The 144,179-nt window shown below is 39.0% G+C and overlaps 6 protein-coding genes and 1 long non-coding RNA gene across 12 annotated transcripts in view; 2 read left to right on the forward strand and 5 right to left on the reverse strand.

Annotated features, from left to right (window-relative positions):
• LOC132111824 (BRD4-interacting chromatin-remodeling complex-associated protein-like) overlaps window positions 1–1,741 on the reverse strand; it is a 10,696-nt gene extending 8,955 nt beyond the window's left edge. Inside the window, exons 1-2 of one of the 3 annotated variants that reach the window (XM_059519442.1) lie at window positions 1,498–1,741; window positions 188–264 (exon numbers count right to left, since the gene is read on the reverse strand). The gene's annotated coding sequence lies outside the window, so the exon portion shown is untranslated. The remainder of the gene's footprint in view (window positions 1–187; window positions 265–1,497) is intronic. The other 2 variants (XM_059519440.1, XM_059519441.1) reach the window with 2 other exon arrangements.
• Window positions 1,742–17,932: 16,191 nt separating this feature from the next.
• On the reverse strand, window positions 17,933–22,810 carry LOC132111825 (ornithine decarboxylase-like). Its single transcript, XM_059519443.1, has 11 exons — window positions 22,627–22,810; window positions 21,683–21,814; window positions 20,843–20,976; window positions 20,567–20,740; window positions 20,248–20,420; window positions 19,846–20,062; window positions 19,683–19,766; window positions 19,428–19,590; window positions 19,225–19,340; window positions 18,926–19,140; window positions 17,933–18,428 (listed from the first exon to the last, which is right to left on the reverse strand). The coding sequence occupies exons 3-11, from the start codon at window positions 20,942–20,944 to the stop codon at window positions 18,290–18,292; spliced, it is 1,383 nt and encodes a 460-aa protein (XP_059375426.1). The 5' UTR covers window positions 20,945–20,976; window positions 21,683–21,814; window positions 22,627–22,810; the 3' UTR covers window positions 17,933–18,289.
• An 11,234-nt stretch (window positions 22,811–34,044) lies between these two features.
• Window positions 34,045–66,400, reverse strand: nol10 (nucleolar protein 10). 2 transcript variants are annotated; one of them, XM_059519445.1, is made up of 21 exons: window positions 66,193–66,400; window positions 64,655–64,700; window positions 64,180–64,278; window positions 64,028–64,105; window positions 63,670–63,707; window positions 56,643–56,779; window positions 55,943–56,008; window positions 55,569–55,629; window positions 55,394–55,479; window positions 53,868–53,946; window positions 53,609–53,758; window positions 53,450–53,516; window positions 51,852–51,904; window positions 50,532–50,658; window positions 49,084–49,163; window positions 48,898–48,996; window positions 47,884–47,970; window positions 47,626–47,793; window positions 41,916–42,223; window positions 39,103–39,205; window positions 34,045–34,473 (listed from the first exon to the last, which is right to left on the reverse strand). In XM_059519445.1, the coding sequence occupies exons 1-21, from the start codon at window positions 66,256–66,258 to the stop codon at window positions 34,279–34,281; spliced, it is 2,193 nt and encodes a 730-aa protein (XP_059375428.1). In that variant the 5' UTR covers window positions 66,259–66,400; the 3' UTR covers window positions 34,045–34,278. The 2 variants fall into 2 exon arrangements, with proteins under 2 accessions (XP_059375428.1, XP_059375427.1); XM_059519444.1 differs by having other exon boundaries at window positions 41,916–42,226; window positions 66,193–66,399.
• A 1,845-nt stretch (window positions 66,401–68,245) lies between these two features.
• Window positions 68,246–88,975, forward strand: atp6v1c2 (ATPase H+ transporting V1 subunit C2). The gene is made up of 13 exons (XM_059519723.1): window positions 68,246–68,371; window positions 75,790–75,857; window positions 78,626–78,690; window positions 78,941–79,003; window positions 79,496–79,590; window positions 79,701–79,792; window positions 82,723–82,821; window positions 82,909–82,977; window positions 83,588–83,680; window positions 84,037–84,124; window positions 84,831–84,928; window positions 85,020–85,149; window positions 88,733–88,975. The coding sequence occupies exons 1-13, from the start codon at window positions 68,246–68,248 to the stop codon at window positions 88,826–88,828; spliced, it is 1,182 nt and encodes a 393-aa protein (XP_059375706.1). The 3' UTR covers window positions 88,829–88,975.
• Window positions 76,032–76,656, reverse strand: LOC132112140 (uncharacterized). Its single transcript, XR_009424900.1, has 2 exons — window positions 76,281–76,656; window positions 76,032–76,092 (listed from the first exon to the last, which is right to left on the reverse strand). It is a non-coding gene; the product is annotated as an uncharacterized LOC132112140 (long non-coding RNA).
• A 6,208-nt stretch (window positions 88,976–95,183) lies between the features above and the next one.
• Window positions 95,184–96,453, forward strand: LOC132112141 (C-C chemokine receptor type 6-like). The gene has a single exon (XM_059519724.1). The coding sequence runs from the start codon at window positions 95,193–95,195 to the stop codon at window positions 96,255–96,257; it is 1,065 nt and encodes a 354-aa protein (XP_059375707.1). The 5' UTR covers window positions 95,184–95,192; the 3' UTR covers window positions 96,258–96,453.
• A 3,198-nt stretch (window positions 96,454–99,651) lies between these two features.
• On the reverse strand, window positions 99,652–114,202 carry LOC132111827 (retinol dehydrogenase 7-like). 3 transcript variants are annotated; one of them, XM_059519446.1, is made up of 6 exons: window positions 110,102–110,376; window positions 109,800–109,839; window positions 108,677–109,107; window positions 108,427–108,579; window positions 100,392–100,525; window positions 99,652–100,239 (listed from the first exon to the last, which is right to left on the reverse strand). In XM_059519446.1, the coding sequence occupies exons 3-6, from the start codon at window positions 109,059–109,061 to the stop codon at window positions 99,877–99,879; spliced, it is 1,035 nt and encodes a 344-aa protein (XP_059375429.1). In that variant the 5' UTR covers window positions 109,062–109,107; window positions 109,800–109,839; window positions 110,102–110,376; the 3' UTR covers window positions 99,652–99,876. The 3 variants fall into 3 exon arrangements, with proteins under 3 accessions (XP_059375429.1, XP_059375430.1, XP_059375431.1); XM_059519447.1 differs by lacking the exons at window positions 109,800–109,839; window positions 110,102–110,376 and adding an exon at window positions 114,060–114,202; XM_059519448.1 differs by lacking the exon at window positions 109,800–109,839.
• Window positions 114,203–144,179: the final 29,977 nt, after the last annotated feature.

A 144,179-nucleotide genomic window follows, 5' to 3' on the forward strand; every position in this document is an offset into this window, starting at 1 on the left:
ATATGCCAATACTGTGTTCATATAGTATTTCATGTACAGTTCTATATAAATTAACTCAAATCCACTTAAAAAGGTAGGCTATACAACTACTATGATGCCAAATCTCTAGTAAATCACTATTATTGCAATGTATCATTGAACCACATGGTTCATATATAATAATCTGGGTTTTGTGAAGGAACCTAACCTTTTATTAGGGTGGCTCCATTCAAAGCAGGGAGAGAGAGTTTCTGTGGACTTCAATGACTGGATTTCGAGGAATGGCTGTGAAGTAACCAGAAATTTGGACACATGCTTTTGAGCGGGGACATTATTGAATCCTGCGAGATCTGAGAAAGTAATTGTGAGGTGTACAAATATTTATTAAATAGTAGTTGGAAGTGTATGGATGCTGAAAATTTAATGATTTGACTGAAAATGAGCAATCATACTAGAGATTTTTGGTCAAACAATCTACAAAATGTAACACCTAAATGAACTGTTCATTTACTGAATATGACTGAATCAGCCTGAAAATATTGCACCAATGCAAGTTGTTTTATTAAAAGTAAGATTAGCTAATGTTTTGGTCAATTATAATGTTAAATTTTAACTACAAATTCAATTCCAAAGTAAATGGGCTGGTTGAAAAGATGGAATCGTATTAATAATGTTGCACACTGCTATGCCCAAACCTTAAAACAAGTACCAACTATGGCCAAAACGAAATGGGTGCTATAAATTTCTATTCTAAAATATATTAGAGTATATAAATTAATTTTATTTTATTCAGCTTCATTCTGTCAACTTGAAATTCCACTGTTAATTTGCATATAGATACATAAACATTTTCAATCAAATTTCAATAATATCTATTGAATAGCTCAGTTTACAGTGCAACAGTTTCTTTATAGCTAATGTTATAATAGGCTACATTTTATACAGACTCCAATAATATAATTGCACATTTACAGTAATTAAAAAAAGAAAATTATAGATTATGTATATCAGCAACCAGAATATTTAATATGCACTACGCATGGATTCACATTATCCGCGCGCTTCCGCATGTTCAGTGTCCGTTCATTGCGCAGGGTACAAATCGACACCTTTGCCTCGGTCGAAATCCATCTCTAGTAAAAACAAAAAATGTCAGACACTTCCAGACACTTAGATCTCCTGCAAAGACACTTCTCTCTTATTTTTTCTTTACCTACATCCGCATAATCGCTGCACATAGCTACTGGATATAATAATTCCAGACTGACAGACTGTTTTAGAAACGAATCCTACATTTAGCTGTTCATACTCAGAAATGGCATGTACGGTCACGTCTGAGTCTCAGTGTGAGAGGGAAACAGCTGAGGTTTAAAGGGATGCTGCTCAGGACGGTGATACGGACGCAAAAGATCTTCACCTGAACACACAGCTGCACATTTATTCCATCATATCTCCTGTGCCGCGCTATAACGCGCAGATTCTAATGCAGTATTTTGCAGAGGAAAAAGAAGAACTCACCAGCGTCTTTGTGCTTTATTGTCCTTTCAGACGGGCCTGTGCGCCATCCATCCGTACCCACATGCTCAGGGAGGAGGGGGAGACGTGCTCGCGCGGGTGGGTGACAAACACGGAGGTAGCAGACACAGAAAGCGCCTGTGCATGTGCTGCTCTTCACTCTGTAGCGACACTGGAACCCAATGAGGGACCTTCACGGAAGCGCGCTGCTTTTCACATGCTTTGATGCATTTGGAAACACTGTACATAATGGTAACATTGATCTTGACAGATCTTATTCTGAGATCAGCGGACAGAAAATGTCAATCGAATATCATACTCTCTTTTTACCAATATAGGTTATTCTGCTCCAGAGACTAATGGATAGGGTTGTGACTATGAGGTGCCGTTTGGTCAAATTCTGCCAAAAATTCTGCATTTAACTACCAAAACAAATACATTTTGCGAGATTTATTAAGTTATACTATATTAAAATAAAATACCTATCTATATGATTTACATTTGGATTTAAGGTTCAAATTTATTTGTATATAATTAACATTTAGATTTAAATTCAAGAGGTCGATTTAGATAAAACATTTAGATTTAACTTTGGTCTTTTATTTTGATATAGTAATAAAAAATGCATAGCGTTTCTTTTGGTAAATCTTGCAAAATGGGTTAATGGTTGTTGAAACCTGACAGAATTTAACTTTTTTTTTAAAAAGTTTTTCCTACACATTTTATTTTAAAAACCATATACAAACATATACATATATGTATGTATGTATATATATATATATATATATATATATATATATAGTTTTGTGGTCTTTAAAATAAATAAATTAAATATTTTTTATTAATTCTGATGTTAAATTCATGTAAACTTTTAGAAAAAGATTAGACTTTGATTAAATTTAGTGCAAATATCTCATGGAAATAATGGCTCCCCCAATACATATATGCATATATAAACAGTATATACTGTATAACACATAATTTACATTATATTAAGCCATACAAGTCTCAATACACAGGGTTCCCTTTAAATTGTGTTGAACTTTCTGCTCCGTCCAGTTGCAATGTTTGTTTGAGCTGCGGCCTCTACTATACATGACATGAATTTGTTTCATTCAGCCTGAGGCTTATTCGTTTCACTTTTGGTGTGAGAGTACTTTTAAATTTACATTTACATAATAATACCATTGTCCTTTATAGTACTTTATTGTATGCGACATGTATAATGTGGTGTGAACAGTATTGGTGAGTCGATCTTTGGAAATTTGGTCATCTATGTGCACCATCATAGTGGGCTGAGGGTTTTCATTTTTGAGCCAATTTTAATTTTCTGGGTAAAATATTCCTTTAATATCAATTCATCATTAATCGCATATTAGATTGCTAACTGTTTAAAGAGCAGCATAATTAAATACATAGCAATCAAATGTAAACTTGGCTAGTTCCTAATCACAAAGGGCAAAATCATAGTAAAGGGATTTGAGTCTAATTATACAAATGGCTTTTCTCTAGCAGTTTTTTTTTAAACTTGTAGATATTGTATGATAGTTCTCCTTCTTCTTCTTCTTCTTCTTCTTCAAAAAAAAAAAAAAAAAAACATTCACAATTTAGGTGGTTGAAACATCCAGTAATCAATCCTGGCAACCTTTTAGCTTGATCTTAATTTGGCCAAATGAATGTGTGGTTTTGTAACGCTTAATTGCACTTATAGTTTTCTTTCATCATCTTGTGTTCAAGATCCACCTATAGGAGGGGCATCCATGCCTGACCTCTGCAGAAACATCCGATTGCTGGCTTGACAGACAGAAGTGTATCTGCCCATTGACAGGTAAGGGGCTGCCCCTTCACCGAGTGCATAAAACTCCTGCACGCGCTACCTTTCCTCAGCTGACATTCACTTCTCACGATCTCTGCACTTACTCAGCTTGGTTGGATTCACTTGTGTGTCTTCAGAAGTACATGTTCCCAGATCAGACCAGACATGACAGTCTTTTTATTCCGCCTTAGGTTAGTTGTTTCGCATCCTGAGCCACCCAAGGTCTTGTCTTTAGGCTGCCCACCTTTTTTCTTTATCTCACCTGCTCCCCTTTCCATGGATGCCCCCCACAGATTTCTCAGTTTTTCGCTGGTATGACGCTCTCTAAAACTGCTGCTTCTCCCGGGGATAGCTTATCAAAGGCCTGCCAAGCCATGTGTAGCATGACTGAAGACCCTTACCCGTTCTGCATGGTCTGCTTTGGCAATGTCTCTTGACTGGGCTGACCAGCCTAATCCTGCATCCCCCAAAGAGAATATCTACGAGGGCAACCTACTGTTCGCTAATGAACTGGCTGGTTTAAGAGATCCCGCAAATGATGTTGCGGGATCTCTTGGGGTCTCAGAGGATGAGGAGTCCATCCCACCCTCTTGCCTTCCCCAGGCTAATGCCCTCGCATTCTTACCCCAGTCCATCCTCCCGGACTTGTGAACGAGTGGCTGCTCGCCTCAGCATTGAGGGGCCAGCTCCACAGAGTGCCTCTGACCAGAAGAGGGATGCTTATTACCGGAAGCTGCTGGGACACCCTCCCTACCAGAGGAAACCCATCCTTTTCCCAATCCTTTCAGAATACACAGAGCACATGAAGCATTACTGGGGCAATCCACTCATCCTCAAACACGGTGTCACGGGCCTCAATGTAAAGGATATGGCAGCGCTCGACATAGGTGGTCACCCTGTTATCCAGCCATCAATCGCCAGACACCTTACTCCCGTAGCCGGGCTTGCCATACAAAATTGTCAATTTTTCTGCCTCAGTTCACCAGGCCACCTACAAGTCCTTGGCCTTGGCTGTCAGGACACTTCGTTTTGAACAAACATTTCAGGAATTACAATTTCAGAATGAAACAGATGGATCTCTCTAATGTTCAGTATTCAGATCGATCGATCTCAGAGATGCTTTTTTCTACATAAGCATTTATCCTCTGTTTCCGAGGCGTGTGTCTCGCAAGTCAAGGAAGGACCGAGGGTACAGTACATGTCTCAGACTACAGGGTCTCACGGCTTTGGCTGTCCATGTCCTGCCTCTGGGCCTACTGCGAATGTGATTGTTCATGAAGTGTGTTTTATCTCTTCATCTCAGCCCCTTACGTGATCTCTGCCACTATGTCACAATGCACAGCACCGGTACGCCAATGGAGGAATGCAGAGTTTTACACTCATGGGACCCCCCTTGAAGCCATCAAGTTGCGGAAAGTGGTAATGACAGAAACATCCTTAACAGGATAGTTGATGCATCGATCTTTTCGCCATACACGAAAACAGCCATTGTCCTATGTTCTTCCGGGATAAGGACTCCCACCTCGTGGATGCACTGGCACATCTATGGCCCAATGTGCTGCTGTACGCATTTCCTCTAATCTGCCTTATATCTCCTACTCTGGTCAGGGTGAAAGAACAGAGCCTGACTCTGATTTTGATAGCACCCATGTGGCCCGTAAAATTCCTCTTCTGTGTGCCCAGCCGTTGCCCCTCCATTTTTTGTGGACCTCATGTCCCAAGTGAATGGGGAAATCTACCATCCTAACCCAGACAGGGTGGCCCTCTGGGCTTGGCCCCTGACAGGGCAAACTTAAACACACTGTGGATCCCATAATTTAAGATATTTTGGATGAAAACTGGAAGGCTTTGGACTGTCCCATAGACTGCCAAGTAAGTTACATGGTCAAGGTCCAGAAAAGTATGAGAAGCATCATCAGAATAGTCCATCTGCCATCAGTGGTTCAACCATAACATTATGAAGCGACGAGAATACTTTTTGTATGCGAAGAAAACAAAAATAATGACTATTCAACAATTAGTTTCCACCTAATTGTTGAATAAAGTCGTTATTTTTGTTTTCTTCACACTCAAATCTTATAAAAATTGAGCCATCCTACTTTTAAAATCACTTGCTATGACAACTAATAAAAAGTTTAGTATCATAAAATTCTTGCAAACCCCTTAAAAAAACATTACTGAAAGAAAAATTGGACATTTCATATCATAATAAAATTAATTAAATTATTACACGATTATGCAAAAACCTGCATGTGATTTGGCATTTCTTTATATTTACACGGTTTACTAAAGCTGCTCAAATATGCCATTAATGTACTGACACAAAAAATGTATAGTGTATTTTATAGCCTACAAATACAACTGATGTAAATGACAAAAACAATGTTTAAAGGGGTCATATGATGTTGCTAAAAACAACATTATTTTGTGTATTTGGTGTTATAAAAATGTGTTTATGTGGTTTAAGGCTCCAAAAAACATTATTTTCCTCATACTGTACATTATTCTTGCTCCTCTATGCCCCATCTTTCTGAAACGTGTCGATTTTTTATAAAACTCATTGGTCTGAAAAGAGAGGTGTGTTCTGATTGGCCAGCTATCCAGTACGTTGTGATTGGACGAATGCCTCAACCATGTGACGGAAATTTTACGCCCCTCAGCATACTTTGATGCTTGTCCCGGTCAGAACACCGGTGCAACAAGAAAAAGAAAATAAAACCCATTACAAAAGAGCCATTTGTTGCATCCAGTGGGGACATAATTATGGATTATAATGAATAATACAGTCTTTTTAAATGTTGTGTTGCATCTCGCTGCGTAACCATAAAACCATGTCTGTATTTGTGATCGGAGAAATAACAAACAAGCGCTACTCTACTGTTCAAAACTGGCATTTGAATCATCAGTGGCAAATCCTTTAAATATAAAAAACGTTCTTACAGACTGTGAGTCAAAACCGAGCGCCAACCTCCGTTCTCTCTCGATGCCAACAAAGAAGTGACTAAAATGCAATTTTAAAAAAGGTGGTTACAGCCTGGTTCAAAAAATGAGTTTGGTCTATATAGCTAATTTTGCCCTTCATGACAACTCTGAGGGTTTTTTTCATCCATTTAAATTATATTAAGGCTTAAAGTTCTGCATAATTAAGGGCGTGGCCACTTGAGTGACAGGTGCTGTCTCCTCAGCCGCGCTAGGTGGGCGTGGCTTCAGCAACCAGCACCCGCCCTTTTTGCCATTTTCGATTATCCAAGGGTGACGTGCTGCCGAGATGGCGAAGGCCCGCTATATGTTAACTTTGAGCTTCAAAACACTCTTCAGAAATCTGCGTGTGACGTCACAGACACTACGTCCATGTTTTTATACAGTCTATGGTCAAAACAGCTGGCATTGTAGTCTTCTCTACCAGGATCAGGAAACAGTTCTCCGTAAAATGCGCAGCACACACAGATATTTGGGTTGAACTGTTCTGGAACAGTGTTGTAAATACAACTTAACCACTGATTTCTAGTTGTGTCCTCTTTTAGAAGGCCAAACAGTTCTGGCTGCGGATAAAGTTTTAATAGATGGTGATTTTAATATCCATGTTGATAATGGAAAAGATGCATTGGGATCAGCATTTATAGACATTCTGAACTCTATTGGTGTTAGACAACACGTTTCAGGACCTACTCATTGTCGAAATCATACTCTAGATTTAATACTGTCACATGGAATTGATGTTGATAGTGTTGAAATTATTCAGCCAAGTGATGAAATCTCAGATCATTATTTAGTTCTGTGCAAACTTCATATAGCCAAAATTGTAAATTCTACATCTTGTTACAAGTATGGAAGAACCATCACTTCTAACACAAAAGACTGCTTTTTAAGTTATCTTCCTGATGTATCCAAATTCCTTAGCATATCCAAAACCTCAGAACAACTTGATGATGTAACAGAAACTATGGACTCTCTCTTTTTTAGCACTTTAAATAAAGTTGCTCCTTTACGCTTAAGGAAGGTTAAGGAAAACAGTTTGACACCATGGTATATTGAGCATACTCGCATCCTAAAGAGAGCAGCCCGAAAAATGGAACGCAGCTGGAGGAAAACCAAACTAGAGGTATTTCGTATTGCTTGGCGGGAAAGTAACCTATCCTACAGGAAAGCATTAAAAACTGCTAGATCCGATTACTTTTCTTCTCTTTTAGAAGAAAACAAACATAACCCCAGGTATTTATTCAATACAGTGGCTAAACTAACGAAAAATAAAGTCTCAACAAGTGTTGACTTTTTCCCAACACCACAGCAGTAATGACTTTATGAACTACTTTACTTCTAAAATTTATACTATTAGAGATAAAATTGCAACCATTCAGCCGTCAGCTATAGTATCACATCAGACAGTGCACTATAGACCCCCTGAGGAACAGTTCCACTCATTCTCTACTATAGGAGAGGAAGAATTGTATAAACTTGTTAAATCATCTAAACCAACAACAAGCTCCTAAAAGAGGTGCTTCCAGAAGTCATAGATCCTCTTCTGACTATTATTAATTGCTCATTGACAGTAGGATATGTCCCCAAAACCTTCAAACTGTCTGTTATTAAGCCTCTCATCAAAAAAACCACAACTTGACCCCAAAGAACTAGTTAATTATAGACCAATCTCGAATCTCCCTTTTCTGTCCAAGATACTAGAAAAGGTGGTATCCTCACAATTATATTCCTTCTTAGAGAAAAATGGTATATGTGAGGATTTCCAGTCAGGATTTAGACCGTATCATAGTACTGAGACTGCTCTTCTTAGAGTTACAAATTATCTGCTCTTATCATCTGATCGTGGGTGTATCTCTCTATTAGTTTTATTGGATCTTAGTGCTGCGTTTGACACAATTGACCACAACATTCTTTTGCATAGACTTGAACACTTTGTTGGCATCAGTGGAAGTGCATTAGCATGGTTTAAATCATACTTATATGACCGCCATCAGTTCGTAGCAGTGAATGAAGATGTATCATATCGATCACAAGTGCAGTATGGAGAACCTCAAGGCTCAGTACTAGGGCCGCTACTCTTCACGCTTTATATGTTACCCTTGGGAGATATCATCAGGAAACATGGTGTTAGCTTTCACTGTTATGCTGATGATACTCAGCTCTATATTTCTTCGCGGCCCGGTGAAACACACCAATTTGAAAAACTAATGGAATGCATTGTCGATATAAAAAACTGGATGACGAGTAATTTCTTACTGCTTAATTCTGAAAAAACAGAGGTGTTAATTATAGGACCTAAAAACTCAGCTTGTAATAACCTAGAATACTGTCTAAGACTTGATGGTTGCTCTGTCAATTTTTCGTCATCAGTTAGAAACCTAGGGTGCTATTTGATCGCAATCTTTCCTTAGAAAGCCACATTTCTAGCATTTGTAAAACTGCATTTTTCCATCTCAAAAATATATCTAAATTACGGCCTATGCTCTCAATGTCAAATGCAGAAATGTTAATCCATGCATTTATGACCTCAAGGTTAGATTATTGTAATGCTTTATTGGGTGGTTGTTCTGCATGCTTAGTAAACAGACTACAGCTAGTCCAAAATGCAGCAGCAAGAGTTCTTACTAGAACCAGGAAGAATGACCATATTAGCCCGGTCCTGTCAACACTGCACTGGCTCCCTATCAAACATCGTATAGATTTTAAAATATTGCTTATTACTTATAAAGCCCTGAATGGTTTAGCACCTCAGTATTTGAATGAGCTCCTTTTACATTATAATCCTCTACGTCCGCTACGTTCTCAAAACTCAGGCAATTTGATAATACCTAGAATATCAAAATCAACTGCGGGCGGCAGATCCTTTTCCTATTTGGCGCCTAAACTCTGGAATAACCTACCTAACATTGTTCGGGAGGCAGACACACTCTTGCAGTTTAAATCTAGATTAAAGACCCATCTCTTTAACCTGGCTTACACATAACATACTAATATGCTTTTAATATCCAAATCCGTTAAAGGATTTTTAGGCTGCATTAATTAGGTAAACCGGAACCGGAAACAATTCCCATAACATAATATACTTGCTAGATCATTAGAAGAATGGCATCTACGCTAATATTTGTCTGTTTCTCTCTTGTTCCGAGGTCACCGTGGCCACCAGATCCAGTCTGTATCCAGATCAGAGGGTCACAGCAGTCACCCGGATCCAGTACGTATCCAGACCAGATGGGGGATCAGCGCCTAGAAAGGACCTCTACATCCCTGAAAGACAGCGGAGACCAGGACAACTAGAGCCCCAGATACAGATCTCCTGTAAAGACCTTGTCTCAGAGGAGCACCAGGACAAGACCACAGGAAACAGATGATTCTTCTGCACAATCTGACTTTGCTGCAGCCTGGAATTGAACTACTGGTTTCGTCTGGTCAGAGGAGAACTGGCCCCCCAACTAAGCCTGGTTTCTCCCAAGGTTTTTTTCTCCATTCTGTCACCGATGGAGTTTCGGTTCCTTGCCTCAGTCGCCTCTGGCTTGCTTAGTTGGGGTCACTTCATCTACAGCGATACCGTTGACTTGATTGCAAATAAATGCACAGACACTATTAACTGAACAGAGATGACATCACTGAATTCAATGATGAACTGCCTTTAACTATCATTTTGCATTATTGACACTGTTTTCCTAATGAATGTTGTTCAGTTGCTTTGACGCAATGTATTTTGTTTAAAGCGCTATATAAATAAAGGTGACTTGACTTGACTTGACTTTAAGGCTGATGTCTCTATTCATTTTCACAGAAGCAAAGCTGTAGATGTTATAAATAAAAACAGTCAACAATGTAATTGAATAGAATATATTAAAATTACTCTGGGCTTGGCCCGTGACAGGGCAAACTTAAACACACTGTGGATCCCATAATTTAAGATATTTTGGATGAAAACTGGAAGGCTTTGGACTGTCCCATAGACTGCCAAGTAAGTTACATGGTCAAGGTCCAGAAAAGTATGAGAAGCATCATCAGAATAGTCCATCTGCCATCAGTGGTTCAACCATAACATTATGAAGCGACGAGAATACTTTTTGTATGCGAAGAAAACAAAAATAATGACTATTCAACAATTAGTTTCCACCTAATTGTTGAATAAAGTCGTTATTTTTGTTTTCTTCACGCTCAAATCTTATAAAAATTGAGCCATCCTACTTTTAAAATCACTTGCTATGACAACTAATAAAAAGTTTAGTATCATAAAATTCTTGCAAACCCCTTAAAAAAACATTACTGAAAGAAAAATTGGACATTTCATATCATAATAAAATTAATTAAATTATTACACGATTATGCAAAAACCTGCATGTGATTTGGCATTTCTTTATATTTACACGGTTTACTAAAGCTGCTCAAATATGCCATTAATGTACTGACACAAAAAATGTATAGTGTATTTTATAGCCTACAAATACAACTGATGTAAATGACAAAAACAATGTTTAAAGGGGTCATATGATGTTGCTAAAAACAACATTATTTTGTGTATTTGGTGTTATAAAAATGTGTTTATGTGGTTTAAGGCTCCCAAAAACATTATTTTCCTCATACTGTACATTATTCTTGCTCCTCTATGCCCCATCTTTCTGAAACATGTCGATTTTTATAAAACTCATTGGTCTGAAAAGAGAGGTGTGTTCTGATTGGCCAGCTATCCAGTACGTTGTGATTGGACGAATGCCTCAACCATGTGACGGAAATTTTACGCCCCTCAGCATACTTTGATGCTTGTCCCGGTCAGAACACCGGTGCAACAAGAAAAAGAAAATAAAACCCATTACAAAAGAGCCATTTGTTGCATCCAGTGGGGACATAATTATGGATTATAATGAATAATACAGTCTTTTTAAATGTTGTGTTGCATCTCGCTGCGTAACCATAAAACCATGTCTGTATTTGTGATCGGAGAAATAACAAACAAGCGCTACTCTACTGTTCAAAACTGGCATTTGAATCATCAGTGGCAAATCCTTTAAATATAAAAAACGTTCTTACAGACTGTGAGTCAAAACCGAGCGCCAACCTCCGTTCTCTCTCGATGCCAACAAAGAAGTGACTAAAATGCAATTTTAAAAAAGGTGGTTACAGCCTGGTTCAAAAAATGAGTTTGGTCTATATAGCTAATTTTGCCCTTCATGACAACTCTGAGGGTTTTTTTCATCCATTTAAATTATATTAAGGCTTAAAGTTCTGCATAATTAAGGGCGTGGCCATTTGAGTGACAGGTGCTGTCTCCTCAGCCGCGCTAGGTGGGCGTGGCTTCAGCAACCAGCACCCGCCCTTTTTGCCGGTTTAGATTATCCAAGGGTGACCTGCTGCCGAGATGGCGAAAGCCCGCTATATGTTAACTTTGAGCTTCAAAACACTCTTCAGAAATCTGCGTGTGACGTCACGGACACTACGTCCATGTTTTTATACAGTCTATGGTCAAAACAGCTGGTATTGTAGTCTTCTCTACCAGGATCAGGAAACAGTTCTCCGTAAAATGCGCAGCACACACAGATATTTGGGTTGAACTGTTCTGGAACAGTGTTGTAAATACAATTTAACCACTGATTTCTAGTTGTGTCCTCTTTTAGAAGGCCAAACAAAGTAGTTTCGCTTTCACAGCTTCTACACAACATGGCAGCGGCAGCGACAATACTACAGCGAGAATCAAAGTTACTCCTTCTTTCTTTGTGTGAACATTTAGTTATGCAAATCTTCCCACACAGTGACGTAGACATGTGGGGGCGTGTTTAAACGAAGCGTTTCAAGAGGGCGTGGACAAGTCTTAACTGTTCTAAAGAATATCTCTTTGGGTTTGAGACTTTAATCTTTGCAACTTTAGGGATCTTATCTATGCACGAACAGCTTGTAACACTCTAAAGAGAAAGGAAAACTTGAAATCGCATCATATGACAACTTTAAAAGGCAAAGGTGGAGGTGTTGCTTCAATTTATAACAACGTTTTCAGGATTTCTCAGAGGGCAGGCTTCAAGTATAACTCGTTTGAAGTAATGGTGCTTCATATAACACTATCCAGAGAAACAAATGTTAATGATGAATCCCCTGTGATGTTTGTACTGGCTACTGTATACAGGCCACCAGGGCACCATTAAGACTTTATTAAAGAGTTTGGTGATTTTACATCCGAGTTAGTTCTGGCTGCAGATAAAGTTTTAATAGTTGGTGATTTTAATATCCATGTTGATAATGAAAAAGATGCATTGGGATCAGCATTTATAGACATTCTGAACTCTATTGGTGTTAGACAACACGTTTCAGGACCTACTCATTGTCGAAATCATACTCTAGATTTAATACTGTCACATGGAATTGATGTTGATAGTGTTGAAATTATTCAGCCAAGTGATGAAATCTCAGATCATTATTTAGTTCTGTGCAAACTTCATATAGCCAAAATTGTAAATTCTACTTCTTGTTACAAGTATGGAAGAACCATCACTTCTACCACAAAAGACTGCTTTTTAAGTTATCTTCCTGATGTATCCAAATTCCTTAGCATATCCAAAACCTCAGAACAACTTGATGATGTAACAGAAACTATAGACTCTCTCTTTTTTAGCACTTTAAATAAAGTTGCTCCTTTACGCTTAAGGAAGGTTAAGGAAAACAGTTTGACACCATGGTATAATGAGCATACTCGCATCCTAAAGAGAGCAGCCCGAAAAATGGAGCGCAGCTGGAAGAAAACCAAACTAGAGGTATTTCGTATTGCTTGGCGGGAAAGTAACCTATCCTACAGAAAAGCATTAAAAACTGCTAGATCCAATTACTTTTCTTCTCTTTTAGAAGAAAACAAACATAACCCCAGGTATTTATTCAATACAGTGGCTAAACTAACGAAAAATAAAGCCTCAACAAGTGTTGACTTTTCCCAACACCACAGCAGTAATGACTTTATGAACTACTTTACTTCTAAAATTTATACTATTATAGATAAAATTACAACCATTCAGCCGTCAGCTATAGTATCACATCAGACAGTGCACTATAGACCCCCTGAGGAACAGTTCCACTCATTCTCTACTATAGAAGAGGAAGAATTGTATAAACTTGTTAAATCATCTAAACCAACAACAAGCTCCTAAAAGAGGTGCTTCCAGAAGTCATAGATCCTCTTCTGACTATTATTAATTGCTCATTGACAGTAGGATATGTCCCCAAAACCTTCAAACTGGCTGTTATTAAGCCTCTCATCAAAAAACCACAACTTGACCCCAAAGAACTAGTTAATTATAGACCAATCTCGAATCTCCCTTTTCTGTCCAAGATACTAGAAAAGGTGGTATCCTCACAATTATATTCCTTCTTAGAGAAAAATGGTATATGTGAGGATTTCCAGTCAGGATTTAGACCGTATCATAGTACTGAGACTGCTCTCCTTAGAGTTACAAATTATCTGCTCTTATCATCTGATCGTGGGTGTATCTCTCTATTAGTTTTATTGGATCTTTGTGCTGCGTTTGACACAATTGACCACAACATTCTTTTGCATAGACTTGAACACTTTGTTGGCATCAGTGGAAGTGCATTAGCATGGTTTAAATCATACTTATATGACCGCCATCAGTTCGTAGCAGTGAATGAAGATGTATCATATCGATCACAAGTGCAGTATGGAGAACCTCAAGGCTCAGTACTAGGGCCGCTACTCTTCACGCTTTATATGTTACCCTTGGAAGATATCATCAGGAAACATGGTGTTAGCTTTCACTGTTATGCTGATGATACTCAGCTCTATATTTCTACGCGGCCCGGTGAAACACACCAATTTGAAAAACTAATGGAATGCATTGTCGATATAAAAAACTGGATGACGAGTAATTTCTTACTGCTTAATTCTGAAAAAACAGAGGTGTTAATTATAGGACCTAAAAACTCAGCTTGTAATAACCTAGAATACTGTCTAAGACTTGATGGTTGCTCTGTCAATTTTTCGTCATCATTTAGAAACCTAGGGTGCTATTTGATCGCAATCTTTCCTTAGAAAGCCACATTTCTAGCATTTGTAAAACTGCATTTTTCCATCTCAAAAATATATCTAAATTACGGCCTATGCTCTCAATGTCAAATGCAGAAATGTTAATCCATGCATTTATGACCTCAAGGTTAGATTATTGTAATGCTTTATTGGGTGGTTGTTCTGCATGCTTAGTAAACAGACTACAGCTAGTCCAAAATGCAGCAGCAAGAGTTCTTACTAGAACCAGGAAGAATGACCATATTAGCCCGGTCCTGTCAACACTGCACTGGCTCCCTATCAAACATCGTATAGATTTTAAAATATTGCTTATTACTTATAAAGCCCTGAATGGTTTAGCACCTCAGTATTTGAATGAGCTCCTTTTACATTATAATCCTCTACGTCCGCTACGTTCTCAAAACTCAGGCAATTTGATAATACCTAGAATATCAAAATCAACTGCGGGCGGCAGATCCTTTTCCTATTTGGCGCCTAAACTCTGGAATAACCTACCTAACATTGTTCGGGAGGCAGACACACTCTTGCAGTTTAAATCTAGATTAAAGACCCATCTCTTTAACCTGGCTTACACATAACATACTAATATGCTTTTAATATCCAAATCCGTTAAAGGATTTTTAGGCTGCATTAATTAGGTAAACCGGAACCGGAAACACTTCCCATAACAACCTATGTACTTGCTAGATCATTAGAAGAATGGCATCTACGCTAATATTTGTCTGTTTCTCTCTTGTTCCGAGGTCACCGTGGCCACCAGATCCAGTCTGTATCCAGATCAGAGGGTCACAGCAGTCACCCGGATCCAGTACGTATCCAGACCAGATGGGGGATCAGCGCCTAGAAAGGACCTCTACATCCCTGAAAGACAGCGGAGACCAGGACAACTAGAGCCCCAGATACAGATCTCCTGTAAAGACCTTGTCTCAGAGGAGCACTAGGACAAGACCACAGGAAACAGATGATTCTTCTGCACAATCTGACTTTGCTGCAGCCTGGAATTGAACTACTGGTTCCGTCTGGTCAGAGGAGAACTGGCCCCCCAACTGATCCTGGTTTCTCCCAAGGTTTTTTATCCATTCTGTCACCGATGGAGTTTCGGTTCCTTACCGCTGTCGCCTCTGGCTTGCTTAGTTGGGGACACTTCATCTACAGCGATATCGTTGACTTGATTGCAAATAAATGCACAGACACTATTTAACTGAACAGAGATGACATCACTGAATTCAATGATGAACTGCCTTTAACTATCATTTTGCATTATTGACACACTGTTTTCCTAATGAATGTTGTTCAGTTGCTTTGACGCAATGTATTTTGTTTAAAGCGCTATATAAATAAAGGTGACTTGACTTGACTTGACTTTAAGGCTGATGTCTCTATTCATTTTCACAGAAGCAAAGCTGTAGATGTTATAAATAAAAACAGTCAACAATGTTATTGAATAGAATATATTAAAATTACTATTGCATGACGTAATCCTGTTTTTATAGGCTACACAGACAAAACAATCGGAGATGCGTTTATGGATTTTTTTTGGAACAGCAAAGGCATCAAAATTTAGTATTTTATGTATACGTTAGCTAGCTAGTTCATCTAATTAACATACCCATAACGTTACCTTTCATTTCAATTCTTTGCATATGTACAGTGGAAAATGACATACTTAAACTTAATTATTTCATTTTTTGAATGCTATATTATCGTCATAGTCATGGTCTTTTTCAATAGACATCAAGACACTTCTTGGTGAATTAAAAGCAATCCGTAATGTAACTGATATAAAAAAAGAAACATCACAGAAGCTTAAATTTATTTGAAAGAAAATAAAATGTAAAATAAGCAGTTAACTCAAGCAGGAACATTCCACGGTGTCAGTGTCCCAGTTAAGATGTTTCTAAAAAACACTTTTCTTCAAAATACTACATAATCATCACGGGCTAATACACAGTCATTGATGAGTGGTTTTTATCTCTATGTTGATATTTCTTCTCCTCTTCTTTGTGTCGCTTCCTGCCTTGTGACACTAATAATTCAATTTTTTCACTCATTTTTTTTATTTTTAGAAATGATACTTTAAGAGCACATAAATGGCAAAACTATTTTAAATGCATGCACCATGCATAGTAAATGCGTTATGATGATGTATTATAATTTTGTCATGATGCAGAAAGTGTTTAAATTAGTCCAAATCTTCCAAGTCAATTTTTGTTTTATTCTAACATTATTTTAATCTGTTTGATGATAGATCAGTATTAAAATTGTTATCTGTCAGAAATTATTTAGCTTAACCCGTTTAATCCCAAATTTTTCCCCAGACATAAAAAATATCCAAATGATGTGTCATTAGTAACCCTTTGAAAAAATCTGTTCACACAGAAATGGATCAAAAACAACGTACAATCACAATTGCAAATTTATTAATATTTTCAGTGAACAGATTAAGTATACAAATGCATTTACAGTACATTTATAAGATGGTTTTATTTGATCCAATGTGACTCTGAAACATTCAATGAATCTTTATTTGTGCCTGTACAAGTCAGCCACAACATCACAAAAGTCTGGTGGTCTATTTGCTGTAGTAGATCCATATTAAATGGTCTTACTACAGAATAACAGTAAACCAGATCTTAAAGGGGTTTGCATCATTATTTTGTGTATGTCAGAATCAACGCTGCAGACATAACAATTACTCAAATTAAAACTAAACACACTTTATATTTTATGTTCAGAATTATTTTTATTAGGGTACGTACATGTATTTCCAAGGAAACGCTATAAACGGGGTCTTTCCTCAAGTATGGGCCTTTAAAGCTGTATGTATAAAAAATAAAATGAAAAAGGATTTCATGTCATGGTCAGTTTGAGCCTATTAGCAGGCATTCTGAGGTCTATACCCAGCAGGCACCTTGAAATCAAACTGACGGCAAATATTAGTCATGAAGTCTGTAACATCATAAATTCAGTTTGTACCGCAATTTCATCCAGTGGCAATTGAAATTAGTTTAATGTAAATGTAGGCCAGTATTTTGGATATTCAATTTACACCAAATCAATGTCATCGTTTTTGACTTCAGATTCATTTGCGTATTTTACCTGTAGTTTGACCATTTGTCCACTGGGTATCCCACAATGCCAAGAGCTCAACCCTCAAATTTTATGACTCAAAATGACCACTGGATGGCGCTATAGTCGTGTTTCATGTAAATGTTTGTACAGGTGCACTATGAATAATGTTAGAATTAGAATTTACAGAAGATCATTATGGGATGAGTTCTACAGACAGAATCTTGATTTGTGCAAGTCTTTGAGCACAGGTTAATACATTCTCAAGTTCTGAAGTACTGCTATTGGAATGCAAATGAAAAGCAAATCAAAAATGTTTTTTTTTAACGACTACATTTATTTTTATAAAAATACAAAACTTAAAATAAAAAAAAGTTTCCATAGGAAAGCAATACAGATGCAGTCCCATCTCTTTCATATTCATTTCAAATGCATCAGTGGCATACATGGCAGGTCAATAAGATTAATATTAACTTACTAGTCAAGTATAAAAGGGAAATGGTCACTGAGGAGGAGGAAGTCTGTATGAGTCTGTGTGAAGGGCAGCCATTTCAGGAAATATTCTAACAATCTCAATGCTCCTCAACAGAGAGAGTAGAAAGAGCTTCTATTTAAATCTTTAAACCTTCCTCCAACACACACACAAAACTGGACATCCATTAAAAACCTACCTCAAATCCTCCAGTCAAGTATCTGGCCTCATTTTACAAGTGTATATGTATATTAAAAAAAAAAGCCACAGGACACTGAGCGTTTCTGTGCGTCTTTCAGATTTGAGCTTTTGGAACTTTTACAAACGGAGAAAAAACAGCTGCATTTAGAACAGAAATGTAGCCATTGTCATTCAGCAGCACATATCTGGAAACGGTGGACCTGAAGACCGCTGGCTCTCGCTCTGGTCACAGCACTCGAGTAGGGCACGGCTTGGCTGGCACGTCCAGTGTGCTCTCACGTCCGCAGTGGGATGGCACGCTTCCAGCACAGAGCTCCTCAGCAGGAAGAGGAATCCCTTGATCACGGATCTGCTGCATACACTGCCTGCAATCAAATAGTCCAGAGATCAGTCACAACCTTCCATTAACCTTTCTCTCAGTGCTTTGTTTGTTTGGATGGTGTTATCTTTAAATTATTAAAAATACTGTTTCTTACCATTTTAAATGCAAAGTTACACATTGAATGTTATTTACTGTATTAGTTTAGATTGAATAGTTTGGTATTTTCGGTCTTCGTTTTAATTATCTTGTTTTAATCTTTGATTTAATGAAGTTTTAGTAATATTCTTGCATTTTGTCATTTTTATTAGTTTTGTTGATTTGTTGACTTTAATACATCAAGTTACACTTCATTTTTTTGTGACTTAATTCAACTATGAAAACCCTGAATCGATTAAAAAGGGTGTCAAACAGATTCATTCGGAGATTGACCTCAGTAAGCCTTTTTGACAGCAGACCGAACACTTGTTCAGTGAATCTATGACAAACACAACTCAATCATTAAAAGAGCTGAAATTAAAATGGGCTCCCAATCCTACTTACCAGGCTGTGCGGGACATGATGTAATGGATATCAGGTTTCTGGAAGCCATTAAAGGTGGAGGACGCGGCTACAGTGTAGGCTCCCATGTTGTCAAACAGCAGCCAGTCGCCCACCTGCATGTCCGGCAGGCCGCACTGCTCCACGATACGGTCCAGCCCATCACAGGTCGGGCCCCAAATACTGCACGGGTACATGCGCTCGTCAGGCTTGGGTTTCTGCAAGACATTACGGGTTACAGGTTAGTCTCGGGGAAGAAACTCCAGCTAACAAACAGGAACCTGGTGGACTCATCTCTGTACCTTGTGCAGGGTTGGCAGGACATGCGCATGATCATACAGAATACAGTTGAAGGAACCATAAACACCATCGTTCACGTAGTACATCAGGGTTCGGTCATTGGCCCCATCCTCCTCTTCTGTTAACATTAAAAAGAAATGTTTCCAAGTCTGATAATGAGCATCAGGAGCACATCAGAAACATGGTTTTGAATGTTTGCGTTTACCGTCTGAGGACGACTGCTCCTTCATGATGACCTTTTTGGCGATGATGTTGACCGCCAGCGTGTACGCAGATGCTACATAATAGCGGCCAGGTTCAGCGATGATCCTCACGCCGCAGTCAACAGGGAAATACTTCTCCAGTGCAGGGTTAATCACAGCAGCGATCTGCCAAACAAAGAAAACCCCACAAGTTAAGTACGGCATCACCTAAACATCTCTGGTCACTTGAAGTTAAGATGGGGTTTAAGAACGAATACCTCTTCAAATTTCAGCTTGGTGTCATCGGAGCCTGGAAAGCCTCCGCCAATATCAAGCAAGGTCATGTTATATCCCAGCTCCGCCTGGTGGATGACAATTTTCAGGCTAAGCATAATCCAAATGAATGCATTTTGAATTTTTTTATAGTATAAGGCCACTCACCCCCATGTCAAAAACATAGCGTGCATCAGAGATAGCCTGGCTGTACGTCTCCGGATCAGTGCAACCGCTGCCCACATGGAAACTGACTCCAATCACGTCCAGCCCGAGCTCCTTCGCCCGCTCCAGCAACAGACGACTGCTCTTTAACGTGGCGCCAAACTTCACACTTAACCTGCACACGGCCTTGGAGTCATCAGTGGCGATACGGAGAACCAGTCTGCAGAAACACAAGACGTGTTTACATGTCAGGAAAATCATCAATGCACAAAATCATGTTGTTTATCCTTTTTGTCAATTTAAATGGTTTGATATCACATACAAACAGGTTAGAACAGCTAGTAATCATCCATATGGGTCGACCACTATATGAAGCCAGACCAGTTTTGTAGTGAAGTTACTCACTTGGCGTTCTCATGGCTTCGTGCCACCTTCATGAGCTCCACTTCGCTGTCAAACGTCATCATCTGCACACCGTGAGCAGAGGCGTACTTGATCTGAGACACCTGCTTGCAGGGATTGGCGTAGATGATCCTGCTCGGCTCCACACCCACAGACTGAATGATCTGGATCTCAGTCTAACGGAGGAGATGAGGATTAGAGGTCGGGTTAATACAGGATTAACAATGCTACATTCTTGCAGCTAGGTGCTGCTGTCATGCGCTCATTGAGACACACGGAGAAGTCACATTCGTGAACTTTAAATGAAAGATCTTCCACATACCTTGCTCGCACAGTCGAACCCGGCTCCCAGAGACGCCAGAGTCGTGAGCACCGCCCTGCTGTCATTGCACTTCACTGCATAGAACGGTGTGACACGGGGTAACACACGCAACCAGCGGAGGTGCTTCTTCAGGACGTCACCCAGGTCGGCCACATAGAAGGCATCTTTGTCATCCTAAAAGAAGAAGAGATGGGATCAGAACAGTGGACGGCATATGCAATTATGATATAATAAGTTGCAAAATCTAAATGTAGGCATGACAAAATGGTGACTTACTGATAGCGATGACTCGTTGATCTTCTGCTCCACGATATCACGTGCACAGAATCCCTCCTCCAGGAAGGTGAAGTCAAAGTCTGATCCAGTCATAGAGGTCATGATGTTTGTTCAAGATTTGTTTGCAAAAGAAACTGTTAAAGAAAATGTCAGGAGGGTTATAAAAATGTCAACTCAAAAAGGTAAACACTCAGTGGCTGTTTAAGACAAGGATCAATGACAGATTAGAGACCGTACAAAAGCAACACACTGACAGCCACCTATGCATTACACATGCTACAAATCAGTGTTAATGTAGTAATACTGAGATACTATTATAGTTATTACATCTATTTAGTTTGTTTTATATGTTTAGGTTTTCCAGTCATTGTAATTTCAGTTGCTTTGAGTTCTAATATCTTTTAATTTTTATAATTTGCATTAGTTTTAAATATCTATTACTTTAAATTGTGACTAAGTGTTTTTGTTTGGCTAATAATAATAATAATAATAAAAACAAAAATCATATTTTAACTTCAGTTATGTTATGTGAGGTTAAGTTCTCCTTTACCCAGTCATTCGAGTTACACCACTGCTAACAAATTATTAAAAACAAAAAAATTTTTATAGCCATTTCACTGACAAAGAGCTTAGTGAAGTCGCTAATATTTTAGATCTAAATCTTACTAAAATCATTCACAAATCATAACACCTAAGACTTTAAAGATTTTATTAATTTCTACAAAATTCTGTAGAATAATTCATCTCGCTCGCACACTGGTAAGACTTGAATTTAAAGGGTATAAAGTTACACAGATTAAGAGGTTCGAGTGTGCATGTCACTTCGCTGTATGCTCTCACCAGATGAACAGAAGAGATGGAGATGATGTGCTAACAGCTGTCGGACAGCCAAGGAGGTTCACCAGTGAAGTTGAATCCTTTCAGATACGCCTCAAGGCCAGGGCCAGTGTGTACTTCTCCCAAGCAAGAATTCTGCACGGAATAAAATGACAAGAAATTATTACGTCGACCCCTTTACAGCCTGAAGTACAGGGAACAAATCATTCAAATATAGAATTTTTAAATAACTCAATGAATTTAAAACTTGCATTGCATTTATCAAAGTTACGACACACCATCTGTTCTTTATCGTAACAGTCCATTTTATGTAAATTTGGGAAACAGTTTCCCAATGAAGCTGGAACGCGCGCACACGTGGGACACATATGATGCCGGGCAGCAACTTCGCGAAGACAGTACAATAAGTCCCTCCCCTGCGAAGAGCGCTTCAGCAGTTGCCCAATAAGGAGAAGCACTACTGGACAAATTATAATAGGCATCTCTGTCGGCCAATCGCTCCGGCTTCTGCTTTCGACTCAGCCAATAGAAAGCGTTCATTCAAGCTAACATTAGCGAGGCTCCGCAGCATGAGACTCCTGACGGACTTCATTCCTTGATCTTAAAAATAACTGATAGCATTAACCAACGATTCTAGTAAACATTTCAGCAACTCCACGTTTGTCAACATAGCTGGCTCCAACAATAAAGGTCTACATTACACTTAAAGTCGTAGTTCAGCCGCACAGGAAACTGTGACACACCGGCCACGTTGACTCACAGAGGCCACCGCGTCATAACATACGATGCGACTAAACGAGCCACACGCATTAAACTGATTCGAAAAACATTTTTAACGGATTTATTTTAGGATTATCGGCCAGTTACTTGATTTTTGATTAGAACATACTGAAAGCTTATCCCGGGATACCGGATGAGACGTTAATTAGTTATATCGCATAACTTACCTTAAAACGCATTTACAAAGAGTTTTCCCATTAGACCAGAGTGCTGGAAATGAAGGAAGTCCGTTGACCTACACAAGAGCAGCTGAGACGATCTGACTCACGAGCGCTGAAGAGCAGCTCTTTATATAGTTTCCAAGGCGACGCGCCAGCTGAAACCGGCTTCCTCCGCGCGCACGAACCGGTTTGTTCTTGTTCGCAGCTTCGCGCGTGAGCATCTGAGTGAAGAGAGAAGAGACTTCCGGCGTCTGACTGAACCAAAGTTACACTCTTATCTGATATAAGATTAATATTAATCATCAAAATCGAACCTGTTAATGATACCAAACCCTACAACGAACAACGGGTTTAACCACGACTTTCCTAAGCATCTATAAACTCCTCTAATGAGGAGTTTAATATTAACACACACACTTTATTATTAATAAAGTTATAAGTTATGTTTTATTATTATTATTATAAATATCGTGTTTTTCACTAAACAAAAACTTCTTGAATAAAATAAAAAATAAAATAATAGTTCAAAACTTTTAGTCTTAAAATATCTTGGGTGAATTGTAAAAAGATATTTATATAAAGGCAAAATATTCAAATTTAAACGAAAGCTGAAAAAAAGCTCATTCCAAATATTAATAAATACTACTATACAAATAATACTATCTAATATTTATTTCGAGGACATATTGAGGAAAAAGCAGGTACATTACTGTTACATTTTCACTTCTTTATTTAGATTTTTGTTTAAATTAAAGTTTTAGGATTGGGCCAATGTGGATGATGTCATACGGAGGAGAGTTTCTGTGCCTTTCTAACTTTTCCTTCCTTGTAATTGGTCCATCTGGTTCCAGTTACCTCACTTTCAGACAGCGGCTTTCAGTCAGCATGCTGCAACACCTTCCTGAAGATTTCCCCACCTTTTGCACAAAAGTCCACTTCCTTTTATCTTTGCATTGCACACTTTGTTGTCATCCTGCCAGACATGGTGACTTAAATTAATAATCAGTCCTAAACCTCCCTGTAATCAAAGCAGTGGACTAATTATGTTTTATCCTGTGCATCTGGTGCCGGAAACAAATACATTCACCACTCTTCTAATCAGTTCATGAAAAATCACAAATCACGTTTGTGAATGTACACAGAATTGAACTTAGAGAGACTTTTAGAACCAAAAAAGCCATATCTCTGTATTTCCATCCATATTCTCACACACTCGCTCGCTCTCGAGAAACTCTATGATTCATGACGAGTACATTGCTGTGGTCGGGAATATGTTTCCCAGATGCAAATAAGCCTGGAGCTTTTCTAATTCATCGTCGTGCAGAATCCAGACAGAGCCTTTCCAGAACTCTGATTTTCCCTTCAGAGGTCATCTAGACCATGAGGTCATTGTTTATGACTGTCCTCAAACACCACAAGCCACATCACTTTTTCATGAATGCAATAATATTTAACGGGTTAGAAGGTTCCTATGTCAGTTTTTCCCCATTCCTTTACTATTTTAAGGCTACATACGCTTTTTGAATGTGGCAACATTTTCCACCCTCATCAAGATGTTGAGATGTCAGTCGGATTTCCTAATCTGTCAATCATGCAATTTCCTCAGAATGCACAGAGAGGCATCATGGGAATGAATTAAGGATTGGCTTACTTCATGATGTCTCTCTTTTTATCAATGCTATTTAAAACAGTTGACAATGCTCTGGTGTGTACAGCTGTGTGTGTTTGTTTGGATAGAGAAAATAAATGGCACGTGCACAATATCATCTATGTATTTGTGTTTCTGAAATACATTACACACATGCTATTCGACCTTGTTCGGTGTACAGTACACACAGTCATGAACTTACGACCTCAAAAGTTTCGAACCTAAGCGGTTTGAAGGATGTGCCTCAACACAAACACATAAACACGGAGAACATGAGGGGTAAATACCCACGTAAGTTTTTTTTTTTATTCATTAAAAAACATGCATAAACTAGAATGGAAACACGTTTACTTAATAAATTCCTGGATGTGCAACTCAAACATTGTTTTAGTCATTTTGAGCCAAAAATGATTTGGTATAATCACGTCCCAGAACTGTCTCACATGACTGTGTTTCCTAACATCATGTACCTGGATGCAAGATAACATGATAACTTCTGCGTGCTCCGAGGCAATGGTCATTTATTAAGTAGAGTCACAAGCTTTACTCATTGCAACTTTTTAATATTTCATTATTGATACTTTGTGCCAGTTTCCAAGGAACTGAATATCATGTCCTCTGGACCAAATGGGATGGAAGACACAAATGTTTTATCCGATATTCCACATTTTTGCACAACTTTGGATGAAAACAAGCTCTTGTACACCTAAAGATACCATTTTTACACTTTTCCTGGGCGTGCGTCATGTGTGTGGAGTGACAGTGATTAGAGGAAGGAGGTTTCTGTGTCACAGTCATCAGTAAGGGTCACCTGTAAGCCTGCTGTATTTACCAGGACTCAGCAGGTCAGTGTTATTCAAAGACAGCATCTGTGATGGATACAGACCTATAAGAGCATTTAGACACATTATGTGTGTCACCATGAATGACGCATTCACACACAAACAGAAATCTTACCTGTTTCATTAATGTATAATTGATAAATATGCATCATACTTGGTTGATTAATTTGTTAAATGGATAGAAATTCCATTTGTAGTTCAAAAACATAAATCTTAATTATTTATAAAGTTCTCTTATGTTTACATTTTGTAACTTGCCTTGTCGAAAAATCCATAAGTTCATGAAAATGTGTAAAAGGGATAGGATTCACTCAAAAATGAAAATGTCTTTCTTCTGCTGAATACAAAAGACTCGGGGATATTTTGAAGAATGTGGGACGCTAAATTGCTGGTAGCCAATGATCTCCATAGTATGGGAAAAATACTATGGAAGTCAATGGCTACATTCTTCAAAATATATTCCTTTGTATTCAGTGGAAGAAAGAAATGTATTCAGGTTTGGAACAATATGAGGGTGAGTAAATGATGAAAACGTTGTTTTCGGGTGACCTATCCCTTTAATACTTCACCCAAATCTTAAATTCATTTTAAATCAAATTTTAAATCAGTTTTTAAATTCCTTGTTTTATTTTTGCGATTATTGTTTTTTTTTAATTATTATTTTACTTTCTTTTATGTAAAGCACTTTGAATTACCACTGTGTACGAAATGTGCTATAAAATAAACTTGCCATGCATAATATTATTTTAAATTTAATATTATTATTATTATTATTATTTATACTTTGCATTATGGTTCACGATTAAAGGAAATGTCCGCAAGCCTAACAGGAAATATATTGGTAATGTTTTGCAATTTGTTCTTACAGTACAGTGTGTTAAAGTATTTCTGACACAGTACAGGTGTAATGTCAGCACAGGTCACGTTGGAGTTTAATCGTCACACAGGTTGTGTGAACCTGGGTTAAGAGATTCTCTCCTCTTTGAGCACGCAGAGTCTGGATTAAACTTACTCTTGATCCTGTTACGACTCACACATAAACAATGTGTAAAGTGCTTTTAGAGCATGCTCACTCTTTATGCATGTGATGACCTAAAACTTTTACATGATTCATCTGGCCGGCACATTTTAGCATGACTTATAGTATATTCAGACTTTACACTTTATTAAGTGCTTTCTCCAGGAACTGAAACATGACCTCCACATTGCTTTAAGCACATGGCCGTGTTTCCAGGCAGGCAGCATCTGATCATGACACACTTACAGGTTGGCAATAGTCTCAAATACTGAAGATATCAATTAGAAATGGTATGAGACAGCACTGAAGGATCAAATCATTTATTTTTATTATTTATCAAGAGGAAAACATGCTATAATCCTTGTGCTGTGCTAGAATTATTAATCGACCTAGTGTGGTGTTGATCTATCAAAGGGTTTCATCTCTTCGGAAACATTGGTCAGTTTACTCAATTCTATCTTTAGGTGTGTTCTGTATTTCTCATAAAACATCAAACTTTATTAAGAGGATAACATTTTGCAGCAATATCACAAGGTTATGTAATAGGTGCACATGGATGTGTGTAAACATGTAGTATGACGTAAGCCGTTTGGTATCGCCGTACAGACAGATATGAGTCATTATTCACTCAGTGCTGAAATTACAGGTCAAGTGACGTAAATCCACTGATTCCTGCCCTCCTTCAGATCCTCGGACACACATCCACTACCGGTCAAAGGTTTCAGCTGGATTTATTTGATCAGTTAAATATTACAATTTTAAATAGTTGTTGTAAACTCTAATGTATTTCTGTGATGTGCAGCTGTATTTTCAGCATCATTCCTACAGTCTTCAGTGTTGTTTTGGAAACCATGACACATTTTTTGTAAAGATTATTTGATGGATAGAAAGTTCCACAGAACAGCATTTATTTAAAATCTTTTGAAACAATGCAATTTTTTTCATGTATAGTAGTCATGGTTTACATCGTAGTGAATCTAGACACAAACAGTTCACAGACTTTCTTTCTTTCTGTAAAATATTTCAAGGTCATGTCTGGATGTATGAAGGAGCACGCTGTCATTTGGCTTGAAGTTGCCCTCAAATGATCTTTATCGAGCAGTGCAAATACGTTTAATTGCGATGGTAATACTCATGCATTAAAATGAATGGCACCGACTTGGATGTTTAAACATCAAAAGCCAGCCTTTTTGATGATGCATTTGGTGTGGATGAATTCTGAAGTTTTGCATATGTACCACTTTCTTGTGACAAAACAGTGATTAAAAACTGGATCGCGTTTGATAGGATTTAAAGCTCTTCTGAAGCTCTGTGTTTAAGTAATGTATTATATAAAGTCTACTGTTTATCTTTTCTTTTAAGACGTAGAAGCAAATAATTGAACAAATAAAACACTATTTTGGCAATTCTAAGATCATTCCACTTTTGCTCTGTTTAATGAGTTAAAAGCGTAATGACTTTAACAATCAGTGTTATGAAGAGAAAAGAAGTGGATGGATTTGCATGGCTTTTCTCTCTGTTACATCATGTCTCAAGAGGTTTGTGACCACAATCTTCTGCGGTCGTATTTAAGCCCCAGTTCAAGACAAAATGCATTAGATTACACATTCCCCTGCTTTTGATCTTTCTCAGCTATGACTTTAGCAGGTGAAAGTGGACCGCAAAGTATAGGCTGTTTATTTTTAGACTTTTGCAACAAAGAGATGGCGCTGATCTCAATAAATGTCATTTATGAGCTGTTGAGATTGTGATGGCTGTCAGGTTTCTTCGTTACTGGACAGAGCCGAAACCCGACGTATAGTGAGATCTCTCGGTTTTTCTCGAGTCAGCACATTTCTCTTTTCAGGTCCTCCCGCAGAAAACCAGACAGACAAAAGAGAGAGATCAGAAGGAAAGCGCAAACGAGAGCAGGATCAAAAGAGGATAAACGAGGCCAGACGGTGTGCAAAGAAGAGAAGTCAAAGGGAAGCACATGAGAGGACACTTATTGAGAACGACAGTAAGTTGATGAGTTGGGCTCATGCCCTCTTGAAAAACAAGTGTGCTTAACTCAATGTGCACTTGTAGTGTACTTCAAATATATAGTTTAATATATTTTTTAAAACTGTACTTGCCAATAAGGCAACAGTATTGAAAAAAGGCCACTATCATGACTTGTATTAATAAATAATCGTTTGTGATGTTTTAAAGTGCAATTATTTTGATGTGTTGACTAACTCAATATTACAGTTAAAGGAAATGCAAACGTTTGAATGGGGTTATTGAAATAATTTAAGCCAGTTGTTTTCTTGTGGGCTTAATGTAAACAGCTTTTATGTAAAATATGTTACTCAGGACAGTATAATAAAACATAACATGCATTTATTATGATCTCTCTTATTTTGTATTCACATTCTCACGGATTCTGCAAGGGGTTCCCAAACGTTCGTGCACAACTGTACTAAATTACATTTTCCATATAAATGTGATAATAAATATATTTAAATAGATGACATACAAGTTTAAATAAAAAAAATGAGATTATAGTAAAGGCTATTTTAGTTCACCATAAAGTCTTGTCAGTACATTCAGCAGTTCACTTTAAGCAGATTTTAAAGAGAAGTAGATATGAAATTACACATAAATTGTACTAAAGTCCTCAAGTACAGTAGTTGAATATAAATTACGATACATTTTTATTTTTATTAACAGTTCCAGGTTAGGATTCTTCATCTACATCTTCATTTTTGAGCTTTTTGTGATGTGCATAAACCCAAGTAAAATGAAAAAGAAAAAAAGTGGGACTAAAGAGCCCAAAAATGGTAAGCTATTGTTTTTTCCCCTTTTTAAAAATACAACGTAAAGGTTTTGATGTCATTATTTATAGTACTAAACTAAATTAAACACAAGTAAACTTAGTTAAGATAATATATTAATTATAGATATTTATCTTTATTATAAACAATCTTTATACTTTTTATGAATGTGGGAAATGTATGATACATATTAAAACTAAATTTAAGGTTAAGGTTTGCATGCATTGATTGGATCGTTAAAAATGGGCATTATATACCAGAATGAAACGGGCAAGGTTTTTGAAGGTCATCTTAGAGCTAATCATTACTTTTTCATGAAAGATTGCAAAGATAAATATATTTTCTTTGAAATTAAGTGTACTGAAATAATAAGAGCAGGAGCATGAATTCAGAAAGTAAACAGGGTGAGCTTTGATTTCATGTTGCTAGTGTTCTCTGGCATCTCTTGATCTGTAATAGATGATGTGTGATGAAGTTCAGAGCTGTGCACCTCCTTTTCCTAGAAATTCCCAGCTTCCCTCTGGACTCTCCAGCACTGAGCCTGTAAATCCCAGTGTGGCCCTCAGACGGTCCCGGGATCAGACAGTGACGTGGTGAGGGCCGCCTTTTGACCCGGATCTCTGAGGGGGGATTACTCTGAATAAGCACACCCTCTTTTGTCTGGCTCTGTGAAACCAAGCTAAATTCTTCTCTTCTTTCATATCATCCACTGGACACACACACAAGCTTACACTGACGTAAAAGTAAAACACATAGCTCACATATAGTTTTCCCAGAATTTGTCTGAACACTTGGACACCTTCATTTTTTTTCACATTTTGTTATATTGCAGACTAAGGCCTGTTCACACCAATATCTGGCACAACAAATCGTAGATGTATGTTAATTGATTAATTAATAATTTTTCCTTTTGCATGCCTTTTATTGTTTTGTTTTTGCCATTGCACTGGTGAAGAAAGCTGGTCAACCTATAGAGTGTTTGACAGGGTTGACATGTTTATAAGCCAAAACTCAGAAACATCAGATTCCACTGTCCTGAAACCAATTGATTTTTTTGAAGGGGTTTTTGGTTAAATGTCTAAAATGAGCCGAAAACAAATTTAAGATATTTTCACGTTTTAATCTATTACCTGATACATCAGTAATATAATAAAAAAATTTTTAGTTGTCTTAAAAAAGGTGTTTAAATGGTACTACAGAGGTTTTCAGGAAATTAAACATCACAAACAATGAGCTCTAATTTTTAAATATTTTTAAGATGGGGAAAATGTTTTTAAAGGAAGAACTGACAGAAGATTAACTGTTGTGGTGATGGTGGTGTGGCTTGTTTATGGTCTACGTTTAGATTTTTATTTCTGCCGATTGTATTTAGGCTTCAAAATCCATGAACTTGTGTTCAGTTGTGAAGATTATCATGATGTGGAAAACATTTAAGCATTATAAACTTCTGTCAGACACAGAGCTTATACAATAATCCAAAAAGCGAATGAAACACACACACACACACACACACACATATATATATATAAAACGACAAAAAAAATGTAACATTGCATCACTTGCTCAGCAATAGATCCTATGAAGTAAATGGGTGCCATCAGAATGAGAGTCCAAACAGCTGATAAAAACATTACAATAATTCACAAGTAATCCACAGCTCTCCTGTTGGTAGGAAATAAATCCCTCATTAAGACATAACACTTCCTCCAGGGAAAAAGACATCTTGTCTGAATCAGGAGAGAAATATGCAAAGATGAATGAAGCTGAAAACATCTTATATTGTGATGTTTTTATCAGTTGTTTAGACTCTCATTCTGACGGCACCCATTCACTGCAGAGCATCCACTGCTGAGCAAATGATGCAATGCTACATTTCTCCAAATCTGACAAAGAAACAAACTCATCTACAAAGTAAAACTTTGCCAAATGTTTTACTTTGTTTTTCATTACAATACATGGCACTTGGTTTGATATTTTTAATATCAATTTCATGAAATTGGTACATTTCAAATGTCCAACTGTGTATTTCTTTCGACATGAGGGAAGTTTTTATAGGACAGGGATATCTGAGTGCATCAGTGTCATTCGGTCATTGCATTAGCTCTTTATAAAGTCTTACAGGCCATAAAACTCTATTGATTACCCTAGAAAGCATGTTTTGGCAGGACTTAGATATCCTAGGAACTACTAAAAGCCCAGAGTTTTGTGACCTTAGAGAGTGTAACAGATTATAGGGCATAAGAAATCAGTTAAATATACAGGAACCAAACCATTTAGTGCCTTATACAGTAGGTAATTTTGAAATCAATAAAGAAATTAATAGTTAACCAGTTTAGAGATTATAAAATTGGGGTAATATGATCATGATTTTTTAACCTGGTAAGAACTCTAGCACCTTTATTTTAGACTAACTGTAGCTTGTTTATTGACTATGAAGGGCAAACAGCTTTTAGTGCATTACAGTAATCTAGTCGAGAGGTCATGGATGCATGAACTAGTTTTTCTGTGTCAGAAACAGATAACACTTTCCGTGGTTTAGCAATGTTTCTGAGGTGGAAAGGCGGCTGTTATTGAAACATATATGATTTTCGAAATATATGTTGCTGTCTAATATAACACCCAGTTCTTAAACTGCAGATGATGACATAACAGTACACCCTCCAAGTTGTTAATTGTATTCTAAGAGATTCTGTGTGAGGTTTTTGGTCCAATAAGTAATACCTTAGTCTTGTCTGAATTTAACAGGAGAAAATTACTGGTCATCCAGTGTTTTATATCTTTAACACAATTTGTCAACTTGAATAGTTTAGAAATTTGGCCGTGATGAAATATACAACTGAGCGTCATCGACATAGCAGTGGAAACTAATTCCAAGTGGCAGCATGTATATTGAAAATAAAAAAGGGCCTAACACGGATCCTTGCAGCACCCCATAATTTACTGTTAACTCAGATTTTTCACCATTTAAGTAGACAAAATTGTAACGGTCGGCTAAGTACGATCTAAACCACTGTAATGCCTGTCCCTGAATCTTATAAAAGACACTCAACACTGTTTAGTGGACAATTATGGCCTTTACTTGTGTCTATATTCAGATTGTATATAATATGATTTCATTTACCTGATTGCTAAAAAAAAGGTAATTAAAACAAACTCTGTCAACACATTTTCTGGATGAAAATGTTTTGGATACTGTAAGCATGTGGTTTGCACACTGATGATGTCATCCTCCTCTTAAAACAGACATGTTGAGGCATTTTCTTAGGGGAAAATAGAAACAGTGCATATCTAAGCCTCTTCTAATATGTCTTTGAGGATTAAAGACCCAAAACCAATGAAAACCTTGTGTTCTGTTTTTTTTTTAGGAACTGATGAAGGAAAGACGAACTGAAACAATGCAATTTAGTATCATTGAACTACTATTATATTATCCATTTATATTCTAAATTGTTGTTTTCATTTATAATTTTTAGTTTATTTTTGTCATTTAATATGTTTTAAAATGTTGGGTTTTAGATACTTTAGTATATTAAGTAATAACTAAAAGAAAATTTGAAACTAAGATGACCCAAAGATGAAAACACCCATCGCTACAACAGCGGCATGATGTTTGTGATCTGATATCAAGGTTTATCACAGGAAATCTGACTCTGAGGGCAGGAGGAAGTGACTATAAGCAAATCACACATCAGATCGACAATCTTGTGCTTTCACTTCTCCAAATTTCTCTCAACATGCAAATATCAGCAGCAGCATTTCCCTCTAAATCAGACGTTATTTAAAAAAAAGTCTAGAAAATGTGGTGAATATCTGACTTTTAATTGTCTAAATCCTAGTTTACTGATGGTGCTAATGTGAGGTTAGTTAAAATCAAAAGAATGGAAACATCAGAGGAAGGACTGTGTCTGTTACATGTTTATAAGTCTGTCATGCTGTGTCCCAATTTGCATCTGTCCTAAATAATGTAAAAAATTAGAATAATGTCTCTACAATCATAGTATTAATACTAAAATAACAATCACATATGGTACTTTTTTAAAAAAGTATGCATATATATGTTTTTGGGCTTGTACTGCATGACACCTTGCATGTCTAAAAAGTAGCCTTTTTTCGTCTCGTCACAAACAAAATATGAAAAAAATTAGGTTTTGAGAGCAGTTTTTGAATGTATGAACATATAATACAGAATAAATTAATTTAGATACTAATGGCTACAGGCAAACATAATAAATATGCAGCATATACTAGGTCAGCATGCCTCTTGAAAACTACAAGACTGTGGTACAATATTTTACACCTTTAATGAGTGCATAACCCTATCATCCCATAGGGCACTTCAAAATCAATAACGAGAATGAATTTGAATTGCGTGAGGTCAGGCACTGATGTTGGACGAGAAGGTCAGGCTCAAAATCTCTGTTGCAGTTCATCCCGGAGGTGTTGGATGTGGTTACAGCCAGAGCGCTGTCCAGAACGGTTTTTCACTGCTCCAGAGTCCAGTATCTGTGTGCTTTACTAAACTCCATCCAACACTTATCATATATTGGATTTGGTGATGTGAGGCTTGCATGTAGCCACTCGGGCTTCGAAAACCATGCAATGAAGCTCCTGCCACACAGTTTGTGTGTTGATATTAATATTAATGTAACTCTTCAGATCTGGAATCTGCAGAGCACGATTTGCCGCTGTTCCTAAAATCTTCCATTTTCCAATAACACCACTTATAGTTGAAGGTGGATTACCTAACAGGGGTGAAATTTCAAAAACTGACTAATTGCAAAGGTGGCATCCTATCATGCTTCACTGAGCTATGGCTAGGAGCTTGGTTTTATTCACCTGTGGCAACAGGTCTGATTGAATTCTGGAAGTTAATTGGGAAATGGCCTTGATTGATTTTGGTCAGGCTCTCACGCAATTACTTGACAATCAAATTCATTCTCGTCATTGATTTTTGTTTATTGATTCTGTGCTGCGGTTAAGTAGTTTTGTATGAGTCAAACCGTTATTTAGTTGTAAACTTGTATAAAGAATCAAAAGCATTTCAGAAATTATTGGAACTAAAAGAGAACTGATGCTGAATGAGAATTGATCTGTTTGTGTAAATCAGAACAGGACAGAGCAGATGTTGATAAAAATGTATTAAGGTTCTACACAAAACATAAGGTCCTGTTTAAACTGTATTGAGAGATGTTGCGGGAAAAGGGAGGTCTGACGCACACACACACACACACACACAATCATTGACAGCATCATTGTCTTGAAACAAAAAAGTAATTCCTGTAGATGTCTGTGATCAGACAAGGCTGTATAAAAAGCCCTGGATGTCAACGTCCATGAGCACGATCAGTCCTGAGTTTAAAAGGGTCTCCTTCCTCTTCCTCCGCCTCTTCCTCTTCCTCCGCCTCTTCCACCACCTCTTCCTCTTCCACCACCTCTTCCTCTTCCTCCTCCTCCTCTGTGAGAATGTAAGTGTCCAGCCGCCCGTCTGATCTTCCTCCTCTCCTCATGATGGTCACGTTCAGCCTGTTGTTGAAATCGCTGCTTCTCTGTCTGAAGAAAGTACAAGTATAACTATTAAATTAATGGCAAAGCCAAAATGACCCACAACTTGTACATTTTTTGTTGTTGTTGCTCCAAAAGGATAAAAAAATGACTTGGCTGCATCTCATCAGTGTTGGGTTGTGACTAACTAAAAGCAGTGACACAGTAGACTAGACTGAACACAACAATAGCTCTGCTGCGTTAGAAATAGTGTGGCTTTCCAGTGTAGTGGTCACACATCTTGCTCAGCTGTAATCAAATGCGGTCGTTCTCTCTCTTTCAATAAGTGCTGGGAAGCTTGATTCATTTGAGTGATTCATCAGCTTCCTTTAGTCATACTTTGGTTCTTTTGGACTGTTCACGGAAATAAACCAGCAAAAAAAAAAAAAAAAGGTCCTTGCTTGGCATTTACTTAACTACAACTTAAATAAAATGGATGGAAAATCAACTACTGCTTAAACTGTTCAAAGAGCTGGACCTAGAGTCCAAACGAATCCACTATTACATCAATTTTGTTTTAATTCTTTGCTCTACGTTGAATACAGCAGCACAACCACAGAACAAGCTGCTGTTTACATGTGGACACCACGTCTGGAAAATGAATAGTTCATCCAATTTGATAGAGTGATTTTTAATTTAATGCATCCTTGATAAACAGCTGTACTCATTTCTTTGAAAAAATGTACTGACCCAAACCTTTAAACATTAATTGTGTCATCCTTGATTAAAAGTGCCATAACTCCTTGAGAACTACAGCAGAACGGGTAGATCATCACTGAACAACTACACAAGCTATTCAATAACTTCAGAAGACATGGATTATAGCGCATTAGTCAGACGGACTACTTTCATTATAAATGTTCATTTATTTTTAATGGTGCTTGAATGACCATGAATGGAAAAGACGGTGGCACTTTATTTTACAGTATGTGTACTTGCATGTATTTATAATGTACTTACAGTATATATATATATATATATATATATATATATATATATATATATATATCCAAGAAAGTTCTGGTATTATAATGTAACTACGTGGGGTAGGGTTATGTTCAGGGTTAGTAACTAGTTATTACATAGTTATTGTAATTACTATAATATAATATGTCCATGAGGAACAGGACTGTATAATAAAGTGCTACCGATACTTCACACGAGTAAACAGCATGCGAGTAAGCGGTTTTTGTTTTTCATTCCTTTAATGCATAGAACATCATGTATATGTTTAGATTTTGGAAGGACCGAAAGAACCTCAAACTAGCCAGGTATTAAAGTAGGCCATTTAAAAGTCCAGAAAAAAGCAGCTGAGTGATTTGGCTCGATGATGTGTATGACAGACAGGAGGAGTATGGGAATTAAATGGGCGTGCCAGTGTTCAAAGGACAGAAAACAACAGTGAGAATTCAGGGCATACAGAAGCCAATCTCCAGTCTTTGCTGTGAGTCAAGTCAGCAGAAATCGGAGCTGGGAATGAGTCTGAGCCAAGTTTACCACACCAAAGGGTGTGACATGAAGACAGAACAAGAGAGAGGAATCACTTTTACCCAAGTGTTGACTTTATTGATAAAATCTATCTATCCATCCATCCATCACATACACACACACACACACACACACAGTTGCAATCAAAATTATTCAACCCCCTTGACCTGCAAGGCATTTTGTGCCAGAGATAAGGCTGGACAATTATGGCCTAAAATCAAAACCTTGATTAATTGAACATTTACCTCGATTACGATTAATGAACAACTATTTTGTTTCTGTTTAGTTTTTTTGCCCTCATAGTTTACTGACAAGGTTTGTACTGTAAATATGGTTGACTACTAAAGGTGAGATATTTTTTCCTATTGTAAGAGCGATCTGTGATCACTATCAGCAGTAATTTGATCTATGTTCATAACATTTCTTACAGATAATTGCTTGGTGTAAGAGATAAATAAAGATCAGATAAAGATAAATTAGCGCAGTACCTGTACGAGTGATTGCGTGTGTGAATTAGTCATACCGTCTCTGTATTATTGTGAAGCTGGGGATTGTAAATAGCCTAGTTCCTTCAAAAGTAGAAAAATATGCTATAATAAGTTTTGAGATTCTAAGATACTTTAGTGATAAATCACAGGACAGTGCTGACAACTAGTTTCTGCGTTCCTCTGTGCGCGAGATCTTCACAGCTAATGTTTATATGAGTGTTCGTGCCACAATGCAGCTGTGTGAACTAGGGCTGTCAAAATGGCAAATATTATAAAAATTTGAATTATATTTGAATTTAAAATGCTTTTTGAAAAAAAAGTGAAAAAAGTGGATAATATTTAAAATAATGTTTATAAACCAATTATAATTAAGTAGCTAACAAAACAGCATCATGTGTGCATGCATAGTTTAATTCAAAGGGGTGAAAGCCAATAACACAGAGTACATTTTTCATTTAAACATGAGATGCAGTAGGATGGGGAAAACCCACCATAAAGTCTCAAGATATGTTTAAAAAAAAAACTGAACCCACCTTAATTTTACATGGCTTTCTAAACATGTGGCTCTATTGTGTGAGACGTGAGTGAAAGAATAATAGAAGATGTCCCTCTCTGGAAAATGCGTTAACTATGCATTCTGTGTGAATGGCTTGGTTTCAGTTTTGACGTAAATAAGATCTTCTCCACATTCTCTTTTTCCTCCATATTATGTGTATTTATGCTTTATGCAATAATAAGACATCACAGCAGCGCTGCATCTAGTTGCTTCAACTGTATATGTTAACAAAAACATTACAATGCAATGACACTTATGTTGTCATCGCATCTCGTGCGCCACTGATAAAGGCCAAAGTATAATTTGACCATCCGCATCCACGCACCGTCCACATTATGTAATTTTGGTCATCAAGAGGGCTCGCGGACAGCCGCACATCCGTCCATACGGTCTCAAGAAGTGCCTGCACGCGGACGGGGTGCGCTGCTGTCAACAGTGCCTGCACGAGGTGAATGATGACAGAAGTGGTACTGCTCGTCGAGCTCGTCCGCCTTCTGAAAGCTGTGCAGACGAGGCTGTGTGTGAGACAGAACGGCGAATGTGAAGTAAACCCGGGGCGGGCCTTAAAATTCGAATGTGGATTTTTTTTTTTAATTCGACGAATATTCGAAATTCTATTTTTTTTTGACAGCCCTAGCGCGAACATGGGAGCTCGACCCAATAATACACAGCCGCTCATCTAATCGCTTGAACGTCCAAACCATAAAACAAATACAACTGACAAAGTTTAGTAAAGACGCAAGGCTCACCGCTTGCGCGCCATCACTATGTGTTGAACCGGCGTTCACCTCCGTGTTTGGCTTTTATGCCACTGACTGGAGAGCAGAGTCATGTACGTGGTAGTATGCTTTTAATGGGGAAGTATTAACAGGATTAAAAAACCGAAAAAACCGTCATGGGAAAATTACGTCAGTTAGAGGTTCTGAATTTCGGTTTCGATTACTTTTCGATTAATCATCCAGCCCTAGCCAGAGAACAAAATTTTATGAAAACAATTCAACAAAAGCATCAGTGAACTATTAGAAAGCTTCTTAATTCTCATTCCAGTGTTTCTGAGAATTTAATCTTGCTAAATTATGATAGAAAATCAAACTGGTTCCAAACATTCATGTTCAAAATTATTCAACCCCCAAAAGTCGAATTTTGAAACTTTTTATTCTTTGAAACCACCAATAAACTGGTGCTCAGAAGCTTCTGTCACCTCTCTACTGCAGTCTCGGCTCATTCCTCGGCTGTAAAAGCTTTCATATCACACTGCCACTGCTTTCTTCAAACTCAACCAAATATTTTCAATGAGAGTTAAATCTGGAAACTTAACAGGCCACTCAAGTAGATCCTATGACTGATCCCTGAACCAAGCAGAATAGATTTGGATGCAGGAAAGTCCACTGATCATCAGCTTCAGTCTTTGCACTAAATGCACACAATTCATGCCAAAATGGCCTGATACTTCAAAGAATCCATGATTTCCACTTCCTGCAACATTGAAACACCCCCCTAACAGGACTGGACCATCGAGTTAGTGTTCTTCTGCTTAAAAGCTTTGACTTTTGTTTTGCTCCAGACATACTGCTGATCCATGGGTCCAAAAGATCCAGTTTGGTCAATATTTTAATAATTTAACAACACATTTGTATGCTCACAGTTCGATGTTGCTTAATGGTTACATTGACATACAGGGAAACAAATGAGATACAAGTATGTTTAGTGTTCAAGTGTTTAAAACATTGATTTGACCTTTTTATGATTTAATTAAATATAAACTTTATAAACTTACAAACCCTGTGCAGTTCTTACACCCAGTTTGAGAAACCCTGGTTTTTAATGCATTTGTTCTTTCTCTTTGCTTTTTTATATCAATATGGTAGAAGCAGTAGCAGTAGTCAGGATAAATTACCTAAAATGAGTAACCTACATTACATTACTAACTACAGTTTTCATCATGTGATCAGTAATAAACTACAGTTTGTAAGTAATCTACCCAACTCGGTTTATATTTCTAGGTTTACATCATCACAACTGCATGGACATCATCTGACCAGCTGCAGTAACTAATTAACACCCAGTGAAAATGACGAAACAGGATAGATGCGTCATCATTCTTACCTTCTTGAGAGTGAAAGTGAGCTGTTTGCTTCCAACTGCGGTGTCATTGAGGTTCAACCTCCCCGAGCTCTCCTCCCGCTGGAGTCGCTCCTCCAGAGACGTCCTGTGTGAGGTCAAACAGAGTTACACTCAAGGGATCCAGCAAGAGAATAGAGCAACAAATATCCAATGACTCAAATAAAACTTGACGACATGAAACAAATGATTGCAAATCTTTTTACTTCTGTACATTTTCAACAAGAGATGAAAAAAACAAGGGTGAATGTGGAGGAACTACTCGCCTCATAAAACACCACCAGCACACACTTTTGAGGTATCATATGTGAAACATCAGGCTTTTTTTATACATGGCTCATTTAGTCTGATATAGTGAGAATATGGAGGAAAACATTTATACATTAAAGCAGATACATACCTGTACATAAAACGATAGAAATATCAATCCTCGCTCTATACCTCCAAGAGTGTCTTAGAAATTAGATTATATTTAGATGCTTAGTTTGATGATCAAAACATATAATGCAATGCAACACAATAATGTTGAACAAATAAACATCCCTCAAAAGCCTGATGATCGGATTTGAGAGATTTTTTTCTAAAAAAAAAAAAAAAAAGTTTGGAAAAATTATAATTTGGTAATTAATGAATGTGAAGACAAACAATTTTTGCTTTTGTCATAATGTGCATTTAAGGATTGTTCACAAAACCATGAACATATTAATAATTCTAAACAGTCAATTCTGATTTCATGTTGAATTTGACATTGCAAAACCCAGCTAGGTTAAGTGTAAATGATTAACGGTGTAAAACCTCAAATCGGAGAGCATTAGATGATTGTCTAGCACTTTAAAAAACTCATTAGGAGTTTCAGGAAGACATGCTCGCTATATTTGGCACAGTAATTTATTTGAGAGTCAGCGTGTTACCTGTCAATAAACCACTCGCTGCAAGTCAGACAAGGTTACGACAGGACAGCCATTTCTGTTATTATCAAAATAATATATAGAAAGCACATTTCTTTAACGGTCACTGTCATAAACATGCTGTATTTTTCATCACACGTCTTCCCCGTTTAAAAAAATTATTACATAATAATTTAGTGAATCTTTGCTGCAAAAATGATTCTTTATAATCAATTTATCACAGCTTTGTCACATGAATGCAATGAAGAAATCAAGATACTGTTATCCACATTTTCCACTGTTCAGAAGTTTTTCATGGGCAAAATCCAGTTATTTCAATACTGATCCACACAACCATGAACTCTGGGTTGAGTGGGTTTAAAGGTAATCATACAAACTAGATCTCTGATGGTTTTGTGAACCTGTGTAATGCAGCTTTACGCACAAGTCTTCAAAGTGAACTCGTGACAGATGAATCGTTCTGTGAGCCACACGGACAGAAAATAGACACTGCTGAGGATGAAGGGAAGTATACTTCAGGATTTAAGCTCTAAGTACACTTGATCCCAATAACAGGGTTTCTGTAGGTTTTATGATGGTAAACCTAAAGCTTTAAGACCTTTTCAAGACCAAGTTAATCAAATGGACGGAACACAATACATTTCTATGTTCTCTAAATGTACATGCATAGGCACACTATGAGTTGCATTACCAACAGTCTGAAAAAACAACTTCTAAAGTTCAGAATTTAATTCGCTGTAAGTGGAGTCTCAAACCACCGAAGACTTTATACATTTTGTGTGTTCTTCAAAAGTACTGTAAGGTTTAAAGTTTTTTTTTTTTTATTTTATAAAATACTAACTTGTTATAATAATAGTGAGAAAATAATTTTAATGGAACTTTTTTAAACCTTAAAAAAAAAAAAACCTTAGAAAGAAAAACTTGCTTTTTTTTCATATACTTAATACACAATGCTTTTATTGCCCAAATAGTGATATAAAGAAAAAAAGAAAAAAAAAACTGCAATAAATAAAAAAAAAATAGCAATTTGGTGCACTTATTATTAATATGGCCAAAAAGGTTAACTCATGTGATTTTTATAACAGCATGCAATTCAGCACTACAATGATAGCGAGTTGTATCATTATTTGAAACATTTCAACATTATTTTTCTAATGATTTTGATCATGTTGTAGAGATTTCTTTTAACAAAGTTTTGTCTATGTTGATAATTTAGAGTCCTTAGACATTAATTTATTAAATATGATATAGGGTTCCCGACTGTTAGTGGTTTTCTCTGTTCATTTCTTTCAGTGATCGCTCTCTTTTTTTTTTTTTTTTTTTTATAATTTACAGAGCCTAGAATATGAATATTACCAATCACTAGAATATGGAAATAAGGGTAACGTTTGTGCGTGTTTTCCGGGGCAAATGTATAAAGATTGTTAAATAAACATGAACTTGAGATGCAAAATGCTTCAGAATATTCTAACTGACCCTCTGATGTCACATGGACTACTTTGATGATGTTTTTCTTACCTTTCTGGACATGGACAGTATACCGTACACACAGCTTCAATGGAGGGACTGAAAGCTCTCGGACTAAATCTAAAATATCTTAAACTGTGTTCTGAGGATAAATGGAGGTCTCACAGGGTTTGAAACAACATGAGGGTGAGTTATTAATGACATCACTTTCAATTTTGGGTGAACTAACCTTTAAAGTTGTTCAGATAACAATGAGAATGATACATTTTTTGCAGAGCATGAAACATTCGATGCCATAACGTCATAATTTTCTGCTCCAATTTAAGGAAGCTATAAATGGTGGAAAGGTGAATTAAGCCTTTTAAGACACAGAGAAGGCCTGTATAAATGATTTCAAAATGATCTATGAAAGGAGTAACTCACTTCTGCATCTTCTGCTTGCGGGCCACGTCACCGAAGCTGCGAAACTCCTCTCCTGCTTTGATCTGGTAGAATCTGGGCTGGCTCTGGGGCTCCTGCCGGCGGCTCCTGATCGGATCGGGGCTCTGTAAGCTGGTGTCGCGGTCCTGCTGCCTCCTCTCTTTCCTCTGGTTGAAAGTGCGCTCCCGCTCCTCGGCCCGTAGAAGACGCCGCTGCTCCCTCACTTCCTCCACCCAGCTCTTATCATCATCATCAGAGCTCTCCTCTTCCTCGGAGCTGCCACGGCCTTCCACCTCCTCCTCTTCCTCATCCTGCTGGAGAGATCAGGACAGAAGTCTCAGCGTGTCATTGTGAGGAAAGTTTCTTTTCTGTATTATTTGCTTCACTGTACTAAAGAGTTTTCGATGAGCTGAGAGATAACAGGAAATCATTTAATGTTTATGTGCAAATGTTACTTTAGCTTCTTTGCAACAGCGCATCTGGAGGACATACAGTAGTTAGGCAGCTTAAATGAACATATGCTGAATATGCATTATGACTGGATGAGATCAAAGCATCTGGATTTGATGAAGGTATCAATGTTGAGTTTGGGCGTTTCCTCTTTGTTGCAGTCTACAGCCAACGCTGATTGACTGAATGAAAGGAAAATAAGTCGTCAAGAGACTTCTGTCTCGTACATTTAATTGAAATGGAAAATTGCCATGACCGTCATCTACATGCTGCACTACATGTCAACAAAGACATTTCTTTTTTATTTTTATAATTATACAGAACCTTGCCATCTACAGCGCTATCATCAGTGAAATATTACTACAGATTAGATTTATATTTCTTTATATTTCTTGGTAGTGAAGTGGCATCCCTAGTTGCCGTTTTACTGTCTGGTTGGTCCAGTCTGAAATACAGCTAAACAGTGGACATACTGCTAACCACTGACCTATAATATAGAAGCGGCTTCACTGTCTGTTGGCAGTTTAGAACGCGATGAGCGATCCAGTCGTATATAGATCAGTGCAGCTAACGCGTTTTCATTTCTTCCTCGCTGCTCTAAACAGGGGTTGCTTGTGGCAACACAGCACAACTTCCTGTGTTTGCAATGCATTCTGAGCAGCAAAGAAGAACCGTGCAGCGGTTAGGCAAAGCTAGCGATCATAACTAGGTATTGTTTAAGAAAATGGTATCGGATCGGTATATGGGTTCATGTACTCGCCGATGCCAGAATTTGTTGTGGTATCGATGATATTTCCGATACTAGTATCGGAATCGGAACAACTCTAGTAATAAGTAGTGCTGGGCGGTAAACCGGTTCATACCGAAAACCGGTGTATATTTTCATTAGGATGTTAATTTTGAATATACCATCATACCGGTGTATTTAATTACTCAGCGTTTGGAACGAACGTTATGCTGCGCCGCGGCCGCGAGACACTGTTTCAGACGGACCCTTTACAATGTTGCACTTCTAAGCAGCGACTGCGAGATGTGGTGAGGGTAAACACAGCAGTGCTCTGGTGTTACGTTATAACGCCTGTTTCACACAGTCCGTCTGCTGTGCGTATTAACGGATTCCAGCTGCACGAGGTTGCGGTTCGTCAGTGCGTTCAAGGAGCGGAGTCTATTTTTGCTGTGCTGCAAGCGCTGAATTAAAGTGAAAGCGCATTGTTTGCGGGAAAAATTAACATGGATTGACATGGAAACGCAGTCACATGGGTTTTTGGCTAGGTTTAAAACAAGAAAAAGAGCCCTTTTAGATAAACAAGGAAAACAATATATATGTTCACTTTTATGGAAGCAGAAAAACAAAGTTCATTAAGACCCGTGGGATTGCTTGTGATAAAGATTTAAATGCAAAATGCTCGAGACTGTTTCTGTCTGTGGTGTTTTAATTTTAAATATTTTAACAAGAAAAGTAGGCTAATTATTGTGTTTAAATGTTTTGCCGCTTGCTTGAGCAGCTTATTATACAAACCTAGAAGCAGAGGTGGGTAGAGTACCCAAAAACTGTACTCAAGTAAAAGTACTTCTAGAAATATTTACTCAAGTAAAAGTAAAAGTACTAGTCTTGAATAGTTACTTGAGTAAGAGTAAAAGAGTATTGGATAAAAAATCTACTCAAGTAGTTAGTTACTAGTTACTTTGGGTCATATATACTGAGCCTAATTTTATTTAGATATATAGATAAAATGTATGTAATGTATGTGTGCGTGTATAAATGTATACATTTAATCAGCCTTTACTCCAATTTATGTAATTTATTATAAAACCCTGTCTGTTTACTTAAGTAACAGATATAGGTGTCATGCCATAACATATTTTTAATACGACTGACTTTATATTAAATGTGAATTTAACATTGAAAGTTAATGTGATATACATATTGCTACTAATCTTTCATTGTTCAGAAAGAGAGCAAATAACATTTACATTATTAAAGATCATTTTCACTGACAGTCTAGATTTCAATCACTCTCAGAAACTCCCATTAAAATCACTGAAACTGTTAACACTGTGAAATCAATATCTTAATTAAAGATTCGTACACACATCTGCACTTTGTTGTTTCTGACGAGAGAATTCGCCATAAAGAGGTATTCAGTCAGTGAGCGAGTGAAGGAATCACCGGCATTTTAGCGATGACTCATCGGAACACCTCTGATTGGCCAATGCTTTAATAAGCTTAAAAGAATCATGTGTGATTTGTTATAATGCACAGCGCTGTAAAAACACATCTATCTCTGGCTCAGCGCCAGCAAGCAATCACAGATCTGCTGATGATATGACTCGCTGAACGTACTCGCAACGGTGTGATTGTATTAAAATTAATAAAATCTTAATCGGCTATTTTTTGTCTTTTGGAAGCTGCATTCAACTTGACTCCCCTCTGTTATAAGCCACACACGTAGGCTACAACAAACTAATGTCACAGTGGTATCGTGTACTGTAATCGAATGTAGCCCAAGTTATTACCTGTTGAACAGTAGACAGCACACGCGATGTTCATCTAATAAGGATCTCCAGCGCTAGCAAATAATAGCCTTTGCAGATTTGCTTTCAAATCAGTGCAGTTCCAGCCACGTTTTCAACGCTCTTTCTGTTCTTAAACGTTACAACTCTGAGTGAACCACTTCAGACGCTCAGCGCGTGCGGCAGGGAACTGAACGACTCATTCAAACTGATTCATGAACCAATTCACTCGTTTGCCAATTGGTTTGATCAAGCCTTTGAACAGAATTGACTCAAAAGAATGAATCATTCACGAATGGGCATCGCTCATTGCCCAGAGAAAAGTAGACGGCGCGTTTGGAATAAACTGAAGCATTTATAACATTTATTGCATTAAGATAAAGTAACGAGAGGAGCGTCGCCCACAGTAACGAAGTAAAAGTACAGATTTTTCCCCCAAAATTTACTCAAGTAAGAGTATAAAGTACCCATCTTCAAATATACTCCGAAAAGTATTAGTTACCCCAAAAACTTACTCAAGTAAATGTAACAAAGTAAATGTAACTCGTTACTACCCACCTCTACCTAGAAGTAAAATGCATGAATAATGCGTTGTTTATATTTATTGAGTTCAAACTTATGTCTATATGAAAGATTGTTCTGTGATAAAAGAATTATATATTTTTTAATTATATTGGTTTTAATTATATTTTAAAATATTAAATGGCAATACTGACCATCGGGAATTTCATCTTGGTTTATCATCAAACCGTTCCGTCCCTATTTTTTAACCCTCAAACCAGAATGAACTTTGTGACCCCTCGTAAATCTTTAAATAAAAGATAAATAGAAATTGGAAATGCTGCACTGGCAGCTAGCTTAAAAGACAGCTGATTTCAGTTTACATTTATTTTATTTCAGGAAATGAAAGTTTGCTTATGGTTTTCATTTAAATAATTATAATAAACCCTGATCTGCAAAGGCATCTGAAACAGCCCCAACGAGGAACGTTCAGACAGTCCGAGGCAAATAATCAGCATGTTTTATGTCTGACATGAGAAATGACTGGTAGCGTTGTGTTCAGCACGAGCTCAACGACTGAGCGTTATAATCCACACGGGTTTACTGTGCAGCAGTATGATTCACGAACTATAACGAGAGCTCACACTGAACCACAGCGTCATCTGATCAGACACCATAAACCCACAGGTTTTACATACAGAATAAGGCCTTCTTCTCACAGAACAAGGGTTTTACTTATATACCAGCATTCAAAAGTCTGCAATCATACTTCTACTAGGGCTGGTGGATTAATCGAAAAGTAATCGAAACCGAAATTTAGAACCTCTAACCGACGTAATTTTCCCATGTCGGTTATTTCCTGTTAATACTTCCCCCTTAAAAGCGTGTGTAGCCACATGACTCTGCTCTCCAGTCAGTGGCATAAAAGCAAAACACGGAGGTGAACGCCGGTTCAACAAATAATGATGGCGCGCGAGTCTTCACTAAACTTTGTCAGTTGTATTTGTTTTATGGTTTGGACGTTCAAGCAATTAGACGATCGGATGGGTATTATTATATCGAGCTACCATGTTCGCGCAGCTGCACTGTGGCATGAAAACTCATAGCTGTGAAGATCACGCGCACAGAGTAACACAGTTGTCAGCACTGTCCTGTGATTTATCACTAAAGTATCTTAGAATCTCAAAACTTATATCATATTTTTCTACTTTTGAAGGAACTAGGCTATTTACAACCCACAGCTTCACAATAATATAGAGACGGTATGACTAATTCACACACGCACTCACTCGTACTGGTACGGTTTACCTTTAATCTTTATTTATCTCTTACACCGAGCAATAATATGTAAGAAATGTTACGAACATAGATAAAATAACTGCTGATAGTGTTACACTGATAGTGTAAGAGCCCACTTCAGCACCGCGGTGTTCTGGTGTTCAGGCTCACGCAGAGAGAGGCGTCTCAAAACACGAACACCGAATTTGTCTGTTTTTGCTCTTATACCGACAAATACATAAAAAATATGTGAAAATACCCATCTTGGATGGTAGGTCCAAAAAAACTGTCAGTTATGTCTTAAGTTAAAGTAAACAGTTGAGAAAAAAATCGTATGTGTATTATATTGGATGCATTCATTGTCTCTTAAAGTGGACGTGCCTAATAGGGCTTGGGCGCCGCGTTGCATTCTGGGACGTAGCAGGCATGTTGATGAACAAATAAACATAACGAACATACAAATTCAACACTTTCAAACAGGGCCCACTGGTACAACCTGAACCGGGGCCCCGCAAACCCCAAACTACGGCCCTGTTTACAGTACAAACCTTGTCAGTGAACTATGAGGGGAAAAAACAAAACAGAAACAAAATAATCGTTCATTAATCGTAATCGAGGTAAAATGTTCAATTAATCGAGGTGTTGACTTTAGGCCATAATCGCCCAGCCCTAACTTCTACTCTGCAAGGGTGCATTTAATTCAATCAAAAGCGACAGCAAAGCAATTGAATTATTATTTTTTCCAAATACATACCATTCTTTTCAACTTTCTACTCAAAGAATCAAAAACATTTAAAAATCTTACAGGCCCCAAACTTTTGAATGGTAGCACAAATTCTATTAATCACCATTAAGAATTTTTATTGCCATTTTATATCATTCCATCAATAAAATTCCGAAATAAAGCCTATGGCAAAAAGCGTAAAAACGGCTGTAAAAAGTGTTGAATTAAAGAGAGTGTGTTGTGTACCTGCTCCTCTTGCTGAACAAGCTGGCTGAGTTTCTGCCTCCTCTTTTCACCCACTTTAGACACGATGGGGTTGAGCAGCCGAAACTCCTCGCTCCGCTCGTCCACCTGGTATTCAGGGTTCTCGAACATCACCTTGAAACGGTCGTCCGTCAGGAGATTGGCTACGGCCTTGAGAGAAAAACAGAAAATGAGTGAGACTTGTCTAAAAGATTTCTGCAGTCCATCCATGTGGAAACGTGTGAGAGAAACATTGCCCACATTGCCCTTTTTCTTCTTCTTCCTGGTCGAAAGCTCACTTTCCTCCATGAGTTTCATGGCCAGCTCCTTATTGACCTTGGGCAGCTTCTGTTGAAGACAGGTCAGAGCACCGATGAGACACGAGAACCTTACTAAGGCTTGAAGTGTGCACTTAATCAAATCACAATATATGAAGTGTGTGTGAAAGATCTCTGAAGCGTCTAACTATCTGAACACATCAATTTCCTCTCAGAGCTGCTCGGAGAAAAAAACGATCATCAGACACGCACACAAACTCAATATTACTAGAATCTACTTTTCAAAGTTATAATTATAATAATAATAAAATTACAATGTTTCTTCCATTTTTTAATTTTAACGTGCAGCAAAAATAAATAAATACATTTATTAATTAATGTTTTATGAATTCATGTGATTACCACTGTCTTTAAAAACATACAAGCATTTTAACAAACTAGTAAATTAATTCAACTGGTTTAATAGAATGCATTTATTAAAATTGTATGATTTTAATTATTACAATTTAATCAAACTATTAAAATGGAATGAAATGGAAAACATAATAACGTGTTGTTAACGTATGTAAGTTTCATAATCTCAATAAATCAAACATGCTTTTTGATGACTAAATTATTAAACAGAATCCAGAAAAATTTAACTGAAAAAAAAAAAAAAAACTTTTCATTGGGACCCAACACAACACTGGCTAACTAAACTGCTGAAATCTGTATTTTTCCTACTGAAAAAATAGTTTTTGTAAAATGATTTCTGGTTGCACTTTATTTTACAGTATGTGTACTTACACTGTATTTGTTCTGGTAATACAAGGTAACTACATATTGTAGGGTTAGGTTCAGGGTTAGTACCTACTTAGTACATAGCTATTGTAATTACTATAATAAGTACACACTATGCACATGAGGAACAGGACTGTATGATAAAGTGCTACCCGATTTCTTCTCACCAGCGCTCCTGTGGTCTTCATCACACACTGAACGTGTCAACAAGCCTCACCTTGAGCTGCACTCTCTGAGTTCGCGACTCCTCGATCTTCTGCCGGATTCTGTCCTTACGGTACTCTTCATAAGCGAACGGGTTCGCCATGGTCTTCACCTACGCCAACGCACAGGAATTAAACACAAGTCCGCATTTAAAAACCAAAACCAAAAACATGAACAAACAAAAGAGCCAGATCTGCACCTTGTGGTAGAGCCTGATGTCCATGAAGAAGCCGTGCATGTAGGCCCTGAGCAGAGGAGAGCCAATCAGGTGCGTCAGACCTTACAGGAGGAAAACAACAAGCAACGTGTCAGCAAAGGCAACTCAAGTTCAAGAATCACAAAGAACAACACCGTTAGCACAAACAGTATTACTACAACACAACATTCTTCAAAATATTTTTTTTTCCCATACAGGTTTGGACGAAATGGACGGGTGAGAAAATTATGATTGTGATTTTTGGGTGCACTATCCCTTTAAACAGATTTAATGCACAATGTATTATTGGTTATATATTACTATTAATGATGAAAAGGTAGTTAATGTGTGTATACAGAAACATTAAAGTGACCGTTCAGCCAAAGATGAACACAGTAGTGTTGGGCGATATGGTCATTTTTCAGATCGTCATATCGTCAGCCCGTGAGATCGACGATACACGATATTATCGAGCAAGGGTGGAGCAAGAGAGAGACTCTTTGTTCTTGTCATAGCATAACTATTGGGTGTTTTAAACCGCGCAGGTGCACGAGAGAGAGCCTATGGAGTCACCAATAATAAAAAAAAAAATACTTTCAAACACTGATAAACTAACGTTAACTATACAAATACTGTATTTAAAACAGCTAGCTCATATATAGTCAGACGCAGCTGTCATATCACACGTCCTGTGACAAATCTGCCACATCTGCACACGAAAGTTATCAGTCAAAAGAGAAAATCAAAAGTCGATTTCATTTAAAGTCCAACAGTTTAACACTAATATTGGACATAAACGAACACGTTAAATATAAAGTATTTAAAACAGGTAAGTTGATATATTTGGACTAAGTTGAATTGAACTGATGCATCAGTCATACAGCGCTCCGGACCGCGAGCCTCACGACGAAACAGACGCTACAGAAACAAGAATGAGATGCATTCTGACATAACTGTGGCATTAAACTCAGTCAGTGAGGGCTCTTTAAAATATTGAACATATATAGGCCGTTCAGATTACTTGTTAAAGTGCAATGCAATACCTTCTATCTGCAGTTAATGCACAGTTCATAGTTAATGCACTGTTAACTAATGTGACTTCACTGTAAATTGCTACCTAGAATTTTTTTGTATATTGCAACTATACTGAGTTAGCATCTTATTTGTTGAGTTTATCGACTTGCGTGTTTGGGTTCTTCATTTCATTGCTTCTCAAGAGCATGTTCGGTTCAAATTTGAAAAATAAACTGAACTGGACCTCATCACCGCTGCAGGCCTGACTCTGTCCTAACAGAGTCCTCTCTGATGAACTTTACTATGCATCAATCTTTGATCAGTGCTTGCAAGTGCACCTCGTGAGTACTTTATGAGCAGACGCACGTCATGACTAAACATGCTCCTGAGTGATAAACTATAACTGAAGACTCAGATACAGAAAGAGACAGATTTACCCAGGTTCTCCAGGTCTTTGCGTGTTACAAACTTGTAGTCGTCATAGATGGTGCTCTCTGGGTTCTCCTCGAGCTCCTCTGTCAGGTTATCCAGGAAGGAGCACCAGCGTGGAGCCGGACCGAGAGCCTGAAGACAGAGGAAGATGAGGAACAGCCTCTCGAAACAAGGATGCATCTCATCAAAACTGTGGTGATAACTGGTCAGATGTCACAGAGAAACTAATAGAAAGAAGTTGCCTGGATGAACACTATATTTATGAGCCATTAAGACTGCATCGTGACATTTTCATGACAATCAAGCTCATTGCCAGTTAATGTGGAAAAAAGACCCATAATGGCAATATCTGTTGTGACTGCCAACAATACAAGCTGATTTAGAAATGAACTACAAAAAAATAAAAGAAAGCCCTCAAAGCTCTTCACTACAAACCCTCAGATCTCATTATTAATGAATCAGTAGATTAATTGCTATTTGATTACATTTTAAATACTGAAATTGTTAAAGTTTTATTCATTCTTGTTATTAGACACGTACATTTTTAACGTCATTTTTATTTTTGATTGTATTTTAAATAATAACTGAATCGGAAATTGAGTCAAGACACCATTTTTGATGAAAACATGTATTTTAAATCCTGAAACACAGAAGCCAGGAAAAAAATAAAGAGAAAACACATAATTTGGAAGAAATGTTTTCATGCCAGCGTGAAATAAGAGTCGTTTACATTCATTCTTGAGCTCTTACAAACATGTGGGACACATTGACTTTTGTGTTATGAACACGGATAAATATCAATAGCAAATGATAATGGAAAACATTTTGTGATAACATTTTGTTTCAATGTGAGGAAAATAATGCAAAAATCCCAATGGTCCTTAAAACAGGCCTTCATTTCACAAATTATTATTTAATGTTTTCTTCTTTTGAGATTGTTGTGAAATGTGAGCAGGATTTTTCTTTACGAGATTCACTCAACCGTGTTTTGTTTGATCTCTCACGCGTGCGTGTGTGTGTGTGTACACTCACCTCTAACACACACACACACACACACACAGTAAACGCTCTCATATTGTCAAACACAGAGTTATATCATGTACATGAATCAGTACATAGTTTCTCAGAAACGTTTCAGCCGCCCTTAACTACCATCGCCCTGTTAACTATAAACACTGTAAAAGCACAGGAGGTCTTGCCTTTACTTAGAAAGTCAGGAAAAGGTGTAGCTGGTGAAACAAGCTGTACACAGATGAGCCATGACTAATCAAGAAACGAGGAACAAAATGTGCTCAAAGCATCGGCAGATTTTTACAGGTACTCACAGGGATGTAAAAGGTGTTCATTTTGGGATCTTCATTGGCAGTGAAGAGCATACCTGTAAATTGAGTCACAGAACAGCAATTAGAAAACAAATGCACCACTGATGGGACACAAAACCCTCATACGCAGTGAGTCAGCTGATGTATATAGAGAGTCACACTCCAGCTGTGTAAATATAATGTACTCCTCATGAACAGCAAACAGCTTCTGGTCACTGTACCATTCAAAAGATTTTGATCCGTTAAGTCTGTCATGTTCACCAAGGGTGCATTTGTTTTATAAAAAACACATTAAAGACGTCTTGTCATTTTAATTTAAAAAAGTATATTGCCATTGTCATTCACTCACACTTAACCTGTGTAGTTATTGATTTTATGTGCATGTCATCTGTTATGTAGAATTGGTTTTAATGAACTGTTTTTGAACAGTTGTTGTTTCTAATGGTGCTATTGGTTGCTACAGTTGACATTGACTTTTACAAATTTCATTAAGAGCTGAAAACTATATAAAATGGTCCGTGAGATATTAAAATATAATACTTTGTATAGGTGTTGCAAGAAGTTGCATTGCATAATTAAAACCAATTTCATACATGCATTTACATATTCATCTCTATTTTTACAAATACTTAATTATTTTTGACATAGAAAATAATAAAAATGAATGAGGATTAATAGAATTTGCACCACTATTCAAAAGTTCAAGGTTGGCATGATTTTTTTTATGTTTTTGAATGATGTTAATTTGATTTTTTTTTAATACAGTAAAATGAGCAATACTGTGAAATTATTATAATTTAAAATAACTATTTTTCTATTGTAAAGATATTTTGCTGTATTTTCAGCATCATTCCTCCAGTCTTCAGTGTCACATGATCTTCAGAAATCATTCTGATTTGCTGCTCAAGACACATTTCTGAAAGGACTCTTTAATTGTATAATAACTGGCTGACTGCACATGATCACTTACATATGTGCAAACTTTGATCTTTAAAATAATTTGACAAATCCTTTAAAAAAAAAGGCTAAAATATAATAATCATTTCCACTGCTAACCCTGAGCTTTCTGTGTCATTCACATCCATTTCAGCTTGTTATGCTGCTTGATTCAGTATCTCTCATCATATTATTTTAATGCATTGTCACAATTATGAAAACAGGTTTGTATTGCAAATAGTTTTACAGTTTAAAACATTCTTCTAATTGTATACCTAAATCTAATAATTCAGACGTCTGGCACATTCACAGAACATTGCTTACTTCTGAGTTGCAAATAAGGTGGATATTACATAATAAAATGAATATTAGATTAGTCTTTTGTTTCAAAGAGGTTTTTAGTGTTTTGCTTAAGATATGCTGCCGATACATGACTTGCAATTTGCTTTTTTAAGAGACAGTCACATCCTAAAATAATATTCCCGCCCTGCAAGCAAGATGAGATCAATCACTTCGGTCTGCTTTCCAGTAAGAGAAGGATTATCGTTTCTAAATATGCTACAAAGTTTATGTTGGCATCTTTCAGTATGTATGCCATGAAAAGCCGATTTGGATTTGAAGGGGCCAGTTAGAAATGAACTCGTATCTTCTTGTGGTGAACTAACCGGAGCCGGGGTAGAGACACACGTCATTGATGTTGGCCTGCGGTTCGATGGAGGAAAAGACTTTCCCCTGAAATTAAGAGATTAAAAAAAGGTTACGCATTTGATGCTTTTCCTTTGAAGCTTCATTGCTGGACGTCTGGATATAAAAGCCGGACTTACGTTGTCTTTATTCCACATCTTGATGATTTTGGAGTCGGCGGAGAGCACCAGGTCCAGCTGGTTGTGGAAGTGAAGGGACTTGATGGGCAGCCCGTAGTAATGATCTTTAACCAGCAGAGGACGTGAAGAACGAAGATCATAGACGAGAACCTGAGGACACATCACCACTTCAAGTCAAAACGAGCACTGCTAAGTCACTCAGCAGTGTAAATCTGAAGAGTTTACGGATTAGAAACGGAGGAAAGACCCCAATCTTGACCTGTCCAGTGCTGGTGCCCACCGCCATGCCCAGAGAGCCATTAAACTTCAGAGCGCTGACGGACGGCAGACCGTCCACCCTTCAAACACAAGAAAACCACACAAGGATGAGGTTATTCCTCATGTTCTTTGACTGATGACACTATTAGACTGGAGAAATGATGCTGACAATCCAGCTTTGGAGCACAGTATGCATTACGGTTTTTCTTTACTCCATTTAGATCAAATATATGCAGCCTTGGGGAGCAGAAGAAACTAAAAAACATTAAGATTGACCTGGAGCTGCTTTGCTTCACTTCATAAAATCATGTTCAAATCTGATCATCAGGAGCGTTTGTTTGATCATCATTATATTGCATTGCATTATATGTTTTGCTCGGCAAACTAAGCATCTAAATATCATCTTACGAAGACATATTATTGGAGATATAGTGATGGCTGATATTTATATAATTTTGTCAGTATCTGCTGTACTGTTATATAGATCTCCCGGATTTACATTACAAGCATCCGCATCACATTTCATGTTTTTGCTCCGTTTGAGCCTCTGAATAAAACTGATCTACTTTTCTTTGATATATCATACTACATGAGCCAAAAAACTGGATCAAACTCAACAAAAAAACATGCAAATTTGATACATTTTTGGTAACGCTCTACAATAATGTTCATTAGTTAACTTTAGCTGACATGAACAACACTTCTACAGCATTTATTAATCATAGCCAATGGTAATTTCAACACTTATTAATGCATTATTTAAATCTAAAGTTGTGCTTGTTAACATTTAGTTAATGCACTGTAAATTAACATGAACTAACAATGAACCAATAATAACAAATACTGTAATAAATCTATTGTTTGCTCATGTTTAAACTAAACGTAACCTTATTATAAAGTCTTACCTATTTTTTTTTTTTAAAGATTTGGTCGAAAGGTTCAATCAATTGTTCCTTTTCTAAAAATCACGAGTTTTCCGTCCGGCTTTACACGGTTGATCATAATCTAATGAATTAAATGTTTATGACACAGATTATAAGCCTGGATATTTATATCTCTTCTGAAGCCATATAATGGCTTGGAAACGCTTTAGAATAGCAAACACTAATTCACTATTAACTACAACTTCTCCCCTCGACAAATTCCTAAGTTGCTGCTTATTAATAGTTAGTAAGATAGTTATTAAGTTTAGGTATTGGGGAGGATCAGGGATGCAGAGTAAGGCATTAATTTGTGCTTAATTAGTACTTATAAATGGCTAATATTCTAGTAAGATGCATGCTAGTAAGAAACTAGTTAATAGACCCTAAAATAAAGTGTTACCAATAGCTTTGAAGGACAAAAACTTGTTTGATTTTGATTGCACGGGGAAAGAACTGAACATTTCGAATGTGCTAATGGAAAATAAAGAAAGTCTTATGAATAATAAAACAAAATGGTGAGTAAAAATGTTATTGATGGTTGGATGAATGGTGAAATATTTCTTTATGCTGTATATGAGTATAACAGAGATGCATGTAAACTTACTCTGTTCCGTCAGTGATGCTGCTGAGAGCACAGTCCAAAACAGCCACTCGACTCCGGACACGAGGGTCCCAGCAGTCCACTCTGCCCTTCACACACACACACACACACACACACACACATTAACACACAGAACACACACAAACACCAGTCCTACGTGACAGAGTTAAACACCAACCTCTAATGTTCCCGCAGCAAATAACTGATGAACAGGGTTGATGTCACACACGTTGATTTCTCTGTGAAGACATGAGAGCTTTACAATTCATACGCAACTAATCTACTGGGATCAGTGTATCATCTAATGAAACGTGCTCAAAATATTATAAACAGCATTTTCTATTCCTTTTTTTATGCATCATGTATTAAAAGCTATCAGAAGGAAATTCATTGATAGTGTGCTTTAATTAACTGCATGGCTGTATACACAAAACGTTTCAACCAGCAGGTGTGTGTTTGTCAGTATGGAGACAGGGACCAGAGAGCCGGGTTTCTATCACACAAGCACAGCCACAGCGGTGAACTAGCGCCCTGTGCTGGTCAGATACTCACGCTGCATCGGTCTGTAAGGAGTTCAGGAAGCGGCCTTGTTCAAGATTCAGTCTGAAGACCTCTGAGCTACAGCACAAACACAACACATGCACTTCATTGGGAAAACACAACAGCTCATACAAAGTTAGGAAAAAAGGACGACACCCATTCCAAAGCAAATCACCATGCAACAAGAATTTCAATTCACTAATGTACTGATAACATCATGTGCAAGCTTATTACACAGCTATTACACAACTGTTCAAAAGCTTGGGGTCAGTAGGATTTTTTTTAAGATCTTTTTTTCTCTCCAAGGCTGCTTTTATTTGATAAAAAATACAGTGAAAAAACTAATCCTGTGAAATATTATTACGGTTTAAAATAACTGTTTTCTGTGTGAATCTGTGTTAAAGTGTAATGTATTTCTGTGATGCACAGCTGTATTTGCAGCATCATTCCTCCAGTCTTCAGTGTCACATCATCTTCAGAAATCAGAATAATATGATTTACTTCAAGAAACATTTCTGATTATTATCAATGTTGAAAACTACATTTTTGTGGAAGCGGATACATTTTAAGCATTCTGTGATGAATCAAAAGTTAGAAAGAACAGCGTTTATTTGAAATGACAATCGCAGATGAAATGATAACAGTAGGCAGTAAATATTTGCTCTTGGTGTGAATAGACGTAGATAACGTGATTTTCGGCGTGGCCTCTTACCTGGCACCCACAAAGTAGAGATCACAGGAAGGGTAGTGGTAGGAAAAATCCCGGCCAAACTTTGGGATGCGGGTCTTGTAGTAATGGCCGTGCTGAGAGTGGAATTCCACATAGCGGTCTATATGCAGAAACACTAGCTGGAAAAACAAAGACAAAATCAGACAAATCTCTTTTTATTTGCTTTTCTAGTCACATCACAACACACCAACTCTCAAACTAGGAAGAGGAATCTCGTATCGCACAGAGAAGGACAACAATATATTGCTATTTCGATATTTTGTCCTCAGATTTGACCTCACGATGACAAGGCCTCTGCACAAATAAGATGAATATAGCTACTAAACCAAAATTTAACATTCGAAAAGATGAGAGAGCTGAAATATGCACACATACAACCATCTACAACATATTACAAAATAAACAACGAAGTAAACAATCATAAATCATCAAAAGCAGATCGTAGGTTTGGCACAAATGCACAGCGTTTGGACTTGAAACATGCTGGTGTGTACATTTATTAAATTAAATAATCGCCATTTTCATTTTAATAACCACACTCGGATGTACCACTGTATTCTGTCCCCCTAAAACCTCTTAAATGATATTGAAGACTTTTGTTTTCCATTTAAAGGGGTCATTAACTGCCCTTTTTATTATTTTGTACTGTTTGAATAGGCGTAAAGATGGACGCTGCGGTGATTTAGGTTAAAACTCATAAATACTCTGTACATACAAAGCAACAGTAACCACATTATAAAACAGTTCCTCACACTAGTGTGGTGCAACATAACTGTCAGATCCACTACAGTCACAAAGCATTGTCTTTCAGTTTCAATTTTAGTTTCAGTTATGTCTTGTTTGTAAACGAATCTGCTGTAAAATAAAGCGAACAAAGGACCAAGTTCTTACTGACGAGTAGGGCTGCACGATTAATCGTATTTTAATCTCGATAATGATATCCACCTTTCTCGATTAATTAAAAATAATTGTCACGATATTGGCCGGCTCGTTATTTATCCTGAAACGTGTTTTTAATTTGGCATTTGCATTATCTTGCTTTGCTAACAAGTCTTCACTAGCGTTCATACTTGTGGTAACCAGATATGAAGAGCTTTAAGCCCCAAAACAAAGCCTGGTGTTTTATTTAATTTGTGCAATGCGGTGGGCGGAGCTAAACAGGCAGGGCCGTAGAATCAGTGGGCGGAGCTAAACAGGCAGGGCCGTAGAATCGGTGGGCGGAGCTAAACAGGCAGGGCCGTAGAATCGGTGGGCGGAGCTAAACAGGCAGGGCCGTAGAATCGGTGGGCGGAGCTAAACAGGCAGGGCCGTAGAATCGGTGGGCGGAGCTAAACAGGCAGGGTCGTAGAATCGGCGGGCGGAGCTAAACAGGCAGGGCCGTAGAATCAGTGGGCGGAGCTAAACAGGCAGGGGCCGTAGAATCAGTGGGCGGAGCTAAACAGGCAGGGGTCGTAGAATTGGTGGGCGGAGCTTAACAGGCAGGGCCGTAGAATCAGCGGGCGGAGCTAAACAGGCAGGGCCGTAGAATAGGCAAGGCAAGTTTATTTATATAGCACATTTCGAACACAATGGTAATTCAAAGTGCTTTACATAAAAGAAAGTAAAATACTAATGAAGAAAAATAATAACAAGAATAAAACAAGCAATTTTATAACTTTTAAAATTATTAAAACTGTACTTATTTAAAATGAATTTAAAACAGTTAGAAAATGATTTTACATAAAATTAAATAAATAAAAAACAGTGAAAATATATATTGCAATCAGTTCGGACATTGCACAGTGCTCATTCAATAAATGCACAGCTAAACAGATGAGTTTTAAGTCTAGATTTAAATGTGACCAGTGTTTTAGCACATCTGATCTCTTCTGGAAGCTGATTCCAACTGCGGGCGGCATAGTAACTAAAGGAGGACTCCCCTTGTTTTGTGTGAACCCTTGGTATTTCTAACTGAGTGCTCTGTTAGGTTTATATTCAGTGAGCATATCTGCAATATATTTCGGTATTAGGTCATTTAGTGACTTATATACGAGTAAAAGTACTTTAAAATCAATCCTAAATGTAACTGGAAGCCAGTGTAAGGACCTGAGGACTGGTGTGATATGCTCATATTTTCTGGTTCTAGTCAGAATCCTGGCAGCAGCGTTCTGGATGAGCTGCAGCTGTCTAATGGTCTTTTTGGGAAGGCCGGTGAGGAGCCCATTACAATAGTCCACCCTGCTGGTGATGAAGGCATGAACACGTTTCTCCAAGTCTTGGCTGTAAACAAAACATCTAATTCTTGCAATGTTTTTTAAATGATAGTATGCTGATTTAGTTACTGTTTTGACATGACTACTGAAACTAAAGTCTGTCTCCAGAATCACACCAAGATTCCTGACTTGATTTTTAGTTGTTTGACCCCTAGCGTTAAGGTATGCATTCACCTTGAACACTTCATCTTTGTTTCCAAATGCAATGACTTCAGTTTTTTCCTTGTTTAACTGAAGAAAGTTCTGGCACATCCAACTATTAATTTCATCAATGCATTGGCAGAGGGAGTCAATTGGGCTGTAGTCATTTGGAGATAAGGCTAGGTAAATCTGGGTATTATCAGCATAGCTGTGATAGGCAATTTGGTTCTTTCTCATTATTTGACTTAGTGGAAGCATATTCAGGCTAAACAAGAGCGGTGCAAGAATTGACCCTTGTGGGACTCCGCATGTCATGGACGTCCACTTAGACTTATGCTCTCCTAGACTCACATAATAACCTCTCCCTTCTAAGTATGACCTGAACCATTTGAGTACCATCCCAGAAAGCCTGACCCAGTTTTCCAGTCTCTCTTGTAGTATGTTATGATCAACAGTGTCAAACACAGCACTGAGATCTAGCAATACGAGCACCGATATTTTGCCAGAGTCACAATTTAAGCGAATATCATTTATTATCTTAATGAGTGCTGTCTCTTTGCTGTGATGCGGTCGAAAACCAGATTGAAAATTGTCCAGGTATCCATTTGAGTTTAAGTATTTGTTCAGCTGATTAAAAACGACCTTTTCTATAATTTTACCTATAAAAGGAAGATTAGATATTGGTCTAAAATTGCTCAAAATGATGTTATCAAGATTGCTATTTTTCAGGAGGGGCTTAACAACTGTAGTCTTTAAGGAGTTTGGAAATGTCCCAGAAAGAAGTGAGGCGTTCACCACTTCTAAAAGATCTGCTTCTAAGCAGTTAAACACATTTTTGAAAAAAGATGTGGGAAGTGTGTCAAGATAGCAGGTTGACTATTTTAAGTGCTGCACTATGTCTTCCAGAATTTTGCTATCAATTGCTTCAAAAATCGACATAGTATCTTTTTTATATTGTGGCCTAATCTGTCTGACCTCTGCATTACTTGAGGATGTGCTAATCGCCTCCCTGATATTGATGATCTTCTCAGAAAAAAAGGATGCAAACTCATTGCATTTGCTGTCTGAGAGCATTTCACTGGGAATCTGACTTGGGGGGTTTGTCAGTCTCTCAACAGTGGCAAAAAGAGTACGAGTGTTATTTAAGTTACTCTTTATAAGGTTTGAGAAGAAATTCTGTCTAGCTGTGGCTAGTTTCACATTAAAAGCATGAAGGCTGTCTTTGTAGATGCTATAGTGAATTTCAAGTTTTGTCTTCCGCCACATCCGCTCTGCTTTTCTGCATTGTCTTTTCATAGTCTGAACTGCTGTTGATCTTCTCCAAACTGATTTCTGTCTGTTTGTTTTCTTACTGATTATTATTGGAGCAATATCATTAATAACATTCTTAACTTTTGAGTTGAATGAATCAAGGAGAGTATCAACAGAGTCTGCAGAAATGCTTGGTGTTAAAGATATAGCCTCCATAAATAGTACACTTGTGTTCTCGTTAATGCATCTGCTTCTGACAGAGACCGATCTAGATTCAGTTGTAGCAGACATCAAAATATCAAAGAAAATACAGAAGTGATCAGATAGTGCTATGTCCTTAATAAAAATGGATGAAATGTTTAGACCCCTACTGATGATTAAGTCTAGAGTGTGTCCACCTTTGTGTGTGGGTCCATGCACATGCTGAGTCAAGTCAAAAGTGTTTAGAACCGTTATCATTTCTTTTGTAGTTTTGTTTTCTGAATTATCTATGTGAATATTAAAATCCCCTATTAAAAACAGTCAAACTCTGAGGAAATCATTTGATAACATTTCTGTGACCTCTTCAACAAAGGCTGGAGAGTATTTTGGAGGCCTGTAAATAATAATAAACAGAATGCGTGGAGCACCTTTCAGCACAATCCCTAGATATTTAAAAGACAAGTACTGACCAAATGACACTTGCTTGCATTGATAGACATCTTTAAATATAGCAGCTACACCTCCACCTCTCCTAACAGTCCTGCAGACACTCATGTAAGTGAAGTTAGGAGGGGCTGCTTCATTAAGGACTGTTGCATTGCAGCTGTCTTCAAGCCATGTTTCGTTTAGAAACATAAAATCCACAAAGAATCTGGATTTTATGTTTCTAAACGAAACATGGCTTGAAGACAGCTGCAATGCAACAGTCCTTAATGAAGCAGCCCCTCCTAACTTCACTTACATGAGTGTCTGCAGGACTGTTAGGAGAGGTGGGGGTGTAGCTGCTCTATTTAAAGATGTCTATCTAAAAGTCATTGATTAGAAATGATTTATTTTTTTAGTGAGCAAATGTTTAAAGATGCTAACTTGATGGCTGTGCTTTGTGTCTTAACGTCAATTTTAGTTTGATGCATAATAGGCCGCAGATTAGATGAGTTTGCCCTTCGGCTTGAGATGGCCTTAGACTTTCTATCACGTGATAAAACTGAAATAGAGAAACCTACAGGCGCACTGGGTTCCCGCTTGTTCAGTAGGCATTTGTGAATGTTGCTGTTATTATAGCGGGGACCCAACACATATCACTGAGAGCTGCTCTCAGTTGTTTTTGGTTCACCTTCAGCAGATAGAGGGTTTGAGCCCTGGCGTTGTGGCAGTGGTCGAAGAGCTCTCGCAGGAGCAGGGACCACAGGCTTTGGTGGTTTTGGGGCCTGCCGTTTTTTTTTGTGATATCTGCGGGCTTGCAGCAAATGAGTGAGAGAGTTTAGTCCCAGCATACACCAATTCCTCCATTTTCTGTGAGAAGCACAGAAGTGGAGATGCTGGAGAAAGTGATAATGTGTCTGGTGAGATGGGCTGTGTCTCTGGTGTTTCCGGTGCCTGTGATATGTTGTCCTGGCTTCCCTGGCTGTTTTCCAGAAAGTCATCCCTGGGTGCTGAATCTTGTAGCTGTTTTGATACATCACAGTCAGTCTGTGAGGAGGTCTGTGGGCAGGGCTCAGTCGGGATAGTGTCCATGAGCAGTGCTTGTTTTGGCTGCATGGTGTTATCAGTGTCCTTGTGGGATATGTCAACAACATGATGACTCGTACCTGGAGTGTGTGTGCTGAATGGATTGACACACTCTGCTGAAGGATAACGGAGGGAGAAGTAGATATTGTCCTTAAGCACTCTAGCACCAAGTTTGTTTGGGTGGAGGCCATCCGGTTTAAACAATTGTCTATGGCCCCAGAAAAGATTGAAGTTGTCAATGAAATTCACTCCTTTTATATTACAAGATCTTTGTAGCCATGTGTTCAGCCCAAGCAACCGTGAAAACATTTGTTCCCCTTGCTGGGAGTGGTCCACTGGTGAACGACTGAACTTTGAGTCTTCGAAGTGTTTCAAAGAGTTCACTGAAGTCCTTCTTAAGGAGTTCTGACTGCTCTTTCCAAATATCATTCTTCCCCACATGGATGATGATTCGATTTGCAGTCTTGTGCTTCATCAGAATGTTCTGAAGTTCCTTGTTCACATCAGAGACCATTGCTTGAGGAAGGCAACATGTTGTTGTAGTCCTGCTACTAATGTTTCTGATAACAGAGTCACCCACTATCAGAGTCCTTGGCTCGGCTGCGCTCTGAGCTGAAAGCCGATGTCTGCTTTTAGCTCGTCCTTGAGCGCCTGTTAGTAGCGATGTTAGCTGCTGGCTGATCAGATCCATCTTTAAATACATTTGGGGATTCCTCACCCACATTCATTAATGCTTCAAATCTGTTCTCCAGATGTATAGGGGGTGGTAGAATACCAGTATTCACAAGCCTTGTCATAGTCGAATCTGGGGTAGAGGAAGCTACGGCAGCAATACAAGAAACTCGTGACAATCTGGTATTTCGTTTTCCTTGGCTCTCGCTCCCTGTTTGTGCCATCGATTAGAATAGGTGGGTGGAGCCAAACAGGTTACCTCGATATAATAATACACATCCGATCGTTTAATCGCTTGAACGTCCAAACCATAAAACAAATACAACTGACAAAGTTTAGTGAAGACTCAAGGCTCACCGCTCGCGCGCCATCACTATGTGTTGTACCGGCGTTCACCTCCGTGTTTTGCTTTTATGCCACTGACTGGCAGAATCATGTGGCTACACACGCTTTTAAAGAGGAAGTATTAACAGGCAATAACCGAAATAACCGACATGGGAAAATTATGTCGGTTAGAGGTTCTAAATATCGGTTTCGATTACTTTTCGATTAATCGTCCAGCCCTATATTTCTGTAAGCAGAGTTAACAAACCCTGTTGTATTTTCTTGTAATTTATTAAAAGAATGTACACCGCCATCTTGTGCCGACTAAACGGACTTGAACGCAGCAGCAGCAGCAGGTGTTGATCTTCTGTGGAAGTGGGGTTTAGCCACACTATTATGTCAAAGTGACGTAACAGATAGGCTTCAAAATAAGCTGTTTCTAGACTAACAATACGGTTTTGAGTTCTGAAACTCACAGGATGTTTTTATAGTACAACAACCTTTTATATGTCAAAAGATGAAGTTCATGATTTCTCAGTTCATGACCCCTTTAAGATATTTAAGAGTTACTATCTTAAATTTGATTAAGTAATACAAGCATTCAACAAAAACAGCAGACAAACAGAAAAATAAGCATATAAAGGCCGTGTGGGTTTTACCTTAGAGTAGTCCTCAGATAGGATGTCAAACGTCACCACTGTGAGAGGAATAAAACCATGTGGTGAGTGACAAAACGTCCTCCATTACATCAACCAGCAGCTTTAGCCATCATCTGTTGTGTTATTTGTAATCAGCGGTCATTAATGAGAGCTCAGGTTGTGTGTGTGTGGACACTTTGATTAAATATTTACCAGTGCCCTGGGTTTTATTACAGAGTCTATCAACAGCACCCAAACCAAACCAAACCCTAGACTCCATACCACTAGACCTAGCGTTTATAAAACTGATGCTACCATGGATGCTGACTGGCTGATGATGTCACATTCACTTGTGTTATACACTGATTATAACACTTACCATCAGACTCCAGGCACCTCTCAAATTTCAGAGACAACTGGTAAGTATCATAGCAGCGGACTCTAGGTTTGTATGTGCCTGAAAGCATTCAAAAAAGAGTTTTAAAATGATTGCAATGTTCAGCATCATTCATCTACTCATCATGTACTGACCTGCAGCTAAAATGAACTGGCCATCGCGTGACACTCGGATGGAGGTGCAGACCGTGGGCATCTCAAAATCCTGAATGAGTTCAATCCTCTTCTGGATGTCTGTTAAAGATATGATTGAAGAAATTACCAGATGTCTTGTTCAATGCTTTAAAGGAGAGAGTATAAGAGAGAGAGCCAATATCTACCATGAAAAAGAACACAGACAGAGGTTTAACTAATACTTCAAATTATAATTCATAAAGTATCTCTAGTTCATTAAAAATGTCTGTACTATATATGACTATAGAAATATGACTTATAAGAGGTTGTAATGTCCTAATGCATATAATTCATATTACAAAAACAACGCACATTCCTCAGGATGAAAATATCTTACAATCGTTACTCAAACTCAACCCTGATTTTACATATATTATAAAAAAGGCCATTTACAGCAGTATTTAAGTCAAAATGATGAATCACTAAAGGAACTCACCAACATCTTGCTGCTGTAAAACTCTCTTCTTTCGATCAGACAGCCACTGAAATAAACATATGAAGAACATATTTTTGAACAGTGATTGTTTTTTTTTTTAAGAATTCTCTTCTGCTCATCAAACCTGCATTTATTTGATCCAAAGTACAGCAAAAACAGTAATATTTTGAAAATATTTTGACTTTTTAAAGTAACTGCTGACTATTTGAATATATTTAAAACTGTAATTTATTTCTGTGATGCGCAGCTGTATTTTCAGCATCATTACTCCAGTCTTCAGTGTCACATGATCTTCAGAAATCATGAAAATATGATGATTTGCTGATTATCAATATTTATAACAATTGATTACATGTTTTTTTCCAGGATTCTTTGATGAATAGAAAGATCCAAAGATCAGCATTTATCTGAAAAAAAAAAGCTTTTGTAAAATAATACACTGTTCCATTCAAAAGCTTGAGGTCACTATTATTTCCTATTTTCTTTTCGTCAGAGATTATATAAATTAATACCGTTATTTAGCAAGGATGCTTTAAATTGATCAAAAGTGATGATAAGTCATTTATAATGTAACAAAAGATTTTTTTTTTTTCAGATAAATGCTGTTCTTCTGAACTCTCTATTCAACAAAGAAATTTGAGGTTTATAACATAATAATAAATGTTTTTTGAGCAGCAAAACAGAATATTGGAATGATTTCTGAAGGATCATGTGACTGGAGGAATGATGCCAAAAATATAGCTTTGAAATTACAGGAATAAATTATATTTTCAAATAGAAAACAGTTATTTTAAATAGCAAAAATATTTCAGAATGTTCCCGTTTTTGCTGTATTGTGGATCAAATAAATGCAGACGGTGAGCTGAAGAGACTTCCCTAAAAACTTACATTTCAAAAACTTTTGTCTAGTACTGTATGATAGCCTAAGTTAAATATATTAATATTAATTAGGTGAGTAACTATATGCCACACTTGGCAAGTTCATTTTTTCCATGAGTTTGTATGCACAGACATCTGTTGTCTGCATTCCTGGCAGTGTTTACGAGGCTCTTAAATTGTGTTCATTACATCGTATCGATACAAATTAAGAAATATATCGTATATATGACATTTTACATGTTAGCATTACACGAGGTACATTCATAATTCACATCATTACGATCCAGTTCAAGACGAAGCTGACAAAAACGCATACTAATGTAACGTGTGACATATCTGTAGTACATCAATCTAAAACATTAGTATTTACTAATTAACTCAAAGAGGTCTGTTAATTCGGGATAGCTGTGTACATATATATTATGTAAAGTGAAACACCAACATATTTGTTGTATTAGCATCTTAACAGGAGTCATAGAATTGACTCCTAAAAATGACAGATAAATATGTGAACAACTACAAATCAAAAGAGGTTAGTGTTTTAGTGTCTTAATCATGATTAAGGATGAATGTTTGATTACATGCTTCACTGTCATTCACCGGGTTTACCTTGCTAACTACAAACTCCTGGATAACAACAAAAAGAAGAAGAATGTTACCTCCGGGAGAGATTTCCCGTGACTCAGATTATAGATCTTCACGTTATTCACGCTGGACACCTGCATCTCTAAAGCGATCAGACACAGCTTTCAATCATAACACATACAGTCATGTACAGGTTGAAGCACTACTGTTAGCATCAGCACGGGACCCACGTGGATACACAACAGGAAGTGAGAGGGCGAAGGTCGAAGTCCGTGTAGAAACACATCCCGCGACAATAGTTCCTAGTACTCACAAACACGTCAACTACACTGAGATAAGAATAAATAAAGTAAATGGCAAAACAAAAATTCATCCTTAATGGTGTTTAAAATTGAACTGAGGGAATACTATGCTTGTTTGAAACTTCTGAAAGGCTCCAGTGATAACATTTACTCGCTATGTGAAGATGTCTCAAAATACTTGTCATTATAACTTAAGCTTCCATGTAACTTTAGTTTAAGAATATATGTTGACTGATGACAATATATGTATGTACACAATTTTGTCATGCCTTATGGACTGAAGTGCCTTCGCTTAATTTATTTTACATTTATTTGTATTTATTTTCTTTATCGAAATTTGTTTCATTTAATTGTGTTTATATATGTTCTGCCCATAAGTCTCCCATTGAGAGATTTTGTAAATTGTGTTTTGTAAATAAGTGTTAAAAAAAAAAAAAAAAGATAAAAATAGATAAATGAATAAATAAATGTATAAATAAATACATTTGTTATTAACATTAACATAAAAATGCATTGAGAGCCAGAGGTGTCAACTTTTCAACAATATCATGTTGTGTAAATTTTTCTTATTTTGATTAAATATCTTTTTTTTTCATTTAGTACTGCACTTCAGAAGCTACAGAAACACAAGTGTTTTTATGATCTAATTCATTATTAGCTTTCTATCAACTCTTGATTAACTCTTAGATTAAGCCCAGTTTGGCAAACCCTGATAATGTTGATATCAAAATAGGAATATATATATTTTTTTCCTTTTTCCTTTTTCTATCAATATGGTATGTTAAATGCTAAGTTTAATAAACGTTAGATAAAATTGTAATCTAAAAGTAATCCAAAAAGTAGTCAGAATACATTACCTAAAATGAGTAACCTAGATTAAATTACTAACTACATTTTCATTGTGTAATCTATAATCTATATAAAGTAATGGACTACAATTTGTAATTAGTCTACCCTGCTGTGTGTGTGTGTGTGTGTGTGTGTATATATATATATATATATATATATATATATATATATATATATATATATATATATATATATAAATATATATATATATATATATATATATATGGTGCATGCATTAAGCACTGAAACAATGAACACATTCATGCTAAGCATGATGATTGTTGATGTTTAAAAAAGTGTCGGGAAGTAATTTCAGCATCAAGGAATGCGATGTGAGAAGAGCATGTCTCTTATTAAGGTAATGTTTGCACACAGCACTTGTTCTCTCACAATGCTTTACCAGCAAGTCCCCTGTCTGCCATACCTCACATACCTCATGAAGCACGTATACTTCATTCACTTACATTTACCTGGTTATTTAATGTATAATACTACATTTTATCTTCTTTTATTCACTATTGTATGTGAGCTTCTGACACCTCTCGGTACAAAACACACAGTAAACATAAACCACAGGTAACATAAATGTTCATTAATTAGATATAAACAAAGAAACATAAAGCAATTTCTTCTGAGTAATTGGTTTGCTGAATGTGTAGGCTATTATCACTTCAATTCTGTGACAGATGGCATTAAATACTTGATCTGAATCACACACAATAATGAGTTTTGTTAAAACTTGAAGATGGATCTCCCAGACATTTCTTCAGCTTGTCTCGATGAGTTATTACCTCATTTACTCTCATCATGAAACTTTAGTGTCTTTAGAACATGAGAATTGTGCTCGTCTGTCTGAGAAACCTAATCTGCTCAGACACTGTAGTCAGTAAACCAGGGACTGCTCAATGTACGTACACTAGAATTCATAATTGGACTCCTTCTAAGTCACAGACTGCTGTCACAGGTGAGGAGAACGATGGAGTTCTGGTTGATTTCGGTTCCTCTGGATAAAGTCACCTGTCAGTCTTTAGAAAAACTCAAACGGGTCTCAGCCAAAACCGGTCAGACCACAAGCTCCAGATTCCACATCCCAGAGCTGAAGGTAAGACAACACTCTTCTTTAAGACTTCTGGGCTCTCTGGAGCATCTCCGGTGCTTCGCTGTGGGCCAGTTTGAGGCTGATTTTTGGTAAAGGAAAAGAATCAATGGACAATAAACAATGAAAAACAAACTAAACAGGTTTATTCTTAGACACTTTCCATGAATAGAGTACAAAATAGGGTTTGAAGTTCTTAATAAAAAGCTTTTGTTAACACAAAAAGGAATAAAAATGTATTATTTTCAAGCAGGTTTCCCAAACAGTAGGGAAACTGCACCGCCCAACAGTGTCTGCCATTGTTCGGATAAAAAAGGCAGTCCTTCCCCTAACCCATGCCATTGGTTGAGCCAGAATTTGACATGTCTGGCCGCTCAAACAATGTTTTGAAAGCATTACAGAGCCACAGTGTTACACTCTTTAGAAAGTGAGAAAGGAAGCTTATCATAAAAAATACACTTTTCACCTTTAACTTTGATTAACAGAAGTTTAAGTGTGTATAGAATGATAATGGATAGCATGAGGTCCATTTACCAAACATGTGACTGGTTTTGAATTTCTCTGTCTTGGCAACATGACTCTAGTTAGTGACCAATTTGTTCCAAATGAATAATTGGATACAAAAAGAGCTTAACTGTTTGTCTGTCTGTGCATCAAAATAGGTATTAGATTGCATCCTTCAGTCAAATATCTCCATAAGGAGTGCACTTCTTGAAAAATGGTCTCAGAAATTCATGTTTTGTAGATGTTCTGATGCTAAAACTTTAAATTGGCTAAATATTTGATCTCTCAAAGGTTTAAGTCATATATATTTTTGGGGGGCATGCAGTATAATAAGCCCTTAGTGTTTCTTAAACTAAGCACCTCAACACTTGAGAGGCAGATAAACGCTCCGGTTACTTATGTAACCTTGGTTCCCTTTCAATATTTTACTAGTACTGCGTTGAAGACAATATGGGAAAAACTAATTTTTTCTCCAGAACTGAAGCCTTATTCAGTCACGCAGTGAAACTGCATGTCCATCGGTTCATGCAGTGTATAAAAAGCCTGCCAGAATGGGCAGGGCCTCTGGCTATATATTGGCCGCTTCGCCACAGGCATTCAGATTTCTTCTCCTTCAGCGATGACAATTCTTCGCTGATCTCCACTGAACTGCTCGCTATTGACTCGTCTCACACTGGAATGCAACTGCTGGCTTCCCGCTGCAGAAACATTCGCTTCCCTGTCGTTATCCGGCGAGAGACAGAGAAAAGAGAGAAAGGTTTCTATAAAAAAGCCTTTTTCTATGGTGTGTTGCAAGTGCTGGCTTGTCATTGCAGCTTGTGCAGAGCCGCTCTGCATGCTGATGACGGGCACAGCGAGTGTGTGGCGCGCTTGAGGAAACCCCACGCTGACACAGGGCTCGCTGAGAATTCATGTTCTCACTGCGAGAATATGAATCTCGCCTCTCTCTGCTAATGGATGGCTTTCTTTTCAGAGAGTGATCTCGCTCCTCTCACCCTCTGGTTTATTTCCTCGTCACCACAGATGAGTCTGGCCCAGACGCCGCACCGATCAGGGAGCTGAGAAGCGCGACGGACAAGAGCACTTCCCAAGCCATAGGGCACTCGATTGCTTGCCTGGTCGTCCTGGAGCACCACCTGTGGCTAAACCTGAAGGAGATTAAGGATGCTGCAAAGTCCAGTTACTGGATGCGCCGATGTCCCCCAGGCCTCTTTGGACCAGCGATAAAAAGGGTTCGCCGAACGCTTCACTGAGGCACAGAAGTCGTCACAGGCGATGCAACACTTCCTGCCAAAGCTTGCCTCATCTGCTGCTCCCAGTCGCCCCAAGCAAGCCCCGACTCGCCAGCACCCTCTGCTGCCGCCACTGCCCAACCTGGGAAATCTGAGCCGTGACACCATTCTTGCTCGTCCACCAGATGGTTTCAGTTCCCTAAGCGCCAGGGCCCCTGGCCCAAGACAGCTGCCATCATCCTGTTCTACAGGCAAAAAAGAGGAGGGGGCTAAGTCTCGCTACGGCCAGACCACCCCCCAAACTGCCCTGTGTGTTCTGCCGTCCACCTTGTTCAGTCCCAGGTGTCAACGGAGTTGTATTTGCTGCAAAGCGCTATGATAGTGCACAAAATAAAAAACACACTCTTTCACAAAAAGAGCAGTTTTCCTCTCATACCACTCACAAATGCTATGTCCCCGTGCAGCGGATAAGCATTCAAACTAATTCATCCCCTGTTCATCCGGGCCACACAATGGCAAGTCATTCCCGGAGTGTCAGATTGGTTTATGGGAATAATAAATCATGACTACTCCTTACAGTTCCCATGATGACCCCCACGCTTCTGCGGGGCAGTTGCCACTTCAGTGCACAACGAGAACATGCACATTCTGCATGCCAAAGTAGAAAATCTGCTGGTGAAAGGAGCTATAGAGCTATAGAAGTCATTTCCCCAGCTCGTCGCGACGCAGGGTTTTACAGCCGGTACTTCTTAGTTCCCAAGAAGGATGGTGGGCTGAGCCCTATCCTCGATCTAAGATGTCTGAACCGCGCCCTCATGAGACGGCACTGCAGAATGATCACACTGAAAGAAATCCTCTTGCAAATACGCTCAGGGGATTGGTTCTTTTCACTGGATCTGAAATACGCTTACTTTCACATCCAGATAGCCCCCCATCAAAGGCCGTTAGGCCATCCTTAAAAATATTCTTGTTTGCCGTAACCCGACCAACCCTGTCAATTTAGGACAGACTCAATTTATTTATTTATTTTATTGCTTTTAGTCCGTAAATTTGCATTAAGACCGACCAATTTTTTTTTACTCTTCAAACAACTATTACAAAAGCAATAAAATAATATTCATAATATTTTAGTAAGTATTTTAAATATATAAACTGCCTAGGCCTGCCTACATACAAACGAAGGCTACGTTCTTTCTTTAAAAAAAACCCTGTGACGTATGTTTACATGGATGTCACACTATGGCCTGTGCGTTCGCTTCGTCTCATACTCTCACTCACTGTCAGAGTCAATGGTTCGCGCTTGGTAATGATGGCTGCGGCTGCAGTAAACAAAATGTTCTCGGTCACTGTTCAAAGTCATACGGGTTCGGGCACCATAATACATCAAAAAATTTATTAAATCATTAAATCAACTCAACACCGCTTTAACTTGGCACGAAGTTCTGGAAAACCTGTGCCCAGATCTTTTCCCATCCCTTCTCCCGTCTAGTCTAAAACCATGACCATGTCGACTGTCACTTTATGTTTCGAAAATCTATTGCACAAATCGATTGGACCAACCAACACAAGTTTCAAAAATGGAAATTGATTTTAACGTCCTTTTCTCGAAGCACGTGCACGTGCAGTTTTTCTTTTTTTGAGCGCGTCCAGTGTTTTTTTTTTTTTTTGACACGCGTCACACAGCAACTACAGCATCTGACACACACCATCAGCAAATAATACTTCTGCACAATGTTCTAACAAACAAAAATGTTAATTCTGCCGGTATTCAGACAGTCCCATGCATACAGATACAGATTCTGATTAGAATCGCCTATGCGATTTTTTGTTGTTGAAATTTCTAATCGTAAACATAGCCATGTTGAAGCCTGCAGTAAATGTTTTGCATTATGGCAGTCCACTCTGCTTATTGTTTTTCGAGAATGTTGCACTCCTGTTTGTGATTGTGCACGAAACTTCACGCCAATAAATCATCAGAAATATTGGTCTTTACCAATTTATTGAATCTTTACATTCGTCCTGCCTGTTGTCCACGGATTTACCTATATTTGGTGTTATTCACTTTATAAACGTATTTAGACATGCAAAATCGATTTTACAATCGATTCAATAAACACTTGTCTCTCAAATCAAACAGTATTTTTTAAACAAAAGTGACAACCCAAGAAAGCAAAGTAAACGGTCTCTCATTTGTAGGTTGCATTGACACCTAGCGGTGAAAAAGTAAAACAGTATAAATACCTCTTTGTTTTTCTTCTCACCTGAAATTCATGCAATAAACATGTTTTGACAAAGATTTAAATTTGTTTGTGGTCTATATAGCCTGCATCAAAATGAGGTTTGCAATTATGCGCCCGAAAGCACGGGTTGAAGACCCAGTCAGTGACGTCACGATATGCTAATTAGTTTAAATGTATACCTATGTAATCACCATCACCCATCACATTTTTTTTTACATTGAAACTTGAAAAAAAAAATATAGACCTACCTAACCAAAATATTTTTAAGGATGGCCTTATTGAGATTTGCCTTCAAGGGTGTGGCTTACCAGTACAGGGTCCTCCCCTTCGGGCTGTCTTTGGCTCCTCGCACGTTTACAAAGTGCATGGATGCGGCTCTCTCCCCTCTCAGGCAGAAGGGAATCCACATTCTCAATTACCTCGAGGACTGGCTGGTTCTGGCTCAGTCAGAGGTGGAGGCCTTGAGTTACAGAACCCTGCTCCTCAGCCACCTGGAATGCCTGGGACTCGTGGTGAATTTTTCCAAGAGTTCGCTGTGTCCCAGGATGTCGTTTCTGGGAACAGTGCTTGACTCATGGACAATGACGGCAATGATGGTGAAGGAGCGCACCATGTCTCTACAGCAACTCGCGTCCTCTTTCAAAATAGGTGCCAATGGTCGAAAGAGGAGAACAGGCTTCACATCAACTGCCTCGAGATTATCACAGTTCAGCGAGCCTGCCAGAGCTTCCTGTCAGACCTAAAGAGCCACCATGTGCTGGTCAGATCAGACAGCTTGATGGTGGTGTCATACATAAATCACCAAGGCGGGCTGTTATCGAGGCAACTCTTCAGGCTAATGTGCGACTACTGGAATGGGCCCAGAACAATCTTGGTTCCCTGAGGGCAGTGAACCTACCGGGCAAAGTGAACCAGGGTGCGGACATGCTTTCGAGAAGCAGAGTCCCCTCAAAGGCTTGGATGCTTCACCTGCAGACAGTTCAGAAGATATGGGAGATATGGACAAGGACTAGCCAAACCACAATCTTTATGCTTTTCCTCTGATTCCTCTGATACCCCAAGTACCCCAACTTCTTTCTCAGGTGGGATGGACTATTTGGCACCCTCACCCAGAGTTGTGGGCTCTGCACCTTTGGTCGCTCAACGGGAACCTACGGGACTCCTCGAGCACATGCTAGACACTATTTCACAGGCTAGAGCTCCGTCTACAAGATGCCTCCACGCCTCTCAGTCATTGGTGTTCTCCACATGGTGTGAAGACCATGTTGAAGACCCAGCCTCATGTGACATATCAGTGATACTGTCATTCTTACAAGAGCTCTTGGAGAAGGGGCGATCCCCCTCCACGCTCAAGGTCTATGTAGTGACTATAGTGGCATCACACACCCCTATAGCAGGCCAGTCAGTGGGCAAAAATGACCTTGTCATCTGATTTATGAGAGGTGCCAGAAGGCTTAATCCGCTTGGCCCTCCCACTATCCCTTCATGGGACCTACCCCCGGTGCTAAGAGCGTTTGAATCGCTACGATCCATCAGTCTGAAGGCCCTGTCACTGAAAACCGCTCTGCTATTGGCACTAGCATCTGTTAAGCACGTGGGCGATTTACAAGCACTCTTGATAAGCCGTAATTGCATGGAATTCAGGCCTAACGACTCAAAGGTCATCCTGAAGTGGTTATTCTCTCTGCATTACAAAACACTGAGGAAGATCAAGAGCTGAATCTACTATGCCCTGTAAAGGCACTAAAACTCTAAATGGAGCACTCTGCACCAATAAGGCGATTAGAACAGCTCTTTGTATGCTTTGGAAACCGCACCAAAGGGTTGCTGGTCTCAAAGCAAAGGCTTTCTAAGTGGATTGTGGACATAATCTAGATATCATTATAATCTAGACCTCCCGGCACTTCAAGCTAGGGTACTTTCTGTGTAAGGTCACCTTTTGTTCCTCAGTCTCATGCTCTTGGCCATTCTTTGCCCAAGACTCAAAATCTGCTCGTGTGCACTCGTTCCCTTAGGTACCGAGGTGATACGAGCATGGGACGATCAAGCTAGGCCAGATATAACCTCACTGAGCTTATTCTGCTCGTAGTTGCTATTGTCATATCTTGGTATCATAAATCAAGTATGATTGCATTGGTCGTTCCTCCTTCTTAGCACGGCATGATTGAACTGGGTTCCTGTAGTGTCTTCGACGCAGAACAAGTGAAGTATTGAAAGGGAATGTACTCGGTTACTAATGTAACCTCGGTTCAATGAAATACGGGAACGAGTACTGCATTCCTTGCCATGTTAAAAGTCTCCACAACTCAGTCGTCGCTTCAGTTGAAGTAGGTTTGTGCAGCACTGCTGCCGAGCCATTGGTTAGTTTCTATACACTGCATGAACCGATGGACGTGCAGTTTGAATGCGTGATTGACTAAGGCTTCAGTTCAGGAGAAAAAAGGAGTTTTTCCTATAGTGTCTTCGACGCAGTACTTGTTCACGTATTTCAGTGTACCAAGGTTACGTTAGTAACCGAGTACATTCCCTGAGATAAGGGAATGAGCATTGCGTTAACACTCTATGGGGAAACTCCTATTTTCTCTGATTCTGAAGTCTGATTTGATCTCGTTCATATAGTAGCTGCTCCAACTAATGGTCCTTCAACCCGCCAAAAGGGGTGGAGCCAACTGCTATATAAGTAAGCTCTGAGGGCCATAATGTCAGAATCTTAGTTTTGACTGAAGTGACAGTCATCGACTTGCATTCAGCTTCTTGCTTCAGAGTCCAGCGAGGAGATGAACTTCATCACCTGAAGGAGAAAAGTTCTAACAAAATGATGCACTGAGCCAACTTTTATAACCATTTTGGAGGGTTGAATCTTCATTGTTTCTTGCAGCTACACAAACATGAACAGATAAGACTTCAGTATCAGAGTTAACAAGAGTTTTCCCATAATGTGTTAAAGGGATAGTTCACCCAAAAATGAAAATGTGATGTTTATCTGCTTACCCCCAGGACATCCAAGATGTAGGTCCCTTTGTTTCTTCAGTAGAACACAAACTGAGATTTTTAAACTGTTGTAGTCTGTCAGTCTTATGATGTAAGTGGATGGGATTCACAGCTAAAACATACAAAAATAATTTTGCACTGCATTGATTCATGCAATGTGCAAACTGTTAGAACTCTGCTGAACGTGTTCTCAGCAGCAGGTGCATGAGGCGTCCTCTACTTCTTCTTCTTCTTGCTTTATGGCGGATCGCAGACTTATAAGTTCATTACCGCCACCTGTCTCTCAAGTGGTACATTGACACTCCTAATTGAGATTGTAGATAGAGTGTAAGTGGTCCATTTGAGAGATAGGTGGTGAGAGAGACTGTTCAAAAAAGAACTGGATTCTTTTTTTATGATTGATTTGTCTATAATGCCATTGCTGTTGCTCTTGTAACGTTTTGTAATGTTTGTGAAGGTAGGAACGCTGGATGTGCTGCTGGAGGTCTCTGATGACCTGTCCCGACTGGACTCCTATACAGAGGGGTAAGAACGGTTTTATTGGATATAAGATTTGTTTGTATCTAAATACAAAAACAACATGTGTTTATTAGCTAACTACTTTCAATATTATAATACATTGCAACAATAATAGGCCCACCATTGTCCTAATTATTATAGGTGTAGCAGCCCTTCAACTTTGAATAAACAGGCTTGGGAGTGTTTCCATACGGGTGTACTTTAATTCAGACGAGTGTGCATAGCACCAACACCGTGAAAACTTAAAAGACAAATAGCAAAGGCAATTTAGACAGATACAAAATAATCATTTGACAAATGCACTTTAGCAAGCTAGAATCACATTTATAACAGCACAACAGGCAATAGCCATCATGTGAAATGAATCTCATTACCATTTACATGAACGTATGAAATGAATACATATGAAATGGTATATTACAATCATACCTCGCTCCGCATATCAAAGGGTGCTAGAGAGTGGTGATCCAGGGAAGGATGCCGCCATTAACTTAACTTGAACGAGATAGCTAGCAACTTCATGAATTATTCTCAAGTTATTACTGCCAAAACAAATCAAGCACAGTGGTATAAAACTTCAAGGAACACTTTAGTTGAAGATTAAAGTAATATTTTCCAATCTCTGACTTTAAACATGCATCGTCTTGCAAAGTACCTTCTCGTGCCTTCCTGAGTTTCTTTTAATTTGAAAGAGTGTGAGCGCGGAGAAATTAGTCCCCCATGCAGATAGCATGATGTCAAAATAAAAGTCCCATGAAATAATAGTATGAAACAGGATACTCATAATAAAACACTGCTAGTGGTCATCTACAATAGGTTTCTAGTTTACAACTGCAACCAGAGTTACTTTAAGTTATTCTCAGAGTATGATGCTAATAATGGAATATTTTTAGGTGATGTGTTCCCAATCACTTAAAGTTTGCTATATAAAATAATAGACAGAAAAGCAAATGTTAATACAAAAAAAAAAAGTAATCGTCATGACCCTGGCTCTGTGGCAATGTGAAAGGAGTGTATCTACTAATGTCAGAGGGGTTAACCACAGTTTAATAATACCCTACTAAAGCATGTTAGCAATATCAGCTTATATAACTAGTAGCTAATGTTAGCATCTTGCCTGCTGCACTGTCTGCTGCTTTCTCGTCGTCAGACCGATAGCACTCATTTCACTGGTGACTTTGTGTTTGAGGCCACAAATGTTACGAAGCTGTCATTAAATTGAAGTTATCACACAGTTCTCGCTCAAGCCGCTCACTCACTCCGTTTGGTTTCACTACAGTGTGCTCCTTAGCACTGGGAGCTCCCTCTGCTATCTATAAGGTGCCTCTGCGCACCAGCCATTTCAAATCTAGCCTCCAGTAATTGGCCCACGCCTCCTAATTTGCATACACTACTCAATCCGCAAATACCCAATCCTCAATCTTCAAATGCCCAATCATAAATCCCCAATCCTCAATCCTAAATGGCTAAATGATTAAATGGCCAATCCTAAATACCAAATTCCCAATCCTAAATCCCCAAATGCCCAATCCTAAATACCAAATGCCCAATCCTAAATACCACATTAATTTTTGACTGGGACTTCAAATTTAGATTTTTAGTTTTAGACTTTTAGTTTATAATCTGACCCAATAATCCCTCCATACTCTATATCTCCAATAATATATTTGTGTCACATTAATATATTTTCTTTCTGTATTACCAGTAAGGACTAGCTTATAGATGAAACTGATGTGTTCTATAGCACGTTTACCTATGTGTGTTTATGGGAAAACTCTCAAGCTGCTCTAATACAATTTTCAGCGAGTCACTCAATCCAGCCGAGTCCAGTTTCAGGTGCCAGCTGACATGAGTCTTCCCGTCTCAGCTGCAGTGTTTATGTGTTGTGGAAACTGCCCTCTCTTTTACTCCTTTCTCTCTTTTCAGTCTACAGTATCCATTCATTTGACTTCCAAACAAGGTTGCACTGAGTTCAGGTGCTGGGTTGACCTTCATAGCTCTAAGTGTGAATATCAGTGTGGTTTTAATGCTTAATTATCATTATCCTGGATGAGAGGTATTTTGCCACTCCAAGATCACTGAATATAAGGATTCAAACAGTATTGTATATTATATTTTTAATCAGATTAAAAAAAAAATACTTTAGCATACTTAAAAATAACTACGTATTATGAAAATAATACACTTTAAAATAATACAGTTAAGACTGAACTGAACGTAATGTTTTCAGACCGGTGTTATTTTGAATTAGATTTCATTTTTATATTTGATGTTTTCATGTAAATTTCATTTAATGTTTGAGTTTTTAGTTTATTTAGTTTCAGTTATTTTAGTCCTTCAACTTAAGCTAAACTAAGATGAGATATGTTGCTTCTGCAACTTGCTGAAATAAAATAATTGTAAGTTGATGTATATATATATATATATATATATATATAATTTCAGTTAACATTATTTTATTTAAACTATTGCAATTTTATGGTTTTAGTTTTAGTTAATGAAAATAACACTGACACTTAATTGCATGTCATTTCCATCTAAATGAAAATGTATTATAGTTTAACTTAAAATTAAATATACTTTTTAAATCTGATGTACACTACATGTGCATATTCAATACAATTATGGACATGTCTTGTTCACAAAATTGATCAAATAAAAATATAATTAAATGCTGTAAAAAGTGTCAGTTCATAATACACTGTACATTAACTAATGTTCAGGAATAGGCCCTTAAACAATCTTCTGCCTTCTCTTGCACCACTATAACACAGTGTGATGCGTCAGACCTCTCAGTGTTTGGCTGAGGTGATGGAAGACAGCATGCTGGTGAACGGAGGTGAGTGAATGTGGGGAGCACTCCTCTGTAACCGTTAAACCTGTTCCATAAGAAAGCAGAGAAGAACTCATTAGCAGAAGGCCACCTCCTCTGAGCCGGGCCATGTTTACTGCGAGATCAAGTTACATGTGACATAATCATGGCTTGATGGAAGTGTTACTATGCAAATGATCATTGCCTTGCACGGTTATTTCATTTCTTTGATTGTTAATCAAAATTCTTAGTAATGCTTTATTAATATTATCAGCAGAGCACAGGACTCATCAGAAAGATCATCAGTCAACACAGAAATCGTACTTCCAGACTATACAAGGTATGCTAGAATTTGCAAGCTACTGTAAATTTCTGAGCAAGAACCAACCTTATTGGTATAGAGTTATAATCATATCTTTCAACCCTTGTGAAAATGAAGTGCACTGAATTATCAAATGTGCTTTTTTATAAAAACTATGAAATTATGAAATTACATATGAAGATGTATTTAAGTCCAGTTAAGTGGGTCAAAGTGGCTCTTTTTAAAAGTATGTCAAAAACACTAAAGTGTACTTTTTTGCAAGGGAAGTTTTTTCATAATCAGGTAAACTTACTAATTGATTCCACACTAAGTGAAAGGAAGTTTAATTTTAGTAGTTTATAGGTGCACTTTGGGGTTTGGTTTTCCTTCCACACAAATCATTAAAGGAGATTCTGATTAGTAAATGAGAAATTACTTTATCTGCCTGCTGTTGTCATTACGCTGCTGTTTAGCTTACAGCATTCACTTACAGTTTACTGCTTTTTGATTCAGTGTTTCTTGATGTTACAGTGGATTTGGCAACATATGTGACCAGGTTTCAATGGGACAGAGCGAAATACCCCACTGCACAGCCTCTGAAAGGCCTCACTGACATAATCTCCAAAGTATACACCTTATACAAAACACTTTTTAAACAATAACAACAATTTGTTTCAATATATATGTTCTATTGTATAAATGTTTGTCTGTGTGGGTGGATGTATGTGTTTGCTAGCAAGTTTCTCAGGTGGACATCGAGCTGAAATCACGCAGGGCTGCTTACAGTCATGTGAACGCCAGTATTCAAAGCTTTGAGAGAAAAACTGAGTGAGTTTTTTTTATATAAAAGTAGGATATTTTCCAAAATGATATAATTTTCCATAATGAAGTCTATTTTAGGACCTTTTTTTTCATGACTCTTCAATCCATTTTGTGAGAGCTCCTAAAGAGAAATATTGATAGGAAAAATTAGACTGAAGGAAAAATTATATTTCAATGCTTTAGTGTTCTCCCAAGAAACAATTGCATTCACTTAAGAAATGTTCTTCACTCACAAAACCTTTGTGACATTAATAATAATAATAATAATAAACTGTAGGGGGAAAAATTATATCAATGCTTTTGTTTCTCAAAAAGTTTACCAAAAGGTTATGAGAGTGAATTGCAAAGTTTCTCAGGTCTCAAGAGTTTGGGAGCGAATGTCTAGGTTATGACTGTAACCATGGCTTCTTGAGAAGGGGAACAAGATTAGGTGTTTGGAGTTGACACTATAACGAATGCTGTTAGCACGAATGGTGACTGAGCATGTCTAGCAAACATGCCAATTCACTGGCTGAAGGCAGTTTATGACGGAGCATAAAAGGGGGCCAGCAAAACATGTCATCAACTCTTTTGTCTAAAGGAGAAAACCCAATGCATGGCAACTAGGAACCAACACTTGTTCCCCTTCTCAGGGAACAAAGGTTAATGTCAAAACCTAGCCATTACATTTTAAAGCTGAACTTCAATGCTATGTCTGGAGTTAACGCTATGGACAACTAATAGGGATGCACAATATTGGATTTTGCCGATATCCGATATGCAGATATTTTTTAACTAATTTTGGTCAATACCGATACCAATACAGATATATTTCCTTTTGTTTGGAAACAACACCTGTGCAGAAATTATATAAATCATATACCATATATTAATCACAGCATTTTATTCCCCCAGGAAGATGCAGTGTTAACTTTAACATTTTATTTTAAGATTTAACATTTGTAGATTGTCTAAAGCATAATAAATTCTGAAAAATTCTGAAAATCTTTTAGAGCTTATGATTTAAAAAAAAAAATCTGAAACACAGTCTAAATGTTATTTGTGTGGGCTATCTTTCTTTTAATTTAATTAGAAGTAGGCCAACAATGCCCGTACAGATTAAAACTCCTTACTGAACAAGCATTAGGACCTGGGGGAGGCTGCCGCTGCTGCAGCAGCTGCATGTGCTATTAATGTTTACTTCATCACACACTGAACATATCATTCTGAATGTTCTTTCACAGATTAAATGCAGCAATCCAAAACAGTGAATCTAATCATCATCCAGAGCTCAAAAAACCTGCCTGGAACGCAGCATCAGAACTATAGCGACTGACAGGGATGAGGAAGAGGTGGCAAGAGCCAACATGTATGATGACCTGCTACTGTGTAATTTTGAACCTGCCAGACGTGAGAGGGCAAATGAGGAATTGCCAAGAACTGATGTTCGTCCAAGCTATTTAATTGCATGGTCCGAGGAGAATGAGTGGAGAGTTGGTGAAGTGTCCTGGTCAGTTGCTATCGTTTAGCATCAGCATTTAGCATTAGCTGTAGGGAAGTGAGTGCGTTTGGGTCGCTGTTGGTCGATATCTATCTATCTGTCTGTCTGTCTGTCTATCTATCTATCTATATATGTAGTCTATCTATCTATCTATCTATCTATCTATCTATCTATCTATCTATCTATCTATCTATCTATCTATCTATCTATCTATCTATATCTATGTATCCATCTATTTATCTATAATCTGCGCTATCTGAATACTCTCATCTACTACTCGTCTCTCTAGTCACTCTCAATGCTCTCAAGGCGGGCTTTGGTAAATTCTCTCCCCAACGTGACGTGATGCAATGCATTGTGGGGGAAAGGAGACCGCTGTAAGATAGTACCTACTTTTTCGTATTATATTCCGTTTTGTGATACCCAACAACATAAAATACAATGGATAACAGTTTAAATGTTTAGTACCAACAAGCAAATTGCACAAATTCATTAAAAAATTAACCCTGCAACACTGCCTTTAAAGGTTTTCTACCAAGCAACCATCCACAAACAATTCTACTTTAGATCCTAACATAGTAGAGAATTTATAGCAGGTCCTGGAGAAGTGCCTTCATTTAAATCAGGGTTGATCTTGGCTGCCTGCCTTTCCTTTGGTTGCTCCCATCTAGGAGGTTTGGGTGCTGGATTTACAGGGACTCAATGGGTTTTGAGAAGGCTGGCAAATTTGTGGAGTGAAGTAGGTGGATTATTAATTAAAACCTGCCTGAACTCTCTCTGCATCGAATTCCTCAGAATTAGAAACACCACATTTAATCAGTCAGGTTAGAACCAACATGAAATCAGAGCTAGCCCAAAAAGGAGAAATACTGTCAGACTTTTCCTTAAACCTGGCCTACAAGCCCCACAATCGATCGTGTCCTGCTGCAGATGCTCTGTTCTCATCCTTCAGGAGAGATTCAAGCATGAGTTGAGCTTCCCACCAGCGAATGCATCAAAAATTATGTTTGCGTTGTGCAAACACCAAAAGAGATTAAAGGAATAACAGAGCCTCTTATGATGAATGCATTGAGCCTCCCATTCCCTTGAGACCTTTAGGCAAACAAAGTCTGTGTTTCGCCTATGAATTGACATGTTTGCTAAATGGGTTCAGACACTAGTCATGCTGATGGTGTTCCCCATAGCATCAAGTCCGGAAGTTCCACTTCGAAAGGAAATAATTTTTTTTGCAAAATTTGAGTGAATGCAGTTTCTTGGGAACACAAAAGCATTGAAACATACATTTCCTCCAATTTAAACTTTTCCAATCACCATGTCCCCTTAGGTGCTCCGTACATTTCCTCCTTAAATGTACAAATTTTAAATAAGATTCTTAGTTTTTTTAAATGTGACCATGGACATTTACGTGAGATTCAAAGAATACTTAATAACCATCACTACTGCTGTACTTAACCAGGGGAAGCTTGCAGACCCGTGCATTGACCAATATTGTGAAAAGGGAGGACTTGGTTTTAAATTCAGAGTACCTCACAACCCTGCTAGTTGTGGTGCCCAGGTCAGTGAGAACTCTAAGAGCAAATCTTAACTAACATATTATTGATCAAACATTTTTCTGAATCTATTTGTAACATCATCTTTATAGAACGGCATATGCTTTATGGGAGAGGACATATGAGTCGATGTCAAAGTTTGTGGTTCCTCGTTCCAGCCGGTTGGTCCCCATGCATGTTTATTGAGTAAAATCAGAAAATAATAATTTTAATTGTTTAAATGTTGTTTAAGTGTTCCTGTAGCTCAAGTTGTAGAGCATTGCGCTATGAAGTGCATGGTTAGGGGTTCGATTGCCTGGGAACACATGATAGGTAAAAATTGATAGCCTGAATGCACTGTAAGTCGCTTTGGATAAAAGCGTCTGTTAAATGCATAAATTTAATTTAGATTTTTTTTATTTAATTTAAATGTATTAATTAGTTGATCATTGATATCTGGAAATCCACCCGTATAATTACTCCCAAATACTATTAAGATATTTTTATTTAGCTATGACGAACAACTGGAAAGCTCATGAAAATTCAGTGATCAAAAGGCTGTTGTTTTGACTGTCCAAATTTAATCCTACATCTCTTGCTTTAACCATGTAGTAGAAGGCTAATCCGGCTGTATTATGGCTGTAGTCTGGGAGATGGTTTCTAACTCATTGGCTCTGTGTATTGTGTTTCTGTTTCATACATATCAACCAAACCATGATGGACATTTTCAGTTTGCCTCTTTTGCATATTTTTTTTCAAAGCATAATAACAATGTTTCTGTTTGTATAACAGGAAGTTGATTGAGGATGTAAATGCAGGGATTTTCACAGTAACGCTGTTTAAGAATGTCACTGCCGAATTCAAAACCAATGCCAAAAAGCACACGTAAGCTTACTCTCCAATTTTTACTAAACTACCTTGCAAAAAAATATTTCATATATCTGCAAGTACACTCTCAGGAAAAAAAGTACCCTTTAAAAAGGCACACTTACCTTATTTACCTTTTAAAGGGTGCAAGGTAGTAACTGTACATATTCAAACCTGAATGGTACATATTAATACCTTTTTTGAAATGTATAGTGCCCCATGACAGCTTTTAAACCTTTTTTGTTATATATATACTTTTAAGAGTTTAAGTACACTACAAGTACATAGTCAATGCAATTATGTGCTCTTTCTTTTAAGGGTTGGCATGCCTCTGTAATTATTTAGGCTTAATAATTAAATGTGGTGGCCAACAGGTTTACAGTGCGGGAATACAACCTGGATGAAGGCGAGAAACAAATGCAAGAGATGAGCCGTCTCACTTTGAATAAGAAGGAACTGTGTGTAAGTAAATCTTAATGACTGAGAGCCTATTCCTTTTCATAATATAGACACTTAACATTATTCATTTAAAGTTCTTTATTATGCACTGGTTACTGAGACAAAACAGACCACAGAACTGATCAAATAAACATTTCTCATCAATAATTCTTAGATGCAACCTCCTGCTTTTCCATTTTCACACTTTTTTATTTTATTTTATTTATTTATTGTTTGTCACCAACAGTGTCTGATAAAAACACGTGTACTGTCATATAGAATATTAATGAAACAAACTTTAAAATCTAAAGCTTTAGTATACTATACTTAAGAATGACGAGACTACAGGATGTTGTCTAACCATGATTTTCAGCTTCAATTTGTCAATACAGAAAATTTTACAGTTTGACAAAAATCACCACATTTTCCATTTTACGCATTTTATGCATGCAATTTTTATTTTATTTGTTGTTGTTACTTCTAATAGGCTCTACTGTTGATCTTATATATACAAAGTAATATTCCAGTTTGTCTGAATTAATTTTTAAACAACTTAAAATAGAGAAATAATAATGGGCTTGTGAGAGGAACCTTTTGTGGGGAAAGTGAGAGATTAAGTTGAAAAAATAGACAATATACATGCTATATTCAAATTAATGGCCAGTAAAAGTTTTATTTAATGTCTCAAGAATTAGTGCAATGATAACAGTGTGCTTGTTTGTCCCAACAGAGAACATTTGTGTGTTGGCTAAAGGTGAACTTCAGTGAGATCTTTGTGGCCTGGATTCACATCAAGGTCCTCCGTACATTTGTTGAGTCAGTTCTAAGGTAAAAATACCGATTGAATAAGCAAATTAAATAAATCATTAATATAAATGATAAACACAAAACTCACTGCAATCTCTCTGCTGTTGGTTAGGTATGGTCTGCCGGTCAGTTTCCAAGCTATTTTGCTACAGCCCGGTAAGAAGAATAGAAAGCAGCTTAGGCAGCAACTCAGCTCTTTATTCAAACACCTCGACCCAGCAGCGGTGACCGGTAAACCAGATGTACGATTTTCCCCCTCTCTTTTTGTACCTGAATTCCCATTTCCAGAGCAACAAATGATTAAAAGACAGGCACTATTATAATATAAGAAATATTTAAATGATGCTATTTAAATGTTGTTTGCATATGCATATGGAGATTTTTTTTAATAGCCATCAATGGAAAAAACGTTATTTAACGGCAGATGGTGTAGTTACATACCAGCATGTATTTATTATCCTGCCATTTCAAAGTTGTGTGACTTTTTAATTCATCCATAAAACATGAAAGGAGAAATTCCAAAGAATTACAGGCCTGCTACTCGCTCTTTTGTCATGAATGGGGACTGAAATGCTTCAAAAATTACACCTAGAAATACCTCAAAAATATAACTCTAGTCCATATGAGCTAAATTTCAAAAAGCTTTGTGTGAAGTACAACCCGAATTCCGGAAAAGTTGGGACGTTTTTTAAATTTTAATAAAATGAAAACTAAAAGACTTTCAAATCACATGAGCCAATATTTTATTCACAATAGAACATAGATAACATAGCAAATGTTTAAACTGAGAAAGTTTACAATTTTATGCACAAAATGAGCTCATTTCAATTTTGATTTCTGCTACAGGTCTCAAAATAGTTGGGACGGGGCATGTTTACCATGGTGTAGCATCTCCTTTTCTTTTCAAAACAGTTTGAAGACGTCTGGGCATTGAGGCTATGAGTTGCTGGAGTTTTGCTGTTGGAATTTGGTCCCATTCTTGCCTTATATAGATTTCCAGCTGCTGAAGAGTTCGTGGTCGTCTTTGACGTATTTTTCGTTTAATGATGCGCCAAATGTTCTCTATAGGCGAAAGATCTGGACTGCAGGCAGGCCAGGTTAGCACCCGGACTCTTCTACGACGAAGCCATGCTGTTGTTATAGCTGCAGTATGTGGTTTTGCATTGTCCTGCTGAAATAAACAAGGCCTTCCCTGAAATAGACGTTGTTTGGAGGGAAGCATATGTTGCTCTAAAACCTTTATATACCTTTCAGCATTCACAGAGCCTTCCAAAACATGCAAGCTGCCCATACAGTATGCACTTATGCACCCCCATACCATCAGAGATGCTGGCTTTTGAACTGAACGCTGATAACATGCTGGAAGGTCTCCCTCCTCTTTAGCCCGGAGGACACGGCGTCCGTGATTTCCAACAAGAATGTCAAATTTGGACTCGTCTGACCATAAAACACTATTCCACTTTGAAATAGTCCATTTTAAATGAGCCTTGGCCCACAGGACACGACGGCGCTTCTGGACCATGTTCACATATGGCTTCCTTTTTGCATGATAGAGCTTTAGTTGGCATCTGCTGATGGCACGGCGGATTGTGTTTACCGACAGTGGTTTCTGAAAGTATTCCTGGGCCCATTTAGTAATGTCATTGACACAATCATGCCGATGAGTGATGCAGTGTCGTCTGAGAGCCCGAAGACCACGGGCATCCAATAAAGGTCTCCGGCCTTGTCCCTTACGCACAGAGATTTTCTCAGTTTCTCTGAATCTTTTGATGATGTTATGCACTGTAGATGATGAGATTTGCAAAGCCTTTGCAATTTGACGTTGAGGAACATTGTTTTTAAAGTTTTCCACAATTTTTTTACGCAGTCTTTCACAGATTGGAGAGCCTCTGCCCATCTTTACTTCTGAGAGACTCTGCTTCTCTAAGACAAAGCTTTTATAGCTAATCATGTTACAGACCTGATATCAATTAACTTAATTAATCACTAGATGTTCTCCCAGCTGAATCTTTTCAAAACTGCTTGCTTTTTTAGCCATTTGTTGCCCCCCGTGCAAACTTTTTTGAGACCTGTAGCAGGCATTCAATTTTAAATGAGCTAATTAAGTGGATAAAAGTGTAACATTTCTCAGTTTAAACATTTGCTACGTTATCTATGTTCTATTGTGAATAAAATATTGGCTCATGTGATTTGAAATTCCTTTAGTTTTCATTTTATTAAAATTTAAAAAACGTCCCAACTTTTCCGGAATTCGGGTTGTACAATCAGAAATTGTTGTTTTGGTATGAGAAACTTCTTGAGCTGTTTATTCACATTAGCTGTGTCACAGTTATGTAGTATTATTAGTAGTAGTTTAGTAGTAGTAGTAGTAGTACTTTACTGTCCTAAAAGGAAATTTGTTGTGGCCTTATGTTTAGTTTTAGTCTTTCTTGGTTTCAGTTTCATGGAATTTAAGGCTGTGTTCCACTTTGTTTTTTATGCCCTTCACTTGCAAACTCCCTCTGTCTTGTTTACTCGGATGTACGTCATTGATTACATGCATGAGTGCCCACTTCTGGGGGAACCCTTGCAATGGGCTGAACTGGAAGACCCCAAGCCCTTGATCAGTTAGAATCAGCTATTCAGTTGGCTTATTGTTTACATTTTCCCCTTACAAATTGGTTTGGTGCAGCATTCTATATGTATAGGTATGCCTGACTGATATAAAAGTAATACAAAAATAAAATAAATTATTTATATATTCTAGAGTTGTTTGGGGTGGGGATAAATAAAATGCAATCTCTGATGACGTAATAATCGTGTTGCATTGTGACCTATGGATCTGCCCGAAGTGTGCATATGAAAAAGACTCGCTCCCTCTGTCAAAATCGAGGGGTCAAGGGTCTGTCCATATAAACTTGCCCTGTCCACTTTGGGATGTGGAACGCACCTCAAAAGGGCGGCGGGGATTCCCCCGAGGGGAAGTATTTAGGGAAATTTGTGAGTGTATGACTAAAAGTGGAGTGGAACACAGCCTTAGCTTGTACACAGTCAGTTTCCTTTTTTTCCTCTATCTTAGTTACCTGCCACTATTCTGTTTCCATTTTTATTATCTCTGTCATCACAGCTGTTCATTATTAGTTATTCATCACTGTGTATTTAAGTTGTGCACTCCTTGTGCATTCTTCATTTGTCTGATATTGTTTGTGCAAGTCAAGTCTTTCGCATTCTTTATCTGTTGGGCCTGCATTTATTTTTTAGATTTAAAAAAGACTTGTTATTTTGAATCTTCTTCTGACCTGTAGCATGGCAAGGTGTTTCCATACACATTTTTTTTATATGAACTTCGGGATATTGCATTAAAAAAATGATCATAAAATCTTAAAATGTGCATAAGAAATGAATGCACATTGCAGTTGAGGTGGCTATTTTTTATTCAGTTAGAAAACATGCAGATAAACTATGCTGAAAATGAATATGCCTAATAACAAATTACTGAATAAATTTTCTGATGCTCAACAAAAAACCTCATGTGACTTTGCCTCAACAGATCAAATAATTAGATAACCAGATTAACCAGAGGAGCAATCCCTTTGCACCCCATCTTACATTTTTAGTCAGTCTGAAATGCCTGAGCCAAAGTCTGCAATCAAAATGATTTGGTATAATTACCTCCCAGAACTTACTAACAGGATTGCATTCCCAAAATTTAAGCATTCAAACACAAGATGACAGCAGTCAGAGTCAGAGACGTGCCTGATTGCAGCAACGTTTTATTTCTTTTAAAAGTTTCCAGCATTTTCCCAGGAAGTGAAGATTTTGTTTTCTTGCTGTTATTCTTTCTAGGTGGGGCTTGATATCCCAGATGGAAGCAGTGGCCAGCAGGAATATTTCTCCTACATCTTTTATCCTATCAAAATTCATTTGGTGGATCCAAGTTAATGCTAAATCACAGAATAAAGTTATTTGGCACCCTTACAAACAGATGGAATACATTGGTTACTGAGTGTGAACTTTTTTATGGCCTAAACCTTGTGAAGACAGATACATTTATTTGAAAACGGCTGGTTACTATGCAAATTACTATTTTTGTTGCCCAATACAGAATCATCTGCATTACAGTTTAGTTGTAACACTTACCCCAATGTTATATTTTCATGTATTTTCACTTCTAATGCCCGATCAATTTTAATAAGGCTTTCTAATTACAATAAGTGTCTAATTACAAGACTCCGATGTATAACCCAGAGTACAGAATGTAAATAGACAGGGTAGGTAAACTTTAATTTTGTAATTAAACTGTAATCATTTCAAAACATTATGGTTGTAGTAAATGTGTTTTCAATTGCTGCTCTGACAGTTTTATTCTGAACTAATGCACATGTCTAGACTTAGTCTTAGGCAAAGGTCCCACACAGTCTATCACAAGCTTTTCAAATAGCTAATTTAACACAGTTTTGCAAGAATGACATACACGACAATACTGTGACACAGAGGATTTCATTCCTGGCCAAAATAAGTGTTTCAAGAGGTTATGAGGTTTCAAGATCTTCCTAACACCTAGGTGTCCTGAAAGTTCGTGGTTGTGGGCTAAACATAATACATACTGTACCCATGGTATGGTTGTGCAATGACAACTTGAAATACAGAACTTAAATTATGTTTTATTTTCTCTGGACTCCAATTTCAAATGAGTAAACCATCATCTAGAAAATATGCAATTGCATGTTGAGGCAAATCAGACTTATCAATCACAGAGGATCTGCATGTCAACAGCGTTTCATCAGCTTGTTTGCAAACTGATTAATTGTTGCTTACTGAAAGGAAAATCACAGCTAGGCTAAACATTGGAGGAACAGTAATTTTCCACTTCAGTCTACATATCTGACATTTCTGAACTTAAAAATGAGTTCATGAGATCAAACACATCCTCAGATTTACAGGCTTGTGCTCGAGTGACAACACATGACTGAAACACATTGGAAATTCCTGCACTAATACATCATCTTTAGAAGCACATGGTAAGTCAGTAACCTCTGGCAGAGAATTGGCCACATGCACGGAGCGCTGTTTAAAACTTCCGGATAAAGATAAGCCAGCTTGTAATCTTCTGGTGAAGCTCATTTTATATTTTTATATTTTTTATGTGCTATACATACTGTAGGTAGAGACTCTCACAGAAACCTCTCCTGCCTCATTCTTATCAGAAACTGAGAAACAAAACAATTGCAACACTGTAAATAATGATAGCGGAATTAACAAAGTTTTATGTTATTAAAGAACATATAATTTCATTTGCAGAGTCTGTTAATCCCAGGAAAGCACCCAGACACATAACTGTCCTTTTAAATGCTGACAAATAAACACTATTGGAACTGTTTAGGCAGTTAGGCTAATCTCTTAAAGGACATTGTAATGGTATTCTTGATACTCAATCTCTTACCTTCATAGCCTTCATTACGGAGCCCTGCACAGAACATGCAGGAAAAAATAGTAGGCTAAATCGTGAGCACGATTTACTAATTCGTTACCTCAATGTACTAAAACTTGCTCAAGATTACTATTGCATTCCCTCGATTTACTATTTCGCTCACTCTATTTATAAATTGTGCGCACGATTTACTAATTCGTTCCTTCGATTTGCTAAATCGTGAGCATGATTTAGCAAATTGACTGAATGAAATAGTAAATTGAGGGAACACAATAGTAGCCTAATCTTGTGCACGTTTTAGTACATTGAGGGAAAGAATTAGTAAATCGTGCGCACAATTTATTTTTTCTTGCATGTCATGTGTGGGGTTCTGTACTCCATAACACATTTTTTAAATCTTATAAAAATTAAGCATTTATTAATTCTCAATGTTTGTACAGTAAAATGTACATTATTAAAGGTTCACTTCCTAATTCATGAAGACAACATGAAGAAATGTGGCAAAAAAAAACAACTTTTTTTTTTAAAGATGAAAATGAAATTACCGTTATAACAATGACCTGGCAGCCAGGACCACTCATTGGCTGCAGCTGCCATTTCAACAAGCCTATTTTTGTCACGTCTTTTGATTTATTATTAAATAGTACAACAAATTTCAAAATGTCGATTTTAACATTTAGATGGGCATGCTGGTCAATATGGATGCACATCCCTCAGGATATAAATTAATAGCCATCAAGTATCAGGTATATCATGCATCCTATAAAACACAGTGACATTTTAACTTTTATTAATTCACAGGATATGCTCCTCAGGCACCGCATGTCAAGGTTTGTTAAGGGAGGACCCATATGCAGAATTAACAGGGGGAACAGTTTATTGACAAGCGTGAAACACAGATGATGCAGTAAGACAGTCCACAATAGGGCAGCGCACACGACAGGAGAACAGGCTGGTCAGAAGGGGGTGGCTCCTGACTCTGTGGCAAAAGGAGACCTGGTAGCAACTCAAGTAGGACGGGCCTGACCCAGTTGAAGGAAACCCTTGTAACGCCACAATGTCTGTCAGGTCAGAAGAACCAGCAACCAGGGAGGACTCAGGAAACAGGGCAGGAACCAACACAGACACAAAACAAAAAACAACAGGAGAGACAAGAATTTGACAAAAGTAAACTTCCAAACCAATGCCTAGGGAGAAAAGAAAACTAAAAGGAAAAAACTAAAATACTAGAAATAACTGGAATTAATTGAACAAAAAGGATAATAATTGGAAGAGCTAGGAATAAATAACTAGAACTACAAACCGAAATAAAGAAAACAGCAACCTTGCTGAAAACTAGAAAGAAAATAAAAGGTGGGAAAAACCCCAAAAGGTTAAAGAACAATAACACTAAACTACAAAGACTAGAACTAGACTACACATGGGAACAAATGAAAACTAGAAAGTAAGAGGGAACCAAATAAGATGCAAAATACTGATTAAAGAATTCTAACAAGACTAACTATCCAAGCTAGAGACTGTACACAAGGCACACACAAAACTAACCAGCAAAGACCAGAGGGAAATGAGCACAATATAAAGGGCGCAGAGCACACAAGGATTAGGTGAACAATTAGACAAACAAAGGACTAAACAAGGGGACGTGGTGATTAGAAACTAGGAGGCAGGACAAGGGGAGCATATGGCCAACATAAACAAAGACACAACCATGTGCTCAGGCACAAAATGAACAGAGACACATTAAACAAAGATAGGACAGACAAGACTGTCAGGGCAGGTCAATATGGCTGCCCACTGCTCCGTGTGTGTGTGTGTGTCCACTACTGTGTGTGTGTGTACTTGTATGTGATACATGTAGAGCACTCACTCACTCACTCACTCAAATTCTTGATATCGACTATTGCATTTTCACCAGGCAAGAGCTTAGCCATAGTATAAATAGTAATTATATTTGAAAATGTATAAATGGAAATCCAATGGAGCCAGTTTGACTGGGCCAGATGCAGCTTATACAATTAATAATAGTAGTTATCAATAATTTACAGGTGCTATGCTTAAGTTTGTCAGAAGAGGAGATGCTCGATCATCACTCCCAGTTGATCCACATCCAGCCTCAGCCAGTACTAGCACAGACCCAGTATGTTGTGGAATCTTTCTGAACTTTAACAAAGTTACAAAGCCGATTTATGTTTGAAAAGCCAACTCAAGAATCTTGTTTGTACTCCCATTCAGGGAGGTGGCCCGGTGGCTAGAGCCACTGCCCCGTCGACTTGATTGCACAGATACCATTTAAACTGAACTGAGCTGGATGATGACATCACTGAATTCAATGAAGGACCACCTTTAACTGAAAATTGAGTGTTTACAATTGTCATTTTGCATTATTGACACACTATTTTCCTATTCAATACTTTAAAGTTGCTTTGCCACAATCTATATTGTTAAAAGTGCTATAGAAATAAAGGTGACTTGACTATATAAGATTTGTTTTCTGTATGTCACAATTAGAAGTAGGCTGACATTATTATTAGTATTAGTAAAGTATTAGTAAAACCTAGGGTCTATTTCCTCTGCCATGTCACTTTGTAAACTTCTACTGAAGGCAGTCATTTGCAGCATACAATATACAATAGGAGCACAAAAGAACAACATAGGAAAGATCTAATGAAAACACAACACAAAAACACAGGAAAAAAAATTATATTGTGAAATATTATTAAGATGTTAAATATTTTTTTTCTATTTTAATATACTACACTAAAATCTATATTCTATTGTTAATAAAATATAAGTTTATGAGATTTGTAAATTATTCCATACCTTTTTTGCTCACAATTTGTACAGTGTCCCAACTTTTTTGAAATCGGGTCTGTATGTTGTAATAACATTTTGCAAGATTATATATATATATTTTTTGATCAAATAAACGCAGCCTTGATGAGAATAAGAGACTTCTTTAAAAAAACATTACAAGACTTTACTGATCCCAAACTTTTGACCGGTAGTGTATATAGCTATATAATAATAATAATAATTAACTATTAATAAATGAATAATAAATCAACTATTTACATTTGTACTTTGGTTTCGTAATGGCAAAGCCATGTGACTTTTAAAGCAGGACTGACAAATCTGGGTATGGTTGTAAATATCCGCGTAAAGTTCTGAGGAATTAGGGAACAAAAACATGTAGAAGAATATTTTTAAAAACCAAGGAAACAACAACAATAATAACAATAATAATGATAATACACTGAAGTTTTACTAAAATATGCACCTGGAACAGTCAGGATGACAATGCAGCCATTCTGTGTTCCTCTGTTCACTTCTCAGATTTTGTTTGTTGAGGTTGGCTGATCCAAATGAGCTTTCTTTCATCGGTGTAGGGCACCAAAGAAGAAGCCTCATTAGATAGAAGAAGCAGGTAACAACAGAGAAAGTTCATCAACGCTGGATTTGTGACAGCATCCACTGCATGATCTCACATGTGGGCTGGTCTACAGAAACATAAAGGACCACAGTGAGAGGAACTCCACACTGAAACAGGTGCATCACACGTGAACTGTTGAAACATTCCTCTCAAATCAGTCAGAGAAAGAGTCAGAAAGAAGGACTTTAAACAAGGGGTCACGCTGAGGTACAGTATTTGAAATGCAGATATTATCTTGTTGGCTTTCATTAAATGAAAGTACATTTGCTTGCAGTAGACTGTGGAGGAAAAAGTGCTTTTATTTGTCATAGTTTTGACATACTTGACTGAATATTAGAATTATGTCAAGTCACATTTATTTCTATTGCGATTTATACAATACAGACTATTTCAAAGCAGGAATAAACAGCAAAATAACTTGTAATAATGTTATAAAATAATCAGTTATGAAATGTACTCAACTGCAGCTCTACAGACGGCAAAACACCATTATTCGGCTCAGTTTGGTTTCATTCGTTAATGTCAGTGCAGTTAAATCTATTATATTACTGGATCGTTTTTTAATGCTTAAATACTGTTGGATTTAAATTGTGCATGGTTGTCTTAAGAAAATAAACCATTTATTTTCCATGTATTATTACTTTAATGATGCGTTCAGACTTTTAAATGTGCACAAATACAGGTTTGGTAGTGTGCACAGTTAAGCTGCTGAAACAAGACACACATTTTCAAGCAGGACATAAACGCCTTTCATTTTTTGAAAAATGTCTGTGGTATCATTATCTTATCTGCTATCTATACAGAAGCAGCCTTGATGCAGAAATATTTGCATAGCTTCCTTCTTACACACGTATTTAGCCAATATTTTAGCATAATTTTACAAATATTACTGTTTACAGAAATAAAATATTAATAGTGCAAACTAATTGTAATGTTTTCAGACACTTTGGACATTGCACGCCATTAATTGAAAATGTATTAAACTTTACATAAAAATTTGGTTAGCTGAACTATAGTGATTTATAAGACATGTTAAAACTTAATTTTATAATTACTTCTGTTGTATTTGAAATATGATTCAAATGGTAACTAAATTATATGAAACTGAATTGCATTGTACTAGTCAACAACACATCAAAAGAAGAGTACTTCTTAAAAGCAGGACAAAAAATTATTATTTAATTTGACATTAAAAGTGCTTTAAAAATAAAATAAAAATGAAACAAGGTTGTGAAAGTGCGCTATCTTTAAGTACTGCTTAGTGTCCTCTTATTTCATTAATATTAGATTATTTGCAAGTACAGTTTTTTTCACAAGGGATGAGCTTCTGTTTGATGTGTTTGAGAAACGAGTATGTGGTTGTTCTGATGCAAAATAGCTCAATTTTTAGATCTTTAGATTTTTATTCTATCCATCTCTCTCTTTTCAAGGTCAGCCATACAGTTATGTCTGATATCCAATATAACTACTCTTATAGTAATTATGATGATGATGATGGTGTGGAACCTTGTAACCTGACATGGTTCAACGAACAGCAAGTGACCATCCCAACCTTCATCTACTCTCTGATTTGCGCACTCGGCCTGGTGGGCAACGTTCTGGTCCTCCTAACGTACTCCTTCTACAAGAAAGCAAAAACCATGACCGATATCTATCTGGTTAACGTGGCACTGGCTGATCTGCTCTTCGTCATCGCCCTTCCACTGATCATCTACAACGAACAGCACGACTGGAGCATGGGCCAGTGGGCATGTAAGTTTCTGAGAGCAGCCTACAGCATCAACGTGTACAGCAGCACGCTCCTGTTGGCCTGCATCAGCGGCGACCGCTACATCGCCATCGTCCAAGCCAGACGATCGGTTCGAATTCGATCGCAAGCTCAGGTGTACAGCCGTCTCATCTGCTCGGTCATATGGCTGCTCGCTTTCATCTTGTCTCTGCCTACTTTTATATATCATCAGGAGGTAAACAAGGAATGCATCACTAACTTCGAGGAGCATCGCACCGCCAGACTCATGAAGATCCTGATTCCGAGCATGCAGATGGTCCTCGGGTTCTTGGTGCCATTGATGGTCATGATATTCTGCTACTCGTGCACCATGGTGACTTTACTCAAAGCTCATAACTTCCAGAAGCACAAGGCGATCCGCGTGGTCCTGGCCGTGGTCTTCGTGTTCGTCCTCTGCCATCTGCCTTACAATGTGGCGCTTCTTGTCTACACCAGTAAACTGTTCAATGAGAGAGTCTGTGAGGAAGAACAGAAGACTCTGATGACTTTGTCCATCAGCAGGAGTGTGGCCTACCTTCACTGTTGCTTGAATCCCATTCTGTATGCCTTCATCGGGGTTAAATTTAGGAGCCACTTTTGTCAGATCTTCCGAGACTTGCGGTGCCTGGGGAAACGGTACATTTCGGGACGCTCCTCTCAGCAGACCTCTGAGCTGTACATATCAGCGAACAAAGCCGTTGTTGTACAGAACCACGAGAACCCGTCATCATTTACAATGTGACAGAACTTTTGAGTGGTTGTGCTCAAGGAAGCAGTGAGCTGTAGATTGTTTGCTTGGTTCTTGGTTTGTGTTTCAGTTTCGGACACAAACTTTTGGTAAACGTTTTGGCTTCAGAATACGGTTTCATTAATGCATTAACTGACATGAACTAACAATGAACAACACATTTATTACAGTATTTATGAATTACATGTCATCTCAGGTTGTTAGTTAATGTTAAGTAATGTAGTTAGCTAATGTTAATAACTGTAAATTTATTATAGTGTTACCACTTGTTTTGTAAATATTTTTGTTTACTTAATACTGTCCTATTCAAATTCTTTTTTACAGTAACTTTACTGTGGGCCGCCTACTACAACCAATACCTGTTTTGCAAGGCAAATGCAAATATCAGGGAAATTCATATCAGCCTTGACAACAATTATGGTGTTAAACCATATGAGTGTTAAGGTAAAGGTAATTTTTCTTGTAAAAGGCTCAGTATAATGCATTTAATAAATATTAAAAACAACATTAACAATAAAGCCAAAGCATTTAAACATTAACCATGTAAAACCTACTGTATCATATTTGATACACAAATTTCAGTGCCTCTAAATAAATGATCAACATGATCAAAACTTTGCTATACAAAATCTACTACATGCCTTCTGTCACCTGATTATTAGCTTAGACTATTTTAGCAAGTCTATTGTGTTGCTTTCTATTATACAAACATCCACCTTGACCTTGTGCTTCACTATTTATTTTAATTTTTTGAAGTGTTTTATCAAGTAAACGTAAGAATTGAAGAACTTTTTATGTTTGTGATATTTCTAGATGTGCACTTGCAACTTATGTTTACTTGATTATAATTTTTATTTTAGAAAAATCATGTAAATGTGAGTCTCAAATATGATAATCAGGCTTTTGAGGAACTTTTATTTGTCATATTATTAGAGATATAGAGTGATGACTGATATTGATATAATTTTATGTAAGTACTTGCTGTACTGTTATTAAAAATAAATATATAAAGTCTGTCCACTGCTTTGGGTGTGTGTGTGTGTGTGTGCACTTGAATGGGTGAAATGCCAAGAACAAATTTTGGCTACATGCCACTTTACTTTAAATATCTTTATATATTAAATATGTTTATTTTTCTGCATATAATTTTGCTCAGTTTGGGCTTTCTTGATTATAAGTGCCACATTCTCACTATTTAATACTATATAAATGTCTTATGTATTAAATGTGATACTCAACAAAAACACACATGAATACATTTATATTCCACAAAATAGTTACACAGTTGAATAATTATAAAGGCATATATATGACTATTACCTCACATGTCAGGCTTTACTGGGTCAACATACAACCTTTTAATATTAAGAAACCTTTAAATATAATTGCCTGAGTTGTCGAGTGAACAATAAAGCTCCACTGTGTACTCGTGATGGTGGAGATGTTCATGAAGTGATTAAACAGTGCCATATTATGTAGGACTGTAGTGCTAGATTTGACTTCTGGAGAGTTAGACAGGGACTTTTGGCCCTATGGTTGGAAAGGATGCCTTCTATCTAAGTATATCTTTGCAAACTGTGGACAATGACACACTTCTGTGCATGTACATACACAGATTACTGAAGTAGTGGGATGATTATCTAAATCTAACGAAATGGGTCAGACAGAGAGCAATGCACTTCTACACAATGGTTAAACAGAAATGCAGAAATGAAACCATTTATAAATAAAATATCACGACTCCACCTAGAGTAACATCATATCCACAAAAGTAGGAAACATTACAGGAGGGACTGGTCACCCTACGTGAAAGAGGCTTTTCAACCACTGCAGCAGAATATATGGTTGTCTTATCAGGAGTTATTTCTATTTGATTGATGCCTATCTTAGTTCCTTGTACTACATCTGTGAACAACACATTGAGTTTGCATACAGATGCAATATGGCATCATGAAATGCCCAAATTTACATTTACAAATTCACCAAACAGTTGTATGCACAGTTTTTAGGTCTTTTTTTTATTTTTCTGTTTTGATGTATTTTAAAAAGTAATGTATTATTGTGACGCAAAGCAAAATTTTCAGCACATGATCTTTTGGAAATCATTCAAATATGCTGATCTGCGAAAGTCTGTTTCACATTTACTTTATTGATATAGCACATTTAAAACAGCCACAAGACTGGCCAAAGTGCTTCACAGTAAGAAACATCATCATAAAATGTAGTAATACGAAACATGCAAACAGAAAATTAAAACACAGATAGGAAATACAAAAGGCAAGAATATAATCCTAATAGGCCAATGCAAACAAATGGGTTTTTAAAAGAGACTTAAAAATAGACAGACTAAGGGTCGTTCTGATCTCCACTGGCAAGTCATTAAAGACAAGGCCCAATTACTGAGAAGGCACAGTCACCTCCACGCTTGAGTCTGGTCTGTGACATCACTACCGGCATGACTACAGTATTAAAGAGCATCGGGAAAGCATGTTATCCTCGTTATCGTCTTCAAGGACTGTTTTGTTTGATGCAGGTGCATTGCAGTAAAAAGGCTGTTCTTTTTCTACCATGGCCATGGGATACATGGGGTAAAATTCTCAAAGATCTCCAGATTGCATCATTGGAACACTGTTTTTTTGTTAGCTTTACTTTGCTGTGGATAAATTTTGAAACAAGACAGAATGATGCAAGCTTTTCAGAGAGACGGAAAGTAAAGGATAATGCAGTGCTGAGTCTGACTAGAGCGGATCCAACAGTGATGTCGAAATATAAAAGTGCTTTTACCAGTATTGCATTGTCTGTTCCAGACGGTTTGATATACTGAGTATTTATACATTTTTAACCCAAATGACCCATGTTGTTTTCAGTGTACATCACAGCAGCATCCATCTGTTTTTTTTATAAGCAAAACTGTTAGCCAATCACAGCATTGGGCGTTTACTTGTGAGTCTTGAATGTGCCCGGCCTATAAAAACAGACCGTTCTGCAGAGAGGCTCAAAAACAGGAAAATAGAAAATAGCCAGTTACTGCTAAATTATGATGCATTTTTGATCACACTAACTTTATAAGTGTACCTCAAAAAACATTATAAAATGATTTAGAAAATGCCATTCATGACCCCTTTAAGATTAACCGGTCACATTTTTTCTTGGGTTTTCAGCCTTTCACCTTCAATAGTTTCAATGGTCCTGTGGCGTTTTGAATGCATTTGTAAATGTATAAATATTCCATATAGTTTCTCAACTCGTATGAAGTTAACAAACTTATATAAAAACAGTCTCAGTTCAGGACACCTCATGTGTCCAATTAAAAAGGGGATGAATTGAAAGAACTTTCTTGACCTTTTAAGCACTTTTAATGTTGCCTATGATACATTCTTCAGCAAGATTAATTATGACAGTTTATTATGTTTTTACTCAGAGAGCAAAGTGAAAGGAGTAAATAACACACATTTATGGTAAAGAATGTTTTAGAACATATTTTTGAGTACAGTTGTCCAGAAAAACTTTGCAACATGTCTCATGTTAGAGTTACAGCGGTCTTACAGCAACACTTAGGACTTGAGTCATCTATGTAAAGCAAGCTTTCTTGTTCTGATTATGAATAAACTAATTATAAGTAAAGCATTTCTTTACGCTTGCGATACATGGAACTTGCATGAAACACAGAATCAGTAATAAAAGTGGGGAGAAAAGGGCATATGTAGAAAAAAAACATTTCTCTCCAGGAAACAAGCAGGTATCGAGTTTGAGGTTTGGGAGCAGTGAGAGCATGTAACATGGCATTGATAACCATAGAGCAATCTTTAAATCCTGAAGTGCACAATGAATTAAAATATTCACATGCCATTTCAATGTATTTCTGGTTGAATGTTAGTTTACGTGCATCATCAAATTCATCCCATACGTCTTGTGGGGTTTTCTTGTGCAGAATCTTTGTGGCTATGCCAAAATTTCCAGGCTGAATAATACTGACCTACAAAAACAGAAAAATAAAATAATGCACTATGTTTAAAGCAATGTCCTACTTGTAATTAATAATAATAATAATAATATTAAAAGTCCAACAAAAGAGTCCTATTATATGACAACGTGAGTTTCCCTTTAAAAGAACACATCAGGCCTTACCTTAACCCCGAAACTGGCCATCTCTACTCTCAAGCAGTCTGCAAATGCTTCCAGTCCCCGTTTGGACATACTGTATGCTCCCATGTTCAGACAGTTGAAGAAAGATAAGATACTCGACACATATAACATACGACCTAAGAATGAATGATGAAAATAAAAGTAGTAGTAAGTAACACTCTCAGGAAGAAAAAAATGCAACCACTTTCACTTGTGCAGGTTAGGTGAGTACTACTACCTTAAAAGGTATATTTTACATAAAGTCTACATCTCAGTATAAATGGCAAATATCAGTGGTGAACTATTGGTAAGGAAGATATATTGGCCAATATTTGGCATTTTTAATTGATCTACATCACTCAGTAAGCTTTTCTGTTTTGCCAATAAGCCCATAAGTGTGGGAAACAGCAGAGCGCAGATGAGAGCATAATCTCTGAATCATTGATTTCAAGAGCTTAAGTCGCCTGCATACTCCTCAGAATTGCCAAAATGGTGCTACGCTGATTTGGAGAGGCACAGAGGAGAGGAATTGTTGTAATTATTGTCATTATTGTTGTTTTCTTCGTGTACAAAAAGTATTCTCGTCGCTTCACAACATTACAGTTGAATCACTGATGGCAGATGGACTATTACGATGATGCTTCTTTTCTGGACCATGACACTGTTACTTACTTTGTAGTCTATGGGACAGTCACAAGCCTACCCTGTTTTCATCCAAAATATCTTAAATTGTGTTCCAAAAACAAACAAAGCTTTCACGGGTTTGTTCTTGCGGGGGAGTTAATAATAGGATTCCAGAATGAATTTATTTTACAGATTTACAACCCGAATTCCGGAAAAGTTGGGACGTTTTTTAAATTTTAATAAAATGAAAACTAAAAGACTTTCAAATCACATGAGCCAATATTTTATTCACAATAGAACATAGATAACATAGCAAATGTTTAAACTGAGAAAGTTTACAATTTTATGCACAAAATGAGCTCATTTCAATTTTGATTTCTGCTACAGGTCTCAAAATAGTTGGGACAGGGCATGTTTACCATGGTGTAGCATCTCCTTTTCTTTTCAAAACAGTTTGAAGACGTCTGGGCATTGAGGCTATGAGTTGCTGGAGTTTTGCTGTTGGAATTTGGTCCCATTCTTGCCTTATATAGATTTCTAGCTGCTGAAGAGTTCGTGGTCGTCTTTGACGTATTTTTCGTTTAATGATGCGCCAAATGTTCTCTATAGGTGAAAGATCTGGACTGCAGGCAGGCCAGGTTAGCACCCGGACTCTTCTACGACGAAGCCATGCTGTTGTTATAGCTGCAGTATGTGGTTTTGCATTGTCCTGCTGAAATAAACAAGGCCTTCCCTGAAATAGACGTTGTTTGGAAGGAAGCATATGTTGCTCTAAAACCTTTATATACCTTTCAGCATTCACAGAGCCTTCCAAAACATGCAAGCTGCCCATACCGTATGCACTTATGCACCCCCATACCATCAGAGATGCTGGCTTTTGAACTGAACGCTGATAACATGCTGGAAGGTCTCCCTCCTCTTTAGCCCGGAGGACACGGCGTCCGTGATTTCCAACAAGAATGTCAAATTTGGACTCGTCTGACCATAAAACACTATTCCACTTTGAAATAGTCCATTTTAAATGAGCCTTGGCCCACAGGACACGACGGCGCTTCTGGACCATGTTCACATATGGCTTCCTTTTTGCATGATAGAGCTTTAGTTGGCATCTGCTGATGGCACGGCGGATTGTGTTTACCGACAGTGGTTTCTGAAAGTATTCCTGGGCCCATTTAGTAATGTCATTGACACAATCATGCCGATGAGTGATGCAGTGTCGTCTGAGAGCCCGAAGACCACGGGCATCCAATAAAGGTCTCCGGCCTTGTCCCTTACGCACAGAGATTTCTCCAGTTTCTCTGAATCTTTTGATGATGTTATGCACTGTAGATGATGAGATTTGCAAAGCCTTTGCAATTTGACGTTGAGGAACATTGTTTTTAAAGTTTTCCACAATTTTTTTACGCAGTCTTTCACAGATTGGAGAGCCTCTGCCCATCTTTACTTCTGAGAGACTCTGCTTCTCTAAGACAAAGCTTTCATAGCTAATCATGTTACAGACCTGATATCAATTAACTTAATTAATCACTAGATGTTCTCCCAGCTGAATCTTTTCAAAACTGCTTGCTTTTTTAGCCATTTGTTGCCCCCGTGCCAACTTTTTTGAGACCTGTAGCAGGCATTAAATTTTAAATTAGCTAATTAAGTGGATAAAAGTGTAAAATTTCTCAGTTTAAACATTTGCTACGTTATCTATGTTCTATTGTGAATAAAATATTGGCTCATGTGATTTGAAATTCCTTTAGTTTTCATTTTATTAAAATTTAAAAAACGTCCCAACTTTTCCGGAATTCGGGTTGTATTACATTTAAATTATTTTTCCATCCAGATTAATTCAAGAATTCATTATTTCTAATTTAGTAAACATGTAAAATAAATCGGTTTCATTGTAGCAATTGTTGTGCATGTTATTTAAATTAAATAATGTAATATCATATAAATCAGCTTTATAAAGTCATCAGTCATCAGTAATTCAAATCCTTCTTCCACGACAGCTACACACCGCAGATTAACACATTTGCATAATGCCTGACTACTGTATGTTCCTCTTCAGGAACTCGAGCTGCGTCGAAAACGCTTTGGGGAACGCGTTTAGTGTGAGCGACTCTGAATACCATATCTAATCTGTCTTATAGAAGAGCGTGACGTCATGGGCGGGGTGACGTAAGCGACCAGGAAGCTATAAAGGCACGAGCCGCGCAGCTGGCTTCAGCTTCGCGTATTTCAGCAAGCGCTCTGTGTGTGCATGTCATTCTGTCTTGTCAGTCTTATTTATTGTTGTTTGTCACTATTAGCTCCTCAAAGAGTAAGCAATAGTCAAAGAGCAAAGCTAAGACGAGACATCTGAAGGCGAATCCAGATTGCATTTCAGATTGTGTGTTCATCATGAGGAATACACGGTCTGTGCGCGGTCTGCCTGGGATCGAGGCACGCTGTTTCGGCTCTTGAGGGAGTGTGGACGCTTCGATCCCAGAGGATTCTCTCGAGGGGGAGTCTTCGCCAGCGTTTCTCGCGGTGTCGGTCGCGCTTTCGCCGAGGCAGAGCAGCGCCTGCACTCTCTGGGTTCGCAGATAAGATCTGCTGGAGGGTATGGAGACGGGCGCGTCCCTAGCTCCTACCTCACCCGCCAGATCTCCGGGTTCGGAAGCCCGAGTGTTGCGGTCCTTCCCCCTAGGTGACGGCCGCGAGGCACCGCCTTTTTTTCTCCGAGGAGATTGAAACGGAGGGGGTCGATGAGCTTGCAGTTGCACAAACATAAGCTGCATAAACATCAGTTGCACAGACAAACAGTTACACAAGCATCAGTTTCACAAGCATATTATGCCTAACTGTATAACGAGCAGCATTAATGGGGAGTGCAGCTCACGCAGTCAGTTCTCAGGAAAAAATAAGGGGGCTGACTGTGCTTCTCGCATATCTAATGATGGAGCGAAAACGGCTCTGCCTATCTCCACCCGTATTCCCTAGATTGAGAGTTCATTCTCGAGGTTCGGAAGCACGCGCAGCGGTTCCTTCCCCCTCTGTGAACTCGCAGCTGCAGCTACTTATCTCCGAGGAGATTAATATTGTTTGTGTGACTAAGCGGCTCGCATGTTGCCGAGGCAACACGTGTATTACATCATTTTCAGTTTTGATTTGAATCTTACCAAAACCAGACTGTCTTTACTCGTCTGATTGGTTAACTGCATTAATTCTGAGGAATTAAATTCAGTATCTATCTGACTATGAGAAGTTAGATATGAATTATAGCAACAAGCCAGGTTAAGAAGTCCTGACACGTCTCGGTCACGACTGTAGAGGGCAGCCCCTACTTGGGTAGAGCGGCATACACCGCATTAAATGGTACCCGTCTCGCCTCAGCGCCCTCTGGGGGCCAGTCTGCCAACCCTGCCAGAGTTCCAGGGTGCAGCGGCCTCCAGCGAGCAATGTTCTCAGTATTTTTCGCCCGCATGCGTAGCGAAGCTGAGATGCTCGCCGCCCCTTCGAGGCCTCTTACAAGAGACTGATTCTCTTAGTAGATTATTTAGCAGCGTGGAAACTACTGCCAAATGTATCTCAATGGGTCCTGCATACAGTAGATAAAGGCTACCGTATTCAGTTCGGCTCTGCACCGCCGAGGTTCAACGGGGTCATTCAGACGATAGTCGGCCCCAGGCGGGGTCTGGTTATGGAACAGGAAGTGAAAACCCTATTAGAGAAGGAGGCCATCGAGGTGGTCCCTCTTCAAGACAGGGAGTCCGGGTTCTACAGCCGGTATTTCATAGTTCCAAAGAAGGATGGGGGGTTGCGTCCGATTATAGACTTGAGGGTCTTAAATCGTTCAGTTATGAGATTGAAGTTCAAAATGCTCAAGATCAAGCATGTTTAAGCTCAGATCAGGTCCGAGTACTGGTTTGTCACAATAGATCTCAAAGATGCATACTTCCACATATCCATCTTTCCACAACACATGAAGTTTCTGAGATTCGCTTTCGGGGGCGAAGCCTACCAATATCGAGTACTTCCCTTCGGCCTTGCACTCTCACCCCACACGTTCACAAAATGTGTAGACACGGCTCTGGTTCCCCTGCGCATGCTGTTTATCCGCATTCTCAACTATATCGATGATTGGTTGATTTTAGCTCAGTCAGAGCAGGTTGAGGCTCGGCATCGAGATGTCGTTCTCGCACATATGGGGGAGCTGGGTTTGAGACTGAACGCCAAGAAGAGTGTACTTTCTCCGGTTCAGAGAACCACCCATCTAGGCATAGTGTGTTTGTCCCCTGCTCGTATCGAGTCGATCCTCATCTCAGTTGAGAGAGTCAGAGAAGGCCAGCCACTCACTGTCAAACAATTTCAAAGATTGTTGGGTCTGATGGCAGCTGCATGATACCTCTTGGCCTGCTGTACATGAGACCCCTACAGTGGTGGCTCAAGACCAAGGAATTTTCCCCGAGGGGCAATCCACTTTGCACTATCAAGGTCACGCGGTGCTGCCTCAGTGCCGTAGACATGTGGAAGAAACCTTGGTTCTTGAATCGGGGCCCGGTGCTGGGAGCTCCATGTCGCTGTGTAATACTAGCAACGGATGCATCCCTCACTGGCTGGGGTGCAGTCATGAGTGGCCACCCTGCCTGTGGTCTGTGGAGCAGTCGCCATCTGACATGGCATATAAATTGTCTAGAAATGCTAGCAGTTTATCGTGCACTGAAGCACTTCCTCCCAGACCTAAGGGGTCACCATGTGTTGGTGCGCACCAACAACACATCGGTGGTCTCTTACATCAACCACCAGGGAGGTCTGCGTTCGGGCCCCTTGTACAAGCTGGCGCACCAGATCCTTGTTGTGGTCCCAGAGCAAACTCCTCTCATTAAGAGCAGTATATATTCCTGGGAAACTAAATAAGGGAGCAGACATACTGTCGAGGCAGGGGCCGAGGCCCGGGGAATGGAGGCTTCACTCCCGAGGTTGTGAAGCAGATATGGAGAGTTTTTGGCAGGGCTCAAGTAGACCATTTTGTGACTCAAGAGACATCTCAATGTCCCCTTTGGTTCTCTCTAGTTCATCCAGCTCCTCTGGGACTGGACACTATGGTACAGACCTGGCCGAGGCTTCATCTGTGCGCCTTTCCCCCTATTGCTCTGCTCCCGGGAGTTCTGGCGAGAGTACGCTGGGACGGGGTCCATCTGTTATTAGTAGCCCTGTTCTGGCCGGGCCGAGTATGGTTCGCAGACCTGGTCTCGCTCCTCGACGGCTCTCCATGGGAGATACCGATCAGGACAGACCTGCTCTCACAGGCGCAGGGCACGATAATTCACCCTCGCCCGGAGTTGTGGAAGCTGTGGGTGTGGCCCCTGAGGGGGCACAACTATTAGCAGCTGGTCTCTCAACCGAGGTTGTTGAGACCCTCCTCCAATCCAGAGCTCCCTCAACGAGGAAACTGTACGCCCTGAGGTGGAAACTCTTAACCTCATGGTGCAGAGACCGCAAGCTAAACCCAGCAAACTGCCCAGTTGGTACAGTTCTGGAGTTTCTACAGGACAGGCTCTCTGCAGGGTTGACCCACTCCACGCTGAAGGTTTACGTGGCGGCCATTGCGGCCTACCACGCCCTTCTCGATGGCCAGTCTTTGGGAAGACACCCCTTAGTTACACATTTCCTCTACGGTGCGCTGAGGCTGAGACATCCAGTACGGTCCCGTTTCCCCCCCCTGGGACTTGGGTGTGGGGTTAGAGGCTCTTTGCAAATCTCCATTCAAACCGATTCAAGATATCTCAGACAGACATCTGACTCCTAAAACCGCCTTTCTGTTGACCATTACCTCTCTGAGTAGGAGATTTACAGGCCCTCTCAGTGGCCCCTACCTATCTTGATTTTGCACCTGGCATGACCAAAGTGTTCATATACCCTCGAGCGGGATATGTTCCTAAGGTGCCCTCTATCACACCACAACCTGTAGTGCTGCAGGCCTTCTGTCCTCCTCCCTTTCGGGAGCCTGACCAAGAGAAGCTAAATTGTGTGTGTCCAGCTCGAGTGCTGGATGCATACGTCCACAGAGCTGCCCTGTGGAGAAAAATGGACCAATTGCTTGTATGCTGCGGTCCCCCCAAGAGGGGTTTGTTGAGACTATCAACGCCACTTTGAGTCCTCTGGTCGTCCCCCGCTGTCGGGAGCCAAGGCTCACTCTACACGGGGTATGGGGGCCTCCAAGGTTTTTCTAGCAGGTGTGTCCATGCTGGACTTCTGCAATGCTGTGGGGTGGTCCACGCCTTCTGCTTTTGCAAGATTCTATGGCTTAGACATGCCAGTCACTCCAGGCACTTCAGTCCTCTCGTCCTAAGCTGTGCTCTTCGGATACACACTAGGCAGGGGTTTGGTAGTCTGGCAGCGTTGGTACTCGTTCCCCAAAGCGTTTTCGACGCAGCTCGAGTTCCTGAAGAGGAACGTCTCTAGGTTACATAAGTAACCCTAGTTCCTCAAGGGAACACGACACTGCGCCTCGAGGCCATACCTCCGGCACCCCTGCCGGCGCGTGCTGGTACTCGAAGCTGAAGCCAGCTGCGTGGCTCGTGCATTTATAGCTTCCTGGTCGCTTACGTCACCCCGTCTGTGATGTCACGCTCTTCTATAAGACAGATTAGACATGATATTCAGAGTCGCTCACGCTAAACGCGTACCCCAAAGCGTTTTCGACGCAGCTTCTCGTTCCCTCAAGGAACTAGGGTTACATACGTAACCAAGAGACGTTCTACATTGGCCAGCCATGAACAACTTGACAAACCCTCCATCACTGTAGTTTGTTTTTGTGGTAAACATGTCCAAAGACGCTGTGTACTATACTGTGAAAATACATTTCTTTTAATTTAGACTTCTGAAAGAGGAGGCTGCAAAGAATCAGTGGTTAAAATTCAGAGCACAACAACCCTTGTCCTTTTTTGTCTTACTCACAAAAAAAAAAATCTTTTTTGTGTTACTGACGACTGTTCTCCAATCTCACGGAGTTCAACGTGGAATTCATAAAATCCTTGCTCTATAAATAACAGTTATTTACATGCTAAATATTAGATATTTTCTATCGAGCTTTCAAAATACACAATTAAGGCAATGGTCAAATCGTTTCCATCAAATGCTGTGCACGGTGGACCAATCACAACAGATTGGGCCATCTGACCAATCAGAGCAGAGTAGGCTCAAGGAAAGGAGGGGTTTAGAGAGACTGAACCTTAGAACTCCTTCCAACAAATCATGAGAAAATTAGATTAAATGCATATTTTGAGAAAACAAAAGCATTTGTTGACCTTGCATCCATGTAAACCTATTGTAGGAGACTTCCTAAACAATATTAGGAACCTTAGAAATGGGATAATTGGGGCGCTTTAAATCAACGATGACTTTAGTGCATTATACACAAGTTAGAATATAGGGCACCAATGACCTTTGGATGCTCTAATGAGTGACAAGAATGGGATGGTTACTCTGATGGCACCAAAGAGGTTAACATCAGCCATGTTATGGAAGTCCTTGGCAGTGCTCCACTCGGTCTCTCCCCAGTCACTGATTCCAGCATTATTCACCACAGCGTAGAGACCTGAAAAATGTACAACAATATATGTACAGAACAAGACGGGTTTCATTCTTGAAATAAGAAATTCTATTAATAAGACACTCTGAAGTGTTTAAGTTACCCTTCTCTGGCAAATTTGCTTGCACAAAATTCTTGGCCAAGCAGACATCTTCATCTTTGGTCACATCCAGCTTGAGCACCTTTACACGGTCAGAGCCTTCTTCAACCAGACTCTGAGCCCCAGGACCTTCAGGATATAAACATCCAGCAAACACAGTGAAGCCCATGTGGTCCAGTTTCTTTGCAAGGTGACGTCCAAATCCACTATCACAACCTGTAATCAACACCGCCCAGCCAAATCCATCCGACAAGCCATTTTCTGTGTGGAATACCGTTTTAGCCCAGAGCATGAAGCAGATGACCAGACCAAAATATGTGTAAATATGTTCGCTCAAAATGTTGTAGGAAATGAGCAGGATAGTCATGCTGAAAAACACTGGCTTCATTGTGAATTATGAGTTCTCAACAATCCATGAGCTCAGGTTGAGGAACCTTTAATTAAGGAAACAGAAAAATAACTACATGAAAAATTACAACTGAAAGTAGCATCAAATACAAGTGGATTAAGTGACCTCACAACTATTAGCAGTTACGTAATAAGATATCATACAGATAAACATGCAGAATTGATACAGCATTATTTTATCTTGTGGTACCAGCTGAGATGGAAACACACGCACAAACGAAAAAAAGATGAGTAAGATCACACTCTACTGTAACTAGGTCATGCTCAAAGACAGACTGATCAAGTGATTAAGAGCTGCGATCGGATTTACTGTAAACTACAGGCAGTAATTTAAGGTTATCAGCAGATATACAGACACAGATGTTCCAGTTTGAGGTTTAATAAACATGCTCCATGGTTTAATCACAAGAGAAGATACAGGAGATTTGCTTTAATTCTTTTAAGGAAGAATGACAAGCTTTCACGTCACATATATAAAGACAAAAATAAAGATGCATTTTACTGTAAACCTCTAAAATGCTTGCCCAATTTACATTTAAAAGACAAAATGTCTCTTAATTTACTCCATTATTTCAAAAACTCTCAAAAAACTTCATAGGGAACCACTAGTTTGAAAATTTTAATTCTGTTCTGGACATTGGAACCAAAAACTGATTAAAAATCTAAATTCTATTGTAATTTATACATTCTCATGTCAGCCTGGTTATCATTAGCTTACGTTGCATGTAAAATTGCAGCTTGGACATCTCTCGGATCATCTTGTTCATTGGAAGAAAGTCATTTTATTTTGGAAAAACATGAGGGTGAGAAAATGGGAAAGCTATTCTTTTTAAATACAGAGTATGCCTATTAGTCTACAATGCAAATTTTGAAGTAGAAACAGTAGAGACAGAGAGAGACAAATATGTGGTTTTAGACCCAAACTTTGACAGCAGAGAGACCAGTTCAGAAAAAAAAACTTTTTAAAAACGATACTGTGAACATGCTATTTCTATATCGCTCTTCAGGTCACTTACTCACCCCCCTTTTTAGCTTTGCTGTTTCACTGTCTCTGTGCATCATTTACAAGCTTAAACTAAACAAATGAGATTCAGATTGCTTTACTGTAGGCCTCTGAAAGAAGTCTTTAACAAACGATTACTTTCAGCTGAACACCTTGTTTCCTCTTCTCTTCTCTTGAGTGCAAACTAAAATTCAACACTAGCAGGCCCTAGAGAGCCAGCCTTCTGGAGTCGGTCCATTCTAAACTGATTCTTTTGATCAGAGTGTTGAAAATGATTCAGTGTTGTTAGATCAGACCGTTAACCACTGAACCACTCTTTCACACTGCTCGAATGATTAACTGATTCATTCATGTCGTCAGTCAGATGTTCCCATTTTATTTTCCCTGTTATTATGTTTTATATAGCAAAAACACTGATTTATGGTTATTTTAATTTCATGATCACAAACACTTTACAAAGCTGACAGACTAATTTGTCTACAGAAGGCTACTAAGTCACTAGGGAAAATGAACAATTGACAAGGGTTTATTTATTATATTGACATTGTGATTAAAGAGTAAAACTGTAGGCTGCTTTCTCACTTTTGATGAACTTTAAAAGCAAACATGGCGATCCATCATAGATTAATAAGTGACGGCAAACAACACGCATGTTTGTTTAGAATTGAAATATCATCTGCTATACCAAGATAACTTTTTCATGGGCAAGCTTGAAAATCAAGTATTTGGTTATTATAGGAAACAAATTGAGATTATTTAGGGCTGCTAAATCTCAGACATTTGACAAGAGACACATTCACAGTCTCTGTTTTGGCTGCCTAAACAAATGTCATGCCAGATTATTAGCAAAGTTATCATCAGCTTTTTCCTGCATATAGGCCCAGTTGTTATCCATTGCATGTCGGCATGATTTTCTGTTGAACACAAACATTTCTCAGATGAATAATGATTGTAATACATTAGAATCTTTTTCATAATGATCTCATGTTTTAGCTGGTTCTACTCAACAACTGAAAATGTAAACAATTTAAATTAAACACTGTTGTCATAATGTTAATGACCATAAATAGATTTAAAAAAGATTTATGACTGCTAATACATAAATTAACCCTTTCATGCATGAATTATGATAACCTCAGTCAGGATTTTTTTCCTATGTGTTTTTATTGCTCTTAGGGCATGAAAAACAAGAATTGATTTTTATTTTATTTTTTTTTACAAATTTTTCAAAGAGATCTTCAGATGTCCACTTGAGTGGACAGCATGCGGTTGGTTTAAACTGAAGATATACTGTATTAAATATAAGACAATAATCAAACAGATAAAGTATGTGAATTTAACAAACTAATCAATGCAATTATATAAAATAATGTGAAAACTATAAAATATATGCAAAAAATATAAATGCAAAATATTGCAATGGCTTCATACAACTTCATACAAGTTGCACTTCGCGTATCTATGATATCAGAACATGAGGACGTGATTCCATCAGAATTTTCTACAGCCTGTCAAGGTACAACTGTGGAAACCACTCAGATGCTCCCTCCAGTGCACCAGAGTATGGAGATTTACCCTTATTAGCTGATAATTCTGATTATGTTCAAGATGGACATGCACATTTCTATCATAGCCCTCCTCTGAGAAAACCTAGCGATACGTTTTTTCAATCTCATCTGAAATGATCAGTGTTGGGGGTAACGCATTACAAGGAACATGCATTACCCATCCAGATTACTTTTTTGATGTTACAAGCATACTTGTAACCTCAGAATTAGGGAGATATTAAAAAGGACCGGGGGGGGGGGGTTGTGTGTCGTCATATATTTCATTTCAGACGTCTGCTTCTAGGGGCCGTTCACATATCGCATCTTTTTCGCGCTCAAGGTCGTTATTTCAACCGTAGGTGCGCGGCCGCGGTGAGCACGCTCATAATGGAAGCAACGTGGTGCGCTACTTTTTCCAGGTGGGTTTTTCCTTCTCATCTCCAGAAATATATCTAGTAGTAGAGCTAATGCGAGCCGAGGTGAGGCTAGAAATCAATTAATCCTTTGCTGATACTTCTTTGTCGTCATCATGGAGAGCGCAGTTTGGTTGCATAGCAACGACAGACGCCATGGGAGCGCAAGCGTTTGGTCTAAAACGGCGCCCAGTGACGGATGGTGTAGCAATATTGTTGTCCGGGTGGAAATCGGGAGAAATTCGGGAGAAAGGTCGGTCCGGGAGATTTTCGGGAGGGGCTTTGAAATTCGGGAGTCTCCCGGAAAATTAGGGAGGGTTGGCATGTATGGTTACAAGTAAAGTAATGTGTTACAAGTAACATGCATTACCTAATCAGATTACTTTTTGATCTAACAAGTAATTAACTACAAGTAATGTGCATTACCTAATCAGATTACTTTTTGATGTAACGAGTAAAGAAACGCATTACAAGTAACATGCATTACGTAATCAGATTACTTTTTGATGTTATGAGTAAAAAAACGCATTACAATAACGCACATTACATAATCAGATTACTTTTTGATGTTATGAGAAAGGAAACGCATTACAAGTAACATGCATTATGTAATCAGATTACTTTTTGATGTTATGAGTAAAGAAACGCATTAAAAGTAACATGCATTACGTAATCAGATTACTTTTTGATGTTATTAGTAAAAAAACGCATTACAATAACGTGCATTATAAAATCAGATTACTTTTTGATCTAACAAGTAAAGTAATGCATTACAAGTGTCATACATTATGTAATCACATGACTTTTTTCGATGTCAATGAAAATTACATTCTAATAATACAAAAACATTTATTTACAGTAGAAAAAGTCAATGCATATTAAGTTTTTAAGTTTTAAATTTCAAAAACAATATTCACATTATAATTATGAATTGTAGCTGAAATATAGCCATTGCATGCATGACGTCCACTACAGTGGACATGTGATTAATCAGAGTTTTCTCTCAATCTAAAATCAAAACTTGGAAAATTTTACTGTGATATGACTCATTAGATATTGCTTTATGCTGCAATATTTTTTTTTACCTACAAGAGTCTCCTAGGATAGAAGGAATGGGTGGATATTCTGGAGCAACTTGGCATGTCTGACTGACCCTTGGCCATCTTGGTTTGGAGGGGGAAAAAATCAAAACACAAAGGCTTGCCACTTGGTTGCAGTTTATAGGATGATGCACCAGGGTCCAATGAAGAGATTGATGTGCAACTTTGCCATAAAAACCCGTGCAAATTCAAGAAAATGCTTTTTTAATAGCTGTCCACTGTAGTGACCACTATGCGTGAAAGGGTTAAATGTAATGTTAGTAAGTATATTAGATTACATAGTATCCTGTATGGTATTGGATTGTAAATATATTAGATTTAAGTATATTAGATTATATATATCCATGTATGTTTGTGCAATTTTGCTATATCTCAGTGATTGGTGTGTTGATCTAAACTGTGCCAAGGCTAAAAAAAAGTTTGGGAAGCACTGCTTTAATCAGTAGTGCTGTGTCATATTTCCATATAACAGAAATATTTTCAACATCACTAAGCATAAAATAAGTTGAAGCTTTGCTTATTGATGTGTATTAATGATATGGAGTCTAAGTGCTGGAAACAGTATGTCAAAATAGCTTGAAATGTTGTTCAGTGTGACAGCAGTGTCCCGAGGCATTGCATGCTATTGGAAGCTCCATCAAAAACTACTTTAAACAGCACTTTTACAGTTGTATTATAATTGTAATGAATGTAGTTTTTGTCAACATTTATTAATCTAGACTCGGACATAATGGATTATTTGTACTTTTAATATTGATTTTCTCATTTAATGAATTAAATTATTGAAACTATGAGATGATTATCAATCACAGCATCTAAAATATAAACATTCTCTAATATTAGAATCACAAATATTAACCCAAAATGTTAACTGCAATTTTGTACACAATGCAATGCATCCCTCCCCAAACTTACTTTTGGCTCTTGTGGTGAATATCCAGGTAAAATTTAATTCACAAACTCCAAGCCTTTGATTTTCATGGGATGGAGAAGTCTTCTTCAGCTGTACATTGGTAGAGAACCCTTCATTTATTCAACCTAACCAAACACTATGACGTCATGATGCTCGTGATTGCAGTGGGAAATGCCACACTGGATGCATGAATTTGGATAAAAAGGATAAAGAACCTCATTTTAAGCATCTGACAAAAGACTACAAAATTAAAAAACTGATTTCATGTTTTCCTTGTGGATTAATGAACTGGAACAAGATGGTGGCAGCAGCAGGGAGCCATGAGAAAACAGATGAGTCATTCATTCACTCAAATGTATTCTGATCAAAAACATTCAAATGCAAAGTAGCCACACGATAATAGCATAACATAATACTTTTAAAGTATTATTATTTTATATTATTTTAGAGTAAAATTATACAATTATATAAAACAATTATTCTGTACTATTTGTAATTTAGTGATATGAGCTGACTGTCATGAGAGAGATGTGTAATAGTCATATGATATGTACTTTTTTTTTTTTATGAGGTCACAGTCCCATGGTCAGTGTTGTGGTTACTGAGATGCTCGTTTGGGCAGATGATATCTTGATAGTTGGAGTAACATGACAGAATCTGAATAGACTGTTGTTCTAGAGCAGGGTTGTCAAACTCAATTCCTGGATTTTCAATGGAAGTGGAGTTGATGGAATTTGTCTTGCCCTTGTGGAAACAAAGAATAGGATGATAGGAAAACAGTCAGGGAAACAGAATTTACCCCACTTTGAGACTTCTCCTGTTGACCAGGAAAGAACAGAATTGTACTTGATGACCCAGGTTTACTCACTATAATGCAAGCTGTTGACTTTTCCAGAGCCAGGGTTCCTGTTTCTCGACGACAGCCTGTTTGTAACTGGATGGGTCCCACACAATAATGGATGGTTCTTGGCCCAGTGGCTTACCAGTTATGGATTGGACTCAGTAAAAGGCTTTGTTGGATCTTTTTAAGATCCTGAGCTGGCAACAAAGCTCCATGGTGATATGATCGCTGGCTAACCCAGAGTCAATAAGGGATATGACTGCAACGGATACAGTAAGAGCCACAGTGGTGGTAAGTGGAGGAGGGCTGGTAACATCACACCAACGGCTGTAGAGGTCAAACTGGACACACAGCAATCATCTGTCCAATGGCAAGACAATACAAACACAGTCGCTTGTTTGTATTGTGTTGCATATTGTCCACTAGCATCCGTTCACTTCCTCATTCTGAAGTGCAGAGCATAATATTTTTCATCCACTGGCAACACAGATTGATAGTTGAATAAAAAGTGCTCAAGCCCTATGGAGTCATCAGAAACTGAGAATTGCTAGGGTGCAAAATTTGAGCGCATAGTCATTTACTGAACTTTTTCCTTGACATAAACAAAAAGAGTTTACACTTACTGACGAGTATAGAGTTGGACATCCATCTGTTGAGTTGGCTGCATCTCAGAGGTGAGTGAACAGGGATGAAAAACATTGTAAGCAAGCCTCTTTGCCAGAGAAGGGAGGTGTACTGGACTGCTGATATAAACAAGTGGAGAAGAAGTGCTCGGGTATGATAGAGGTGCTTGTGGATCCAAAAGTGGAAAGTGCATGGGGAAGAGTATCCACAGGATATTTGAACTGATGTGTCCTGCCGGGTCCATGATTGATGTTAGTCTGGCCTTCTGTCAGGGATATACCAGACTCAGAGACAATAGTTAGAGCCAAAGCTGGACTTTATTTACAGAAAGACAACTCAAATTTATCTTTAACAGATGAGGATGACACACAGGGGACAGTGGCATGGTGAGTACATTACATTTACATTTATTCATTTAGCAGATGCTTTTATACAAAGCGACTTACAAATGAGGACAGTGGAGGCAATCAAAAACAACAAAAAGAGCAATGAAATATAAGTGCTATAACAAGTCTCAGTTAGCTTAACACAGTACACGTAGCAGGGCCTTTTATATAATATAATAAATAAAAAGAAAACAGGTAGAATAGAAAAAGAATAGAGCAAGCTAGTGTTAGGGGTCTGTCACACACACACACACACACACACACACACACACACACACACACACACACACACACACACACATATATATATATATATATATAGGGACAACAGAATTAGACAAAGGAGTTGCTTGAGGAATGAAGGAGATTATAGGAAAACAATGAAGAATAATCACAGAAGACTTATGAGCCAAACCACCAAGGTGAGCAGAGAGGGTAAGGAGTCTGTACTGCGTTTACACTTGCCATTAACATGAGACCTGAATCCGGATGTTGTCCACATACACATTGAAAAGACAAGTGTAAACACTTCTGATGGGAATGTTATCCGATCAGCGTGTCCTGGTCCAGAGGTAGTCGAGGACACATTGTGATGGGGTCTCAGTGTAATGTAAATGCAATCCAGCCATCGTGTCTGCATTCACAGGTCAACATCACACAAAATTCAATTCAATTCAAGTTTATTTGTATAGCGCTTTTTACAATACAAATCGTTACAAAGCAACTTTACAGAAAAGTATGTTTCTAAAATATTTAGTAATAGCTTATATTTGGTGACTGTCAGTTTGTGCACGTATGACAGGATTTGTAGAAAATGTATACAAGTCATAGTCAGCCAGATGATAAACATTATTAATATTTTTTATAATTAATAATTATTATATGATGCAGTCACACTTGTAGCAATATTTGTTAGTTCTGTTGTTGATTCAGGGTTAGCATCATCTGGGGTCCTCTGAGGGGTTGGCATCATCTCTTCCCAGGTGGTCTGGATCCAGACTGGAGCTTGTGTAAATCGTACTCGGTTACTAAACGTAACCTCGGTTCTCTCTAGAAGAGCGAACGAGTACTGCGTCTTAGCTAAGACGCTACGGGAAAAGTCTCTTTTCACGAAATACTGAAGCAAAAAATTATCCTTAATTTTGTATTTTTGTAAAGCGCATTTGCAGCAGTACACAGCCATAGGCGAGACGGCTTGCTCGCTCATTGGCTTGTTCTGCGGCAACTGCACAGCCTATCGAGCGCAGGCTGATGCAACATCAGACCAATAAGGGCGCTTCGCGCCCTTCTTGCCACTTCCCGCCGAAACGGGTGTGGCCCAACCTATAAAAGGAGCTCGAAAAGGCTGACTCACCTGATTTATTTCATCGCCGAAGCGAACCAGAGTGAATCGTACGCACGGCAGAGAACGCAGTACTCGTTCGCTCTTCTAGAGAGAACCGAGGTTACATTTAGTAACCGAGTACGTTCTCTTACGAGAGCTCTCTCGTACTGCGTCTTAGCTAAGACGCTACGGGAACCCGATGTAAAACGCCGTGCGCGCAGGGATCACACACCGATAAACCTGAAGCAACGCCTAGGATTTACAGTGCACAGTCACCTGAGGGACTCACAGAGAGTCCGGGACAGAAAAGGGGGAAAGCCCTCCGTCCCATATCTAGCAGCATCCGTAGATGCGGCAATATGACATCACACAGCCGAGGCAAGGCCTGACCAATGTGGCAATGCAGGTCTTACGCAATACTGCCCATATAACAGTCGGCAGCGCATAGCGCTCATGAATTCAGAATTCCCCTCAGGGCCCTGATTCTTCTATACCGACAGCAGCCTTGCTTGCAAGGCGGGAACCTCCAGGTTATAGAACCTGATAAATGTAGACGGCGAGGCCCAACCCGCCGCCATACATATATCCTGCAAGGAGATCCCAGTAGACCACGCCCACGACGAGGCGACGCCTCTTGTGGAGTGTGCTCTGACGCCCAACGGGCACTGAAGGCCCCTGGAAGCGTGAGCTAACGCTATGGCGTCAACTATCCATCTGGATAGAGTCTGTCTCGAAACAGCCATTCCTTTGGAACGTTCACCGAACGAGACAAATAGCTGCTCCGTCTGCCGAAAGGCAGCAGAGCGAGACACATAAGCTCTTATAACCCTGACAGGGCAAAGAAGACTCGAGTCTCCATCCTCCCCTGACACCGGCAGGGCAGACAGGGCAATAACCTGAGCCCGAAACGGTGTGTTGAGGGATTTCGGCACATAACCGTGCCTAGGTTTGAGTATGACCCTTGAGTCATTGGGCCCAAACTCCAAGCACGACTGGCTCACCGAGAGCGCGTGCAAATCACCCACACGCTTCACAGAAGCGAGAGCCAACAAGAATACTGTCTTGAACGACAGATGCTGAAGGCTAACCGATTGGATAGGCTCAAAAGGGGGACCCTTCAAGGCCTCCAAAACCGCCGCGAGGTCCCACATAGGGACTGACGGAGGTCTGGGAGGATTCAGCCTCCTAGCTCCTCTGAGGAACCGGATGACTAAATCGTTCCTTCCTATTGACTGACCGGACGCCGTTTCAGAAAACGCCGCGATGGCCGCCACATAAACTTTGAGCGTGGATGGGGCTCTGCCCTTATCCAACAGCTCCTGTAGGAAGGAGAGGACCTCCGTCACCTCACAACTAAGGGGTGAATAACCTCGAGCTGTGCACCAGCTGGAGAACACCGACCACTTCGAGGCATACAGACGTCGTGTCGACGGAGCTCTAGGCTGAGTGATGGTATTTAGCACTCCCACTGCGAGATCAGCGGGTAACCGTTGAGTGCCCATACATGGAGGGACCACAACTCCGGTTGAGGGTGCCAAATCGAGCCCCTGGCCTGCGAGAGGAGATCTCTCCTCAACGGTACCGGCCATGGGGCGACATCTGCTAATTGCATCAAATCTGGGAACTATGGTTGGTTCTTCCAAAGAGGTGCCACAAGCAGTATTGAACATCTCGTTTCTCTCACCCGTTCTATCACCTGCGGAAGGAGGGAGACGGGAGGGAACGCATAAAGCGGGCAGCACGGCCATTTCCGTGACAGCACGCTTTCGTTCTTGGAAAAGACTGCGGGGCAGTGAGCGTTTTCGTGGGACGCAAAGAGGTCCACCTCCGCCATGCCAAATCTCTCCCACAACAGCCGAACTGTTTGCGGGTGTAGAGACCATTCGCCCGTAGGGACATTGCCTCTGGACAGCCTGTCTGGACCCAGATTCTGCAGTCCAGGCACATGCACTGCTCTCAGCGAGCGCACGTTGCGTTGAGCCCAAATCAGGAGGCGTTCCGTCAGCCTGTACAGGTTTCGGGACCCGAGACCGCCCTGGCGATTTATGTAGGACACCACGGACATGTTGTCCGAACGGACTACGACGTGGTGATCCTTGATATGGGGACAAAAGCGCGTCAGCGCGTTCTCCACTGCCAGCATTTCCAGGCAGTTGATATGATGGAGCTTTTCCCGTTCTGACCATAGGCCAAAGGACGGTCTGCCTTCGAGCAGCGCTCCCCATCCCGAAGTGGAGGTGTCTGTCGACACCATTTTCACACTCGGGGAAGTCCCCAGGCTTACACCTGATCGGTACCAGCCGTTCGCTGTCCAAGGTGCTAGAGCCGCAACACAGCTCTGATCGACCTTGAAATGCAGCCGGCCAGACGCCCACGCTCTGCGCGGCACCCGAGCCTTCAGCCAGAACTGCAGGGGGCGCATGCGGAGCAGGCCCAGCCGCAGAACCGGAGATGCTGAGGCCATGAGACCCAGCATCTTTTGACAGTGTTTGAGCGACACAGTCGCGCCGCAGCGGAAAGAACTCGCTGCGCGCTGAATGCCCATCGTGCGCTGTGGTGACAGTCGCGCCGTCATGGAACACGAGTTCAGAACTATACCCAGAAACAGGATCGTCTGACTGGGGTTCAGCGAACTCTTCGCCCAATTGACACTGAGGCCGAGCTTCTCGAGGTGATCGAGTAAAACGGCCCTGTGGTCCACGAGCTCCGCTCGTGATTGGGCCAGAACCAGCCAGTCGTCCAAATAATTCAGCACTCGTATGCCTCTGAGTCTGAGAGGAGCGAGCGCTGCATCCATGCACCTCGTAAACGTACGAGGAGCTACGGACAAGCCGAATGGCAGGACTGCAAACTGGTATGCCTGGCCCTCGAAGGCGAATCTCAAAAACCGCCTGTGGTTTGACGCTATCTGTGTTTTAAAATAGGCGTCCTTCAGATCTATTGACATGAACCAGTCCCCTCCGCGAATCTGCGCGAGGAGCTTCCTGGTCGTGAGCATTTTGAAACTGCGTTTCATCAATGCCTTGTTCAGCTGTCTTAGATCCAGTATGGGCCTGAGACCCCCGTCTCTCTTGGGCACCAGAAAGTATCTGCTGTACAGCCCCCCCTCGCTTTGAGCTTGAGACACAGGCTCTACAGCCCCTTTGCTCAACAGTTTTGATATTTCGGCCCGAAGTATGTGTGCTACTTCTGTTTTGACCGTAGTTTCGACGCGCGCTGAGAAGCGCGGTGGGCGTCGAGAAAACTGTAGCGAGTAGCCTCTCTTTATAATGCCTAGCACCCAATCCGAAACCCCTGGAAGCGCTGACCATGCATCTGCATGAATGGATAAGGGCTGGATGTGACACGCACTCTGTTGACTGGGCAACGGCGGCGCTCGAGTGTGCTGCGCATCTGAGGCGGGGAGCGCGCTGATCACAGCGGGCAGATCGCTCATCCTCGACCCCGTTCCGGCGCTTAACCGACTGGAGGGAGGCTGAGCGGGTCCCGTGGGACTCAATATATCTGCGAGTAACCGTGGGCTGCATGTGTGCACTTTTACCACTTCCAACTCGCCGTCTGCCTGTGCAGAATGTACGTGCACGGGCCTCGTTTTTACAGAAGCCCCGCGCCGTAAGTGACATAGTGTATGTGGGCACTGGGAAGTGGGCACGTTTACTATGCGGCGCGCTCGACCGATCTGTGTCGATCTTATGTGCGCCAGCCCTGTGTGCAGGGCTGTGCTTACATGCGGGGATGGGCACTGGGTAGTGGGCATCGTCACTGCATTTAAAGCACCATCGGCCGTGGCCGGACGAGCGTGCACGGGTTTCGTTTTTACAGAAACCACATGACGCGTGTGACATAGTAATTGTGGGCACTGAGGGGTGGGCACGTTTACTATGTAGTGTGCGCGACCGACTTGAGTCGACATTATGAGCGCAGGCCCTGTGTGTAGGGCTGTGCTTACATGTGGAGATGGGCACTGAGGAGTGGGCATCGTCACAACATTTATAGCACCATCGGCCGTGGCCGGAACACCAGAAAAAACACTGTTTTTGTGAAACATCTGGGTAGCCGTGATAACGGCTTTTGTGTGCAGGCAAGCGGGCACTCGTGCAGGCTTGCGCATTGCAGAAGACACTGAGGCAGTCGCAACTCTTGGAACTGCAACAGCGGCGCGCTTGGGTGAGAGCTCGGCCGCAGCGGAACTCGAACACCGGCGCTTTCCCAGCAGTGCTAGGATGCTTTCGGGGCTTCTGGCTTCACCGCAATCCTCTGCCGCGGCTCCCGATGCGCGGGGCGACGGCTCGAAGAGCTAGAACGGGGTCCCGAGCTGCGTTGCTGACGCTGTCGTGATGGTGCAGCAGGAGGCCGTGGGCGTGACTGAGAGCTCTGTGGGGCCGGTCTAGAGCGGCTAGCTGCAGAACTGGAGCGCTTCGGCAAGAAGTGCTTGAACGCCTGTGAAGCTTTCTGGTCCTCGGCGAATCTCTCCACAAACTCGTTGACGGAAGATCCAAAGAGGCCGGCAGGAGTTAGCGGAGCGTCAAGAAACCCAGCGCGCTCAGACTCCTTGATGTCAGAAAGCGTCAGCCACAAATGCCTCTCAGCCACCGTAGCGGAAGCCATAACCCGTCCCATGGCCTGTGCAGCGGACTTAGTAGCGCGGAGGGAGAGATCCGAAGCACTCCTCAGATCCGCGAGACAGATCGCTTCAGGTCCCATCTCATCCAGCTTGCGGAGAAGATCGCCCTGGAAAATCTGTAGCGTCGCCATGGTGTGTAACGCAGACGCAGCCTGCCCAGCAGCAGAGAATATCCGTGCGAGCAGCGATGACGTCATGCGGCAGGCTTTGGATGGCAACGCCGCCTTAGTCCACCGTCCAGCAGAGGGCGGGCAAAGGTGCGCTGCTATAGCCTGTTCCACCGGCGGAAGTGACAGGTAGCCTCTGTTCTTAGCACCGTCCAGTGTGGAGAATGCTGACGAAACAGATGAGCGGATTCTCGCCGAGAATGGAGCATCCCAAGCCTTCGCCACTTCTTCGTGAAGCTCAGGAAGAAAAGGGGCGTGTTTTGAGCTTGAGGAAGAGCGCTCATCCGGAAGATAGCTACCATCCAGCCGGGAACGTGAAGGGGGCGCTGGTGCAGACCACTCGAGGCCGAGGCTCGCCGCGGCCAACGAGAGTACACGCATCAGCTCCTTATCGATATCCCCCCGTCTGCTGGGCCTCTGAGCAGCGGGCGCGAGATCCACGGAGCTCGCCCAACCCTCACTGCCCGAAGCAAGCAGAGAGCACGTGTCTTCTTCCTCCGACGCGGGCCTGAGATCCACTTCCTCCGATGACGCGTTGGCAAGCAGCGGACGCTGAGCATCGGGAAGCGATGCAGGGGAGACCGGCGAAGCGGAGGGAACCGGCGAGCTCGGCCGAGCTGGAGGCGGTTCTGGTAGGCGCTGCGAGCGGCGCAGCGGATGATGCAGGCTTCGAGAAGGATGCCAGGCGAGTCCTCAGAGTCACCATAGGCATCAACTCGCAATGAGGACATCCGCCATCAGCGAGCGCGAGCGCTGCATGGTCTTCAACCAGACAGGAGACGCAGATGACATGACGATCTCCTTCGCTGAGCGGGGTTCTGCACGAGCCGCACGAAGGCATCTTTAAAAAGACGCAGCTCTTTTGTGAATGTGCGTCGCAGGGCGAACACACACACACAGAATATCACAGAACAAGGATTATAAAGGATATCTGATGTTGCATCAGCCTGCGCTCGATAGGCTGTGCAGTTGCCGCAGAACAAGCCAATGAGCGAGCGAGCCGTCTCGCCTATGGCTGTGTACTGCTGCAAATGCGCTTTACAAAAATACAAAATTAAGGATAATTTTTTGCTTCAGTATTTCGTGAAAAGAGACTTTTCCCGTAGCGTCTTAGCTAAGACGCAGTACGAGAGAGCTCTCGTAAGAGAACCTAGTTACCACGGGATGTAAATCCTGTGGCAAAACATAGAAACAAATAGAGACATCATTAGCATAGCTGCTGTTCCAACAAAGTAAAATTATTCAGTTTAACCCAAGCTAAAGAATAAGAATGCACATTTGATCAGATACAACTATACTCACAATTTAAGATACATTATTCAAATGCTTGGCGAAAGAGATGCGTTTTTAATCTAGATTTAAACAGAGAAAGTGTGTCTGAACCCCGAACATTATCAGGAAGGCTATTCCAGAGTTTGGGAGAGAAATGTGAAAAAGCTCTACCTCCTTTAGTGGACTTTACTATCCTAGGAACTACCAAAAGTCCAGTGTTTTGTGACCTTAGGGAGAGTGATGGATTGTAGCGTGGTAGAAGGCTAGTTAGGTACACAGGAGCTAAACCATTTAGGGCCTTATAGGTAAGTAATGATAATTTGTAACTGATACGGAACTTAATAGGTAGCCAGTGCAGAGACTGTAGAATAGGGGTAATATTATCATATTTTCTTGACCTGGTAAGGACTCTAGCTGCTGCATTTTGGACTACCTGTAGCTTGTTTATTGAAGATGCAGGACAACCACCTAGAAGTGCGTTACAATAGTCCAGTCTAGAGGTCATGAATGCATGAACTAGCTTTTCTGCATCAGAAACATGTTTCGTAGCTAGGCAATGTTTATAAGATGGACATATGCAGTTTTTGTAACATGGGAAATATGATTTTCAACAGACAAGTTGCTGTCTAATATAACACCCAGATTTTTGACTGTAGAAGAAGTAACAGTACATCCGTCTAGTTGCAGATTGTAATCTACAAGATTCTGTGTAGTGTTTTTTGGTCCAATAATTAATATCTCTGTCTTATCCGAATTTAATTGGAGAAAATTATTGGTCATCCAATCTTTTACATTTTTGACACACTCTGTTAGCTTAGATAATTTAGAGGTTTCATCTGGTCTTGTTGAGATATATAGCTGAGTATCATCAGCATAACAGTGAAAGCTAATTCCGTATTTTCTAATAATATTACCAAGGGGCAACATGTATATTGAAAATAGAAGGGGACCTAGGACGGATCCTTGTGGCACTCCATATTTTACTGATGATAAATGAGATGACTCCCCATTTAAGTAAACAAAAGGGTAGCGATCGGACAGGTAGGATCTAAACCATCTTAGAGCCTGCCCTTGAATACCTGTATAGTTTTGTAATCGATCTATGAGTATGTCATGATCTATGGTGTCGAACGCAGCACTAAGATCAAGTAAAACTAGAAATGAGATGCAGCCTTGATCTGACGCAAGAAGCAGGTCATTTGTAATTTTAACAAGTGCAGTTTCTGTGCTATGGTGGGGCCTGAAACCTGAAATTCTTCATACAGATCATTTTTGTGCAGGAAGGTGCTCAATTGAGCAGACACAACTTTTTCTAAAATTTTAGACATAAATGGAAGATTTGAAATGGGCCTATAATTTGCCAGTTTACTAGGATCTAGTTGTGGTTTTTTAATAAGAGGCTTAATAACCGCCAGCAATGGTTTTGGGACGTCACCTAAAGATAACGACGAGTTAATAATATTTAGAAGCGGATCTTCGGCTACAGGTAACAAGTCTTTCAGTAATTTAGTGGGTACAGGATCTAATAAACATGTTGTTGGTTTAGATACAGTGATACATTTATTTAGCTCTTCCTGTCCTATATTTGTAAAGCGCTTCAGTTTATCCTGGGTGCGATGGATGAAACTGAAGTGTTAGACACTGTAGAATCTACATTCGCTATTGTATTTCTAATGTTATCTATTTTATCAGTGAAGAAATTCATAAAGTCATTACTATTTAATGTTATGAATCAGTGTATTTGAATCAGTGGCGTCTGGTAATTTGTTAATTTAGCCACTGTGCTAAATAAAAACCTTGGATTGTTTTGGTTATTTTCTATTAGTTTGTGGATATGCTCTGCCCTAGCTGTTTTTAGAGCCTGTCTATAGCTGGACATACTGTTTTTCCATGCAATTCTAAAAACTTCCAAGTTAGTTTTTCTCCATTTGCATTCAAGACTACGAGTTTCTTTCTTGAGAGAGTGAGTATTACTGTTATACCATGGCACAGTACGTTTTTCTCTAACCTTTTTCAATTTGATGGGGGCAACAGCTTCTAATGTATTCTAAAATGCCACCCCCTCTCTCACGAACTGTCAGAAAAAAAAAAAGATGGAGAACACCCGTGTGGAGATTAGTGAGACTCCTGCACTTATATTTGATGTGTCAAATGTCCCGCGACTGAAAACACTTTTAAAAGAAAACCCACTACTTCAGGTTGACTTTGCACCGGGCCATTCTCTGCTGACTTATTTAAATATTGCGTGGGAAAGACAGATCCAATCAGTTATCCATATAGAAAGGTCAGTTGATGATGCCAAGTGTAAATGTGCTGTGTTCTGATTGACTGATCTAGCAGATCGGGGCATGATGATTGCATGTTAAGGCCAAGTTTTGTTTGTAATTTGTTTGCGTGCTTTTTATGTATCTTCATCCTCAGTGTGATCCACATTTCAAATTTAAATTAAAAGTATACAGATAAAATATGAGGCAGCAGAAAATATCTGACTATGCAAATGAATCAACAGAATTTAGTCACTTTTACAGTTTCGCAAAGAGCTCAAAAGAAAACAAGTTTATTCATTAAATTATGTTGTGGGATAATTCAATATATTCTAAATAAACTACAAACATAAAATTATATAGATTTATTTTGTTATCACATTCTTTCTTGTAACTTTTCCCTCTCAGTCACAAACCTGACAGAACGGCTCATTATGCAGCTAATTATGCAGGCCTTTGTCTTCTCAGGTGTAAATCACAATGATATTCATGATAGTTGACGCCTACGCGCATATGTCTTTTACCAACAAAAAGTTTCTTTGAAAATTTAAATCAATATATTGTTTTCTGTAAGTGAGTAAACAAGATGATTTTCACATAATTTAGAAAGAAAATTTCTATACTACAAGCTCCAGTTCTCAAAAGTCCCTAGTGTTTTATGGCCTTATTCAAGTTTTAACATTTTTAGTTTTTCACTAACCACGCATAATTTTTTTTTTCTCAAAATCACAATCATGTACATACATGCTGCTCACATATTATTATAGCCAAGTTTGTGCTGATTACAGTGAGATTAGACTTTAGCCATTTAGATATTTATAAGAAACTGAAAAAACACAAATGTCAGGGCATGACAAAACTTCTCCAGGCCCCAAAAATACCCTTAGGACTCCAGAGGGTTAAACTATTTATATATGAATATATTTTAATTTAAATGCAAAGTTTAATATTAATTGCCAGCTCATATACTAATTATTTGAATATATTTTATGAATCCTAAATAATTATAATTCATAAATGTATATAATGAAAAATGTCAGCAAAAGGGCAATTTTCTCTAAAAAATTCTTTAATGCGGAGTGAGAGATACAGGGGGAGTGCTTTTATTTCATCAGATATATGTCACTTTGCTCACAGATTGGTCCAGTTTGGGTTTACAATCTCTAAACCAGAATAAAACCTGCTCTGGAGCAGGGTAGCCATGTGGTGTAATGTTACCATGGTGACGAAACCTGCACAGAATCAATCCACCTACTTGAGCCTAAAAACTCTATTTGCTTTAACTAAACCCGGATTACCTGGGTAAAAACTGAAACTAGCTTCATGCAATAGGCCTTATCACGATTTTATCACGATTATGCCAGGTTCTTCCTTATTCATTCAAGCGTTGAACTCACTAAAATACTAACATGGACTTCTTTTCCCATCATCCTACCTGGGGCGTTTTTTTGAAATGCCATAAAATCAAGAAACGGTAGAAACATGTCATTGTTCGATTTCTTTTCATGACTGGTCATACATGTTCAATAGGACACAGTTCTTTTCGACTATCTGAGATGAGCTCTGGCCCAGAGAACCCGAAAGCATCACTGCATAGAATTGATGTATAGCTTTATCCTAGAGTAAGAGATTCAAGTTGCATTTAATAATGGAGTGGCAGACTGGGTTAAGTGACAGCAGTTTACCAAAGTACTCCTAAGCCCATGTGGCTTTATTTACCTCCGCATCATTACGGTTATTCATGCAGTGCCTTCTGAGGGCTCAAAGGTCACACACATTCAACTGAGGATTCCTGCCTTGTCTGAATATTTTCACAATATTATGTATGGTAGATGGTAAAAGACCTAAATTCTTTGCAATTTTGCATTGAAAATATGATTTTTTTTTTATTTGCTTGCAAAAGCCGAGATGCTCCTTTTATACCCAAACATGATCCACTCACCAATTCACCAGCTTACTGTGAACCGTTTCGAAACAATTTAACATGAATATGCTAGAAACTTTTCAGTTTCATTATGCCTCTGTGCATTTTTTGGCACATGTTGCAGCCATCAAAATCTAAATTTGTTTATATTTAGAAAATATATTTAAGTTGAATAAAACTTGAATGTGCAACAGACCAAGCTGAATGTGGATGTTTATATAATTATATGAAAAGAACTTTCAATCAGATGACAGAAGTCATGTAGTAGATTGTGTTTAACAGGTTTTTCGGAAACATTTTGATGATCATTTGGAGGCCTTATCATTTATGTATCAAATATGATACTGTAGAGTTTATAGGATTATAGAGCAAAGGATGGGAATGAATCTTATGCAAGTGGGTCAACAGTTGCAAGCATCTAATGTACAGACAATCCATGTATCCAGGATCCAACCTTTATTCCTCCATCCAAGCAATCATTAAACCCTTACCTTAACCCTAATGAGGAAAAGGAGACCAAAGACGATTCAAGGCCAACCTCCAAGTCTCACTTCTGACATATGGACATCAGTGCATATGGATGCTTATGCATTTGGCAGACACTTATACCTGAAGCAACTTACATTGCATTAAATTTCAAAGTAGGCCTACACCTTTTATCAGTTCACGCATTCCCTGGGAACTGAACCCATGACCGGCCTTGCAACTCACTAATTGTTCTTGTGTGTGTACGTGTGTGTTTGTACTTTATTATATTTTAATGCTTGCATTGCTGGGCACATCCAATTCATTTTTCTTGCATTTCTCTTTATTATGCATTGTTGGATAAATGTCCATTGGCACCTCAGTGCAAAGCTTAAATGTAAACTTGAATGCAAGTTGCTTTGGATAAATGTCTCCCATATGTGCAAATTTAAATGAATACAGCTGTGTGTTGTTTATAAAAGGTTAATTATAAAGTGCTCTTTGCCATTCATTCATCCATCATCAATTACTCAACTGGCAGGATATCTGACCATGTTTTTATTTATGTAATGTTTATAACAGGAAAAGGATTTTTATTTATTTGTATTTTTTGCTCTAGACCTGTTGTGTCCTGTTAATAATGTTAATGAACACTGAGGGCGCTAGTGTGAAAAGAAGGACTGCTGTGTGAGGAAGAAGAAGAATAAAGTGAACGATAGTGTATGACATGTCTCTCGGCTCGTGATTAAATACTTTGATAAACACCACATCTTTGGCGACGAGGATGGCTATTAATGTGCCTTTACCTACACCGTTCATGCCTTGCCCCGGCGAACCTGCTATTCCCTTCCCTACATGGCTGAAAATGTTCGAGAATTACTTGTTAGTAATCGATGCGGAGGGGGAAAAATGGCCAGAGGCAAGAAAGCGTGCTGTTCTTCTCCATGCACTTGGCACCGAGGGACAAAGACTATTTTACACACTACCAGATACAGGTACTACATATGCTACTGCGGTGGAGGGACTTAAAAATAATTTCGTCCCTAAAGTAAATGTGATTGCGGAACGTCACAAATTTCGTCAGAGGGCACAGCGACCAGATGAGTCAATAAATCAATATCTAGCAGCTTTGCGAGAACTGGTTGCACGGTGTGAGTTTGGTGATATGGAAGAGCAAATGCTTCGAGATCAACTGATAGAGCGTGTTGCCAATACACGCGTACAAGACAGACTTTTGTTAGAAGCGGATCTGACTCTGGCTAAGCTACTTCGCTGGCTCTGCAGATTGAAGCGGGGTTATGGAATGCGGGCGTTCTTGGCGACAATGCTACTAATACCGCGACACCAACGGCGGTTACTGCCGTGTCGGTGAGGGCCGTACATAAACAGCAGAGGAAGGTCCGCCAAAAAGAACAAAAGACACCTCCTTCATCGATGGCGTCCGCGCCTACCATTAGTCGCCGCTCATGCTACCGTTGCAGATCTACCAGCCACCTAGCAAATAAACCTTCATGCCCGGCTGCTAAAGTGACGTGCAATTCATGCGGAAAAGTGGGACATTTTTCCAAAATGTGTCGATCCGGACGAAAAGAGGTGCATGAAATAGTGATAAGCGAATTGACTATGCTTTATATGACTGATACTGTGCAAGATAAAATTCTCTGTACTGTGCAAGTGAATGCAAATGGTCACTGGCATGACGTTGAGCTAATAGTAGATACAGGTTCATCAGTTTCTATTATTCCAGAGAGGATTTATCAGACCTTGTTTCCTACATGTGAACTTTCTGAGTCGACAGTGAACCTGTTTACATATTCTAGAGAGAAAATACCCGTGAGAGGGTGTATGCATGCCACAGTTAATCATGATGGACATTCTACTACAGGCTCATTCCTAGTGGTAAAGTCAGGCATGGCTCTATTAGGGCTAGATTTAGTGGTGGCATTGCACATGCGTATTGAGGGCACAAAAGTTATTACAGCTGACAGCTCGGAGGGTCCTATTGCACAAAAGACATCTACAGTACCAAGCGCAATACCACAACTAGCACCTGAGATCCAGGTACAGCAGATTGGCTGTGCAAAGGGATTTGTGCACAAAATCCAGCTCAAACCAGTGGCTGTGCCCGTACAACAAAAACTCAGAAGGCTTCCTTTCGCGGTGAGACAGGGCGTGAGGGATGAGCTCAAAGATCTACAGGAAAAAGGCATCATAGAACGCATTGATGCATCTCCATGGGTCTCTCCGATAGTGGTGACGCGGAGAAAAGATGGAGGAAAACTGCGTATGCGTGTTGACCTCAGGGAACCTAACAAATCCATTGTCAGCGACTGTCACCCATTACCACACATGGAAGAGTTATTTTCGGAACTGAGAGGAGCTACAGTCTTTTCTACCATTGACCTGGCCTCCGCTTACCACCAAATGTTACTGCATCCGGACAGCCGTGATATTACTGCATTTATCACACATGATGGTCTTTTCCGTTTCTGTCGGGTCCCCTTTGGCCTTGCTTCAGCTCCATCAGCTTTTCAGAAGATGATGACGACCATACTAGCAGGCATACCAGGAGTACAGGCATATCTGGATGATGTGATTTGCTACGGAACCACTCAAAAGCAGCACAATGCGAACCTACAGAGGGTGCTGCATGCCTTGAACGAGGCAGGACTTCAGCTAAACATGCAGAAGTGCAAACTCAACCAGACTACTTTGCGCTTCCTAGGCCACACCATTTCTAAAGACGGGCTTCAACCAGATCAAGATCAGATCGAAGCTGTGGCCAATGCACCTGCTCCACATGATGCATCCTCCCTGCGATCCTTCTTGGGTCTGGCATCATGGTACAGCAAATTTATTCCGGATTTTTCAACTGTTGTCGAACCGCTACGTCAAACACTCAGGGGGTCTACAGAACGACAATTTAAATGGACTGCTGAGGCTGAGCATAGTTTTACGGACATTAAGAGATTGATAGTTAGTAGTCCGGCCCTAGCACTATACGATTCTGCACTACCTACATATGTAACTACAGATGCTTCTGATTATGGGCTAGGAGGTGTACTTAGCCAACTTCAGTCAGATAACACAGAGAGGGTCGTAGCGTTTGCATCCAGAACACTTTCGCCGGCTGAAAGAAAATATTCCACTGTGGAACGAGAAGCATTGGCATGCGTTTGGGCAGTAGAAAGGTGGAGGACACACCTTTGGGGACATCACTTTGTGTTACGCACAGATCATCAAGCACTTACCACCCTGCTCACATCCAAGGGTACCGGACGTGCTGGATTGCGAATTGCGAGGTGGTCTGCAAGATTACTTTGCTTTACATATGATGTTGCTTACCGCCCTGGGAAACTGAATGTGACTGCCGACTGCCTGTCCAGGCTTCCACTAGCTACCACAGGGGAAGATGAAATTGAACCGGACATTGTAGCAACTGTTTTCCTGGAATCGTTGCATGCCATATCTTTGTCAGAATTCACCACAGCATGTGACACTTGTCCTGAATTGATTAAATTGCGACAGCAAATACAAAACGGCTGGCCAAAATGCAAAAAGAATGTAACAAACGAGATGGGTTCATACTTCAATGTACGAGATGAACTGGCTGTAGATAAAGCATTCGTCATGAGAGGTACTGACCGGTTGATCGTGCCTTTATCACTGAGATCCAAACTGGTAGACTTGGCACATGAGGGGCATCAGGGTGTGGTGCGCACTAAACAGAGACTGCGAGAACTGTATTGGTGGCCACAAATGGACAAATACGTACAGAGTAAGATAGCTTCATGTGTGTCATGCCAATACAGTGACAAATAAGTGAAAACGGCACCTGCACCACTTACACCTGTCAATTTGCCAGATGGACCATGGGAAAAGGTGGCCATTGACATAACCGGTCCTTTTGAACGTGCTACATGGGACTGTCGTTACGCCATCACACTCACAGATTACTACAGCAAATGGCCAGAAGTGGCATTCGCCTCTACAGTCACTACAGAGGTGATTACCGTTTTTTAGCTACAGTGTTCAGTCGGGAAGGAAACCCGACCCACCTAGTTTCTGACAATGGATGTCAATTTACCTCCCATGCATTTGCAAACTTTCTGAGAGAGAGAGAGATTAAACATCTGCGCTCCAGCGTCTACTACCCAAGAGCTAATGGAGCGATTGAGAGATTCAATAGGGTATTGAAAGAGTGTATCCAGACGACAGAAAGAGCACACAAGCCATGGAAACAAGCAGTGACACAATTCTTACAGATTTAAAGAGCTACTTCGCATGCTACTACAGGTGCTACTCCATTTGAGTTGCTGAGAAATAGGAAGATCCGCACTAAATTGAACATCTTGCCTGTTGCACACAAAATTACATCACACACGCAAGTCAAAGAAACTGTGAAAAAAAAAAAAACAGTAAGGAGTATACAGACAGAAAGCGAGGAGCAAAAGTACCCACCTTTCAAGTGAATGATGATGTACGAGTCAGGAGACCGGAACACGTTCACAAGGGGTCATCCAAATACACAGAGCCGCTGACAGTAGTAAAGAAGGTCGGACCAAGTACTTATCTTCTTAGCGATGGTCGAAAATGGAATGCTCCAAAACTGGCGCGTTTCTCAAAGGAAGCTCTAGTTTGCAACAGTGAGAACAATGAGAATATACTGGATGGTCTCACTGTGACTGAGAATGTGAATGTTGGGCAAGAACCAGGCCCTAGACGCACTCCCAGAATCCGAAACCCACCTCGGTGGTTAACAGACTTTGAGAGATAATGCTGAGGTGTGAATGGCGCAAATTGAAAAAACAAATATATTCATATTGTTCTGTTATGTGAAAAAAAAAATGCTATTCATACTGTTCTGTTATGTGAAAAAAAAATGCTATTCATACTGTTCTGTTATGTGAAAAAAATGCTATTCATACTGTTCTGTTACGTGAGAAAATGCTATTCCTACTGTTCTGTGGTCAGTTATGATAGCTAAGAGAAGAATAATTTAAATTCCGGTTGAGATTTAAGTTTAGGATTTCGGGTATGATCCTTAAAGTAAGGGTTATGTTACAGCGGTTGCGGGAACCAGGTCAAGTGACTAATTCCTTTAAGAAAAGGGGAAATGTTGTGTCCTGTTAATAATGTTAATGAACACTGAGGGCGCTAGTGAGAAAAGAAGGACTGCTGTGTGAGGAAGAAGAAGAATAAAGTGAACGATAGTGTATGACATGTCTCTCGGCTCGTGATTAAATACTTTGATAAACACCACAAGACCCAATCAATGCATTTTTGATAAGCTTTGAAGCTCAGATTCTGTAAATATATTTCCATGTTTCCAACCTCATTTATATACAGATAAACAAATGTTGTTATTCATTGCAAAATACGTATGAATGTTTCTGAGACTATGGAAGATACAGTTTTTAGATGGAGTTTGTTTGACAAATAAGTACATTAGTAAGATAAGATCACTAGAATATAGAAATATTGTGGAGATGGTGCAGTACCTGATAAAGTCTGACATTATGTGTCTCCTTTTCCGGGTCCAAACAAATATGAATAACTGGAGGCTGTAGCAATGGGCATGCCAAAAGGTAGAAGCGTGGAGGTCTTCATGACTGGTACAATTCAAATTTGCACACATCATACCTGTACATCATAATTGTCTATATATAAATATTTGTAAAGTTATTCACTTTTTTTACTACATATTTAATACTTGTTTACATTCAAATTTGCACACATCACACCTGTACATCATAATTGTTTGTATATTATATTTTGTTTTTTTTTGTATATTGTCTAATTTTTATATTCTTCTTCTTCTTATCTGTGTCCTGTCTTGTCACTGTCATTCTGTTGCACTGCGGAAGCTTCTGTCACTAACACAAATTCCTTGTATGTGTAAGTATACCTGGCAAAAAAGCTCATTCTCATTCTGATATTGTGTACTGGCCTTGAGCACTACAGTCGTGGCTATAAGTTTTGAGAATTACATAAATATTGGAAATTGGAAAAGTTGCTGCTTAAGTTTTTATAATAGCAATTTGCATATACTCCAGAATGTTATGAAGAGTGATCAGATGAATTGCATAGTCCTTCTTTGCCATGAAAATTAACTTAATCCCCAAAAAAACTTTCCTCTGCATTTCATTGCTGTCATTAAAGGACCTGCTGAGATCATTTCAGTAATCGTCTTGCCAGAGGTGGAAAGAGTACAAAAATACTCTACTCAAGTAAAAGTACCATTACATTAATGAAATTTTACTTAAGTACAAGTAAAAGTACCAGTCTAAAAATCAACTCAAGTAAAAGTAAAAAGTAGCGCATTTAAACTTTACTCAGAGTAAAAATTACTTAGTTACATTTTAACAGTGGGAGGGAGTCAAAAATGGGACAGGCCAAGGGTGTCGAACTCAGTTCCTGGAGGGCCACAGTCCTGCACAGTTTAGATATAACCCTAATTAAACACACCTGATCCAGCTAATCTAATCATTTAGGTTTATTTGAAAACTACATGATATGTGTGCTGGAGCAGGGTTAGAACTAAACTCTGCAGGGCTATAGCCCTCCAGGAACTGAGTTTGACACCCCTGGGATAGGTCTATTAATCTCAAACTAGTTGTTTTTAATTAAAGGAATCAGTTATTTAGAATAATAAAACATTTGGGCTGTTACCAGGCAAATCAGTATCAACAAACTCATCTTTTAATGCAGAGGAAATGCAGAAGATTCATTGGAAGTGGCATTTAGATGTATTACACTGTTTAGTGCAGGACAAGAATGCATTTAACCTGCAGTTACAAATGCATGAATAATGTTTTGATATACAAGACATAAAATGTTGAATACTCATTTGAAATGATGAGAAATTAATTATTTAAAAAAAATCAAAAGATACTTTAAATGTGAAATTAAAATGGCCAGTATGTGTCAGCAAGTCACTGTTAATAAGTGAGTCATTGCGATTGAACCGAATCATTTAAACGATTGATTCATTCAGGAACGAAACACTGTCACGTTGCTCAGAGACGCAAAACTGTGCTTTGGTGGCTGTGTTTGGAATTATTTTCTGTTGTAGAAATAGAGCTAAAAAATGCAATATGGTGTCTAAAACGCAAGTCTCTTAATTAACTTGTTTACTGAACTGTTATATATATATGTATGTATATATTCATGATGATTTTTGGAGGAAAAGATGGCATTCTTTGTGTGATTTTGATTTAATATATGAAATTATATAAATATGTGAATTATCTGCCCCTATATCTTCAATTTTGTGATCATTCTAAATGCATTTTAGGAGACTGAATCACACAGTGAAAGAACGCACTATAAATGCGCGCGCACATCATTAAAACAAAAATAGCACACTCCTCACCACGGTCTTTTTGGCTAATTTGTGCAAAACCTCTTGCTAAAATGTCAAAGCTTCATTTTAACCACCAATGCAACGATGCAATTATTTAGCTTACCTCTACATTCTTGCGAAGGGTTGATGTCTTGTCGAGATTGTATAAGCTGCTAGTTTGGTCTTCCTAGGCAAATAGGCTACAGCTTACACTGCATAATAGAGCATACATATGGCCAGGGGTTCACTTCATTTCCTTCGAGTTCAACTTCAGAATATGAAGGGGGTTTCGTTTTCAGCGGTGTCTGCACCACTAACGCCTGTTTTGTCCGTCTGCATCTTTCTTGTGATTTTAGCGCCAGTTTGCCCTCCTGCCCATTATTTACTGACGTAGTTTCCAGGGAGCGATTTATTTTTTTTATTTTTATTTTTTTTACTCAGTAATTAATGTGTTTTAAAATGTAGCGAAGTACAATACTTCAATCAAAATATACTTAAGTAAAAGTAAAATTACAGATTTAAAAAATTACTTTAAAAAGTATTAGTACACAAAAAAGCTACTCAATTACATGTAATTCGTTACTTTCCACCTCTGCGTCTTGCTAACTCAGGTGAGAATGTTGACGAGCACAAGGCTGGAGATCATTATGTCAGGCTGATTGGGTTAGAATGGCAGACTTGACATGTTAAAAGGACGGTGATGCTTGAAATCATTGTTCTTCCATTGTTAACCATGGTGACCTGCAAAGAAACGCGTGCAGCCATCAGTGCGTTGCATAAAAATGGCTTCACAGGCAAGGATATTGTGGCTACTAAGATTGCACCTAAATCAACAATTTATAGGATCATCAAGAACTTCAAGGAAAGAGGTTCAATTCTTGTAAAGAAGGCTTCAGGGCGTCCAAGAAAGTCCAGCAAGCGCCAGGATCGTCTCCTAAAGAGGATTCAGCTGCGGGATCGGAGTGCCACCAGTGCAGAGCTTGCTCAGGAATGGCAGCAGCCAGGTGTGAGCGCATCTGCATGCACAGTGAGGCCAAGACTTTTAGAAGATGGCCTGGTGTCAAGAAGGGCAGCAAAGAAGCCACTTCTCTCCAAAAAAAACATCAGGGACAGATTGATCTTCTGCAGAAAGTATAGTGAATGGACTGCTGAGGACTGGGGCAAAGTCATATTCTCCGATGAAGCACCTTTCCGATTGTTTGGGGCATCTGGAAAAAGGCTTGTCCGGAGAAGAAAAGGTGAGCGCTACCATCAGTCCTGTGTCATGCCAACAGTAAAGCATCCTGACACCATTCATGTGTGGGGTTGCTTCTCATCCAAGGGAGTGGGCTCACTCACATTTCTGCCCAAAAACACAGCCATGAATAAAGAATGGTACCAAAACACCCTCCAACAGCAACTTCTTCCAACAATCCAACAACAGTTTGGTGAAGAACAATGCATTTTCCAGCACGATGGAGCAGGGGCGCCCCCAAGGGGTGGCCACGGCCACCCCTGTATAAACTCTGGCCACCCCTGCGGCCACCCCTAGGATTATTTACAGTGGGTCCTATTAATTTAAATGCAAAATGTAAATTCACAATAGTTTAAGAAGTGAAAAAAAAAGTGCAGCACCTGCTGCAGCCACAGTTTTGCGTCTCTGAGCACAGGGCCGGCCCGCGGCATAGGCGGTATAGGCAAATGCTAAGGGCGCCACTCATCCATAGGGGCGCCAGAATGAGTGAACCAGTGAATTTTTATTTTTTTATTTTTTTTTTTACATATTTTTTTTTATAATAGGCTACTATTTAAAAACCATTAATTCGAAATACTACCAAATAAAGCAAAAAAAAAAAAAAAAAAAAGTCCGGCTATTCAATCTTCCCCTATCCATCGAGTGCTTGAAGTGCGTCAGAAACAGAGCGCGCGCGATCAGTTGTTGGTAATTTGTTGTGTAGCGTGCCCGACGCCGCATCCATTGTAGACAGCACTGCTTTTGTTAACACACAGCTCGTAGAAACGGGCCTGGCAGCTCGCGCCAGTTCTAGACACGGTGAAAGTTTCCTGATTGTGACGGAAGGCCGAATTTACATGACACATTATAAATGAGCATAGTCTGCGATAGATACAGTGCCAAAAAGAAGAGAAGAGGATAAAGACAGAGGTAAAGAGATGTAGTGAAAGAACAATTTATTGCATAGGAGTAAGATACTATAATTTCATGGCAGTTATTTTTACCTTAAACTTAATGTTAGCAGTTGTTCTGAGTTCTGAGTCCCCAGACTGTGATTTTGTACAATCATGTCCGTTTTAAGACACATTTTTTATTATCACTTTTTTATTAATGTTTTATTCTACAGTTGTGCAGGGGATACAGTACAAGCCAAAAGTTTGGAAACATTACTATTTTTAATGTTTTTGAAAGAAGTTTCTTCTGCTCATCAAGCCTGCATTTATTTGATCAAAAATACAGAAAAAATGTAATATTGTGATATATTACTACAATTTAAAATAATTTGTTTTAAAGTATCATTTATTTCTGTGATGCAAAGCTGAATTTTCAGCATCATTACTCCATTCTTCAGTGTCACATGTGACATCCGGTCTATCACATGATCCTTTAGAAATTATTCTAATATGACCAGAATCAGAATCAGAATCAGAAAGAGCTTTATTGCCAAGTATGCTTGCGCATACAAGGAATTTGTTTTAGTGACATAAGCTTCCAGTAAACAGAGACAACAACACACAGACAAAAAAAAAATAAAAAATAAAAATAAAATTTACAGGAGAATTACAAATTGGCAAATAAATAAGTGTATAAACAATTGTGCTATAAATGATAATGGAATAGGATTGAGTGAGATGCAGGAATGTTCTAGGATGGAGGGGTAACAAATAAATATATGGATATTGCACATTTTTTGCATAAGCATAAGTTTAAGTGGGAAACATTTAACTGTTCATGAGGTAGATTGCCTTGGGGAAGAAACTATTCTTGTGCCTTGCTGTTCTTGTATTTGCGGCTCTGAGGCGCCGGCCAGATGGCAAAAGTTCAAAGATGGGGTGACTTGGATGTGAGGGATCCAGAGTGATTTTCTGAGCCCTTTTCCTCACTCTGGATGTGTACAGTTCTTGGAGGGTGGGCAGGGGAGCACCAATAATCCTTTCAGCAGTCCGAACAGTTCTCTGTAGTCTTCTGATATCTGATTTTGTAGCTGATGATTTATTATGAGTGTTGGAAACAGTTCTGCTGTAATGTGTGTGTGTGTGTGTGTGTGTGTATATATATATATATATATATATATATATGCTAAATCATGAACACAATGACAGGGTGAAATGGGCTGTGATGCATGGGGCGCCAGGTAAAATCTTTCCTAGGGCAGCAAATTGGTCAGGGCCGGCCCTGTCTGAGCAACATTAAAGTGTTTCGTTCCTGAATGAATCAACCGTTTAAATGATTCGGTTCAATCGCAATGACTCACTTATTAACAGTGACTCGCTGCACCTATTGGCGGTTTTAATTTCACATTTAATGGAACCTTTTCATTTTTTAAATAATTTCAAACATCAGTTTTCAATGTTTTATCTTTAAAATATCAAAACATTATTTGTTCATTTGTAACTGCAGGTTAAAGTATTCCATGTTCCACGGAGCTGCATTAAACAGTGTGTAAAAACATCTAAATGGCACTTCAGATGCAGCTTCTGTTTTATCTACATTGCAAAGACCAATTTTGTTGATACTGATTGCATTTGCTTGGTAACAGCCCAAATGCAAGTATTTGACCTAAAATATGGTGCACACTTTTAGAAACAATGGTGTAAAGGTAAAAAAAAAAAAAAAAACTCAGGTGTCTGCACAATTAAAAATAAGATATCAGCACAATAACACTCAGCAAAATAGTGTAATTATCGTTATCGATAAAATCCTAGAATCCTTTTTGTCTATATTGCAAACCCTTATTTTTTTTTCTTTATTTTAATGTGCCACCCCCAAAATTTACTGTGGCCTCATTTGGCCACCCCTGTTAACATTTTCTGGGGGCGCCACTGCGATGGAGCACCGTGCCATAAGGCAAAAGTGATAACTAAGTGGCTCGGGGACCAGAATGTTGAAATTTTGGGTCCATGGCCTGGAAACTCCCCAGATCTTAATCCCATTGAGAACTTGTGGTCAATCCTCAAGAGGCGGGTGGACAAACAAAAACCCACTAATTCTGACAAACTCCAAGAAGTGATTATGAAAGAATGGGTTGCTATCAGTCAGGATTTGGCCCAGAAGTTGATTGAGAGCATGCCCAGTCGAATTGCAGAGGTCCTGAAAAAGAAGGGCCAACACTTCAAATACTGACTCTTTGCATAAATGTCATGTAATTGTCGATAAAAGCCTTTGAAACGTACGAAGTGCTTGTTATTATATTTCAGTACATCACAGAAACAACTGAAACAAAGATCTAAAAGCAGTTTAGCAGCAAACTTTTTGAAAACTAATATTCATGTAACTCTCAAAACTTTTGGCCACGACTGTAGTTGTGTGGTGTTTGCACCCCTTGAATCCATTCATTCAAAACATTCATTGTCCTGTTGTGACCTTTTCATTCATACTTCACTGACTGTCTTTCAGATGTGTATTTCGTGCACTAGATAGAATCTGAGCTGGGAGTGAAATCCCTTAGCATGTGCAGTTCTGCACAGCCTTTTTTCATCAAATATGTTGCCCCCATATCCACTTAGTGGCGTTTCTGTAAATTGGGAATCCCCAAGGAGAGATAAGCTTTACTGAAGTCAGGGGCCATGTTACGGGGACCGACACACATATAACAAGCCCAGATGACGGGGAGCCTTTGTGGCTTAATTGTGCAGCTTGGCTCTACTCCCAGACTGAATCCTGAAAAGAAAACAGTTAATGTGAAGAGAATGTGCTCTCCTCGGGCCAACAAAAAATTTGCACAGATTGCTTTCTTGTTTTGGGGTAAAATATAGTGCTGGTCTTTTTTTACTATACCTAACCTAGAGCCATGGCACTATACAACAGGGACAAAACTACAACTTACACTTTCCAATAAAGTTACATTTAATAGTTAATAGTCAACAAGACATTCTATTAACTAGAAGTTACTTTGCAACTATGTGTCAGGCAGCACTCATTAATTTGATAATTAATTAAGAAAAATATTGTTGTGTTTTTAATTTACACTAACAAAGATTACTGCAAACCCCTAATAATTTATACCTGAAAAGTATGTTTGTTTCTAGACTGCAAACTGCCTAGATTTATTTTTATTTTTTTGACAAGAATCATCAAGGTCCAAGCACCAATGCTGATCCCCAAACATCAGAAATTCATAGATGCTTAATCAGAATCAAAAACACAACCTATTTTTAGACTATGTGTGTTTCTATTGGACCATCCTGACAAATTTGGGGTCTTCACCTCGAGTGCCTCATCTCCTAATAATAGGGAAATGTATTAATTTATTTTTAACAGACAAACTGCTTTATAACTAACACTTAAAGGACGACACAGTTGTCAGTGTTGTGGAATTTTGGAATTTCCCCGTTGTGGCGCTCTCTGAAATCAACTTGGTGTGAATCCTCAGTATGACTTGTCTATGTGTATCGAGTTTCATTTTGTTTGGATATATTGCACTGGATATCTGGGCAGATTTATAAATTAGTCAGAATGGTTGATGCCAGATTATTTAATTGGTTTACATCTTCCCAACACTTTTAAGAAATTTTCAAAATTATTTTTCTAATTTCTTTATTTTTTGCTGTTGAATAATACAAGTATACACTTCGTACACTTCCTCATTAATTCGGTGTGACTTGGCAGGCCAATAGCATCACAAAGTCATTTTGGACTGGAGTGAGTGTTATGGTCAGACCGTGACAGACACTGGTATATGCTCTGGTCCCCTCCCTGCTTACCGTGGTGATGAAATGCATAGCAGATTGTCATCACTCAATGGCTGGTTGTCTAAGTGGTGCCCACAGAATAACATAGGTTTCATAGACAATTGGATGAGCTTTTGGGGCAGACCTGACCTGTTTAAAAGAGATGGTCTTTATCCCTCCTGGGGTGGCGCCACTCTTCTCTCTAGAAATATGGCAAATAGTCTTAGTGTTTATACTTGACTAACTGGGGCCCAGGTCAGGAAGCAGACAGACTGGCTAAACCGACCGTCTGCTAGCTGCCTCAAGTCACAGAGGTCAGCTAATTCTCAGCACATAGAGACTTTTTCACCTAGATATCACACTATAGAGACTGTGTCTGTTCCCCGAACTAGAAAAAACAAAAAACGTCCAAACCAAGTTAAGATTAACAATTTAATTGAGGTTCAACAAATAAAAAACAGAAGCAATATGGATAAACAAATGATAAAGCTTGGCTTATTGAATATCAGATCCCTTTCTATGAAAACACTTTTTGTAAATAATATGATCACTGATCATAATATAGATGTACTCTGTTTGACAGAAACCTGGCTAAAACCTGATGATTACATTATTTTAAATGAGTCCACCCCCCAAGATTACTGTTATAAACATGATCCGCGTCTAAAAGGCAAAGGTGGAGGTGTTGCTTCAATTTATAACAACGTTTTCAGGATTTCTCAGAGGGCAGGCTTCAAATATAACTCGTTTGAAGTAATGGTGCTTCATATAACATTATCCAGAGAAACAAATGTTAATGATAAATCCCCTGTTATGTTTGTACTGGCTACTGTATACAGGCCACCAGGGCACCATACAGACTTTAATAAAGAGTTTGGTGATTTTACATCCGAATTAGTTCTGGCTGCAGATAAAGTTTTAATAGTTGGTGATTTTAATATCCATGTTGATAATGAAAAAGATGCATTGGGATCAGCATTTATAGACATTCTGAACTCTATTGGTGTTAGACAACACGTTTCAGGACCTACTCATTGTCGAAATCATACTCTAGATTTAATACTGTCACATGGAATTGATGTTGATGGTGTTGAAATTATTCAGCCAAGTGATGATATCTCAGATCATTATTTAGTTCTGTGCAAACTTCATATAGCCAAAATTGTAAATTCTACTTCTTGATACAAGTATGGAAGAGCCATCACTTCTAACACAAAAGACTGCTTTTTAAGTTATCTTCCTGATGTAACCAAATTCCTTAAAATATCCAAAACCTCAGAACAACTTGATGATGTAACAGAAACTATGGACTCTCTCTTTTCTAGCACTTTAAATAAAGTTGCTCCTTTACGCTTAAGGAAGGTTAAGGAAAACAGTTTGACACCATGGTATAATGAGCATACTCGCACCCTAAAGAGAGCAGCCCGAAAAATGGAGCGCAGCTGGAGGAAAACAAAACTAGAGGTATTTCGTATTGCTTGGCGGGAAAGTAACATATCCTACAGAAAAGCATTAAAAACTGCTAGATCCGATTACTTTTCTTCTCTTTTAGAAGAAAACAAACATAGCCCCAGGTATTTATTCAATACAGTGGCTAAATTAACGAAAAATAAAGCCTCAACAAGTGTTGACATTTCCCAACACCACAGCAGTAATGACTTTATGAACTACTTTACTTCTAAAATCGATACTATTAGAGATAAAATTGCAACCATTCAGCCGTCAGCTACAGTGTCACATCAGACAGTGCACTATAGACCCCCTGAGGAACAGTTCCACTCATTCTCTACCATAGGAGAGGATGAATTGTATAAACTTGTTAAATCATCTAAACCAAAAACATGTATGTTAGACCCTATACCATCTAAGCTCCTAAAAGAGGTGCTTCCAGAAGTCATAGATCCTCTTCTGACTATTATTAATTCCTCATTGTCATTAGGATATGTCCCCAAAATCTTCAAACTGGCTGTTATTAAGCCTCTCATCAAAAAAACCACAACTTGACCCCAAAGAACTAGTTAATTATAGACCAATTTCGAATCTCCCTTTTCTGTCCAAGATACTAGAAAAGGTGGTATCCTCACAATTATATTCCTTCTTAGAGAAAAAATGGTATATGTGAGGATTTCCAGTCAGGATTTAGACCGTATCATAGTACTGAGACTGCTCTTCTTAGAGTTACAAATGATCTGCTCTTATCATCTGATCATGGGTGTATCTCTCTATTAGTTTTATTGGATCTTAGTGCTGCGTTTGACACAATTGACCACAACATTCTTTTGCATAGACTTGAACACTTTGTTGGCATCAGTGGAAGTGCATTAGCATGATTTAAATCGTACTTATATGACCGCCATCAGTTCGTAGCAGTGAATGAAGATGTATCCTATCGATCACAAGTGCAGTATGGAGTACCTCAAGGCTCAGTACTAGGGCCGCTACCCTTCTCGCTTTATATGTTACCCTTGGGAGATATCATCAGGAAACATGGTGTTAGCTTTCACTGTTATGCTGATGATACTCAGTTCTATATTTCTTCGCAGCCCGGTGAAACACACCAATTTGAAAAACTAATGGATTGCATAGTCAATATAAAAAACTGGATGACGAGTAATTTCTTACTGCTAAATTCTGAAAAAACAGAGGTGTTAATTATAGGACCTAAAAACTCCGCTTGTAATTACCTAGAACACTGTCTAAGACTTGATGGTTGCTCTGTCAATTCTTCGTCATCAGTTAGGAACCTAGGTGTGCTATTTGATCGCAATCTTTCCTTAGAAAGCCACGTTTCTATCATTTGTAAAACTGCATTTTTCCATCTCAAAAATATATCTAAATTACGGCTTATGCTCTCAATGTCAAATGCAGAAATGTTAATCCATGCATTTATGACCTCAAGGTTAGATTATTGTAATGCTTTATTGGGTGGTTGTTCTGCACGCTTAGTAAACAAACTACAGCTAGTCCAAAATGCAGCAGCAAGAGTTCTCTTACGAGAGTTCT

The sequence above is a fragment of the Carassius carassius genome, chromosome 31 (genome assembly GCF_963082965.1).
Source record: "Carassius carassius chromosome 31, fCarCar2.1, whole genome shotgun sequence".
Lineage (NCBI taxonomy): Eukaryota > Metazoa > Chordata > Actinopteri > Cypriniformes > Cyprinidae > Carassius > Carassius carassius.

Excerpts from the sequence above, each read along its gene's own strand:
- LOC132111825 (XM_059519443.1), bottom strand. The coding sequence starts at position 20,944 with ATGACCTCTATGACTGGATCAGACTTTGACTTCACCTTCCTGGAGGAG. Across the intron at positions 19,141-19,224 it reads TCCTGCCAACCCTGCACAAG|AAACCCAAGCCTGACGAGCG; the intron begins GTACAGAGATGA and ends AATGTCTTGCAG. Across the intron at positions 18,429-18,925 it reads ATCATGTCCCGCACAGCCTG|GCAGTGTATGCAGCAGATCC; the intron begins GTAAGTAGGATT and ends ATTTGATTGCAG.
- LOC132111827 (XM_059519447.1), bottom strand. The coding sequence starts at position 109,061 with ATGAAGCCAGTGTTTTTCAGCATGACTATCCTGCTCATTTCCTACAAC. Across the intron at positions 108,580-108,676 it reads AGCAAATTTGCCAGAGAAGG|GTCTCTACGCTGTGGTGAAT; the intron begins GTAACTTAAACA and ends TACATTTTTCAG. Across the intron at positions 100,526-108,426 it reads ACTCATTAGAGCATCCAAAG|GTCGTATGTTATATGTGTCG; the intron begins GTCATTGGTGCC and ends ATTCATTCTTAG.
- atp6v1c2 (XM_059519723.1), top strand. The coding sequence starts at position 68,246 with ATGGAGTTCTGGTTGATTTCGGTTCCTCTGGATAAAGTCACCTGTCAG. Across the intron at positions 75,858-78,625 it reads CTGGACTCCTATACAGAGGG|TGTGATGCGTCAGACCTCTC; the intron begins GTAAGAACGGTT and ends ACTATAACACAG. Across the intron at positions 84,929-85,019 it reads TTTGTTGAGTCAGTTCTAAG|GTATGGTCTGCCGGTCAGTT; the intron begins GTAAAAATACCG and ends GCTGTTGGTTAG.
- LOC132112141 (XM_059519724.1), top strand. The coding sequence starts at position 95,193 with ATGTCTGATATCCAATATAACTACTCTTATAGTAATTATGATGATGAT.
- nol10 (XM_059519444.1), bottom strand. The coding sequence starts at position 66,258 with ATGCAGGTGTCCAGCGTGAATAACGTGAAGATCTATAATCTGAGTCAC. Across the intron at positions 55,630-55,942 it reads TCCTTACAGACCGATGCAGC|AGAAATCAACGTGTGTGACA; the intron begins GTGAGTATCTGA and ends ATGTCTTCACAG. Across the intron at positions 47,971-48,897 it reads CTCAGAGAGTGCAGCTCAAG|AAGCTGCCCAAGGTCAATAA; the intron begins GTGAGGCTTGTT and ends TGTCTTCAACAG.